The following is a 142,473-nucleotide window of genomic DNA, read 5'->3' on the forward strand; positions in this document are numbered from 1 at the left end:
ACCAGGATTTGAATGCTAGCAATTATGTTGTTGCCATGCAACCACGGTGGCTGCTGAGATCTTCCTTCTTAAAGGCACTTATTCAATTATTTTTTTTGGGGGGGGGGTTCTAATTCCCCCAACCCCTCCCCAGATTTTTCTATGTACCTGGGGCAGGGAATTGCCCCAAGAAGGCCCAGCTGGGGCCAGGGCAGAGGCAGGAGCAGGTGTGGCTGCCTAAGGCAGTCCACATGATGACTGCTGGAGGCAGAGCCGGGGGCAGAGGCTGGGATTGGTGAGGGGATCTGGGAAGTCCAGACAAGCCAGTGAGAAGTGGGTAGCATCTTGCCAGGGTGCCCAGGGGCCACCCAAGAGAGCAATGGGGAGAACTGGGTGACACTGAAACCTGCCCAGCTATCTTTCTGAGGCTTGGGATGCCTAGATTTTCCCGGCAAGAGTAACAGCAGCGATGGCCAACGGGGCCAGCAGAGGCAGAACCTCACAATGTGGTGGAGAATGCAGGCACCTGACCTGCTGTAGGCCACCTACTTCGCCTGGGTGGAGTCCTGGCCGACCTCTCCTGAAGCCCCAATGCTTCTGGCCCTCATGACCGTGGCTGTCACCCACCAGCACCGCCATCAGAAGATGACCCAGCTGGGGGCACCCCCAAGATGGATCTGACCCAGTTTGGCCAATGTTTGGTTGGACACCAGAAACGGCTGGTAAGGGACATCAACCAGTGGCAATGGGAGTTCCAAGTGGCCTTGATGAGGGACGTGTGCTGAGCCATGGAGGGCGGCAGGGGCACCCCCAGCAGCAGGGGGCAAAGGACTCCCTGTGGGCGGCGCTCCTGGGGCAGTGCAGACCCCCAGCACAACAACTCAAAGCTCTGGGCCAAAGATGGTTTGATGCCTACCTGAAAGCCTTTGAACGTACTGTGGTGGTGGCCCGATGGCCATAGGATCAGTGGGCCTTCATCAATGGCTCCTTCCTGATGGAGGAGGCCCAAGCGGTGCTGTGGGGCCTTTCCAAGGAAGACGAGGCTGATGATAAAAAGCTGAAGGATGCCATCTTGGACCAATACGAATAACATCGGAGCCGTAACGTCAGAAGTTCCAGGCCATGACGTACAAAAAAAGGGACCACTTGTGGGCCCTGGTCACAACACTACAGGATGCTGCCTACCTCTGGCTCGAGCCCATCACCAAAGGGGAGAAGCAGATAGTGGATCAGGTGGTCCTGGAGCAACTGTTGCAGGCCCTCCCACCACAGTCATGCTACTGGGTAACCTGCACTAAGTTCGCCAACCTAAAGGGGGGGCACCACACTGCTAGAGAACGTCCTGGCCACAAAACTCAGAGAACCAGCAAAAAAAAAAACCCATGGCCAGAAGAGTGGGTGCCCACTATGGTCAGCCACAGTGGCAGTGAAGACCCCAGGGCCAGGAGAACCCGCATGTGTCCCAGGGATTGGCCCAAAGGTAAGGGAGATGGAGTTAGCCTGGGTACTGGCCCTACCCTACCTGGTGTTCTTGGGCTGTGCCCCCCCCAGTTACAGGTAGCTTTGCACACTGTGACAGTCCCATGGAAGCAGCAGAGGAGGGCCCATCGACTGCCCCACCGAAATTCCTGGGAGCATGGCAAGCTGTCCCAACTTCCTAGGGGCCCAGGAGGAGGGCCCATCCCTTGGAGCTTTATGCTAGAAAGTGGCGGTAAATGAGGGGGCTCTTTGAGACAAACAATGAGCCCATCGGCTCCCCTGCCTTGTAGAGGTGGGCAAGGCCTGGTATAGACAGATCCGAGATGAGGCAACTGCTGGTCCCCTTGAAGTACCAGGAGGAGGTGCTGACCAGCACCTATTCCCATCCCAAAGTGCGGCGCCAGGGGGCCAAGAACACCCTCACCAGGGTCCTTGCCCACTTTCTCTGGCTGTCAGTGTCAGCCGATGTGAAGGAGTTCTGATGAACCTGTGGCATGTGCCAGCGCACAATAAGTCGCCCCCCACAGGCCCCATTGGCACTGCCCATCATACTGACACCCTCCAAGAGGATTACCATGGTCTTTGAGGAACCTTCCCACCAATGCCCCACAGCTTTTGCTATATACTGGTGCTAATGGACTACACCACCCAGTACCTCAAGGCCGTCCCCCTGCGGACCATGTAAGGGACGGGTGTCACCCACATGCTCTTGCACTTCACCCAGATGGGAGTTGCCCTATGAAATTCTCACCGACCATGGGACCTCATTCACAGCTTTGCTCGTGAGACACCTCTGTCAGACATTCGGCATCTGCTGTCTATTCACCACCATCCACCACCACCAGATGGATGGTCTGGTGGAGATCAACCAAACCTTAAAGACCATGCTGTGGAAGTTCACCTATGAGAAGCCTGCCCAATGGGACCTCTTCCTGGATCCACTGCTGTTTGCCATACAAGAGACTCCACAGGTTTCCACTAGAGAAGGGCATGAACCGGAAAAAAACTGAACCATGTGGTTCGTGGTTCATCAACTTTCACGAACCACAAACTTTCACGAACCTGCCCCTGGTTTGCGAACCGGTTCGTTTGGTCCGTGAAAATGTCACATCCAGGTCAGAAAATCACCACGTCCAGGCCAGCAGCAGTTCACTTCCGGGTCAGCAGAAGGTCTGCAGGAAGTCCATCCTGTTGCCTAGGAAACTGTTTGATTGGCACTAGGCTGTCTGCAGTGATGAACCAAAAAACGAACCAAACAAACCAGCCTAAAGTTTATGGCAGTTCGTCAGAAATGGGATCTGGCGAACCGGCCTGGTTCGTGCTTAATTTTGGTTCGTATTTTGGTTCGTGCCCATCTCTAGTTTCCACCAGCGACACCCCCTTCAAACTTCTGTATGGCCATAGCCAAGAGGAATCTTGGACATTATGGGAGGGCAGTGGGTTAGTCTGGGACTGACCTTTGGAGCCCCAGCCCCAGAGTATGTCTGCCAGCTCAGAGAGCTGCACAAAGACCAGCCAACAACCATCCAGTGGATACCTGCATTCCAAGCCCTCTGGTCTTTACTATCACGACACCCCATCCTGACGAACTTGGACTTCAACTGCCCCTTCGTAATCCACGTGGATGCCTCCAACTCCAGACCCACAAAACAATGGCACTTCCCGTACTGTAACAGTGAAACTAAAGAGAACCCTCACGGGAAGGAACAACAATTACAAATTAATAAACAACTCTATTATAAGTGCCGAAAGGGCCATATGTATTTCTTATATACAGATGGCCCTTTCGGCACTTATAATAGAGTTGTTTATTAATTTGTAATTGTTGTTCCTTCCCATGAGGGTTCTCTTTAGTTTCACTCCCAACTCCAGACCCAGCATGGTGCTGACCCAAGACATAGGCAGTAACAGCCCATTCTGTTCCTTAGCTGCAAGCGCCATTTGAAACCAAATATGCCACAATAGAAAAGGAAGCATTGGCCATCAAGTGGGCAGTGGGGGTGCTACAATACTACTTGTCCAATAACCCCTTCCTCCTGGTTACTGATCATGCCCTGCTACTGTGGGTGAGCTGGGTAAAAGACCGTAATGCCCAAGTACTGAGGTAGTATCTCTCCTTCCCTTTAGCTTTTCTGTTTGAGACCAGCCCAGATATCTGCACCCCAACATGGACTACCTGTCCCAGTTCTTCAAGAGCGCCCCGTTGTCCAGCAGTTGCTCACGAGAGGGTGTGTGTATGGCACTGGGGCTGCCCTCCCCAGCCCCCTCAGAGAACAGCTCCTCTGATCCTACTCACAACCATGAGAAGTCACCTGGCAAAGGTGGGGGGCACAGAGGGAGCAGCGGTGCAGCCCACCAAGCCAAACTGCAGCCCCTAGGTGCTCACAACCTTGTGCTGACAAGGCAAGGAAGGCAGGAGGTTGGGCAGCAAAGGAACAGCCCGCAGGCCAGGATCATTGAATGGCCGCTGCCGAGACAGACAGCCTTGCGGTGGAGGGGGACAAAGCCAGGCAGCTCCTAAGCCCAAGAGATGGCCAAGGAAGAATGGCCCAGGGGGATGGGCCTCAAGACTGCCACCTCCATGGCAGACAGCCCTGCAGTGGCAGGGAAGAAGAGACCTCCTTACCTCTGAGCAGCCGACAGGGAAGCAGGGGCAGGGCCAGCTGGTGGCAGCAGCAATGGGGCCCTGGCAGGCCAGAAATGGCCCTAAGGAGGCCCAGCTGGGGTTGGGGCGGAGGCAGGAGCAGATGTGGCTGCCTAAGGCAGTCCATGTAGCGGCTCAGCTGCTGGGGGCAGCAACTGGGATTAGCGAAAGGAGAAGTCTGGGAAGTCTGGACAAGTGGGGGGGGGCGCTGGTAGGTTCCAGCCAGGGAGCCCAGGGGCCAGATCTCACCCAAGAGAACAACAGGGGAGACCTGGGTGACTCTGAAACTCACCCCACTCTCTGAGGCTTGGGACACCCAGACAGCGATGGCTGACAGGACCAGGGTGAGGCTAGCCAGGGCAGCAAGAATGCATTTAAAAATGCAAGGTGGTTCGATTTTTCTATAATGTTGGATGCTGGATAAATTGGGAGACTCTCTCAGCTTGTTATTTGGCTCTACGAGTGGTGGAGCTTGCTTTTTGTCATAACTGCAGTACATGATTCAGTTCTATTGTTGCTGTTCGCATGCCAAAAATGGGGGATGGAGATGATCTCAAGTTCAACATAAAAATCTCTTAAGACATAGGTTTTACATTACAAACACCAGGTTTTACATTACAAACACCAGTTACTGCATGGCTGTGCCAACTGCTCATGTACAAACATGTTTATTACTTGCTCAGGTGTACATTAACTCAGTATCTGCTCACATTGCAGTGTCATTCACATTTGTCCTTCACATAACTACAAGCCTTAGGAAGGATGGATCTCTTCTGGGGGCAAGGGGTCCTGAAGCAGCACATGCTCTGTTGAGCTCCCTTCCTACCCAGAAATAGATGACATCTGGGGCAATCCTCTGGTTGGGAGGGGAACAGTGGAGTAGGGCAGCCATGGATTTGAACAAAGAAAGAAGGGGGCCAGCATTGCCACCAGCTCTGCTAATGATCCCAGCCAGGTGAAGGGGGCAGGTATTGCCACCTGCTTTACTCCTGATCCCAGCCAGGGGAAGGTGGGGGGTGGGCATTGCCACCTGCTCTGCTCCTGATGCCAGGTGGGTGATGGTGGGGGGCAGGCATTGCCGCCTGCTCCGCGCCTGATTTCGGCATGGGCTTCTTGCCATGGCATGCTCTCTGGAGGTTTGGCTGCCTCATCTGGGCTTCTCTCCACAGCAGCGCCCTCTGGAAGCGCACCAGGGTAGGAAGTGAGTTGTCTTGAATACGCTTAGCCTTTTATATATTAGGATGCTGTCAAGTCAGAACTGACTTACGGTGATACCGCAAAAAGTTAAAGGTTTGGCCATTGCCCGCCTTTACAGTTGTTACAGAAAGAAGGGGGGAAAGATGGGAACATCTATGCCCTGCTGAAAAGAAGCCCTTCCAACACGGTTACTAGAGCAATAAGCAATGGTGGAAACCCAGAGAAATAACTTATAGCCACTATGTAGCACCTGTGCAATCAAGCACTTAAGGAAGAACATCAGAGGAATATTTCAGAGAAATAAACTAATGGAAGCTGTTATGACCCCTTTTCTTTCATTAGATTTTGCCTTTAAGTCTTTTATTGTCCCCTCTGGGTAGATTCCTGCCACCAGGAATTATATTACAAAATAATTTAAATTTCCCCCTTTAATGACGTGCCCAAGGGTCAGGCTCCTTCGTGGTACTATGTGGCCCTGAGGATAGGAATGGGATATAGGAATAACCTATACTCTGGGATAAACCAAAAAAGAACTTATTTTTACAAGAAGCATATCAGTTTCACTATAGTACTTAAGCTTGGTGTTTTCAAAGAGTGTTATCTGTTCTTAAAGTTTCTTTTACTTAGGTTCAGTCACTCAGAGCTTCATAAACTTTCTCAGGCTGCATACACAATTTGCCTGCTTCAGATATTTATTTATAGCCCACCCTCCCCTCGAACAGGCTCAGGGCAGGTTACAATAAAATGTTCAATAGGCATTAAAACATATAAACACAGTTAAAAACAAAAAAAAACCAAAATACCAATTTCTCACTCAAATGCACACAGATTTTCTCTCAGGCGCATAGAGTTTGCCTGCTTTAGATAGAATGAATGGGTTTCTTTCACACACACAGGTTATATATTTTTTTCAGAAATGCTTACACATGTTCAGGCTGCACACAGCTTGCCTGCTTTCCCCCAGAGCATTGATAGAGACAGAGAGACGCACGAACACACACACGAGTAAAGGGGACAAAATACAAAAAACAGAAGAGCACACAATCTTATTCAGCACTCTTTCAAACAAAAGTAATGAAGTTACAAGTTAAGTACACCTTATCTAAGCTGTAGCAGGTTCCTCAGAGCATGTACAGAATTCCTTGTAGTACCAAGATGGTGGTGAAACCCTTAACCCTTTGCTCACCCCTTGGATCCAGCTGTGACATTTTCCAAAATGGGGACAAAAACAGCTTGAGAGATCAAATATTTATTGGCAAAGGAATCTGACCTAAGCCAGCCTCCTCTCTAAGATTGATTAGTGGATTTAATCAGTCCCAAGCATAGCTCTGTCTCTAATGTCAGAGACTACTGTTACTATCAGAGAATTCAAAAAATGATAATCCCACCATATTGTTTCTGAACTTCCATAACAAAAAGAACATCTGTCCCAAATTGGTTGTCCTTTGTCTAAAAAAGGAGTAAGTTTGATCAGGGTGGCACAACGTTAAGAGTTATTCTCATGTAAACCCCAATGGTGCAAGATCCCCTATGCTCTATTTGGAACTCTTGAGCCATACTGAATTCAGGGTTTCTGTCACAGCAGTCTTCCTTGGTGGTTTCCCATCCAAGTCTGTCCATGCCACCTTTTTGCCATGATTTTTACTACTTACCCTGCCAAACAATGAGATTTTGATCACTATTCTGATTAGAAATCTGGACAGGGCTGTGTGTGAATTCTCACCAACAGTTGCTATCATTAAAGGCAGGGGCAGAGTGATATTTCATGCTGCAGGCAATGTCCGCTTGGCGAATGATCATATATACCCACTCACCTCTCCCATTTTGTATTTAAAAGGATAAGCCAATCCCATAGGGTACTATATTAACCTCCTCTTTATTGGCACAATGGGTGTTCTGGGTCATAACCTGGTGTGAGGGGGAGGTGGGGGAAGTGTTATGGCACAACAGTTCTCACAACCACACTGGTGATTCCACGCAAATCACGTTTGTCCGGTGGCTTGAAACAAGGCTCTCAAAACAAGTTGAAGAGAGGGTCACTGAGCATCATGTTCTCCACAAACCTACAGCAAAGAAGATATTAATTAGCTTTCTTCTACCTGATATTCAGGGGTCTATGAGGCATGATTTTTAGGGCTGCCTACTGGCTCATCAAACGATCACCCTTGTATAACATCCTGATAAAAATCTGCTCCAGGATGCCTTAAAAACATTCTAGTATGGATTTATCTAGGGCTGCAGTGTTAATTATAATTAACTGAAAGTTGTTAATAATCAGATTCTAGAGGTGTAACTACATTCGGCTGCTGCAGCCAAAATAGAGGCTGCTTCCACACACGTTGGATAATCCACTTTCAATACTCTTTAGTGAACATTTGAAACTGATTTTTCATGTGTGGAACAAAAAATCCACTTCAAAAGGATTGCGAAAGTGCATTGAAAGTGCATTATTCAACTTGTGTGGAAATGGCCAGAGTCTTCTCGTTGCACTTTAAAGTCTAACCCATTTATTGTGGCAAAAGCTTTTGTGAGCCACAATAAATGAGTTCGTTTTTAAGGTGCCAAATAAGGCAACCTGGAGCACATTTCTATCAAGCTATAACTCAAGTGTGATTCTTTGTTGTCCTCTACTGGGCCCACTGACAAAGTGCATCTGCTACAAGGCACTTGTATTCAGTCTTTAAAGTGCTACAAGTATGGTTATCATCTCCAGGATGGGAAAGTCCTGGAGATTTTGACGTGTATACTGCCGTAAAATCCACCCTCCAAAGCATCCATTTTCTCCAGGGGAACTGATCTCTGAAGTCTCTGGGAAATCTCCAGGTCACACCTGGATATTGGCAACCAGTGCCTTTTTTCTGAGAAAAGAGATGGTGGAGCTTAATGGGTTGTCCTTGGAGAAACTGGTCACATGGCTAGGGGGCCCGCCCCCTGATCTCCAGACAGAGGGGAGTTTAGATTGCCCGCCGCGCCGCTGAAGCGGCGTGGCGGGCAATCTAAACTCCCCTCTGTCTAGAGATCGGGGGCGGGCCCCCAGCCATGTGACCAATTTCAAGAGGTTCCGGATCTCCATTCCCCCACGTTCCAGCAGAAAAAAAGCCCTGTTTGCAACCCTAACCTCACCACGGTTACTAATAACCAGAGCTATTTAAATCTAATTCATAGAGAAACATATGCAGATTGGTCAATGAAAAACCAGATCCTAAATTCACTCTTTAACTGACCGAGGTCTCCAATATCCTCAAAGCAACTGTACCCTTTGAAATACCCCGGGCATCATGTCATCCTTGAGTGAAGCTGCCATCACTGCTCAAACAGAACTCACTTCTTCTCGTGGGTGGTGGTGTTGCTGCAGGCCTCAAGAATTGTGGAGGCAGTATCGTAGCCAGTGATAGTCTATATAATGCAGAAAGTTTCCCTTTGCCTCCTAAGTGGGAGGTCTTAGGAAATGAGCAATGCAGCAAGTTGCCAAGGATAACTTATAGAAAGAACATAAAGCACTGTAAGTACCTATAGAACCATCTCTCTACTCCTTCTGAGCTTTGCCTACTCCCACCAAACCCTGAGCTTACCGGTCTCTCTCAAACAATAAAGTACAGGCCTTCCCTGATGGGAACTAAGTGTTGCGTCTGAGACTCTCTCGGTTCCTCCTCATAACTTCATTAGCTACACTCAGTAAAAGGGGACCCGTGTTACAGGTTTGACTTTCCAACTAACGCTCAATATGCAATCCAGAGTTAAGCTCATATTAGACTATAACGCTTTACATACAAAGTTATATAGGAGTTCTCTCTCAGAAAAAATAGCCTTTGATGTGACAAGAGCAGGGAATTCAAATACACACCCACCAACCCCACAGACTGCAATTCAGGCAATGCTTAACTGTTTAATAACTTATAGAAAGAACATAGGAGGTCATAGCCCCTCTCTATACTGCCTTGGTCAGGCCGCACCTGGAGTATTGTGTGCAGTTCTGGAGGCCTCACTTCAAAAAGGATGTGGACAAAATCGAGAGGGTGCAGAGGAGAGCGACAAGGATGATCAGGGGTCTGGAGACTGAGCCCTACGAGGAAAGGCTGAGGGCCTTGGGAATGTTTAGTTTGGAGAAGAGGAGGTTGAGGGGGGACATGATTGCTCTCTTTAAATATTTGAAAGGCTGTCATTTGGAGGAGGGCAGGGAGCTGTTCCAGTTGGCAGCAGAGGGTAGGACCCGAAGCAATGGGCTAAAACTACATGCACAAAGGTACCGGCTGGATATTAGGAAAAACTTTTTCACAGTCATAGTTCAAAAGTGGAATCGGCTGCCTAGGGAGGTGGTGAGCTCCCCCTCACTGGCAGTTTTCAAGAAGAGGCTGGATGAATACTTGTCAGAGATGCTTTAAGCTGATCCTGCACTGGGCAGGGGGTTGGACTAGATGGTCTGTATGGCCCCTTCCAACTCTATGATTCTATGATTCTAGGTACCCACTATCACAAGACATGCTTGTGTGTCCATTTTTTAATCTTGTTATTTTTATAGTTGCTGCACTCCAATTATCATATTTTGCTTTCTACTTGCAAAAAAGAAGCGGCTATTATTATTCCTAATCATTGCTAGAAGTTTATCCAATCCATTTTCAACTCAATGTGGGGTGTATAGTGGACAAAATTCCTAATATTGTGTCTACGGTGGTTAGAACGCTGGAGTAGGAAAGGGAGGCCTGGGTATGTTCAAACTGTGTCTGCTGCTGGTTCTTCTCTCTTAGCATAATATACCAGAGGGTGGTGGTGACCGTGAGGAAAAAATGATGCTGTAATGGACAGAGTAATTCCAGCTCTGCCTCGCCTGGGAAACCACTGATGAAAGCTGGCAGAATGCTGGCTGAGTAACAGTTGAAAGTCCATTGGAAGGAAGTTACTGACGGAGAGGTTTTGACACTAAGAGAGGCAGCAGTAACCATTCCCTGTTTAACTCATTCACTCCTATGTTGTTAAATAAGAGTTATTCTTTGCTCTGTTTTAACCCTGGTTGGCATGAAGTTGTTGGCTGAGGGGAAATGACCCACAGGCGAACCTCAAGCATTCTGGTCTAAACCAGTAGGCCAATATATTGAATCTAAATGGTGGCAGCGTATTTCATAGAATCATAGAGTTGGAAGGGGCCATACAGACCAGGAAACATTTTCCTCACTAGCCTTGGGCAGCAGGGTGAGGGGAAGTAAATATCAGGTGGGGCCTCTGGAAGAGGAGAGAGGGGCCCCGGTGTGGATTTAGGTCAGGGCTCTGCTTGAAAAATAGAGGTTAGACAGGTGGCATGTTGTGGCTGCCCTTAACTGCCTGGGAAGGCCCAAACCTGTGAAGGGAGGTTTATAGTAGGTGGCATAAGGGGGTCACAACTGTTATTGACTGCTTTGGGTACTCATTAAGGAGAAAGCAGGATATAATATGTAAATAATCACAGAGTTGGAAGGGGCCATACCTTCTAGTCCAACCCCCTGCCTGATGCGGGATGAGCCTAAGGCATCCCTGACAAATATTCATCCAGCCTCTTCTTGAAAACTGCCAGTGAAGGGGAGCTCACCACCTCCCAAGGCAGCTGATTCCGCCTTTGGACTACTCTGACAGTGAATATCCTAACATCCAGCCGGTACTTTTCTGCATGTAATTTAAGCCTGTTGCTTCAAGTCCTACCCTCTGCTGCCAACTGGAACAGCTCCTTGCCCTCCTCCAAATGACAGCCTTTCAAATATTTAAAGAGAGCAATCATGTCCCCCCTGAATCTCCTCTCCAAACTAAACATTCCCAAGACCCTCAGCTTTTCCTCGTAGGGCTTAGTCTCCAGACCCCTGATCATCCTCATCGCTCTCTTCTGCATCCTCTCAATTTTGTCCACATCCTTTTCGAAGTGAGGCCTCCAGAACTGCACACAGTACCCCAGGTTTGGCCTGACCAAGGCAGTATAGAGAGGGACTATGACCTCCTGCGATTTCGATGCAATGGCCCTTTTGATACAACCCAAGATTGAGTTTGCCTCTTTTGCCACCGCATCACACTGACTGCTCATATTTAGTTTACAGTCCACTTTTACTCCAAGATCTCTTTTGCATACACTACTACCCAGAAGTGTATCCCCCATCCTGTATTTGTGCTTCACATTTTTGTGGCCTAGATATAATACTGTGCACTTGTCTATGTTGAATTGCATCCTGTTCACAACTGCCCAGTTCTCCAGAGTATTCAGGTCTTGTTGAATTTTAACTCTGGGTGTTTGCCATTCCTCCCAATTTGGTATCATCAGCAAATTTAACGAGTAGCCCGTTTACCCCTTCATCCAGAACATTGATAAAAATATTGAAAAGTACCGGGCCCAAAACCAAGCCCTGTGGCACCCCACTGGAGACCTCCCTCCAATCTGATGAAACGCCATTGACCACCACTCTTTGGGTGTGGTCCTCTAACCAGTTCCCCATCCACCGAACTGTCCTATAGTCCAGTCCGCAGTCTTCCAGTTTACCCATTAGAATGTCACGGGGGACCTTATCAAAAGCTTTCCTGAAATCCAGGTAAATCCAGCTTTCCCACAATCCAGTAAACTGGTCACTCGATCAAAGAAGGAAACCAGGTTGGTCTGGTAAGATCTGTTGGGGACAAAACCATGTTGACTTCCCCAGATCACTAAGCAGTCCTTTAGATGCTTACAGATCGATCCCTTTAAAATCTGCTCGAATATCTTCCCAGCAACAGAAGTCAGACTGATCAGCCTGTAGTTTCCTGGGTAATCCTCTTCCCTTTCTTAAGGATTGGGAATGTTCACAGCGGGAGAAATAACAGTAGAGGCTGGGTAGTGTTGTCCAATACAGCCCCCCATATTTACATACATAGATATTGCCAAATGCTAATTTCATTTCTTTGCACATATGTACACTTTATTGTGTGGGAAGTGGATTTAATGAAAGAATGTGGCTTCTATTACTGTTATGCACTTTTACTATTCTCAGGAGCTAATGTAGTATTCGTAACGCAACTTGTAAGAAAATGAGACTTGAAACAAAAGACCAAAGCAGAATGTATGTTATACATGTAAATACTGTGAGAAGTAAGATCAAATACTGTGAAGCTTGCTGTCGGGTAGACCTGGCAGGGTGGGTCTGAGGCGCGAACACCTCAGCAGGGTGACGGTGCGCCAAACGTGGCAGAGTATGTTTGGGAGGAGCGAGGAGAGACGCTCCACATGTGTTCTGTGGAATAATTAAAAGTCATTTATGGTTGTCATGAATCTATATATGTTTGTTTGTCTAGTCCGCCAACCTTGCAGGAGTGGAGAGCGAGTGTATTTGTGTACGTGAGAGTGCATGCATTGGACAAAAGAGAAAACGGGGGAGGCGATGCTCCCGGAGCAGAGGAGCCTCTCACCACTGCTTGCATTAACTGTGTGCCTGGAGAAGAACTTCTGTGTCTTATTGTTGTGTGCCAATGTCTTAGATCCATAAACAGGGGACCAAATTTAGGAATTACGAGTGACTCCTCTATAAAATCTAGTCAAAATGACATGTAATGGGACATTGATATGCAGACTTCTTAGCTAGTGGGGGGGAGGCAGTGAGGAATCAAAATTTCACATCCTTTCCTAGACATTATAAGAGAGATTCAGAGAAGCGAGGAGGATGGCTGTTCTTGGTGGTAGCTGCATATCCGTCGTAACATCTAACGTGGCCTTGCTGAAGGGAGATTCCACCCTGGACTCGGGGCTGATTCTCTGCCCCCCACTTCATGCTCACTTGGTTATGGGGCTGTGCACCAGAGGACATCTTTGCACCTTCATCCATGGAATGGCGTCTTGTGGTCTCACTGACGGATCCTTGGGTAGCCACCAGCCAATATCTTGTCCACAGGTCATTGGTACCCTGTAGACTTGATTGGGGTCTAGAAAAGCAGAAAAGAGTCTGGTCTGTTAGATGGGAGAAAGCAAAACCAGTCTGCAGGTGAGGGAGAGAAAGGGCTGGCCTGCAACGCTCAGCCAGAATCCATTGTCTCGGGCATGAGTTCAGGCAACTGCACAGGTGACAGAGCATAAAAATCACTGGGGAATCCCAAGGCTGTGTGCAAGTTGTGCTTCCCTTGAAGACAGTTTCCTCATATCCACTGATCATAAACAAGGGGAAGTTGCTCTATCAGAGCACATGGAAGCGGGGTGGGGATGGGGAGAGAGTAGAAATGTTGATACTCCTTTAGAGCTTAGGTAATTATTATTAGAGGAGCAAAAATAAAAGTGTGCGCATCATCTCTGGGGCTAACTGGTCTCTCTCACCCAGCATGGTGCCTTTTTGATCTAATTCATTTAGTCCCGCAGTCTACAAGCCTATCACCTTTTATTCATTTTCCAACCCTGGGCACAAATATTGACCCACTGTCTAACAGGACCCAGTTGCATGAGGCCGCACCAGAGGCACAGCAGCCAAAACCAACCCAATCTCCAACCCCAGGGCAGAAGTTTGGGGGAGGAGGGAACATTAACTCTGCAACTTAAGTTCCATGGGGCTTATGCCATATAAGCGTAGCAGCATTAGATTACACATGTGCTACGGACACAGGAGTGGCCGGTTGGAATTTCAGGTAATCCAGAATATCAACAGGAGAGGCCTAAGTAAACTTAACACTGTGGATCCCTACTGATCTTGTAACTGTAGGACAAAGGGATACAGAGGAAATAGCTCACCATAGCCAAGAAGAGCTCACTGCAAGTGACTTCCTGTTTGGGATCCATGGAGGTCTAACGCAGCTCCACTTGCGGAGCTGACCGGACTGCCGTTTTAACCGGCCGGCGGGGTGAAAATAGCCCGCGGCCGACTGCTCTCAGGCGGGGAGCAGGCAAAGAACGCTCAAGACCCTAGGGTGAGTTAGATCTCGGACGAGGGGGGGCTCTACACAGCGAGTCTCCCCCCGATCCTTGAGGTCCCACCTTGCGACGGGTCGGCTATAATCTCTGCGGCAGTTTTGGGGCCAATTCGGCTGGCATAAGACCTACATACCCAAGCATCGATTGGGGGAAGAAGCTGAGAGGAGAACTTAAAATCGAAACAGCGATTACAACCCGAGAAAAGTGAAGAGAAGGTAAAGATCATTATCTTCTGAGACGGGACAGATTGATAAAAACAGAGAGGAAAAAAAGTAGATTTTTAAACTGCAACAGACTAGTGAAAAGGAGGGGAAGACTCGGCAGGAATCGAATTTAAAAAGAGACTAAGTTTAAAGAAGTTATTAAAGAAATGGGACTATTGTTTTGAATACCTGTGGCTTTGGAGCTGGGAGAAAAAGACACCATCGCGAGATCTGCTGTGGGAAGACGGGAGACAGGAAGTGCGTAATAACAATAGAGTGGCTGGAGAGAAGCGGCCCTTGCTGGAGGGCAGGAAGTAGGGAATCGCCATTTTTGAAAGGGGAAGGGTCGCGGCTTCAGCGGAAGAGGAAGTAGGCCATCTTGGATTACAAAATCATAGAGAAACCATAGAGAAAAGACGCCCGACATTTTGGACTCTTTAAAACTTAATTTCTATAAGAAGACCGGGACATTTAAAATAGAAAAACGTTAAATTTTACGCCACGGAGTTAAGGAAGAGAGCGGATTCGTGGGAGCGAGCTAAAGCAAGCCCCACGATGTCAAAAAAAGAGTGGCAATCGGCAATAGAAAACCTGGATAAAAACCTGGACAAAAAACTTTTAGATATGATTAAAGAACTTAAGGACACGAAATTGGAGCTGATAAAAGAGGTTAAAGAGGTTACACAGACAGTAAAATCGGAGCTGTCAGAAGTGAAAAAAGGTATGGAAACAATACGAAGTGAACTACAAGGAACGCAGCAGAGAGTTAAAACAGTAGAAGACGCGATGGAGAATTTAGCAGACACGCAACAAACAGAGATGAGATTGGTGAAGGGGAGAATGTCAGTTGCAGAAACTAAACATATGGAGAAGCAGCTACGTTTTCGTGGTTTGCCAGAAGTGGAAGGAAAGTCAGCGCAAGAACAGATGACTGAGGTGTTGGCTGAATACCTGGGGAAGGAGGAGGAGGAAGTTGTGGCTATCCTAGATGTGGCGTACCGTGTGAACTCGAGAATTGCAACCCAGAGGAAATTACCAAGGGATGTGATTGTGCAGTTTACAACTAGAAACATGAAAGAGAGGATTGTGACAAAACAGTTTCAAGATCCATTGGAGATTGATGGCAAGACGATTATTATAATGAAGGAACTGCCCAGATCAGTGTTATTGGACCGGAAAAAATATAAAGTGCTAATTCAGACTTTGAAGGACATGAATATTAGGTACAGATGGGAGCTACCGGAAGGAGTGTCCTTTGAGTTTGGAGGGGCAAAAAAACGCATCAGATCTGAGCGGGAGATGGAGCGATTTATTAAGGACAATGAAAAAGACTTACCAACAAAACTATGAATATGGAGTGTAAAGTATTATCTTGGAATGTAAATGGACTAAACTCACCGAATAAGAGGAAAAATATTTTTCATTGGCTACTAAAACAAAAATGTGATATTGTTTGTTTGCAGGAGACCCATATTAGAAAACAGGATGTAAAATATTTAAAATCTGGAAAATTGGGCAAAGAATTTGTAGCGGCCTCCAACAAGAAAAAAAGAGGAGTGGTGTTGTACATAAAGGAGGAGCTGCAGCCAAAATTTGTTATGAGAGATGTGGAAGCTAGATTTGTAGCAGTGGAATGTAATTGGAATTTAAAGAGAGTGTTGGTAGTCGGACTTTATGCACCTAATGGTGCAAAGGAAAGCTTCTTTGAGGATTTAAGGAAGCATTTAGACGATCTTGCATATGACCAGATAATTCTTGCTGGAGACTTCAATGGAGTGACAGATTTGGAATTAGACAAAAAGACTACAACAGCACAAAAGAAAAGAGGACTATTGCCAAAGCTTTTTTTTGAGTTGATTCAACAAGAGACTCTCGAAGATGTATGGAGGAGAGAATATCCTAAAACCAGACAGTTTACTTTTTATTCTGCAAGGCATCTTACATTATCAAGAATTGACATGATCTGGGCCTCAAAAGACTTAGCGTTATGGACTAAGGAGGTAGAAATAATGCCGATGGTAGGCTCAGATCACAACCCAATTATATGGAAATTTGGAAAAAGGAGAAAAAGGAAAGCCTGGAGAATAAATGAGGACTTGTTACAGGAAAGAGAGAATATGGAAATATTGAGAAGAGAGACAAAGTTTTTCATACAATACAACGTGAACAAAGAAGTACCAACCAACAAAGTTTGGGATGCATACAAGGCGGTTGTAAGGGGCATACTAATGGACTTAAATGGTAGAGCAAGGAAAAAGAAAGAGGAGAAAAGACAAGAGATTGAGGAGAAAATAAAAGCCAAAGAAGCACAGTTAAAAAAGAGACCAGGAAAAAAGAAAATATACCAGGAAATCAAAATTCTTCAAGAACAGCTAACAGCAATGAGTAATAAAGAATTGGAGTGGAACCTTAAAAGATTGAATCAAAAAGCGTTTGAGGGTGCCAATAAACCTGGGAAATATTTGGCATGGCAATTGAAGAAGAAAAGGGAAAAGAAAACAATAAATAAAATCTGTGAAGAAAATAAAACGTACTTGGAGCAGACTACCATCAGTAGAGCCTTTTATAAATTTTATGCTAAGCTGTATAATAAAAAAGAAGTAAACAAAGAATCAATAGCATCATATCTGGAGAAAACCAAACTTCCAGAAATCTCGGAAGCTTGGAGAAATAAGTTGAACAGTGAAGTAACTGATGAGGAAATAAGTAAGGCAATACAATCCGCAAATCTAGGAAAGGCGCCAGGGCCAGATGGACTTACGGCTAAATTTTATAAGATAATGGCCAATGAACTGGCACCATTCCTAAAAGAGGTGATGAATGGAGTTTTTAGGGATCAAAGGATTCCAGATACTTGGAGTGAAGCGAATATATCATTGATCCCAAAAGAGGGCCAAGACCTGACCAACGTGAAAAATTACAGACCTATATCACTACTTAACAATGACTATAAAATTTTTGCGAAGATATTGGCGGAGAGATTGAAGGGGTGGCTCTCGGAAGTTATAGAGGAGGAACAAGCAGGCTTTTTGCCAGACAGACAAATAAGAGACAATTTAAGGACAGTGATCAATGCTATTGAATATTATGACAAGCGTTGTGACAAAGAGGTTGGTTTCTTCTTTGTAGATGCTGAAAAAGCGTTTGACAATTTAAACTGGGACTTTATGTTTGCCACTATGGAAAAGCTACAACTGGGAGAAAGATTTGTCAAAGCAATTAAGGAAATTTATAGAGACCAGACTGCAGCAATTGTAGTGAATGATGAACTGACCAAGAAATTGACGATTAGTAAAGGAACAAGACAAGGTTGCCCGTTATCTCCATTGTTGTTCATTTTAGTATTGGAGATTCTGATGATACAAATACGACAAGACGAGGAAATACGAGGAATAAAAATAAAGGACTATTCATATAAGGTCAGAGCATTTGCAGATGACATAATGTTAATTGTAGAAGACCCACTGGAGAACATGCCAAAAGTGATAGATAAGATTAAGGAGTTTGGAGACTTGGCAGGTTTCTTCATTAACAAAAAGAAGTCAAAGATACTATGCAAAAACATGACTAAGCAGAAACAACAATTGTTAATGGAAACAACGGATTGTGAAGTAACTAGTAAGGTGAAATATTTGGGAGTTGAGCTGACTGCAAAAAATATAGATTTGTTCAAGAATAATTATGAAAAATTATGGATTCAGATAGAGAGAGACTTGATCAAATGGAATAGATTGAACTTGTCATGGCTGGGCAGGATTGCAGCAGTTAAGATGAATGTGTTACCAAGAGTAATGTTTTTGCTACAGACAATACCAATCATCAGAGACTCTAAACAATTTGAAAAATGGCAGAGGAAAATATCAGATTTTGTTTGGGCAGGCAAGAAGCCTCGAGTGAAAGTAAAAGTTTTACAAGATGCAAAGGAAAGAGGCGGAATGCAACTGCCCAACCTGAGACTTTATCATGATGCAATCTGCCTAGTTTGGCTAAAAGAGTGGATGACATTAAAGAATAAGAAACTATTAGCCCTAGAGGGATATAAAAAAATTTTTGGATGGCACGCATACCTATGGCATGACAAAGTGAAGGTCAACTCGATGTTCCTGCATCATTTTGTAAGGAGAAGTTTATATACAATCTGGAAGAAGTACAGAATTTATCTACAAGAAGGAACCCCCTTGTGGGTGGTTCCATATGAGGTGATAGACCCGAGAGCTGTTGATAATGAACAACAATGCTTAACGTACAAAGAAATAACTAAAATTGAAGTATCTAAACTTAGAATAAAGACGCAAGAGGAACTATCACCTAACTATGATTGGTTCCAGTATAGGCAGATCAGAGACTTATACAATTCGGACTCTGCAAAAGGGGGCATACGAACAGAGAACTCGGAACTAGAGCAGACCCTTCTTAAAGAAGATAAGAAAAGAATATCCAAGGTATACCAAGTACTGCTGAAATGGTATACTGAGGACGAGACAGTTAAAACACAGATGGTGAAATGGGCTATAAATTTTAATAAAGAAATAACAATGGAGGCATGGGAATACTTGTGGAAAACTACAATGAAGATAACGACATGTACTAATATTAAAGAGAACATTTACAAAATGTATTGTCGAAGGCTTTCACGGCCGGAGAACGATGGTTGTTGGGGGTTTTCCGGGCTGTATTGCCGTGGTCTTGGCATTGTAGTTCCTGACGTTTCGCCAGCAGCTGTGGCTGGCATCTTCAGAGGTGTAGCACCAAAAGACAGAGATCTCTCAGTGAGAGATCTCTGTCTTTTGGTGCTACACCTCTGAAGATGCCAGCCACAGCTGCTGGCGAAACGTCAGGAACTACAATGCCAAGACCACGGCAATACAGCCCGGAAAACCCCCAACAACCATCATTTACAAAATGATTTATCGTTGGTACATGACACCAAAGAAGATTGCGCTAGGGAACTTGAATACTTCTAATAAATGCTGGAAATGTAAGAAACATGAGGGCTCCCTCTACCACATGTGGTGGTCGTGTGAGGTAGCTAGGCAGTACTGGGGGGAAATAATAAGAGAAATGAGTGAAATTTTACAGTTTCAAATAAATAAGAACCCAGAACTCCTGCTACTAAACTTGGGAATGGAGGGAATTCCAGCCCATCATAGGACGTTGATATTTTATATGACAGCAGCAGCTAGACTTTTGTATGCGCAAAAATGGAAAGTACAAGAAGTGCCAACTATTGAAGATTGGATCTACAAATTGCTGTATATGGCTGAAATGGACAAGATGACGAGAAAATTGAGAGATCTGGACTCAGGGCAGTTTAACACGGACTGGGAGAAGCTGAAACAACATCTGGAGAAGAAATGGGAGGTGGGAGGAAAACTGTGGCAGTTTGAGAACTACTGAAGTATAATATAAGTATAAAAGAGAGGGGTGACTTTACCGGGGGAGGAAGAGAAAAGTGAACTTATAAGCAGTTAGATTAATAGATTGATATATATATATAGATATGTATAGGTTAATTGATAGAACATTGATAGAGAATAATTAATGATAAGGTTTAAACATGAGGATTGAGTAACTAACAATATTTTCTTTCTTTGATAAGATTTATATGCACCAAACTGAATGTACAGAAGAGTTAAATTGATTGACTATGTGATGAGCTATATAGAATTACCATAAAAAGATGAAATGAGTAACATATAGAGAACAAATCAAATTGTTTGATTTGTTTGATTTAAATGTGGGAAATTTTTATGGTTTATGATATATAGGTTTATGATATATAGAAATATTCAAAATGGGAAAAGGGGATAAATTGTTTATCCAAGGACGTACAGTTTGGGTGTATAGTAAGTAAAGGAGTTAAAGATGTACTGCTTAATATAATGGAGAATGTATATCTGTTTTAGATAGAGGAATTTAATAGAAGTAAGGGAAAAGGGACAGAGGGGGGGAAAGCTGTTGGAAGTCAACAAAAGGGGGGGAAAGGGAGGGGGTTAGAAATGAAAAATTTGGGGAAAATTGAATGTAATGTAAAAATAATAATATTCTAACCCAATAAAAATTTTTCTAAAAAAAAAAAAGAGCTCACTGCAAGTATTTTCTGCCAGGTTGGCAGAACTTGACCTAGAGATGATCCAGCCCAACTGGTAACCACCCCAACTCCAGTTTTGATTTCCTGCTTCTGAAAATTGAAGCATTCTAAAGATGCTAATGAAAGAAGGCTTGGGAAAATAAAACAATGGGATCAGTTTACAACCAAGTAGGCTGTAAGATTTCTATCTCCTACTTCCCTCTTTTTGCACTAAACACTTGTCCTATCCCAGAAAATGGAGCCATCTGCGTCCCAGCCTTTGACAAACACAACAGAGCTGCGTAGAGTAATAAAGACTGCTCCTTTAGAAGTTGGTGGCAGGACCAATAAGGAATTTTTATAGAAAGAATAGTACATCATTATAGTCCTTACTGACAGTTCTGCTTTAAAATTATACTGGCTTTACAGTCTTAACTTGCTATGCAAAGTATACCATGGTTTTACCAGGGATACAGCAGCACCCGGAAAGAATATCTTACTTTTGGATTCTACAGGTAGTTCAGTCTGTGTCATTCTAATATCTTTCTATCTCTACTGACTTCAAAATGTTCTCTTTGAACTGAAGTGCAACAGAGATCGAGGCCTGCTATGTAAAAAGAAGCAAGAGGTGGTCGGTTCCCTCATGATCATCTATCCCTCTGCCCCCAAATTTCTGCCTTGAACTTGCATTATATTGTGAAGAAAGGCAACAAAGAATTGTAATAAGTAAATGTAATCCAGCCTGCCAGATTGTTGATGAGGCTTGCATCCACCACCCGCTCTACCACTGAGCCATGCACCACACGATCCATTCACTGGCACGGGCTGCATGCTAAAAGATCCTAGAGAGGCTCTTGTGCGTCGGCATTTTTTTCCCCCACCTACATTTCTTGAGCAGTCTCCGTCTGACAGCCTCTCGATACCTGGCATGGCTACCTCGGTGTTCTGTGCCATCGTACCCTCCTACTCCTATAGGTGGCAGCTTTGGGTAGAAAAGCTCCAGTTTGGGTTGCGGGGTGCCTACTGAAGATAGACAGAAGGAAAAAAATTAAGTGCGTCCTGGGAGGCAAGAGATCATAGCATAAACTGCAAAGCAGGTGAACGAATCTCTTTCTCATTGTAGCAGGGGTATCTGCAGATGCCTGATGTAATTCCACTTCTGACGCCAAGCAGGGCTGAGATGGCATTGGAATGGGAGACTGACTAGTGACCCCAGGCACACCCTTCTGAGTTTCAGGGAAAAGTGCGATGCAAATGTCATTAGTTTAAAGGGTCTGCTAAGCAGGCTTCTGACACTCAACCAACTGCAGTAATCACTTTAGCCTACGTAGCAAATGAGTTAGTAACAGCAGTAACAGAATATTCTTCCAGCGAAAGTGTACAGATCTTAGTCTGGAGCAGGGTGGATTGGATTTAAATCAAACTGATTTAAATCACGATTTAAATCACTAGTCATTAAGGCTTGATTTAAATCATAGTTTTCTACATAAAGACTAATTCTTGCTGGTATAACTTTAATATGCAAGTAGATGCCTGCCTTACCGATAGGTAAAGGAACTTCATTAAAGTATTCCCAAACTGGGTCTCTTTTACGGCCTGCTGCCATTATAGGTTTTTTCCTCCAAGGAAAGAATGTGATAAACCTCAGGTCATACACACAAAAGATCCAAAGACTTGTGCAGTATTGTGCTCAGAAAGTTTCACTTTCATTTTGTACTGCTTGCCCCTCCCTCCTCACACTTGGTTTCTTCTTGTGCAGATCTATTCTCCAAACAATCAGAAAAATATTGTTTCTATTCACTGAACTTCTTGAAACTTAGCACTGGAGGGGTTGAATCTGTCTTCATAGGTTTGTAGAACAATAGGATTAAGGTCTTTTTCTCAACTCTGTTCATGTTATAACATTTTTGCTGTGAAGAAGAGGCACGTAATCTCTGCTGAGCTGACACAAATTCAGTTTTGAGAACTGCAAAACCAAGCATCTGTGATAATATCTTGTAGGCAGAGAAACTGCCCAATAATCTTACAAAAACCTCTGTAAGAGCATGACATTGTGAATGGATTAATGGAATTTACCAAAAAAATTAAACATATACAGCCTTATTCTACCTAATTAAAAACTAATCTTTATTTCATGATGGAATAACCTTTGGATGGTAATATATTTTCCTCAAAAAGCATTTTATTTTAAAAAATCCGATTTAAATCAAAAAAATCCGATTTAAATAAAAAAAATCCGCTTTAAATTTTAAAAATCCGTTAAAAAAAAAAATCATTGATTTTTATCCACCCTGGTCTGGGGTGAGCCTGTTTCGGAAACCGCTCATTACACTTTTTTCTTGTATCATTGTCAAACGTGTGACAGAAGTCTCAAGAGCCTGGACACTTAACCAGTCAGAGAAAAGGCTAGAACTAGAAACCCCATGTCTAGTATTCCAGCAACACTCCACGCTGCAGTCTAATGGTACAATCCAAGGACTGGTTTACCGACTATGGTGTGCTCTTTGTTTAACTCAAGCCTAAACCTACTTGACAGAGGAAAAGATCCTACACTGGCCAAGCTGTAGAAAAGGGAAATTTGGTTCACATCGGCCCCCTTCTCCCTCCCCCCCCCGGCCATACAACAGGCTGAGAGAAAGGGATGAGGGAAAGGGGGTGGTGTCTTAACACTGGGAAAACTTCAACTAGGGAGGAATTGTTCTAGCACTAACATTCCAAGAACAATACTAGCAACCTAAACAGGATAAAAATTAGTAGTTACTAATACAATACTATACAAATATAGTACTATACAATACTATACAAATATAATACTATACAAACATAGCCAGTGGCAGTCTTTGCTAAAGTTGAAGCTTATTAAAAAAAAAAAGCTTCAACTACTCTTTTGTCAAAAGCCACCTCAAATGCACAGAGATCTGAGATAGGGTTAAAAAAATGAAAAAGGCTTAATGGGGTGTGTCCACACTACACCTTGGCCATTTCGATGGCTTACCTTCTGCCGTTCCATGCCGCAATGTCATGGCTCGTCCTGGGGCAAACGCGAAATATTGCGCGAGTTTTGTGCGACGTTGCGCAAAGCTCGCGCAAGAAAACGCGATATTTTGTTTTTTCCCCGGCACAAGCCGCGACGTTGCGGCATGGAGCGGCAGAAGGTAAGCCATCTGGAAACGGCCCTTTACTAGTAATGATAATAGCGTCGATTCAACAATGTGGGCATGGAACAAATTTTTCCCCATATTTCAATGTCATCAGCCCCTTCCAATCTCCAGAAAGACCATTCTTGAGCTATGGCCCCACATGGAGGAATAGCTGTGTGGGTTGAGGTGCTGCAAGGCAGAGAGGGAAGGGAGTGGAAAGGTCTTACGTTTTCTGCAAGGGCAGGTCCAATAATGGGACCAAGAGAAGGGGGGGGGGGTGAGTTCATCCCCTTTCCCCATCCTCACAACAGCACTTCCATCCACACATCTTTTCCTTTGTGCAGCTCCTGCAGCTGGCAAGGAATGATCTTGGAAGGTCAGAAGGTGCTGTCAGAAGAGAGGAATGCAAGAAAGCCCCATGAACTTTTTGTGCATACATAGTTGAGTACAGGGCAATATTTATTTAGGTCTTTCAAAGGTCAAAGTGCTCCATGTTTATTTTAGTAATCCATTATTTTGTGGCAGAAGTACCATTATATTTGAGAGGGCGGAGGTAAGATTCTTAATATAAGCTAACATCATTAGTTACGCCAGTGGTTTTTCCCCTCCCTCCTCTTCCAGTTTTCTCAAATGAAAAAGTGCAGGATAGCCACTGATCCACCATTTTCAGAAGATAAATCCACGGCCCAAACTAGGATTTTTCTAGATGGGAAGAGGTAAGAGCAAATAAGTTACATCAATTTCATCCCACCTTTAAAGGTGGGGAAAAATTTCATCGTGGTTGCCTGGGGAAGGGGGCAGACTGCAATAAGTGACTGTTTTGTCCTTTTATGACAGAGGGGACACTGTTTACTGATGGGGCTGGTGACAAAGTACAACTAACTAACGCTGCAGGTTTTATTTTGTAAAGAAGAATATAGCATAAAATAATACCAGAAATCTTTTGATTTCATTAGTGAGTCCTTTTTTTTATCCCAGCTAACACAGCATAGTGGAGGGGGAAAACGCAACACAAGTGAGAACTGATCCAGAGATTCATTGTCGCAAAATGTTACAGCAGTTCAGTCAGTAGGCTGCATTTTCCCTTTGAACTTTGACAGCCTGTTTGCCTTGGTTTAGAGTTCGGGTTCTGAAAACTCACTTCTGCTTTTACAAACATGGATTTGCCTAGTGACAGCTGGAATATGGCTTGGGATGGTGAATATTCCTCCCCCTCTCTCAGCACTAATCTCTGTACTTTTTCCATAGTAAAAAAAAAAACCCACAAAAACACACATGGCTTTCTCATAATGCATCCAAGAAATTGTAGCTGTTTGAGCGTGCAGAGGGTGCACTTAAAGGATGTCAGCTCTCAAAGAGAACAACTGGGATGAAGCAGCTACTTTAGTGCAGTTATTCCTAAAGAGGTGTTACTGCTGGTACTACATTTTCCATTTTGTAATTGCAATCTTCTTACCTGGTACTTCAAGTTTTGCTAACTCTCGTTTTCTCTGTCGAAAGGGCTCTTGGTAGCCCACAAAAGTTAATCCGAAGAAAGCCATTCCTTTGCTTCCCTATGGGCTGAATCAATGCCCCAGCCTTTCAACTGCAACAATCTCTTTTAAAGTGCATGTTTGCTTTGTTACCATGGAGACACACAACTCAGTTCTGTTCACTGCATTTTCTTAACCAATCAAAATATGAGCAGCCATTGTGACACATTAAGAAAAATGGTGTGACACCCAAAATAGCTTGTCGTTTTTGTCTTTGCAATATACGTGAGCGCCTCGGCCACTAAGGACTCAAACCCGTGCACATTTACCTGTGAGGAAGCACCAATGAACAGTGAGATTTTGTTTGCTGGTAAACAAAAATAGGATCAGAGAACAAACAAGACTGATTTCTTTTTACTCTCATGCCGTACAATCAGAATATTACTTGTCTAAAACACATTTGCCTGAATCTACTGCTGAGGATCAGCAATCACAGATGATACGATGGTTGTCTGAATCTACTTTTTCACAAAATGCCTTCCAGTTCTCATGGAGTGTCAACTTAGCTGTTTAGTTAGGTTAGAGCGCTCCCTGCCTATAATACTCCTTTGGAGAATTTGCAGAAAGTGAGTCTGGCTTCAGTGTCATTTCATTATGCTTTATTGTCCTGTAAATCAATTTGTTAAAGTTCAAAGGCCGGAAACAGCTTAACACAAAGGTGGTTGTTCTATCATACTTACTTTACAAAAGAATCCACATACCTCACACTGCCTTCAGCATTACTTTAAAACAAAACATGCCTATCTTCCTTACCAGATAATGAACTGAGACACAGGATAAGACTTGCCCAGTTTACAGCAGACTTGGCAGAATAAAATATAGAAAAAGGGACCTCAGCAACAAACCATGTGAAAAGAAAACTTTCTATATTTCAAAATAAAATGTCAGCTACCTAACTGATCATAGTCAAAATTCAGCTTCTGTACTCTTGCAAATTATAGATCCAGAGGAGATAGCCGTGTGAGTCTGTAGTAGCAAAATAGAAGAGTCCAGTAGCACCTTTAAGACTAACCAACTTTACTGTAGCGTAAGCTTTCGAGAATCACAGTTCTCTTCGTCAGATGCGTGGAGGGTAAGAAGAAACTGGTCAGATATATAGGTGGAGAGGGGCGGAGTAGATGCAAACAGTGGCTTCTGATAATGGGATCAGTTTGCTTCTGATAATGAAATCAGTTACTTCTGATAATGAGATAACCATTCATAGTCTCTATTCAATCCAAGCCTGACAGGTGAACTCTGGGTCTCCAGCTGTAGGCTAGCACTCTGATCCCATTACCAGAAGCCACTGATTGCATCTACTCCCCCCTCCACCTATATATCTGACCAGTTTCTTCTTATCCTCCATGCATCTGACAAAGAGAACTGTGATTCTTGAAAGCTTATGCTACAGTAAAGTTGGTTAGTCTTGCAAATTATGCAGTTGAGTGTATCCAGTCTGCCTTATTTTTGTCAACTGGATTTCATTCATATTTTTATACATTTCTGTGATTATATATGTACAAATGCACTCTTTTACATTGCATTCAGTATATTACACAGATCACAGAACTAACCACATATTGAATGACTTTTTATTGGATACATCTCCATTTCATTTCCTCTCTTTTCTAAGTTAATGCCATTTGCACACTTCTTCCACATTACCTCATCACATCCTTTCTTCTAGGAATTCCCTGCAATTTCTCACTTCCCACCCCAATATTGCTCAAGAAGTATGCATTTAAGCAGGAACTCTCAAAACTAGGTTGCCCTGAAAGAAAAAAAAAGTTGTATTCAAATTTTGCTTATTTAAAACATTTTAATGCTGTCTTTCCACCCAGATAGGGTCCCCAAGGTGGCAAACATCAAAACATTTAAAACATTATAGAAGCATTTAAAAAAAGATATATAAAAACATTTAAAGAATTCACTGAAAACATACAGACATACAAACACATATAATGCAACCAGGGAGGAGGGCCAAGAAAAGTTACCGGGGTACGGCAAATAAAACAAAAAAGCCTTCACTCAACTGGTGGAAGACAACCCCCCCCCCCAAAAAAAACCCAGAAAAGTTTCACTGTGGAGTGAGTTCCAAAGTTTTGGTGCCTTTGGTAGGGGCACCTGAAGCAAGACATCTGAAGATAATAAGAGTGGACGGATACATTCATATGAGAGAAGGTGATCTTTCAGGCATGCTGGGCCCAAGCAATATGAGGCTTTAAAGGCCAACACCAACACCCTGAATTGAGTCTGGAAGCAAATTGGGAGCCGGTATAAATGGAACTAAGACTTGGAGTGATATGGTCCCTACAATCCAGTTCTGGCTGCAGTATTCTGTACCAACTGTAGCTTCTGGGGAGTCTTCAAGGCTCCACAGAGAGTGCATTGCAGTAATCTAATATACATTGCTCAACTCAAACTGAAATAGCTATTGTTAAAAGCTAATATTGTTAATATTGCAAACTGATTACTCACTTTTTCCTTAGCCCAAAACAACATGCTATCTGGAACTGTAATTCAAACATGCTGTTCCCTTCTTCAAGTCATTGAAGTTTTGACCCTTTAGAAGACATCCATCTTCTCTCTTTTTCAGTTGACAATACCCACCCACCCCCGCCCTTCATTGAGAAACCCATTTTGCCACTAACACATTTAACACTGACCTATCTATTTAACACATCTGAAGAAGTGTGCTGTGACTCACATAGCTCATACTCGACCACAAATGCTGTTAAGTCTTATAGGTGCTACTGAACTCTTGGTCTTATCTACTACATCTTAACCTCTCCCTGATAAAGACTTCTAAAAGGGGCTGTGGCTTATGGACTCTTTTATTAAAGGCACGGCTTTACAACAGAAGACTCCTTTTTCCTGCCAGACTAACAGTGCTACTCCTCTAGAACATGACACTATATTAGATAAATACAGTGTCAATCAATTCAATTACCTTTACTGACATACAATTAAAGGGAAAGAAGAAAATAAATAGATAATAAATAAAAACAATAGGACAGAGAACAAGGGATCCCCACTGGTCAGACCCCACAGTAATATCACACTAAGTAAAAAAAAATGTACAAAATACAGTGTCACCTATACAGGTATTCACTACAGAAAACGACACAATAAACTACAGACAGACAACAATAACACAGATATGCTTGAAGCCCTAGCCACAGTCATACTGACAACAGCACAGCAAAAGCGGTCCACAAGCAACATACCTGTAATTTTCCATCACCCTATGAAACCCTATCTAGCGCTCAAAGCAGCGCAGGCGCCCTGAGCTTTTCTTGCCGCATAAAATGGCGCTTTCCTGATCCTGACATTAGAAGATCCAGAGGAGTTAGCCGTGTTAGTTTGTAGTAGCGAAATCAAAAAGAGTCGAGTAGCACCTTTAAGACTAACCAATTTTATTGTAGCATAAGCTTTCGAGAATCACAGTTCTCTTCGTCAGATGCATGGAGGGCCAACAGAAACTGGTCAAATATACCTTACCTCTATGTCCTGATGTTTATGAGCACACACGCCTTTCATCATAGAGACCGCGGGGCAGCGCACCACTTCCGGGGCCAATGGACGCTCACAGGTTCAAACCGGAAGTCCAGGCTCGGGTTTTTTTTCAAATGTAATATCGTTGCGCGGAGTGGAAAGAGTTGGGCGGATGCGCGCATGCGCACGCGGACCCGGGCCCGTCGCGTCCACGCAGGGCCGGTGTGAGCTGCGCGCGTCCGCAGGCGCATGCGTTGTTGTCGACGGCGACGGCCATCATGGCGGTGTGTGGCGCGGCGGCTACAGCGGCGGCAGGAGGCGGGAGGCGCTGGTACTTCAGCCGGGAGCAGCTCGCGCGCAGCCCGACCCGTCGCGCGGGGCTGGACCCGGATAAGGAGCTGTCCTACCGGCAGCAGGCGGCCAACCTGCTTCAGGACATGGGCCAGCGCCTCAATGTGTATCCCTTCGGAGACTAGGCCGCGGGGCTGGGCTGGGCTGAGCGGGCGGGGGGAAGCAGGCCTCGGCGAGGCGGCCTAGGCCCAGGGGAGGCTTGGCCGGGAGACGGGTGGGCTTAGGCCGTGTGACTGGTCGCCCACGGGGCGTCGGGGTGGGATGGGGATCGAGCCCCTGCCCCAGCGCTGGGAAGGGATCGGCTTACGGGCGCGGCGCTTTGTTAGGCCGCATCCTGAAAGGGGGTGCTGGGTTCGAGACGAGGCGCTGGAGCTCGGATGCGCGTGTGGGAGGGTGGCGGGTGGAACTGGAACCCACGGTGGGAGAAGCCGGGGGAGCTGGGGCCAGGCCTTCCCCAGGCCTCTTGGGTGAGCCAGGGACCGTACTCCGGCTAACCGCGTGGAGGTCTGTTTCCGCTCGTGATTTCACGTTTCGAGTCGAGAAGGTTTTGCAGAGATCGTTGTGCAAGGTTGCTGAGGGCGGGGGGGGGGGTACTTTGTGTATATTTTTCAGTGTTGTGCATGTTTAATGCTAAGCGTTCATATAGTGATTTCTTTGTTGAAAGAGTTTAACGTTAATTACTTTTGAATTCATATTTTTTTAAAGATGGGGCAGATCAGAAATGTCTATCGGGTCTCTTACTGATGTTGTCGATTACGGTTGATAATGTTGGGGGGATCTGGGTAGTAATGTATAGTGCTGGATTTACATGTGTGGTTTAGGAGGAGATTGATATGGAATAATGGCACTGGTTTAGAGCTGCAGTTGTGGAAATATCTAATAATTCAGTGATAAAGTTAATTGTAGCTGTATCACCCAGGCAGTGGATTTATAGGGAGCCCATACTTCAGGAGAAGTAGATCAAAAGAGTTTATTGTCTATAGCCATAGGCCGTCACAATTCACCAAACATTGAATCAGGAGAAGTATACAGAATGCTCCAAACAAATCTGGAGATCAAGTAAAGGGCTAATGTATGTTTGTTTTAAAAAATTAACGTTAGTATTTGTTAAGATTAGAATGCCCTCAGAGAAGCGGTCTCTTAAATCTGTAATTTCTGCCTGAATTGGTACAAGTATATTAGTATCTTTAAATGTGTAGAAAAACTCGAGTCTGCTTTTTCCTTAACTGAAAGTTGTTAGCTCTCAACTGACTATCAATACTGCTATTGTCTATATGCATCGATTCTACATGGTTCAGTCCTTTACCCAGTTTCATCGGAACGTAAGTATCGTTTGAACTGTACTAGAAATGTTTAGAAAGTGTGGCATAGGGCAAAACCCTTAGTAATGCTAGAGAAACACAACTTAACTTTGAAGAGGATGGAAATACTGCCTGCTCGTTGTAGGCAGCTTGCACAGTCCTTATTTTGGCCTCTGTCCCTGTAGTACATTATAAGCAAGCATCAAAAAGGTAGCTTCCAACTTGACTGGAATGTTATCCTTGTGAAAAGAGGCTGCTTCTAGGCTGTGGAATTCATTATTCAAGGTTCTGTTGGGGGGGCGTTGTCCAGAAGTTTTTTTAGAGTTTTTAAAAAGAAGGCTAATGTAATAATATTATTAAATAATAGACCAATATACCATCCATATATCAATTACTGATTACGGGTTTTTTAAAAACACTCAGAAAAGCCCCACACCAGGGACAGGGCTTCTGCGGCGACTAGGAAAAGGAAAATGGCTTTTGTGTTGGCAGAAACTTTGACTATCTGAACTTGCCCACCCCCATATCAGCCAATCTGGCTTTGTTGCAAGTGTTCTTGGAACATCACAGCAAAGCAGGTTTGGGAAGGATTGCAGAAAAGATGAGGGAAACCTCAGGGGCAAATAACTTGCTTCCTAATAGCATCCAAGCTAGGAAAAATAATCCATGAGATGTTAATGTGATTGGTCTGCTGAGACTTCTAGCTAGAATTTTGAGGGGGGTGTTAAAGAAATCAGGTATCAACTACAAGGTACTGTACAGAGCACATGCAAGCCCTTTGCAGTGGACATAGTTGCATTTTTAATCATTCCCTTAATCATAAGAACAAGGTAAGTGTATCTTTAAAGTAAAAACAATCCTAAATTTCCCAGAAAATATTAAATTGTGTCTTCCACTGTCTATAATTGGTGAATAAAAAGTTTCAAAATTAATATGGGTTTTTAATATTATATTATAGCAGATTTTACATGATGTCACGAGGTAGCAGCTTAGACAATCGTTTAATACCTTGCAAGATCAACTTTTCTTCATTGTGTTGTATATGAAATGTACTTCATGTCTAACTAATGTAATGGTAACATAGCCAGGTCATACTGTTACGGTCAAGGTAACAGATTTCTCTGGTCATTTAAGAGGTTATTATCATCTGAAAACAGAGGCAATATATATATCGGTCTTTTTTCTTAAAGTCTGTGGCACCAGCTGCCCTTTTCCTGGCAGCCAAGGTGGAAGAACAACCTCGAAAACTGGAGCATGTCATCAAGGTTGCTCATGCCTGTTTGCATCCTCAAGAGGCTCTTCCGGATACACGGAGTGAGGTAAGTAGTTGTGATCTCACTGGTGAAGGAGGATTTGCCTCATCTTTTCTGCGATCCTGACAGTGCAAGCCCCTTGTGCTTCATTGGACATAGAGTGCTATGGCCTTGTCATAACAAGAGTGACTAAATTTCAGAGCAATAGCTAACTAGCCTTTGAACTTGGTGATGCATAATACCGTAAGCTCTGGGTTTTCATGAGCCAAATGGCTTGTCTGTCCTGTGTCCTCCTGCTAGTGTGTTGTGAATCAGGTGTGTATAGTGCTGTTTGCATTAGACTTTGCACTAAGGGGTGGATGTTGCCTGCCAGGATCACCCTCTTATAGAGAGATGTAGAAAATGATGTTTGAAGTTCAATCCCATCCCTGCCATTCAAACAGGAGAATTGTTAAGACTATCATTTCAAATCTCGTCACAGCCCTTCCTGACAGGACCAGTGCATCTAACCTTGCCAACAAGGGGGAAGCTTTATTCTGAATCCAAATTGGAGGAAAGGGCCAATTTTTTTAAAGCGTGTACTGGTAACTTCATGGCAGTTGAAACCAGTATGAAATGAACAGCAGCTTTTCATGAACGACAAATGTGTCTAATAGGCACCTCACTTACTTCTGGGAATGGGATGCTTGTGCCAGTTCTCTCCAGCATTGAATATGATAAAGATTCCCCCTTGATATTTTTTGCCTCCCCAAGAGAGTGTTAGAAATATGCAGGCTTGATACAGAGTGCCTCATCACAAGTAACCTGCCTGTCCTCTCAACCCCAGGCTTACCTGCAACAAGCCCAAGACCTGGTCATTCTAGAGAGCATAATACTGCAGACCCTGGGTAAGTTTTTCCAAGCGGACGGGCTGCTTCATGAATCCCAGACCCAGGAAAGTTCCGCAGAGTGGAGAGTCTAACCCAGTCTTCTTCACAGCTGGAGGGCAGAGGCACAGCTGGCCAGTGTGGAAAAGCACCAGTCCAGGCGACAAACCATTTCACAACAGTCAATTTGTGATTTGATATGTTTGTTTAGTGTGATATATTGCTACGGTTGTTTTCACAAACAAATGTGAACATGCAAAAGTTGGTTTCAGTTTTTCCCTTAACAGGTCTTACATTGCTCAGGTTCCAGGCCTTGTTCTCTGGATTGAAGCTTAGCAACTCAACAAACTAATAAGCCAGTTATATGATGAGCTCAGTAACCCGGGGTGGGTGGGGGGAAGACAGGTACCCAGGAAAATGAAGGTGCATTTTTGGTGAGCCACCTGTTGTTTGTAATTTAATTCTTTTAGAAGTTTTTAGCAGCGGAATCTGTATTCTTTCTCCATGTTTGAAAGCCTCTTGACTCACGGACACTTATCACAAAAAATAAAATAATCTCTGTTTCCAGTCTTCCCAATTACATACTGTGACCCCTTTTAGCCACTGCCACCCACCATAAACCTTCACAGGTTTGGGACTTCACAGGCAGTTAAGGGCAGTCACAACCTGTCTAACCTATCAGACCAAGAGCCCTGACCCAAATCCACACTTGGTCCTCTCTTCTTTCCATAGGCTCCACCAGACAGACAACAGCCTGTTCTCTATATTTACTTCGCCTCAACCAGTTACTGCCCAGGGTTATTGGGGAAAGAGAGTTTACTTCTCGTATATATGCTGCCACCATTTAGATTAAATACATTAGCCCGTGTTGGTTATTACCAGAGTGTTTTGAGGTTTGTGTGTATGTTTAAATTTCCCCTCAGGCAACAACTTCACGTCAGCCAGGGTTAAAAGAGAACGAAGAATAACTTTTATTTGTAACATAGGAGTGAATGATTTCAAACTTTATAAATATATTGTGGTTAAACAGGGAAAGATTACTACACAACAAACTTTAACAGCGAGCTATATCTCTGCTGCCTCCCTAAGCAGCTTCCAAAACCTTCTCCCTCAGTAACTGCCCTCCAGTTGACTTTCTGTTGTCACTAGCCCAACATTCTGCCAGCTTTCATTGGCTGTTTCCTAGGAAAGGTGGAACCGGAACCAGTTCTGTACATCACATGTGTAAATGCAGAACGTCAGGCATCTCAGGCCCCCTTTGTGTAAGGCAGTTATTCCTAGCTATATGCAATATTATCTCCAAATAAATGATCCATAAGTTTCAGTTTGAGAACTGCAAGAATTAAATTGGTCATACTAATGAGGCACAGCGATCTATTTCTGTCCCATCCAGTGATTGGACTTGGTGTCTAGGTTGTCTGTGCCTAGGAATTTCTAATTGGACACTTCATAAACTAGATGTGGTGATGGTCTTTTGAACTGGCCCAAATTATTCTCTTTTATTCATAACGAGAAATAAAAACCTTTTTAAAAAAACCATCCTAGGCTAACTGAGGACACTTGTTCTCTTCAAGGGAAAGCATTGACTTGTTGTGGGGTAACGGAGTAAACTATTCCATGCGGATGCCGGGATCTTCTCTCCTGCTGTTCTGGCACAGAGAATTGTATAAAACGCTTGTATGTTTTTTCCGTGTAATCTTTTCAGCATGGCATATCGTTGCTTCAGAAGCGACTAGTATCTATGATTTTTCCTTTACTGTGACTAGATAACTGATCCGTCTAAGCCTAGGAAGGTGCCCTGCCTCCTTCCTGTTTGCATCCAAGCACAGAGCACAAACTTTTATGAGAAGGGGACAGATGGGCCAACCCCTTTTGCCTCCCAGGATCCAGAAGCATGTGTGGTATGTAGAACCACAAGTACGTTTTGTCCATGACGTAACTAATCCCTGTCTTTCTTCCAGGATTTGAAATCACCATCGATCATCCCCATACGCATGTGGTGAAATGCACACAGCTTGTGCGAGGTAAGCAATGATGTGGTGCTGCTGTGAGACTGGCGTTGCAGTTGCTTTCAGAGAGAGGTTTCTCAGCTGACAGTTGATCTCTGAGTAGGCAGTTCTTTTGGTAAATGGAAAGGCTTGGGAGTTTCCAGCTTTAAGGGACATGTCGAGCCTGATATATTGACCCACCATCCTTTAGTCTAATGTGTTAACGAGGGAGAAGTTGTTGGAGTGGTAATATCACTTGGAGGTTTTGAGTATTTCTGACTAATGAATATATGCTGTATCACAGCAGATCCATGAACTGCTACTTTATGCCGCTTTGGGTCCTGCTTGAAGGCTTCTCCATGGTATCTGATGGGCTGTGATGCTGGACCATTGGTCTGATTCAACATGGCTGTCGTTACATTCTTACCTGGCTGCTGCCACAATAGAAACCTATGTAAGGAGAGGAACTTAGAATACTTTTACAAAAACTAACTCATTAATTTCTCTTTCTTTTGCAGCCAGCAAGGATCTGGCACAGACTTCTTACTTTATGGCTACCAACAGGTAGGTATTGACCTCAGAAATAAAATTGTGTGTGTGTGTGAGAATGAGTTTCAAAACCACTACAAGAGTTTTATTCAAACCTTGCAGAAGAAATACATGTTCATAATAATTATAATAATTATAATTATAATTCGATTTATATACTACTCTTCAGGACAACTTAATGCCCACTCAGAGCGGTTTACAAAGTATATTATTATTATCCCCACAACAAACACCCTGTGAGGTGGGTGGGGCTGAGAGAGCTCCGAGAAGCTGTGGCTGACCCAAGATCACCCAGCTGGCTTCAAGTGGAGGAGTGGGGAATCAAGCCCATTTCTCCAGATTAGAGTCCCACGCTCTTAACCATTACACCAAACTGGCTATATTATATCTCAGCTATATTATATCTTGGTTATCAGGGCAGTTGAATTTTTATTCTATAGGTGAATCTTTGTTGTTAACAGATTTTCAACTCAGTAGGAGGTAAAATAACCTTGCAATAAGTTCACAATTATTAGTCCATGCATATTTTTTGCTTGCACCCTGAAAGGGATGAAATAGAAAAACTTTGTATAAGGCTTCCCTGTCTTACAGTTTTCAGTCAGATCTTACTGACCCATAGGTGATTGACTTTTTACAGGTAGCTTAAATTACTTTGTTCAAAAGGGCTACGTTGGTGGATAATTACCAGCTTTAGTGTTTGCATGATAAAAGTGCTTGTTTGTTTATATACCTTGCATTCCTCCCTAGCAATGACCCAGAGTGGCTTGTATTGTCCTCTCATTTTATCCTCACAACAACAACCCTATGAGCTAGATTAGGCTGAAAGTGTGTGTCTGACCTACAGACACCCAGACAGCTTCCGTGGCAGAGTGGGGGTTTCAACTTGGGTCTCCCAGATCCTAGTCTGACACTCTAACCACTAAGCCACGCCGGTGGTCACACACTGCTGTTAATTTTTATTATTTGTAACATGTAGGCAGATCGAATACATACCTCATTTCTATAAAATCTGTTCTTGTACATTATTTATTTATTTTATTTATGTCATTTATAGTCCGTCTTTCTCACTGAGACTCAAGGCAGATTACACAATATGAGATTAGTACAGTCAGTATCAAGGACATTTCAATACAGTATCAAGGACATTTCCATATGGATAGGGTAAATAGATACAATTTTAAAAGACATAGCATTTGCAAGAATCCAATACAGAGTAGGGAAAAAATACTGAAACAGAATGTAATCAATTCTAGGACTGACATTAGACAACATGGAGCACAGGTGGTACATAGGAAGACATGTTTAAAGCAACAGATAATATGTAAGGCAAATGATGACATCTATGGTCCCTAACTCATTAGTGAAGCATCCGAGACCCCCTCCCTACAATACAGCCCTCCCATTTGAGTAAAAAGCCTTTTTGAATAATTTGGTTTTGCATCGTTTACGGAAAGCCAGAAGACTGGGGGCTCTTCTGACCTCCTCAGTCATTCCTCAGGGTAAGGGCCAGCACAGAGAAAGCCTGTGTATGGGCTGCTGTTGATTTCGCCCATGCGCAGCCTGGCACCTGCAGGAGACCCTGTTCAGATGACCCTGTTCAATTTCAATGTGTTTTTTTTTCAGCCACTTCACCATGGCTGTCAGACAGCGATCTAAGATTTCTACTGCATCCTCTGGGGACCTGGATAGCGAGATACAGAGTTGGGTGTTGTCTGCATATTGATGACATCCAACTCCATAGCTGCGAATGAGTTCTCCTAAAGATTTTACATAGAGGTTAAATAATATGGGAGATAAGATTGCGCCCTGCGGGACCCCACAAGATAGTTCCCATTCTGGAGATAGCTGATCTCCAAAGGCAACCCTTTGAGTCTGCTCCGTGAGAAACAATTTAAACCAGTCCAGGGCACCTCTTTTGATGCCCACTTCTGTTTCTAAATGCCTCAACAGGATGGCATGGTCTACTGTATCAAAGGCTGCAGACAGATCCAGGAGGAGCAATAAGGCGGCATGGCCTTTGCCTATATTCAGATGGAGATCATCCACTAATGCTACTAGTGCTGTCTCTGACCCATGCCCTGGTCTGAATCCTGACACGAAAGGGTCCAGAGTGCTAGAGTTATCCAAGAAGAACTGGAATTGGTCAGCTACTGCTCACTCAATCACTTAGCTCAGAAAGGGCAGATTAGAGACTGGGCAATAATTGGCCACATCATTTTTGTCTAGGGATGGTTTTTTAAGTAGCGGATGGATAACCACCTGTTTGAGCTGCAGGGGAAAGCTGCCCTGAGCTAGCGATTGATTTACAATAGATCTCAGCACTTTTCCTGTGCAGTTGTTCTGGTCTTCACATACACAAAATAATTCCAGAGGAGTTAGCCGTGTTAGTCTGTAGTAGCAAAATCAAAAAGAGTCCAGTAGCACCTTTAAGACTAACACAAAATAAAAACACTGATTTGGATCCTGCCTACAAGTTCCACAAACAGAAGTATTTCCTTCCATGGAAGCATGCCTTTCCCCCCTGCTGTAGACTCAAATGCCCCATGAAATGCTAATCCTGGGAACAGGGAACTTCCCACCCCAGAAATAGCTTTCAGGAGGATCAGAGGTCTGCTGTGGAGGGGAGGCTGTCACCCTCTTGCATGCACACACAAATTTTAGGCGGCATACAAGCCATTTTGGGGGTCCTAGTTGCTTTGACAATCTCTGCTGAATTCAGTATTCTCAGCTGGCACAAAATGTCTTTGTCTGACATGGTTAATGTATGCAGTGATGAGAACATTAATGCCCTGCACTGTATAGACGCCTGAGGAATTTTGTGATTGGTGCAGCTGGCAGAGTTCTGATGGTTAATTTGAAAAAATTTCTAGTCTGGGAAAAAGCTTGAAAAGATGTAAGTGGCGGTTGCTGAAATTTCAAGAGCCGGAGAGCATGTTTGTGAGCCTTCCAGTAGCCAGCTGTTGAATATTGAGTGTGTTTATGACTTCCTTGCTTCACCTCCAATGATGTGTAGAAAAAGAACACAATGTGCAAAATAAAGCACCCACAAATTTGTTTAAACGAGTAGGTCACCTTGGTGCGGAATTTGGTTTGGGTTGGTATTTTGTATAAAAAGTGTCCTTGGTCATCACCTCGCTCTGCTGGAAAGTATGTCCTTGTAGAAGTGGGAGAGGGGCCAGTGCGGGGAAGTCCAGTCTTCCTGAATGGCCCACCAGCAAGTCCTATTATCCCAGCTGCTGCTGCTCTCTCCACAGTTCCCTTCTCTAACAACCAGAAAGGGGGCTAGGGAAGCTGCTGGCAACCATTCAGGGGAGCCATCTGCCCAGTTGCTGCCATTTGTGGATCAGCACTATAACCACAGTACAATCTCTAGAACTTTTAAAGACGATTCATTGGAATATACATATACCACGAGTAAAGCTGTGTTTTATCCTCCTGCCAACGTCACTTGTCACGTTAAGTTACTGTGGCTTGGTCATGTAAATGTAGTTGGTGTACATACTTTTCTAACGTTTTAAGCGCAGAACCGGCAATGGAGAACAAGCTCAAGCTTAAGTAGAAGTGGAACATATCTAAGGATTTGTCTGCCTTAGCGTATCTTGTGGGTACTTGGCTTTGAACTCTGTTGCCAAGTTTACTGCTGTATGTAATCAGATTGTTAGAGGAAGTTTTGGTATCTTTTGCCAGGTGAATAAAGTTTCTGTGAAAGAGCAGGGTTGCCCAGATCTCTTTGGAATGAACACAACCCAGGTGCTACTAGATTATTCTGCCACTTGTTCAAAAAGCCTTGTAATTTTTTAAAAAACAGCATTTTTACTTTCCCTGTTCTATAGGCCATGTGGGGGTCCTAGAGCTTCAGGCTGACAGGAGCTCTTGGAAGACCTCGTGGAAAAGGCTGAAACAGTTAGTACGAGCAGGACAGACTTGGCTATGGAGGATGATAAAAGCTCTTAAAGCTGAGGGATGCCCACTTCCTGCAGTGTCTGTCCAGCGGGTGGTTGTGTGTGCTGCCGCCGTTCAGGCTTGGGAGCTTACAGCTTTCTGTTTCTCTCTCCCTGCTGGTGATGTCAGCCTTCACCTAACCACCTTCAGCCTGCAGTACACCCCTCCCGTTGTGGCCTGCGTCTGCATCCACCTGGCCTGTAAGTGGTCCAACTGGGAGATCCCAGTCTCCACGGACGGGAAGCACTGGTGGGAATACGTTGATGGCACTGTAACTCTGGAGCTTTTGGATGGTAAGTTTGGAGCAAGGTCGAATGCGTTCGCATTCACGATAAGAGGTATTTCATTAGTTTGGCATCTCCATTCCAAGGGACTTTATCTCGACGAGGCATCCAACACGGCAGTTGAGAATAGAGAGCATTAAGTGGGATGAATTTTGTAACTTTGAGCCACTAGTATTTGTCCTGCAACTGCCTCATCTTTTTCTAGCAAGGGTGATAGTTAAACAGTCTTGTTCTGGTTTTAAGAGTCATCAGTCTCATGACCTTTGTGTTCTTGTGTTTCCATTCCAGAGCTAACTCATGAATTCCTGCAGATCCTTGAGAAAACTCCTAACCGGCTGAAACGAATAAGGAACTGGCGGGTAAGAGCATGAATTGTGTGTGTGTGTGAATTGTGTGTATACAGCATTGTGATAAGTAAGATGGAAAGCTGTGCATAACACAGAATGCAGATCAGTAAATGGGGCTCCCTTGGCCTCTGGGATTGTTAGGACTTGAATTCCATGTCTGTCCTTAATTGGTTTGTAACTTCATCTCTTCGTACGTGCATCTACATTCATCTGAATCATCCAGAGTATCTAGACCTATAGCAGGGCTGCACGGATGGTTGAATAACCTAATAAAAATACTCCTGCAGCATATGCTTTTCAAGTAAGAGTTCTAAAAAACCAACATTGTAAAAAAAAAAAATCCTTGTTCTGTTTGGAATACAGAATAATGAGATGAAGTCAAAAGATTCGTGCCCCCCCTCTCCTCCCCTTTTTACTGCTGTGTTCTTGATTAGGGGGATTTTCTAGAGTGGCGTAGTTACACGTTGTGTGTTGTTGTAGTGCAATTTGTTCTCCTAGCTGTAGTCCAGCATTAGTGACTTTAAAAAAAACTCAGATGTGTAAGTGACACTTCAGAAAAACAGAATGGCCAAAAGAGCACGCTGCCTTTTTTGTGTGTTTGGGGTGAAGGTGAAACGGCAGGCGCTGGGTGGCACAGAGAGCTCAAGGTTTTCTTGCTTTCACTTTAGGCAAACCAGGCAGCCAGGAAGTCAAAGGCTGATGAGCAGGGGGACGACGATTGTCTCTCAGAACAGACAATCCTCAGCATGATCTCCAGAAGCGCCTCCGACACGACCATCGCAGGGCTGATGAGCATGTCGACCTCCTCCACTGCGGGGACTGGGGCTTCGCTCCCGATGACCACCGGGGATTCGCCAGGAAATCTGGGCAGCGCAGATGCATCAGACAGCTGGCTGGCTCCCATCAAACTAGAGTCCAGCCACAGGCCTAATGAAGCCTCTCTCGGCACAGAACATCCACTTCATGACAACAGTGGTGGCCCCTTCTCAAAGCAGAGCAGTAAGAGCGCTCCCCTAGCAAAAGTGTCATTGAAGGAATACCGCGCCAAGCATGCTGAGGAGCTGGCTGCGCAGAAACGCCAGCTGGAAAACATGGAGGCGAACGTGCGCTCTCAGTATGCCTACGCTGCTCAGAACTTGCTTGTGCAGCAGCAGCGAGAACGTGACGTGCAGCAAGAAAACAACCCATCTCCCATCATCCTGAAAATCCCTTTGAGCAGCAGCACCGATGGTTCAGAACGGGCCCCTGCCGAGAAGGCTGACAAACCCTCCCCTGCCCTCAAAGTGCGCCTCCCTGTTTCAGGGGATAAAGCTGCTGTTCCTTCCCTCAAGCCTGAGGAAATCAAAGTACGCATCAAGGTGCCCACCACCTCTGAACGGCACAGCTCATCTGATGAGAGTAGCGGCAAAAGCCGGGGCGAGCATAGGGAAAAACATAAGGGCCACTCTTCCAACCATCACCACCACCATCATAACCATCACTCTCACAAACATTTCAACGCACAGCCAGTTGCCAGCACCAAGCGGCCAGGAGACTCTAAGCACGGCAGCCAGAGTGGAATGGCACCCCACAAAGGTTACGCCCCAGCTTGTTCTTCCCGTAAGAGACCTCTGGCTGAGGAAGCGCCAGCTGTAGCTCATGAACACCAGCCCAAAATGAGTAAGGGTTCAAAAGGACCCGCCGTGCCATTCCCCTTCCCTCAGCACCCTGGACACAGCCTGGATGCAGCCGGTCTCTCTTTTGCCCAGAGCAGCAAAGGCCGAGCTGCTCATGGAAAACTGGACAAGAGCACGGCGGGGGCCAATGGGCATAACATGAACCAGACCATTGATTACCAAGACACAGTGAACATGCTGCACTCTCTGCTCAGTGCACAGGGCATGCAGCCCACCCAGCCACCCGCTTTTGACTTTGTGCACTCATACGGAGAGTACTTGAACCCCAGAGCTGCTGCCGGTGTGGAGAAACTACGGCCGCCCCCTCTGCCCTCAGAACCTCCCCCTCCACTTCCACCTCTCCCCAAATGATGACCGTTTTAACTACTGAGATTGGGCTGTCTTCTGCAGAGGACAAGTGGCTCCGCGATCTCCACTGCCGTGTGAATGCCCTTTCCCCACCCTTTTAAAAATGTTTTTATTATTGGTATGAGGAAGTGGAGCCCTTGAAGCTGTGAAAAGCCCTGTCTTCTTTCCCGGTGTGCTTCCCCCACTCTCCTCCAGTCTTGCTGGAAGGAGGTGGAGATTTTTCCTGGGAGACTGAGCCTCAGTTTGCAGAATTGTGAAGTTAACGAACCAACAGGAGAGAGGGGCACAGGGCTATTTAAATTGTCACAGTCTTTCTCCTTCTAAAAAGACATTTTAAATAATTTAAAATAAGTTATATATGTTCTTAGTGTTGATATTATTTTTCTAAGATGGGCAAGGAAGGGGTTAGAGTGGAAGATAAAATAGTGGAAGTTGCTTCCTTCTGAATGGAGGCAGTGGAGGTTTGAAAGGAGGAGAAGGTATATGTGGGGAAAGCATGAATGTTGACCAGAATAATTGTTGTCTGTTAAGTGGTGATGGGTTTTTCTTTCTTTTTTTGGCTCCAGTTTCTCTGCACCTTGGTTTTTGGCTGCTCCCTAGTGATCAAATGGAGACAGATGCAGACCCCATTTTTCCAAAAGACACGAAAAAGAGGGCACAAAACACAGCCCTACAGAAGCAGGGTAACCAAAGAGGTTGGAAAAGGAGAAAGTGAATTAAATATAACATAATACAAATGAATAAAACAGTATATAATTCAACAAATGAAAGTGCAAAAGTATGATTAAAAACAGCAACAGTGTGGTTCAACACATACATATTGTATCCTTGTATATACAAATAGTAAACTTACAAATATACAGGTATGTTAGTGCATTGTCAGTGCAATCCTAAGAAGAGTTACTCCAGTATAAGTCCATTGAAATGAATGGGCTTAGACTGGAGTAACTCTGCTTAGGATTGCACTGTGTATCTCGGTATGTATAGATGCATTTCAGTCTAAGGGCCTTCCTCAGTGGTATATATACAAAGCACTCCATCAGTATAATTAAAGAATCTTGTACAAAATGGACCTAAAGCAAGAAAAAAGAGAGCAAAATTATACTAATTCTCTCTTTCATGGTGAGCAAAACTCATTAAAAATGTGACATTCATATTATTGTGATAAATTGCATTCACACAAAGATGCATAAAACAGTCATGGGGTAAATACATTCAAATCTTCCCACAAAAAGGCTTAAAGTGCAGTGTGGGCAACGCAGCGATCCTTTGCCCATGGATCTAAATGCACATGAAAGATAGGGCCAAGTGAATCCAAAATCAAACTCTAGTTTTAAAAAAGTACCTGTTTTTAAAAATACAAAATATTTACCTCCATTGGCCGGGTCAAAAGTATTCAAATCAAAGATGGAGTGCTAAGTCACGACCAGAAATGAAACTGCACCAACCTGCTTCAAGCTTTCTCATGGGAAGATTTGAATGTGTTTACTCCAGGACTGTTTTAATACAACGTCTTTGTGTGAGTTATGTGATTTATCATAATCCCATTAATTTTACATTTCCGTTTTGTTCCTCACAAAATATATAGACAATTTTCTTTTCTCGCTTTAGAGCCATTTTGTGCAGCATCAGGTATTTTGGATTTATTAAGTATATTGATGGAGTGCTTTGTATGACTATATACCACTGAGAAAGGCCCTTAGGCCGAAATACTTTTGATTTTATACATACGGAGATAAAACGTACCTGTACATTTGTTAGTTTACTATATATATGTACAAAGTATGGTTCTGATATGGTGAACCACACTGTTGCTGTTTTCAATCATACCTTTGCAGTTTCATTTGTTGAATTAAATTACATCCTGGTGTTTTATTCATTTGTGTTATGTTTGTAGTTATATTTAATTCACTTTTTTCTGTTTCCACTGTTTTGGCTACCCGTCTTTCCAAAGTACTTTCAAAACAACAAAGAAAAGATGTGTGGAGTGCTGGCTTTGTCCAGCTCTTTCTGCTGAGCAGGAAGGATGTAGGGAACCAGCTTCCTTAACTCCCCTCCTTGACCTCGGTGCTTCCATTGGGATGTCTTGTTGCTGGTACTGCCACCTTCATGCAGTCAGAGGATGAATGGGTTTAGCTAGCTTATGCATTTAAAAAAAAATCAGATGGGGGGATCGCGTTATAAAGATGAGCAGGGCTGTCCCCTCCTTTGGGAACTCTTGAGTGCCTTCAGAAAGAAGGGTTCCTGCGGCAGGAAAAGGCGGGGCTTCTTCAGGAGGTGGAGCTGGAAGGAAGAAAGCCTGTATGAATGTTAGAACAGTAATCTTGGTTCTGGGATGCTTTAAATTGTATTTAAACTGCATTATGAGATAATGAGATTTTCACATTTTGTTAGAGGGGGAAATACTTTTTTAAAGTATATATAAAGACAGCAACAAGTGGAATCAGTCGGATTTGAATTGGAGAATGGAGAAAGTGAAAAGAGCTGGTAAAGCTTTGATAAATGTATGAGAGAGAACCTGCTTATCTTTTCGTTTCAAGATAATCTGCCAGTGCTACAAAATTGTGGTCTTGTCAAGCGTGCCCTGAATTGATTTGAGTCCTAGGAAAAAGAATGTCGGAAATGACTCTTGCTAAAGATAGTTCCAGAGATGTATCCCAGTCAACGATTGCACAGCAAAAGGTATAACTCTTTGGCCTGATTTAGCAACCCCTCATTAAGTTAATGGGAATAATTTTTAAACATGGGGTTTTTATAGATCACATCAGAGTGCTCTGCATTCTATATGATTCAGCATCTGTATGATTCAACATCTGACAAATTGCACAGAGTACTGGGAGTTGGCACTCTAAAAACCCAGCTTTGCTGCCCTTTGGATGTCCAGTTCTTGGTTCAGCAGACTGTTCCAAGGCTTTTCTACCACTGTGAGGAAAACCACCAAGTTGAAATATTCCAACTGAAGCTTTGGTGTGTCACAAAACATGCTCAGTTGGGACAGAATACTTTGACTAAAATACATTGCTAGTCTGCGGTAGTGTGTTCAGTAGAAATAAAAAAAGGGGAGAGGACAAGGGTAGAAATGACCTGTGCCTGCAGTCTCATGTCCGTTTTCTGGTTACTGAGAGGGTGTCATATTTAAACAACAGAAGGCACTTGGTCTCCGGGTATACGTTTTGGTTTGATTGAAGTGTTCTATCTGAATTCAGAACTGTAACTTTTATTTTTCCACCGTCTCTGGATTTCTGAAGCAAAGGTGTCTTAGCTTTATCACAAACTTTGGGCCTGGTTTCACATAATCTTTCAGAAACTATCTCTAATTCCCAGCTCATATTATTACTATTCTAAATTTCAATAAATGTACTGTCTCCACATTTGGTCTGTTTTCAATATTTTATCTCTATTGCATGACTTATTAAGTGCACGCCCTTAATCTCTTAATGCACCAAGAAGAGCTGCTGCACATAAGGATTTGAAGAGAGTAAACTTTCTGCATTTGGAACTCTTGTCTTTCCCCTCTGCCCTAGTCTTTGTGTTACGATTTTATCTTCGTTTAATTTGCTTTTCTGTATGCCAACTATCTTCAGTCTACCAGATCTGCATAACAGACAAAACTTTAGGCAGCTGTGTTCGTCTACTGGGGGCGGGCAGCCCCAAAGTCGTGTGGTAGTGAGCAAGCTTTAACCATTAGCAGAACTCTTCAGGGTGGATGTCAAACAGAAAAGGGAGAAGGGCGATGTTGCTGTGCATGGTTAGTCCAAGACCGTACTTTGCAGCAGACTTAAACGAGGCTGAGTTAAATCTAACCCTGTAAAAGCTTCATGAACTTTTCCTGGCCCAGAGCGGGACATCATTTTTGTCAATTCCCTCGTTCCACTGTAGATCCCTACTTTGCTCCTATAATGTTGATGAAGGTCCCTTGACCCCAGGAGAAGATTTGGGAGTAATCAATGGGCTATTGGAGGGTGGGGACAGAAAAGACCCATTCTGTGAGCTTTACTCCACTTGCGGTACTTTGGATCCTGCTAAATTATCTTAATATCTCAGGGCTTTAACAATGGAAGTTTTCAGGTGGCATCAATTCCTGGATGCCATTCACTTATGTACAGCCTATGTTGCATTGTGATGAGCTTGTTCAGAGATTTCTGTTTAAGCCTTCTTGAAATGTGTGATGGTTGCATAGCAGCAATGCCTGTTGTGTTGTGCCTGTTAGTTTTCTTTTACCTAAGTGTTCTAATAAGTGAGAGGTCTGTTGTCTCATGCAGCAGGATGACACAACTAAAATGTCCTGGTTATTTCCTGCTCTTTATTTTTTTTTTTTAAATTGCTGAAACAACCTTCATTTGCTTTTGCATGTAACCACTGGTTTGGTACATAGCTACATAAATCATTTGGAGCCTATATATGAAGTTTGGGACATTTGAAAAACCCTTACGTTATAAGCTGTGTAAATAGAAAACAAAATGCAAAGTTTCGTTTTGCCATAGAAACAAGTCAGCTATGCCAGTCTCATTATAACTATATTACGAGAAAGCAAATTCCAGCCACCTTCGTGACTTTGATTAACCAGTCCCAAGTAAAACTCCATCTCTGATGTCAAGAGGCAATGGCTGCCAATTATGACAGTCTGGTCCAGCCATATTAATGACTGTGCTCTTCTATTACAAAAGGAATCTGTCCCAAGCCAGTTGTCTTTTGTCAGACAAGGATTAAGTTGGCCAGGAAGCCCCAGTGTGGAAAGGAGGACAAAGTATTTATGCAAGCCCCAGGAGTCAGTTTGCTATTATTTAAATTGATGCTGAAAAAGTGTGTGACAAAATACATTGGAGATTTATTTTCTCTGCATTGACAGGCTTTGCAGTCCTCAGGTGCTAGCCTCTCTCTGCCGCTACTCATCCATTCCCTTTCGTGGGAGAGCGATGCCAGTGGCCACACAGCGAAGCACAGCGAAGCCACTGCTGAGAGTGCCTGAGCTGCTGTTCCCCTGACAACCCTGCTAGCATGCCCCAATGGCTGTGCCACCTTCATGACAAGCGCGCAAGTGGCAAGCAAAGACGCAGCCAATGTGCAGGCTGCGATCCCCACTGACCACCGACACCTCCATTCCCCCCTTGCCAAAGAGCAAGCAGCTGGGGACCACGTGCCCTCATGGTCACGGCACCCACATTGGGGCTCCTAGCCAGGGGGAAGCCATTTGGGGTGAGCCTCATGGGAGCAATTGGGTGGTTGGCTTCCTGCCACTGCAAAGGATCTTTATGTGTAGATGAGAGGGCTGTCCTGGTGAGAATTGCTCTCTGTCTCCAGCAGCTGCTGCTGCTGCCCCATGTTCTCCTGAAGCTGTTGGCCAGCATCCCCGCTCCAGGGCAGGGGGGCCATTCGCTGTGACCCAATAGCTCCCCAGCAAAGATGGTGGGCAGGGAGGTCACAAGTAGGTGGCTCATCCAGCTTGGGCAAACTTTGATCTACCTGGGCCAGTCCGGTTGAGACTATTAACCCTGAGTACCACTAGAGAGCTGTCATGTGCTTGCGTGACCTCACATGTGCTCCGTTCTCAGTATTCCGTGTGGAAGCACAGATCCAGGGGGGCCACGATCCGCCCAATATCTTTTCCTTAGTACTCCCTAGATTAATGGTCTCAGTTGAAATGGGGGCAGCCACCTGTCCAGACCCACACAGTCATTGGTGAAGAGAAGAATCCCCCTGAGCATGGGGAGCTCCCCTCTTTGGGCATGTACTTGCGGTGCATGGGCTGGCCCGCTCACCCTCCCACAGATCATCCTCGTCCCCCAGGCTGCCATGGCCATCTGTCTGGTGCTTCAGACCCCAATGGCACGGAGAGGGGTTGACAGCCCTCCCTTGCACACTGGCAAGACTTCACGTCCCACAGGATCAACGGATCCCTGCTCCATTTAGGGGCCGAACCACCCCATGGGGCAGAGGCGCCTGGTGGATCCTCAGGGCCACCGCTTCCCTGGTGACTCCAAACCTGGTACTATCCCCAGGGACGTAATATGGGGCTTCCCCGGGAGGAAGTGGTGGAGAGAGCTTCTGTCAGCCATAGGTGAACAAATAGGCGGGGAGGAAGTAGTTGTTCAACCCAGACTTTATTGAACTACTAAGAGTGAAGAGGATGTATGTTGCCAACTCCCAGGACAGGAGCAGCACCTGTTTGCATTGTGGTTGGAGCCATGAAAGCCATTCCTCATGTTGTCTTCTCAGGAGTGAGGTGGAGTCATGGGCTGCCCAGGGAAAGGCTCTGTGGGCTGGGCTTGGGTGGCATCCAGGGAGGATCACAGGGGGCCGGAACAGTCATCCTCTGTGGCTTCTCTGATGGGTTGCAAGCTGTCTGAAAGGGAAACACGTGTGCGGCGAGGGGCCAGGCCTCATGCAAGCCATGGCCAAGTCTGCCATATCCTAGAAGGGTGTCCATGGGCGGGGCGGCAGCAGCAGCAGCTCCATCACAGGTGTTGCCAGGAAGAAGGTAATGGATGCTCCTCCAGCTGGAAGGTGCTCATTGCATCTGACTGTTTCACTCTCATGGCTGCTCGGAGCTCTGATTCTGTGAAACAGAATCAGTCGAGGGGTCGTGCACCCGCCATCACAGGGGAATTGCCAGAGTGAGCACCCAGTCACCCCAGCCCAAAGCTGCGCCCTCTCCTCTGCTGGGGGGGGGGGGATCAAGCCAAGAGGTCTGAGCAGAACCCTGGCATGGGTGCTTGGAGCCCTCCCCCCAAACACCTGCATTAGGCAAACCTCCCTGGGCAAACGCCTCTTTGGCAGGCACCGGCCACACTGTCCCAGCAAGCCTCACCCGCAGAGACCAGTGTTTGAGGGGAGCGCAAGTAAGGGGAGACGGGAGGCTGATGTGAGTGAGCAAGCTGGGGCAGCCATCTCCCCAGTTCCCTCTTGCCTGTCGGTGTGCTCTCACCCCTCCCCAAGCCAGGACTTAGGAGAAAGGCAACCTGCAAGGAAACTTGAGTGGTAATTGATAAACATTCTAAACGTGGCTCTTCTCCCATGTGAATGGAAGGCATGCCCCAAATTTCACTACGTTCCCCCTGCGCACTCTTGCCCCGCCACTGCAAGCACCCTCCCCCACGTTGTGCTCTAAGTTCCCATGGCAGAGGGCTCTTGGGCAGAGCCTCCAGCTGCCTCCCCACTTCCCTGGGGTCATGGGTGCCCCGGCTGGAGGTTATGTAGGGTGACTGGGATGCTGATTGAGCGTGGAGGGAGGGGCTCGGCTGCCGCAGGGGCATGAGCAGATTGGTCCCCGCAATAGTTGGCATCCTATCCTCTGCTGAGCCACTCGGTTGGAACCAAGCATGGGGGGGGGGAATCAACTTTACCCATACAATGGGTGTGTATGGGCTACGCTTTTGATTTTCATGATGTAACTTTCCGTTGTTACTGGTGGTATTCCTGTGCCCAAAATGGCTTAGGGAACCAACTAAGTCACACCCCACCCCTTGCCCACCCACCCAGGCTCACCAACACAGACATGTGCCCCAGTTATGCCTGCACCTGGCCACTGTAGCCGGGTGCTGGCAGGGGACCTGGGCGGGGCTGCACCAGACTGCTATGCCAGAATAGGAGAGGTTACGCTGGTGCGGGGCTTTTTTTCTGCCAGAACGTGGAGGAATGTTGTTCTGGCACCAGGAGGTGGCGGTGGTGGGCAGGCCTCTCCGCCAGGCCCGTTGAGCAGCCTCTGTCCCAATGCCGGGAGCTGGAAGAGGTGGTGGCGGCAGGCAGGTGCCCATGCAGCCTCCCCGCCGGGCATGCTGAGCAGTCTCTCCGTCCCAGCACCAGGAGGTGGAGAAGGCAGTGGCGGCAGGCGGGCACACACACAGCCTCCCCACCGGGCCTGCCGAGCAGCCTTTCTGTCCTGGCGACAGGAGCTGGAGGAGGCGGCGACGGCGGCTGCGGGCAGGCGGCTGCGCCACCTCCCTGCCAGGCCCGCCAAGCAGCTTCTCCGGCCCGGCACCGGGAGTTGGAGGAGGCAGCGCTGATGGGCGAGCAGCCAAGCATCCTCTCTGCTGCAGCTACAGGAGCCGGAGGAGGCACCAGCAGTGGGCAGGTGGCCAAGTGCAGGCGGGCAGTCGACTACATGATGGCCTCAGCTGGCTTGCATGCTTTAGGATTGCCAGCTCCAGGTAGGGAAATTCTGAAGATTTGGGGGCTGGCACTTGGAGAGGGTGGAGGTTGAGGGTGTCTGCTTCCAGCTCCTGAAACTCAAGCTGTGTTCTGCACTCCCCGCCCATCAAGTCGGCCCCACATTATTACCCTGGAAGGGAATGTTAAGGAAGTTCGGTTCTTGTGTCTTAACACTTTCAGCACTGTATCCACCCTCTGGTTGTGTTCAAATTCCTGCAACCCATTCCCTATTGTATTGCTTATTGAATACCCCATTCTGTTGATTGTATTGACTTACACTGTGAAATGTGCCTTGAGTCTCAGTGAGAAAGGCCAACTATAAATAGTGCAAACTAAATAAATAGCAACCCTGCAAGGTTTTTAAGGCAAGAGATGTGCAGAGGTGGTTTGCCATTGCCTGCCTCTGCGAAACAACCCTGGAGGGATCACCTACTTAGCTTCCGAGATCTGAGATCAGGCTAGCCTGGGTTGCCCGGGTCTGGGCTCAGGTGGTATACTGCCCCTATATGTGGTGTATCTAGTTAACTCTTATGCTAAAATAACTGTGAATAAACCGTTCATGCACACATTTCTCTAATCATTTTTAGAGTACCTAATACCCTCTAGCAGTTGCCACATCACGTGGCAGTGAATTCTATATGTTACAGATGCACTCTTTAATATCCAGAGGAGTTAGTCGTGTTAAGTCTATAGTTGCAAAATAGTAAAAAGTCCAGTAGCACCTTTAAGACTAACCAACTTTATTGAGACATAAGCTTTTGAGAACCACATGTATAAGTGGGGGTCATCAACGTATTGATGGAACCCATACCAATGCCTCAGATAATCTAATTCAAAAGTCTTTTAATGAAACGGATTCTGGTTTTGGAAAAGACGTGCTCAAAACTTGCAAGTTGCTTGTTAAAAAGTAGATTTCTGGCTCACAGCTCTGCACCACTTAGAGGAAACATGCTGCCAGGTAAGGGGCGGGGAGGCGAGCGGGCTCATATTGCAGGAGTGCTCCTGGGGGGAGCACACCCTGCACGATGTCACTTCCCGGAAGTGATGTCATTACATGGTCCCAGGAGTGCATGCATGTGTGCAGTACCAGGGGTGCCACCTCCTGCCGGGAGTTGCCCCAGGTGCTGGCAACCCGTACTACGCCACTGACTTCCACCACCTCTTTTCACAGAAAAAAAACCCTGCACTGGCGTAACTTCTAGTTTGCTCCTATGGTGCTTTTGCCTCTGCCCCTAAGATTGCACTGTAAATTTGGCTTCCCTCATTAATTTCTGAAATGGAAATTTTGTATTCATCCCCTATATCTACAGTATAGAACAATGGAATTTTTTCCACACCATTTCCTCTTGAAAGAGGCACTAGGCAAGGTTGTCCTCTTTCTCCTCTCATTTTTGATTTATGTTTGGAACCTCTCGCTTGTGCTATTAGACAAAATAATAATATACAAGGTTTTATATGCAATAATTTAGAAAATTATTTTATATGCAGATGATTTTTATTATTTATTTCAGAACCTCAGTCTTCCATTCCTGAATTAATGAGTTTGATTAATAATTTTGATCGGTCTGGTTATTCAATTAATTGGACAAAATCAGAATTTTTGCCATTGGGAGGCAATATATCAGAGCGCAATTACTGAGTGGCATTTTTATGGTGCTCAGATACTATTACTTGGAATTTTGATCCCAAAGAATATTAAGGACACGATTTCATTGCATTTTAACAAACTGATCTCATATACATGCTTGGATTTGTGTAGAAGGGATAAATACACTCAAAATGAATATTCTACCTTGAATTATATATGTTATGTATGCAATCCCGTTTCATATACCTCGTAGATATATTCCTAAAATTAATACTTTGTTCTGTAAATTTATGTGGGGTTTAACACCACCTGAGATTTCTCTAAAGAGGATGCAATGTTTATGTTCTAATGCTATGGGTATAACTAGAGGCTGAAGCTACTTCTTGACTTCGATGTGAAAGTACGCAAGGGAGGGGCTGTCTCTACCGTTACCTGTATGTTCTCCTTAGCTTGGGAAGAGATGCTAGCATGGAAACTCACGACCTTGAGACTTCTTATACATCAACTCTGGTTTTTTCCCACCTAGATGCCTCCTCCTGAACATAGCAGACCATTATCTTAAGGGGGTGGGGATTTGGGGATTCACCTGTGCCTAGAAATCTGTATGTGTCCTGTGCTTGTAGAGAAACATAATTCCTGTCAAAAACTGAGTAAAAGCCTGAAACTGGCAGCTTATCAATAAAGTTCTTTAACTCATGCAGTGAAGTCTTTTTGAGTTACCGGGCAGATCCTCCTTACAGCCGGCCATTCAAATCCCCTCAAAAGCCCTGGCATTGACAAACAGGCAAACCTTGCTGGGCCCCCAAGATGGGGGCCCCCCTCTTCAGGAAACATTGCTGCGTTGTTCTCTGCCCTATAAAACTGAAGCATATGTTCAGTCCTTGTGGCTGTGCTCTGTTTTCATAGATCTAAAATGTGCGATTTTGTTTAAATCACAGGTATTTAGGTATCCTGAAAGATGGTTCCATGAAAGACATGAAATGTAATCACTATATGCTGCCATATGCCAATAAAGGCGAACTTGAACTTGAACTTGAATTACTATATGAACTCCAAGCTCCATAGCAAAATCAAAGAGTCCAGTAGCACCTTTAAGACTAACCAATTTTATTGTAGCATAAGCTTTCGAGAATCAAGTTCTCTTCGTCAGATGCATGCATCTTCTCTCTCCTCCCCTCCTCCCCCCTCCTCTTCTATATTTGACCAGTCTCTGTACCATGCATCTGACGAAGAGAACTTGATTCTCGAAAGCTTATGCTACAATAAAATTGGTTAGTCTTAAAGGTGCTACTGGACTCTTTTTGATTTTGCTACTACAGACTAACACGGCAAGCTCCATAGCAATTCCGGTTAACAAAACTGACCTTCCCTTTGGACTTCGCTTGGTTTGTAGATTGCATTCTGAGTAATACCAGCTTTTAAAAAAAGACAAACCACATTGCTATGTGCACTTGCCTGACACTAAGCCCACTGAACTCACCAGGATTTATTTCTGAACAAACATGCTTAGAATTGTGCTGTTCCTTAAAAATATAAAAGATTACCATTACGCTTCATGTTCTGAATGAAACTGTTTTAAAGTTGCTTACATCTGTATTGAAGAACCTTACTCCTGGACCCTTTGATTAGCGTAGCGCCTAAGGAACGACACACCAGATACATGTGTTCGCGTTCAGGATTTCGCAAATCTCTGCAGTGGGAATGGATCGCGGACCTAATTAAGCTTTCCTTTCATGGCTGTGTGCAAACATGCAAGTTAGGTAAAGGCAAGAATTTGAAGTCACTGTCCCTCTAACATGGTGTCCTCAGTCGGTGGTATTTATTTTTAAAGGGTCCAGCTTCCCGGAATCAATCGTTCGTTCGTTCCGTTCGTTCCTTTCTTTCTTTGCATGGGTACGCGCTAAGGTCCTCTGTGCCCAGCTTGAGGTTGCCATCTTCCAGCCAGGGCCTGGACTTCTCTTGACTACAACTGATCTCCAGGTTACAGAGACTAGTTCCCCTAGAAGAAAGGCAGCTAGTAAGGGCGGCCTCTATTGCAACACCTCCTTACTGAGCACGCTCCAAACTCCGCTTTTCCCAGGCACCCCCTTCCAAACAGGCAGCAATGCCGCAAACCCGAGCGGGCAATTTTGGCTCAGCCTATAGGCTGGAAAAACCCCACCCCGGGCTCCAAAGGTTGCGCAAGGCACCCCCAACCCCGCGCCTGCGCCTTCCAGCCTCAAGCGCCAACCTCCAGGACGAGGGAGAGGCGAGCCCGAGCCAGAATAGCCGCGGCCAACCAAGTCGCAGAGATCCTTCCCCGCCTCCTACGAGACGCTTTATAGGACTACCGCCTTGGAGTGATGTTTCCCACCGCCAATCGCTTCCTCCGTCTCCTGACGGCGCTCTCGAGGCGCTGGTGGAAAAACTGAGGCGCGAGGGGAAGGTAAGATGGCGGCGGCAACGGAGGTGAGGGGGGAGGGGCGCCGCTTTCCCGCGCGCGCCTGTCCGGTCGCCCCGCTTGCTTGCCGGGGCGGCAGACGAAAGAGTGGGAGGGGGCGAGTGGGAGACCCGACGAGGGCCGGGGGGGGGGACGCTTGGGGGGCTGGCAGAGAACCAGCGGTGGGGGGCTTTCCTGCTCGGGGGAGGGTAAAAGCAGGGGGCTGCCTGGGGCGGAGTGTTTTGCAGGCAGGTTTCTCCCACAGAGAGTATTTCTCTTTAAAGGGCGAGTGCAGGAGAGATTTTGTTTAAACAAAAATTTTCCCCCCTTCCCCTAAAACCTTCCTTTGTACACGACGCGCTCTTTGCCCTACGCAAGCCTCAGCCATTCATTTGCCAGCAGGTCATAAAGGAAGACGCCCTTAAAGTGGGGTTCTGTTTTTGGCCTCACGCCTCGTAAGCGGGCAGGAGTTGGCTGCGAAAGGGGCCAATCCTTCCCCGCAGGGTTGAACGCCCAGAAAGGGAGGGGTTCTTTTCCCAGCAAGGTTCTCGTTCCTTTCTTAGGCCCTTGCATCTTTTCTCTGTGTGGGGTTTTGTAATGCCCCACACAGAGAAATGTGTGAGACCCCGGAGTAGGTTGGAAATGTGGGAAGAGGGGTATTTTTTGGCAGGACAGTCTCAGCTTGTTTGAAAGAGCTGTTTCAGACGTGAAAAGGAAAAAGTTAAATATCTTGTGCACAGGAAGAAAATGGAGAATTTGCCACTTAAGATCCTTAGAGCTGCATAGTGAAGGGCCTTTGGCGAGGGGATGCGATTCACATTAAGTGATGTATACATATTCTAAACTGATTGAAGATACTTCTCCCTGTAGGTGTTGGCATGAACAGAATTCGCATCCACGTTTTGCCTTCTAGTCGGGGTCGACTCACCCCAGTCCCAAGGCCTCAAGAAGCCTTGTTGTGTGCCTTTGCTCACCGCCCATGCTCTCAGCCTCGTTTGGAGGGCCACGAATTCTGCATTAAGCACATTCTTGAAGACAGGAATGCCCCCTTCAAGCAGTGCAGCTACATTTCTACTAAGAATGGGAAGCGGTGCCCAAATGCGGCTCCCAAGCCTGAGAAGAAGGATGGGTATGTATTCCATACGTTCAGATTCGCTTATGATTGATAATATATCATAGAATCATAGAGTTGGAAGGGGCCGTACAGACCATCTAGTCCAACCCCCTGCCCAGTGAAGGATCAGCCTATCAGCACACATTTATCATGCCTCCTTCTCATTTTTAGACTTAAGACTAGATAGTTTGTGCCACGTATTAAAGACCGACAGAAGAATAATAGTATTTACCAGTGGTGGAACACATTGGGGGGGGGCGCTTAATAAAGTGCTGCCATCTCTTGATCTGGCTACAGGCAACTACTCCATGATTACTTTTAGTTAGACTTTAACCTCTTTTGGTCTACTTAAAGGTATATGTCATACAACCAGTAGTTGTAGTGCTTCAGGGGGCAGTAGTAGACCTTGACATTAAGGGGTTTCCTTCCCTTTTTCCCAGTAACAGCTTATGCTTTAGTTTTGCTCAGCACACATCCCAGCAAAAGACCGTGGGGAGAGTTAAGGTTGAGTCTGTGAAATAATATATGTACTTCTCTGTGTGAATATATCCCCTAGTGTCCTAGTGCAGTTTGAGTGTAGCCCACAGTTCAGTACAAATTTAACTGTTTAGCATAACACAAACAACTGAGGAAGCTTTAGTGTTTCTAGAAGGTACTTGAGTGCAAACTACAAAATCTTGGTAACAAACAGCTATTGAGAACATAACAAAAACAAGTTTTATACATCTAGTTTCTGTTGCATTCATCAAATTTGAAAAGAGAATGTCATCTCTGTGGCTAAAACTGTAAACGCTATGTAGTTGCTTTGGATCCAGGCTAATTTTGAAAGGCACATTTCTTCAAAGCGCAATGGTACAGATTCTTGCGTGTGCTTTGATTGTGAATAAAGTATTTGCTTGCAGAACATGGAATAGTTAATTGATCCAGAATGTTTTTCCACTACACCAGTAGTCCCAACCTAAGTCCAGTAAAAATTCTTATTGTGTTGCAAGAAATAAACACGGTTCCTGTGAGTTCAAAGAATCCACTCACAGACGAGGCTGTCTGTTTCACTTATGTACAATTTATGTGCTCTGGTTTTCTTCTTTCCAGTTGGATGCATGTCCAGATAAATCTGTGGGATGAGTGGGGAAGGAAAATAGGTGTGACCGTTTCTAGCAGAAGCAGAATCCCATAGCACAGAACTCTTTGTATGCTTACTTGTACTCAAGCACAGAGTGAGCTTCTTGGAGGGTGGGTAAATTCCATGTGAAGTATGGATAGAGAACCCCGCCCCCCCATCATGTGTTCCAAAGAGTGGCATTTTGCTTGGCTCACAGGACCAAGCAACTCATGTGAGCCTCTGGGCTGGGCAGCGAAGGAACAGGTGGCAGGCATGGCTTACTCCCATCATTGCCTACCAGAACCACCCAGCTGCCAGCTAGGTCCATGGCAAGCCCTGAGAAGCTAGCAGTGCCACTGGGCCCAGCTAGCTCCCGCTATGTCTGCTCAAGGACAAGCCGTGTCTCCTCTTCTCCAACCCATTTGGTTTGCTAGCACACTAATATCTTCACAGGTAGATGTTCCTTTTTGTTGTTGTTTTTGGGCCAAAAAGGTGGCCAACCCTACTCTAAATGTAAACATTTTTGGCTGTATGCATTGGCTTCTCAGAAGCTTGAGAAACATTTACTCAGCACAGCATTCTTGGAACATTTTTAAAAAATATTATGTATCAAAATTGTTAACAAATAGAGTAAGAAAAGAACCTTGATATATGGAAAACATAGAACAGCAATTCATCAGTAAACAAAGAACAGTAACAATTAGTGTCCCATTGGTGCACATAATTACATTGGTGAACAAGTATGCAATAGCATCATAGAATTTGAGCTAATAACCATGTATGTAAAATATTTAAAATGTGAGTATTTAATAAACCAAGATGTAGCTAGCTGTGTTTCATAAGTCTCTTATGCACAGAACGTATAACATTTCTTTGTAGCAAATAGCACACAATTTAAGATACGATGTTACCAGATATTCCATTGATACGCTGCATCAATAACTTCAGAATAGCTTGAGCATCATCAATAACTTGATGAGGATCTGTTGGTGTGCAGATCATCTCTTCCTTGTTGCCTTGCTTTCCTCTGTGCTGTTCCTCTGTTAGCTGCCCTACCTTTTTTTAAAAAAAATGTGACCTTGTGTGAGTCTCAAGTCCTCTTTTGTCTTTTTGTTAAAACAAAGCCATGTTGCCTTCACATTATAGGTTGTTATGAAGTGTTAAAACTCTGTCATTGGCTAGAACTGGGTACAGTGTTCTGTATTTGGTGGTGAAATTTAATTGATTTGCCCACCCAAAATTAGACTGCCATTGATAAACTTTGTCTTCTCTTAAATAAAATAAAAACTCAGTACTTGCTGGTTAACTTGAAAATAGGCAGTAAGGTAATTAAATACTGAAGTCTCTATTTTGCCTCTCCATATAGTGTGTCATTCTGTTCTGAGCATGCTCGGAGAAATGCTCTGGCACTGCAGGCTCAGATGAAGAAGTCCAATCCTAGCCCTGTCCGAGAGTCTCTCCTCTGTCAACTTAGCTCCTACGTCAAGACAGAGCTGGGTTCCCAGACTGCAGAGAGCAGCCGCAGTGAAGCCAGCAGGATACTGGGTAAGCTGAATAGGTGATAATGGCAGATTTGGCAAATTTCCAGTTCCTGTTGTTAAAACAGGATTTATTTATTTAGAAAATTTACACATGGTTGATGTAGCTTACAATTAAAACAGTAGAACAAAACAAGTCAGGGCATAAAAACATCATAAAACAAACAAAACTTAGTTGGATGCTCTCTCATAGCCACAACATGTTTTGCTGTTGGCTAAATTTATTTTATGTTCAAAATTGATATTTCCCAAGATCTTTTTGGAGCACTTGTTTCCCATTGCTGCTTTACTTTATTTATGTAAAATATTTGTCTCCTGCTTCTGTGCAGAAAAAAGTGTCAGAATGGGCTGTTTTGAAATTTCACGGGTTGGATCCCACAGTCTGTCAGCCAAAGGCATTGACAATTAGGGACGTGTGCTTTAGTATAGCCAGTCCAAAAATAAATTCCTTATTGGTATTTAAATTTCTTTTTGGTATTTGGAAGATATATTCGGGAATCCCGATTGATAAAGGGATGCTTGGATATACCAGTATTTCTAGTCTTGATTAATCCTGAAAATATTAGGAAATAACAGGAACTGGCATTTAAAAGATTGAAGTGTTTTTTTCCCCGTTGCTTTGCAACTTTTCCTGGGCAAAAAAAAGGGAGGGGGAAGAGAGGTGACTCTCAGAACCAAATGGAATTGGATGTTAAGGAGCGCTCAACTGTATGTCCAATCCCAACCATTCTCTCATCTGGCCTATGAGAGAATAGTGTCAGGCAGGCAAGCCAGCCTGCCTGCCATACCTGTAAATGTATTTTTACTGGGGATGCGTGGGTAGTAGGGTAGCTTTCCTCCTTCACTGTATCTTGCTTTACTTGGGCTGAGTGGTGTTATCAGTGCAGCTGGAGTGGCGTGGGAACAGACCTGCATCTCTTTCAGGACTTTTGCGCCAACATCAACTGACTCTTGTTTGGACTGGGGGGAGGGGACTGGAGATACGACCTCTCGGGGAAGACTTGGCATTGGCATTCCAGGCAATTACTCTGTACTCATGCACTACTAGGGAGCATTATCTAATAAAGACATTTAACTCATACAACCATGTTTGATGAAGTGGAGAGTCTGAGAGAATCCCCTAGCCATGCATGACAAATAGCTCGGGTTAGACAGATGGTTGAGATCTCCCTAACATTTGATTCCACTCACCTCTGAGAGTCGCCTCCCTCCCCCTTTCCTTTTTAGCTCCAGAAAGCTGCAAAGAAAAACAAGCTGTTGAGATCAGCTGCCAAATCAGAGACTCTTTTGGAGTGTGTGCTAGGGATATGCATAATGGAAAAAACAAGACAAAATTAAACACAGAACTCATTGATTTTGTTCATTAAAGCAGCTTCCAGAATGCTGAAACAAAACCAGGAAACTAAATTGAAATGAGTCCCTCCCACTAAGAAGCTGTGTGTTTCGTTTCATTTCGTATCTTTGACACTGGGCAGGTTCGCCTTGCAGGGCTGACCAACAGCTTATTATCCTGAACAGTGCCGATCACATCCCAAGGGGAGAGAGACCTTATGTTATTAATTAACTAGCAACAAAGTCTGTTGTAGGAAAACATACAACAGGCTCTAGAAAGGGGAGGGTAGGCAGGCAGGCATTCCCTCCTCCGTCACTGATCCCAGCAGGATGAAGGCAGGAGGGGGCGGGCATGGCCACCTCCTCTGCACCTGATCCCAGCCGAGTGAAGGAGGGAGTGGGCATTGCCTCCTGCTCCGCTCCTGGTTCCGGCTGGGTGGAGACAGGACAGGCATTGTCTCCTAATCTCTGCCTGATTCCGGCTGGGTGAAAAAGGGACAGGCATTGCCTCCTACTCTGCGCCTGATTCCAGCTGGATGAAGTGGGGAGGGGCATTGCCGCCTGCTCTGTGCCAGATTCCAGCAGGTTGAATGGGGAGCGGACATTGCCTCCTGCTCTGTGCTTGAACCCGGCCAGGTGAAAGGGGCGGGCATTGTCACCTTCTCCTCGCCTGATCCCAGCCAGGCAGGGGAGGCGAGCATTGACACCTGCTCCATGCCTGATCCCTGCTGGGTGAAGTTGGAGGCAGGCATTACCTCGAGCTCTGTGCCTGATCCAGGCCAGGTGAAGGGGGACAGGCATTGCCTCATGCTCTGCTCCTACTCTTGGCTGGGTGAAGGGGGGGCGGGCTTTGCCACCTACTCAGCTCCTAATACCAGCTGGGTAAAGGTGAGGCGAGTATTGCCACCTGCTCTGACCTGATCCCAGCTAGGTGAAGGCAGGGGTGGGCATTGCCAATTACTACGCTCCTGATACCACCTGGGTGACAGTGGGATGCAGGCATTGCCACCTGCTCTGCTCCTGATTTCGGCCAGGTGAAGGGGGGGAGAGGGCATTGCCACCTGCTTTGCTCCTGATCCAAGCTGGGTGAAGGCAGAGGGCGAGTGTTGCCCCCTGCTCCACGTTTGATCCCAGCTGGGTAAAGGGTAGGCAGGCATTGCCACCTACTCCACTCCTGATCCCACCTGGGTGAAGGCGGAGGGCAGGCGTTGCCCCCTGCTCCACACCTGATCCCAGCTGGGTAAAGGGTAGGCAGGCATTGCTAGCACCTCATCCCACCTGGGTGAAGGCGAGGGCGGGCTTTGCCACCTGTTTTGCACCTGATCCGAGCTGGGTGAAGAGGGGATGGTCATTTCCACCGGCTCTGCTCCTGATCCCAGCTGGGTGAAGGCAGAGGGCAGGCATTGCCACCTGATTCACTCCTGATCCCAGCTGAGTGAAGGCGAGGGTGGGCTTTGCCACCTGCTCTGCTCCTGATCTTGGCTGGGTGAAGGGGGAGCAGCAGGCATTGCCACCTGTTTTACTCCTGATCCGAGTTGGGTGAAGAGGGGACAGGCATTTCTGCCTGCTCCACTCCTGATCCCAGCTGTGCGAAGGCAGGGGGTGGCCATTGCCACCTGTTCCTCTCCGGATCCCAACTGGGTGAAGGCAGGAGATGGGCATTGCCATCTGCTCCACTCATGATCCCAGCTGCGTGAAGGTGGGGGATGGCCATTGCCACCCGCTCTGCTCCTGATGCCAGCTGAGTGAAGGCGAGGGATGGGCATTGCCACCTGCTCTGAAGGCAGGAGATGGGCATTGCCACCTGTTCCAGTCATGATCCCAGCTGCGTGAAGGTGGGGGATGGCCATTGCCACCTGCTCTGCTCCTGATGCCAGCTGCGTGAAGGCGAGAGATGGGCATTGCCACACGCTTCAAACTTGATGTCAGCTGGGTGAAGGTGGGGTCGGGCATTGTTACCTGCTCCACTCTGGGTCCCAGTTGGGTGATGGCAGGGGGGGCAGTCATTGCCACCTTCTCTGCCCCTGGTTTCAGCCTGGGCTTCTTGCTCTCTGGAGGTCTGGCTACCTCATGTGGGCTTCCCTGCACAGCAGCGCCTTTTGGAGGCGCACCAGGGTAGGAAGTGAGTTGTCTTGAATATGCTTAGCCTTTTATATAGTAGGATGCTGTTGGCAGGAAGAGGGAATGAGACCAGTGCCATGAGGTCAGTAGGTAGCCTTGGGCCAGCCAATCCTCTCAGCCCCAGCTGTATTGTGGGGATAATAATAACACTAACTTGTTGACCGCTCTGGGTGGGGTGCTAATCTGTCTAGAAGAGCAGTATATAAGCACAGTTGTTATTATTTGAGTGCATCTCCCCCCTGCCAATCAGGTCCTCACCAGGGGTGACCCCCCCCCCCCTCCCTTCCCTGCCTATCAGCTTTGAAAACATTTGGAAGAGAGACTTCAGTCATAGGCTGCAATTTGAAAGACACTTCCCTGGGGGTAAGCACTGTGGAATAACATGGGACTTACACCTGAGTAGATCTGTTTAGGATTGGTTCCCCGCCCCCCATCATATGAGCCATTCAACTACTCTGCCCTTTCAAAAACAATCCTGCCTGCCCCCCACAGCAAAAGGAAAACTTATTGGGGGAGGGGTGGATTCTGCAACAGCAGAATGCAAAGATAATAAGTTACTGGGACTATGGAAAAAGGAAAAAGTGGACATGAAGCAGAGTCGTTTTTTGCACCTGTTGCAGGGCTCTCCTACCTGGGGGTGCTGCTGTGCTGCTCCTCTGCTCACTGGCGCTTGTTCTCTAGCGTTTCCGTGGACGTTGTGCTTGAGGAAAAAACTCAGTGATCAGTTGTTTAGACAAGGAGGGGGACTAATGATTGATGCTGTTTTGGGTTAAGTGTGAAAATAGCTGTCCCAGAGCCTCTTTTATCTACTCATCCCTGAAAAGAACGTTGTGCGTTTGTGCGTGTGCAGCCAAAGTGCACATGAACTGAAACAGATCAGTTCCAAGCCGGGACCAGCCCCGCTGGAGCAAACTAGTAGTGAAATGAGATTGCTCCGAAACCGTAACAGAAACTTTCTAGATGCTCACCTCTAGTGTGTGCCTTCTGGTGCCATGTTGCTTTTGCTGAGGTTCTCTGATTTGGCATTGGTTCTGTTGGGCTTGGTTCTTTTTGTATTGGTCAGTGGTTGCTTTTGTGTGTTTGGCTAAGGGTTTTGTGCCCTGGAGGAGTCCCCCCCCCCCGAAAACAATGGAGAGTAGCTGGGGGCATTTTGTTCACGGGTCTGTAGAATTGGAGCGTCTTTAGAGGACAGGCGGCCCTCACTGTGCTGCAATTTTGGTGCTATTTTCTCCCAAAACATCCCCTCCATTCCCCTCATAGGGAATAATGGACCAGGTTAACATTGGAAGAGCCCCCGTCCAAAAAAACCCAGATACAAATACACTACAGGTATTGAAGGACCCAAATATCAGGAATACCAATATTGATAGCCTTCCCGAAACCCAAATCCAAAAACTGCTTTTGTTTTTTAGTGCACCCCCCACCCCCACTGACAATTGCAGGTCCTTCTTGCCTTCTCCTCCTGACCAGCTTTTTCAGCCACAAGAAATCTGATTCCCCGTGCCCTGGGGGGGGGGTTACATTGACGAATGGGGAGCAGGTGAATCTGCCCTTATAACTCTTCATCAGGAGAGTTGGCACTTGCAGGAACAGAAGGAAGGGGATGATTTCATCTCCTCCTTCGGCGCATTCCTCCCAAATCCAATTCCAAAAACCTTTATTGGCATAGTATACCCATTGAAAAGAAAAGAAAATGGCAGTGCAGCGCAATTTGCCAGTTTGTCAGCCTGAGAGCAGAGTGAATTTCAGGTAATTGTGACTCAGGTAATTTCAGGTAATTGTGACTCAGACAGCTAATAATCAGAAGCAATCTCCCCACCCCTGGAACCCAACAACAACAACAATAATATTTTTTTTTAAAAACCTCAGATGACACAATTAGCCTTCTCCCTTCAGTTTCTCCCCTTCCCTTCCCTTCTCTTCCTTTTTTCTTTTCCAGTTTTTTTCTTTCTTTCGTCCTCAAAACGATTGCCAAAAACTCTGCCACCTGCTCAGTAATTTCAGGAAGTCTGTCCACTAATAGAAATTCTGCACCACTGGTAGTTGCTGTCTCAAAGGTTTGGAGAAGGGGACTGATCAATCGTGAGCGCAGTTGAGTAAACAGCGGGCAGTGTAGAAGAATATGCTGGGTAGAGTCAGGTTCCTGGCAGTAGCGCCTGCACAGTCTTGCCTCGTAGGGAATGCCCTTGTATCTGCCGGAAACCATGACTGAGGGGGAATATGTTAAATCTAGCCAGCGTAAAAGCTCTATGATGAGAGGGGATAACCAGAGTTGTAAAATACTGGGCCATAGCATTTTGTGGGGGGAAAAGGCCTAAAGCCCGAGGGGAGCAAGTCCCCACTGCACCGGCGTTTATTGTCTGCAAGTCAGTACCCCAAATTCTCCTCCGGATTGTTCTAAATATATAATTTTCACTTGAGTTAGCCAGAGAATCCAGGTCAATGCCCAAAGTATTAATTTTTTCTGATATTAATTTGGACCACTTAGAAACAAACGGATCGGCCTTTAGGGAGGCAATAAGATTCCTTCCAAATCTAAGGAAAGGACTGCTGGAAGAGTGGAGAATGCGGGAAGGTCACCAGTGTTTTCCCCTATAGATGGTAGGATCCAACCCCAAAGCTGCGAGGTTTCTGATTTGTGTGTTAGCATTAGCCATCTGCATGATAAGAGCCTTGGGGAATGTTCCATCTAGTCCAGCAACTTGTTATACACAACAGTAGAGCATAGAGACCAAGGTCTTCCCGTGGTGTTGTCTTCTGGTTCACAGCCTTTGAAGGAATATTTCCTTATGTCTGTCCTGAATCTATCGCCTGTCAACTTCATTAGATGCATCTGAATTTTGGGAGAGGGAGAAAAAGTTGTCTGTCCTCTGTCCCTACCCTATAAATCTCTCTGACGTGCCTTTCCTTAGTCCTCTCTTTTCTAAACTGGAAAGTCCCAGACTCCTCGGCCTTATAGAAAAGGTGCTCCAATCCAATAATCATCTTGGTTCCCCTCTTCTGTACTTTTACTGACTCTGTCATGTCCTTTTTGAGGTATGGTAAACAGAACTGCACATAGTATTCTAAATGAGGCTGCATCATAGATCAGTACGGAGACATAATATTAACTGTCTTCTTTTGAATCCCTTTCCTAATAATCCGCAGTGTAGAGTTTGCCTTTTTCACTGCTGCAGCACACTGGGTTGACATTTTATTGCGCTATCTGCTACATCCCCAAGATCTTTCCTCAGTCCCAGCAAGTTCAAACTCTATTAACAGGTACTTGAAGCTGGGAGTTTTTGTTCTAGTATGCATCACCTTAGACTTATCGACACTGAGACTCAAAACACACGAGACAAAATACCTAGATTCAACTCGTGTTCTCTTACCTAAAGGTTTGCCGGGAAGTGTAGGCATCCTTGCAGCTTAAAGTTTAGCATTTACAGTGCAGGCGTCCTTGCAGCTTAAAGTTTAGCATTTGCAGTGCAGGCGTCCTTGCAGCTTAAAGTTGAGCACTTACAGTGCAGGCGTCCTTGCAGCTTAAAATTTAGCATTTACAGAGCAGTGAGGAGGGAAGTGCAGGCGTGAGGCGCCTTTCCTCCCACTCTCAAGGTGCATCACAGCATTTTCTCTTCCCCTCACCCGGCCTGGCCCTGCAGAGCGACGCCTGGCTGCACCGGGAGACTTTAAGCTGCAAGGACCCCCGCTCATCCCTCTCTGCTGCTCTGTAAATGCTAAACTTTAAGCTGCAAGGACTCCTACACTTCCCGACAAACCTTTAGGTAAGAGAACACGAGTTGAATCTAGGTATTTCATCTCGTGTGTTTCGACTGTGAGTTTCTTAACACATTTATGAGGATCTTCCTTGGAACTCCTCACAGCCAGCCTTGGTTTTCACTATCCTGAATCATTTTGTGTTATCTGCAAGCTTAGCCGCTGCACTGCCCACTCCCCGTTCCAGATTATTTATGAGCAAATTAAATAGAATCGACCCCAATACTGATCTTTGTGAGATCCCACTGCTTTCTTCCCTCTGTCGCGAGAACTGTCCATTTATATTATCTACTTCCTTTCATTTAACCAATTTTTAATCCATAAAAGGACTTGTCCTCTTATCCTATGACGGCTAAGCTTACTCAGAAGCTTTCGATGAGGTATCTTGTCAAAAGCCTTTTGAAAGTCCAAGTATATAATGTCTACCAGGTCACCATTTTCTACATGTTCACTTTTTCAAAGAACTCCAAAAAGTTGGTGAGGCTGGACTTCTCTTTGCAGAAGCCTTGCTGATTTTCCCCTCAGCAGGCTTTGCTGCTCTTCAGTAAGTTGCTGTAATTTGGCAACATTTATAGCCTTGTTGAGAGACAGACGGGCCACCTTCTATTCACTTTTATTTCAAGTCCTTCCTAAATACTTCCTACAACTTTAGGTGCTTCCTTAGATAAAAGTTAAAAGTCTACAGATGTCCCATTGCTACATTGCCTAGGGTATAAGAGTTACTTGCAGGTTGCTTTATTATTAAAAAAAATCTTATTTGACAGAATCCTGAAAATATAACTGTGAGACATGCTGTATATCTTCTCAGTATGTCTGTGTGCTAACTTCAGGCGGCATCGTATATCAACGGATGCATCTTCCATTCATCCCAAATCCTTGTTTACTGAAGCTGCCTGAAGTACAAGGTGGGGGAAATTGAATTTCCCACTTGTAGCTTGGTTAGTGCTTGTTTGGATCTGTGGAAAAGGACAAAGAAGCAAAGGGTAGTTGAGGTAGTTGAGGATAGAAAGGACCAGGCTTACAATGGATTCCATATATACTCAAGCCACTATTTCATTAACTATCCTGTACCTGATGAATCTAACAGGATTTTTATCCAGGTTTGTCATTTGGAGTTTTTTTTACGCTTTCAGAATTTTAGATAACTAGGGTTATTCCTGGAAACTTAGAAATCATGTGGTTGGAAAACCATGATTTTTAAAAAAATAAAATTTCTTCATCTATCTGTAAGGTTGTCGTGTTCTGACTTATGTCTGTGCTTTTTCATTAAGGAAAAACTTGAGCTTTGGTTTTTCTGCTGAATATGAGGACCAAATAGATGTTCTGGGAGAAGGGAAGGGGACGCGTGTTGCTTATAGGCCACTCAACTCTGCTATGGTGTTTAATTCATTTCCTATTCATAAAGCGTCTGAGGAAGACTAAAGATGTTTTGCTCACTTTGGGGGGTTTTGAGTGAAGCTTTTTATTGCTGATATTATAGGAGACAACTATTCCTATAATTGTTGCCTAATCGAAGAGGCGCTCAACAAATAGCTGTTCCTTACTTTAGGATGCAACTGGAGTAACTCTGCTTACGATTGCTGTGTTAGTTGGGCAGGCTCAGGCCAGCTTATGAAGCCAGTATTATTTGGGCTTTAAGGCAGGGCATCTTGTGAGGTGGGGTGTTTCAACAGCTTCGAACTGATGAATTTCTGCTGTGTGGTATAGAGCTTCGCTCCCCCCCCCCCCCCCTTCCTGGCTGAATTAGAAGACTGCGCTCTGCTCTGTTTGCGTTCCTGAGGCCATGCTCATTTTTTCTGGTTCAGGGTTTAAGTTGCCAGCCAACATTTCTGTAATGACAAATATCATGGGATTCTCTCCTTCAGATGAGGACAGCTGGAGTGACGGAGAGCAGGAACCTCTTACTGTGGATCAGACATGGAGAGGTGACCCTGACAGTGAAGCAGACAGTATTGACAGTGACCAGGAGGATCCACTGAAGTGAGTAGTTTCATAGAGTGATGCCTGTCTGGAGTGATGTGGCATGAGAAGCTTGCTCCTGTTAGTAGAATTTTTGCAGGAAAAACTGCTCCTCTTGAAGCCTACAATTTAGCACTACTTTATTTTTTCAGGAAATAGTAGTGTGTGGTACATAGGGTTGCCGACCTCCAAGTGACTCCTAGAGATCCAGATTTACAGCTGATCTGCAGACCAAGAGATCAGTTTCCCTGGAGGAAACAACTGCTTTGGAAAGTGGGCTCTATAGCATTATCCCTTTAGTGAGATCCTTCCCCTCCTCAAATCCTGCCTTCCCCAGGGACCCCCCCCCCCAATCTCTAGGAACTTCCCATGCCATAATTGGCATCCCTAGTGGTACAGCATACCAGGTTGTGGTTATGAATAAATGGGTGGAGGGTTTTGGGGTTTTTTTGAAGCAGATTTAGGCATTCTCTGAAATCACAATTTGAGTTGGTTTTGTATTTCGAGATCTCAGTATAGAGCTGTTTGGATGGCATGCATATTTATGGTATGATAAACAAAAAATGGACTCTGTGTTCCAGCATCATTATGTCAGAAAGAATCTCTTTATGGTTTGGCAAAAATGTAAGATATTTATGGATTATGGAAGACCCTTGTGGATAGTACCAGCTGAAGTTGTGAATCCAAGTTTGGAATATAAAGGAAAAGAATGGATAACCTATAAGGAACTGTTGAAGTGGGGAAGAAACGAGTTCAGGATGAAAGACAATACAGAGTTGCCATTTCAATATGGATGGTTCCAATTTAGACAAATTAAAGATTTATTTGAATCTGACAAAAGGAAAAGAGGTTTTAGACAGAAAAACGGAGAATTAGAGGAACTTTTGTTGGGAGATGGACTAAAAATTATTTCTAAGATATATAAACTTTTATTGAAATGGCATACAGAAGATGAAACAGTCAAAGTCCAAATGGTAAAATGGGCAGTGAACTTTAATAAAGAAATTACAATGGACACTTGGGAATATTTTTGGAGAAACACTGAAAATATCAGCATCTACCAGCTTAAAAGAAAATGGATACAAGATGATGTACAGATGGTATTTAACACCAAAAAAGTTAGCAAATCCCAACAGTCAAATGTCAAATAAATGCTGGAAATGTAAAAAACATGAAGGTTCGATGTATCGCATGTGGTGGACTTGTGAAAAAGCTAAGATGTTTTGGTCTAAGATTTTTGCTGAAATGTCATCAATTTTGAAAAGCAATGTAGCAAAGAGTCCAGAGTTGTTGTTGTTGTTGGGATTAAATATGGAAAATGTTGATGTTAGAGAGAGGGTATTCGTTTATTATATGACAGTAGCTGCAATATTATTGTATGCACAGTATTGGAAGCAAGAAGAGCTACTGGAAACTCAAGATTGGATCCAAAAATTGTTGCACATGGCGGAAGTGGACAAATTAACAAGAAAGCTAAGAGAACAGAATCCAGGGGAATTTGTGGCGGATTGGGAGAAGTTTAAAAATTACCTAGAGAAGAAATGGGATGTGAAAGGTCAATTGTGGTCTCTCGATAGTTATTAAGAGGTAGATTTGATATAGAAGCTATTACTTTGCTTTGAATAGTAGGGACAAATATAACTTAGATATAGGGATAAGAAGAAAAAGGATCAGAGTGCTGTTGGGAGTCAACTCAGAAAAGGGGAAGGGGGGGTGGGATAGCATATGTCAAGAAAGGGGGGATACTTGTTCTTAAATGTTTTTTGGAATGTATGTGAACCCATCCAATAAAAAACTCTTCAAAAAAAAAAGAGAGAGAGATCTCAGTATAGGTCGTGGGAGTTCTGTTCACTGAACAACACAGCACGTGCTGTCATCTCTGTATACTAAATCATCTATTTTTCCTCATGTGCTGACCTTCTCCCCCCCCCCCCCCCCCGGTTATGAAAGATATAAAATTAAATGTATAGTTTAATTCTATTTCAAAGGTGTTAGCAATGTAGCAAGTGTTTAAAACAAACATTCGAAAATGATATGCTAAAATCCACAGCTACTAAATTTGGCTAATCGTGGCCAGTAAACAGGAGCCTAAATAAATCCATTGGTGCTTCCAAAAGAATCTCTGGATTTTAAATGTCTATAAAGGTAGAAGCTCCACTTCTACAGCAACCAACTGCACACTGTTGTTGCCTTAACCTGACACACACGTGGAACGTTGAAGATGCACTGTTGTTTGTTATGCTTAAGGGACTGTTGCTGTTAATGCAGTTACTGGATTAGCAAGGAGAATGTGTGTTCAGTCCCTGCCAGGAGGCTGACAGTTACATTCTGAACTTGCTGGTGATGGTTAATAGTTACTAAAGGCAAACCCATAGAGCGAGCATTAATGACCATCTTGCATATTGTCAAGCCCTTGGTAATATGTGGAGAGTGCTTCTGGCTGCTATTGCAACCCCACCCATACTAAGATTGAGTTATAGTTCTGGCCTCCTAGGCTTTTTGGGTTCTCACAGGGTAGCTGTGGAAGGCATTTGCTATCTTCCTCTGTGCTGATGCTTTGTCAAGTCAGCGGTCTTTCCTTTAAACCTTTGAGGAAAATGCTGAACGGTATCAATTGGTGGTGTCATGGCTTTTAACAGGGTTCCGGTTGAAGGCCACTGGGGTCTAGCTGATCGATTGCTTTGCTGTTAAATAGCTTCCCTTTGTTAGCTGCCTCTTCCGTGTTGATGACTAGGAGGTATAAGTTGTGAGTCAGTTTGCTTACTTACTAAATTGGATTCCCTTGCAGACATGCTGGGGTGTACACTGCTGAGGAAGTGGCGCTAATCATGAGAGAGAAGCTGATCCGGCTGCAGTCTCTATATATCGACCAGTTCAAACGGCTCCAACACCTCCTGAAAGAGAAGAAGCGCCGGTACTTGCACAGCCGTAAGGCAGAACATGAAGACATAGGTCAGTGTTCCCCACTATTTTCCACTTGGTAGTGGAGAGGCAGGTTACAGAGGCCTTGCTAATGCTGACCTGAAATTCAGGGCCGTGATGGTAGGGTCAAAATGTGATTTTTATGACCTTTAATAAAATATCAAAGGTACTTTGCTGGGATTTGTAGCCGGCTGGGGTAGTATCCTGTGTCTGTCTTGAGGATGCTTCCTTGGTGTCTTCCAGGTAGCAGTCTTCTCACAGGCCCAGAGGGACTTCTAGCTAAGGAACGTGAGAACCTAAAACGTCTGAAATACTTGAGACGATATCGGCAGCGGTATGGTGTGGAGGCTCTTCTGCACCGACAGCTGAAGGAGCGTAGAATGCTGGCCACGGAGGGTGCTGCTCAGCAGGTACTTGAGTCAGACCACACTTGTGTGTGTGTGGGAGGGGTAGAAATGGTAAGCTTTAGGTATTTTCCCAGCCTAGTGAAGACAATGTGGGAGCACAAAAACTGGCCCTGAAGCTAATAATAACTGCTTGTGTAAAGATTATCCGCTAGGAAGTGTATAGTTCCCTATTCATAATTCAAAATTCAGTGATTTAAGAATGAGGGCAAATCTAACTCTTGACATTACTGAACCAGTAAATGTTCTTATGGCTAAGCTCTATTTTTTCGTTCTCAGCAAGACAGCATGATTTCACCCTGCCACTTTCAACTGTTTTATCAATTCCATCTCTTAGTTGTGTATATACATGGGGAAGGATGTTGCATTGCCCCATAGTTCCATGTTTCATCATTGAATGTAAGAATCCATTCCTGTATAAAGTGGTAGTTTTTTCTCCCAACAGACTTGGGACATTGTCTTGTGCTCTGGTCTTTGTTTCAGGCACACACCACCCGTTCCAGCCAGAGATGTTTGGCCTTTGTAGATGATGTTCGGTGCTCCAACCAGTCCCTACCAATGACAAGACACTGCCTTACTCGTATCCTTTTAGCTTCTCATTTGCCTGGTTCAGTACTTCCAGTTATCTGACCATTTTAGAGCTGTAGTCAAGAATTCCTATTTTCTTGGCCCTGAATCAAGGCTGGCGGTTTGTTGTAGCCACTGGTTTCAAACAGGAGCCCAAAGAAATGCCTTCCTGTGGTCTGTTGGCTGTTCCGTAGTTTCAGGATGGAACAGTCAATTCAGTTGGAAGAAACAACCAAACCTCAAAAAGTTTAAATTATAGCCTCGTGCTGAAATAAGGGCACGTTCTTTAGTTGTGTCAGGCTCCTATTTATGAAAGCTTACAAGTAGAGAATTCTTCTAGAGTTCCTAAGGAAACCAATACAGAGTTTACTGCAATTTATACTGTTCTGTGTATTTAGACGATCAGAACTTAACTTGCATAGCGGGCAATCCAAGAGTGGCAGTCAAAGCTTTGACTCCTGTGGTATTCCAGTGTCTTAGATTTATAAAGGGGAGACCAAAGCTGGGTGTATCCTTTGGGAAGGAGGAAACATAATTGCCCCCAACCCAAAAGGGGTGTCTCGTGCTTCTCCCGGTAGGACCCTAAATCCATACCCATTACCCTCTCCCTTGCCAAAGCAACCGGTGTGGAGCTCCTCTGAAAGGGGGAAGTGACATGCTATAGCCTGCCAGTGGTCTGGGGATCCGACTGCCGCAAGACCCACGTCCCTTGGGGACTCCATGGCAGCCCGTTTTCGAAGGGAGCAGGAGACTCCTAGAAAACAAATTCAGATAGGGCGTTTGGTTAAGAACCAACTGGACCAGCCTAGTGCGTTGCGAAGGCACGTTCCAACCCTCCCTTTTTTGTTTTTGCCACGATACTTTCGTTAATAGTGTGTATGTGAAGGGGAGAATTGTTTGGGACCGGGAGACGGAAACGAGGAAGGAGGAGAAAGAAGAGGAAGAATAAAAATCTGCAAGTCGGTCTCTCCTGTGCAAGGAGTCATGTCCCTATTCTGGAAAAGAGGGATTCAAGTTGTCCACTTTCCATTCTAGGGGCAAAAACTGTAAGGGTGGTCAGAGTAGTTCCTCTCCTCTTTTATACTCAGAATGCTACCTCAAAACAAAGCTCCGAGGCTCTGGATCAGTCTTTCTTCTCCAAACAAGTCCGATCCTTTCCTGTCTCCTACGGATTTCTTAAGTAACATTCTAAAAAGAATGGATCTTGCTGTATCCAGAATGCTCAGTGACTATAAAAAGGCAGCTCCCAAGCTGGTAGGATCCCCTTTGCAGATCTAATAGTTCCTCCGGATCCAGAGTGGCTCATACAATGTGTCTTGATTTGAGTGGCAGCATCTTCTACATACTAGCCTATGAGAATGGGTTTCCCAAACTATCTTAGCCTCTCACAAACCAGAGCCATCTTAGTTCTGGACTGTTGTCTGGTGGCTGTGGTCAAAAGCTAAAGCTGGATCTGTGCACGGTGGTGGTGATGCTGGTTAGAAAGGCTGAAGTTCTGAGAGGGGGGATACATGCAGGGCTTTTTTTCAGGGGGAAAGCGGGGGAACGGAGTTCCGGCTCCTCTTGAAAATGGTCACATGGCTGGTGGCCCCGCCCCCTGATCTCCAGACAGAGGGGGGTTTAGACGAATGGCGCGGAGGCCAATCTCAACTCCCCTCTGTCTGGAGATCAGGGGGCGGGGCCACCGGCCATGTGACCATTTTCTCTGAGGGCAACCCACTGAGTTCCGCCACCTCTCTCCCCAGAAAAAAAGCCCTGGATACATGCCATCACCATTGTATATTGTAGTTGTGGCTTTGGTGGATTCAGTTAAGAATATGTGGACCAAACCTTGTGGATGGAGAAGGTGGTAAGTGGAGATGCTAGGAATGGTTTCCTTCAGGTATATTTGCCTCAAATAGCGTCTCCCCTCCTAGATATGGCCAGTCTAACTACACTGATCCATGGTGCTATAATCTTGAGATTAGGTTATTGTGATGCAGGCTACATGGGGACTGCCTTTGAAGACAATCCAGAAACTTCAGTTAGTGCAGAATGCAGCTACTCTGTTGCTGATGGGAGATAGTAAATTTGGCCATCTTACTGTGGTTTTGGAATCTGCAGTGGCTGCTGGTATGTTTCTGAGTTCAATTCAGTGTGCTAGTTGTAACTTTTAAAGCTTTTAACGATCTGTGCTCTGCCTGCACGCTGGAGACCTCATCTAGTACGAACACTCGAAGTGCAGTGCTCGTCACAACAGGTGCTGCTCACGGGTCCAATGCCAGAAGCGGTTAGGGCAGTTTTAGCTCGTGCTTGGGCTTTCTCCGTGGCTGCCCTATTCCTTTAGAATAAATGGCCTAGAAATCAGGATGTAGGAAGCGTAATCTCTAGCAATCTCTTGGGGAAAAAATGTAAAGCCGAAGCAGGATAGCCACTAAAGTCGGAGGGGAGGCTGCTTAGGTTTGAGGAAGGCTTCGGACTGTGCTGAGCTGACTGATAAGATACGGGCCATTATCTTTATATTTGGAAATCACTTTGAAAGTACAACAGGAAAGTGGAATATAAATGTTTTTAAAATGTTTTGAAATAAATACAAACCATCCAGCAATAAAATTTACCTGGAGGGTGTTTTTATGATGGTGCAAATGCAAGTCTGTTCACTGTGCTTTGGCTGGCACTCCTAAACTCCTACGTTTCTTACAGTCAGGCCTGTATTGAGGGCCAAACTGAAAAGAATTACCAGCTTTGGGAAAGTGGGGGTAAGAGAGTCCTGTGATTCTTCAAGCCCATTTCAAAAGATTCCTTGGTGGAACTAGTAGCCATGGTGAATAAAGGGAACCTGCATATACAGAGATGGCAAAAGCCTCTGAATACCAGTGTTAGGAGGCAGTGTCAACCTTGGCCTCTGTGCTTTCTTTCTTGGCCCTCCAGGGCAGCTGGTTGGCCACTGTGTGAGGGGGGGAAATGACAAGAAAAAAGACCCAAAGCAAATTGAGTCAGGTAACCAAAAAGGCTGAGAAACAAAAAATGAAAAACTAATATTAAAATATATAATAAAATGTAGAACAATAAAAGCATCTTTTAAAACAATATCTGTACGGTTCCACAGTTTAGCACCTTCCCCTTTTGTAAGGTAAGGTAAAGCACCGAGTCATTACTGACCCATGGGGGGACGTCGCATCACGACGGTTTTTTGGCAGACTTTTTATGGGGTGGTTTGCCATTGCCTTCCCCAGTCATCTACACTTTGCCTCCAGGAAACTGGGTGCTCATTTCACCGACCTCAGAAAAATGGAAGACTGAGTCAGCCTCAAGCCGGCTACTTGAACCCGGCTTCTGCCAGGATTGAACTCAAGTCGTGAGCAGAGCTTGGGCTGCAGTACTGCCGCTTACCACTCTGCGCCGCGGGGCTCTTTCCCCTTGTGTAATACAGCACAAAATATACCAATACACATAGGGATACAGATAGTTTTCAAGTAATCCGGTACAATGATATAAATATCACCAGACCAAACACATTTCAGCCAAGAGGCATTCCGCAGTAATCCTAAATGATTTGCTACAACACCATAACGTACAATAGGCCTAACCAGGCAGAGCACAAAACCTGAAAGGAAATGTTTGTATGTAATTGAAAATGAAAGGAAGTTCAGAAGTTATTTTACAGACATATTCTATCAATGTTCATGGAAGGGATAGATGTGATTCCCAACTTTCCATTGAAAACGAATATGCATGCCTCAGGCACAGTGGTAGGCATGGTGGTACTTGCAATGACCTGTGCACCTAAAACATGCATAAAGCATAATCTCCAATTAAACCAGATTCAATAAGCATCCAAATTTAAGGAAATCTGAAATATTTACCTCTCTAGGCTGGGTTAGGGAAAATCCTATCCAAATAGTGTGTTCAGCAACAACAAAGTGTTTAAAGGCACTCACTATTCCGACCTCATTTATATACTAAAAGGGGAGGGAGGAGATGATGCAGGTTTTTTAAAAAGTTGAATGATTATAGCACCACGTGACTAGAGCTTGCCTCAGCAAGTGGAGGTTTCCCACAATTCATACGTAGCAATGCATCAAGGAGACAAGCTCATAATACCCTCAGGAAGTAACAGTACCCCCAGTAGTTTCTCATAGCACTCATTTTTACCACACACACATCCAGTTGATCTCATTCAAACTGGTGCTAAAGTCTTCAGAGTGAAAATACAGACTGTCTCCCTTCAGAAGACTTTTCCTCTTATGTAGGACCTTCCTTGTTCTATAATTCACAAGTTTTCCACCGGAACTATAACCTTAGATTTTGGTGCAGACACTTTCAAACCACTGTGATCCGTCTTTGTGGGGAGGTGCCGTGACTCAGAGATAGAGCATCTGTTTGGCATGTAGGAAGTCCCAAGTTCAGTCCATAGCACCTTCCGTTAAAAAGATCAGGTGGTCGGTGATGTGAAAAACAGCCTGAGATTCTGGAGAACCACTACCAGTCTGAGTGAGTAATACTGATCTTGATGGTCCAGTGGTCTTATTCATTACAAGGCAGCTTAATGGGCGTTCAGCCAGGTGGTTTTCTAGTAGTCCTGTTGCAGTGAAGAGAGGGGCTGTGTTAGTGCAAGAAGGGCTCTGCATGTTTTGCAAAGGTAATGCTCTATATGATTTCATCTTTTGTCCTAAAGTCTGCATTTTTCCATCTTCGTCAGATCAGGCAACTTGCCCCCTACCTGACGCCCCAGGACCTGGCTACAGTGATCCATGCAACGGTCACCTCCAGGCTAGATTACTGTAACTCACTCTACGCTGGGCTACCCCTGGGCCTGATCCGGAAACTACAACTGGTCCAGAATGCGGCGGCACGGGTCCTGACTGGTATACCTTACCAGTCACACATCACACCTGTCCTGCGCCAGCTGCACTGGCTTCCAGTTGAATTCCGAATCAGGTTCAAAGTGTTGGTTCTTACCTTTAAAGCCCTGAGTGGGTTGGGACCGGCATATCTTCGGGACCGCCTCTCCCTGTACGTTCCCCGGAGATCGCTCCGATCAGCGAATAAATATTTACTTGTGGTCCCCGGCCCTAAGGAAGCCCGCCTCGCTTCAACCAGGGCCAGGGCTTTTTCAGTCCTGGCCCCAGCCTGGTGGAACGCTCTGTCAATGGAAACCCGGGCCCAGCGAGACATATTATCGTTCCGCCGGGCCTGTAAGACAGAGCTGTTCCGCCAGGCGTTTGGTGATTGAAGGGGGCGGTGCCATGTCGGCCTCCCACCTTTGGGGTGGGGAAGGTTCTCCCCACCACTGCACCTTGTTAATTTGTTTTATTATTTGTATATTGATTTTAGTTTTGTTTTTATCAATTTTAACTGTTCACCGCCCAGAGCCCCTGGGATGGGCGGTATATAAATTGAATAAATAAATAAATAAATAAATAAATAAAGGTGAATTCCGTCATCCCCATAAATCAAGGGAGTCCTTTAACTCCTTCCTCCGCCCCCCCAAAAAAGGAGTGGCACAAGCTAGACTTGTGTTCAGTGCTAAAAAATAACATGAAGGTCAAAGGAATGCACACATTTGAATAGACATTTTATCTCCTACAGCCCAGGGCCCAAGTCGTGTCTAAAATTGACGGATGGCTAATGCAGAATATTACCTTCATCTATAGAAGTCTATCCTAGAGATCATGGCTCATTTCTGCCCGGAGGCCACCTCAGCTGCACTTAATAACAATGCTCACTAGAGGTTGTTTGTAGGGCGGCCACTTGGGCCACACCTTCAGGATTCTTTTGGCATTGTAAGATAAGCTTGCCACTACAGTAGCCTGTTTTGGCAGGTGGGTCCTGCATCAGGCACTCTGTATGCATTGCTGTATGCTATTTGAGAACATTTAAGTTGAACTTGACCTGCTGTCCCTTTCCAGCCAGCAATTGTAAGAGCTGGCCCTGTCTGTTTTTTTTGTTCACATATTGTGCTCTTTTATATATTTGTGCAGTTCCTTATATTAGGTTCAGTCAAGGACACGTTTCGATGCTAGTGTTCAGTTATCTTTGTTGAAATTTTCTGAACCTGAAGGCCTTACCCTCCCAAAGGGATTTCTGGTTCTTGGTCTTTACTTCCACTTCTGCAGAGGGCGTTGACACTTTGCTGATCAGAAAAAAGTCATAAATCATCATTCTGTATTCCTAAATTAAATCTAAATTGTTCTGCATCTTTGTACAGACTTAACTGCTACCCATGGACTTCATATTAGTGCCTTAATTGCCCTGCTGTTCTGTCCTTCAGTATACAAGTATTTCCAAGCAGTAATAAGAATAAACAGTTTTTCTGCTGCTTCACATATATTGGGTTTTCCCTTGCAGAACGTTCATTATTTGAAGTTGCAAAACCCCATTTCGTCAGGTTTGCTAAATCTGTGCTGAACAGTTCTGCTTACTCCTTGGTACGACTGGCAAGGGCTGGCCTTGTCTTTTTATAAATCTTAGCCACTTCCTTTGACTGCATCTTCAGATATTTGCCAGGACACCAATCAGCTTCTCTTTAAGCTGTGTCAAGGGTCAGAAGAAGCACCCTGCAGCAAGCCAGTGCCTGTAAGCTTATCGGAAGATCCCTGCTGCCCTCTCCATCTCCAGCTGCCACCTCAGATGTATGTCCCTGAGCAGGTACTGTCTGTTCCCGAGGAGTTGGAAGCGGCTTCCACAGATCTGTACTTGAGCGCAGCTGAACTCAGGCCCACAGAGAGCTTGCCACTGGAGTTCAGTGATGTAAGTGTATTGTAATGCAGCATCTGCCTACTGCAGTTCGGAAGACACAGTTCCATATAAACTGGGTAAGACTGCTTCAGTAGTGACATGGTTTGAAGATTCATGTAAAAGCAAGGGGGGGGAGAACGTTGAAAGAACAGCATGAAAGAGACAGGAATGGTTGAGAAGCCCATCGGCTAACATTGTCAAGGAACTAAATGCTCATTAAATATGTAGAATGGCTCTCCTTGGACAGCCCCGCTTGAAAATGGAGGTAACTGATACCATGATTGAAGGAGGATATATACAGCACCTACAAAAACTAGCTACATAAGACAAAAGACAGTCACAACCCTCAGGCTTGCAATTTAAATAATAGACTAGACACGCAAGTGAGGTAGAGTGTGAGATCAGTCAGAGAACAACAGAACAAAGAGGTGAATTCTTGTTAGGTATTTGGGATGAGCTAGTCTGGCAGTTGCTTGAAGGCAAGGAGTTGCAGATCTGAAAGTCATTGAAAATAATAGACTTTAGTTGAATTATAAGGACATCCCAGGGGAACGTAGATGAAATTATTTCCAGTCTATACTCACCTCCAATCCTGTAGCATATAAATCCTACCGTGATGTAGTTAAAAGTCTGGCATTGTTCAACTGGAAGCAGCAAGGGAGAAAAGGTGCAGTCAAGGAATGAAGGATGGGCTTATGGAAGAAGTATACCAGAGAAAACAAAGAGCAAACAGGTGTTGATGTGGGGATAAGTAGATAAATGGGAGCAGAGTTGATAAGACATTCTTTAAATAAAGAATTAGTAGGGAGGAGATGTCAAGAACAGAAGAGAAATGTGATTGAATGCTTCTGCCTGTTAAAAAAAACTCTTGCAGTCTGCAGATAGCATATCAGAAACAAGTTCTAACCTAGCCTTCTTCATGACACGCTGGCTTTCTGCATACAATGAAGCTTTTACTCAGGGAGTGTTCAGAATGCAGATAGGGGAACCTGTGTTTGAAGTGGTACTTCCTTCTTCGTCTGAATGGGGTAGTTCAACTGTAAGTAATTTCCCTTAGGAACAGAACTTTAGAATCTTCCATATCTATTTAGAACAAGTGATGCTTAGTGCATCAGAAAAGAATTTTGCTTTTAGACTAAATGGTTGACCCATGATCTTGTTCTGTCTGCTGTGATTAAGTCATTTAGGCCATAACATAGAGGCATCTTGTTGGGACAGCGAGAACTCAAAGAGATTAGTTTGGATCTTTTGTAACCATGTCTTGTGGAAAGATCAGACCATTCTAATTTGCATTCAGGAGTTCATTTTAAAAACAGCTTTTTCTTTCTAGCCCTTAAAGGATGTGTAGAGGATATAATCCCTAGATTACTAGAATAGCCTGCATGTATGCTAAATTTGTGTACTTTCAAATCCTTTCAAATCCTTTGTTAAAAATCACTGCAAGTCCAGCAGTCTGACTTTGATTGAGAGATCTGACTCCCAAAGAGAATTAAATGACGTAGACCCAGCAGTTTCATTCCAAGGTCAGATCTGATAGCAATTCTGAAAATCATGCCTTTGCTGAATTATACAGACATCCCAGGGGAATGTATTAGAGGTGAAATTGAATATTTCCAGTCTATACCTCTCCCCCACCCTCCACCCCCCAGATCTTGTAGCATAAATCCTATGTACAGAGATGGAGTTAAAAGTCTGGCATTGTTCAGCTTGGCTTGGTGGGTGTCATGAGCACGGAACAGATTAGTTTCTCAAGCATAATTTGTTCTGGGGTGGTGGGCTCAGCAGGTGGCTGCAGATAGGGATATGCTCTCTGGATGGCAGAAGAACTTCTGTGAGAGTCTGTAATATTTCCAGAGAGAAATCTGGACACAATCCCTGTTGCTTTCTGGGGTTTGCAGGATTTCAGTTACAAAGGTTCAGCAACCTGGACAGTGTGTGTGCTATTAGCTGGCTGTTTCTATCAGAGAACTTCCAGTATAAAGGAGTGTGCACACTCTTAACACAGGGATCTTTCTTTGGAATTCATATTTTTGCTGCCCCGGGTCTTCTGTTGGTGAAGCAGAATCAAGCCAGAGATGCAGCTGGTTAGTTTCCAGGATCTCATGTTTCCAAACCCAGCTGTACTGGAATTGCAGGTATCTTCCTCTTCTTACTTCCCCTGTTCCAAAACTTGTTTCCTCCCATAAGATATATTGTAGTAGGCCACTTACCCATAAAATAACATTGGTACCTTCCCTTCTAAAATAACAAAAGCATCAACAGGTAACATGGTTGTTCTGTACAGAATGATTTAGAAAGCTACTTCAGTAAATATTTGAGGACTGTAGTCTGTACTACTGTGTACTGCTCGTGCTGCCTGTTGCTGTCAGTAGAATCCTACTATGTAATTTTTTTCATTGTTTAACATGCCATATTAATACGTGTGCTTTGCTTCAGTTCTGTTTTCAGATTTCTAGTTGGTTCCAGATTTTTACAGTACACATTCTGTTGCATTGTTTATTGGATGTCCTATATGGTTGCTTGTATTGACTGTGATTCTCCTGTAATCTACCTTGAGCCCCAGTGAAAATGGCAGAATATAAATGACATAAATAAATCACAGTATACAGGGTTTGTTCAAGAAAAGGGAAGTGTCCGGATACCTACGGAAGGTTTTGCAGAGCTTTGATAGCGTAATCGTGAAGAATCCTTTCGCCATGTATTGCAGATATTCCCTGGTTTTGCTACCCAGCTGAATCCATATGACGTTTATTCCTCCCCATTCCCAAAGAAAGCCAGTTTTAGCATTCCAATGATGTGAAACCTAATGGAAAAGAACATTAATCTGATTTTTTTTCTGCATGTTGCGTCAGTTCTTTCCTCTTTCCCTTTGAATAACCAGAACTATTTAATGCTAAAATAATGCTATTTAATGCTGAGCATCCTCCCTGGTCCTCAATCAGGTTTCTCTGGTTTGGTCTTTGATAGGACTTGGATGTTGTTGGCGATGGCATGCAGTGCCCCCCTTCCCCGCTGCTGTCTGATCCTTCTGCTACCAATGAGAACCAGATGAACAGAAATGTTGCTGAGACCCACAAACACATGCACCCAAGAGAAGAGTCTGTTCAGCAAGGGCTGTTGAACCAGGTGGCACAACCAGTCAGGGGGATATTTTCCAGGCAGGCCACATCTGCCCTGGAGTCTCCACCAGAATCACTCTCACAGGTACTGATCTAGGCTTAGAGAACTCATCTAGCATTCTGGTGGGGGAGGAATCCTCCTAATGAATGTATGGCTTACATCTGTGTTTGCTGGAGCCCAATGAGTTCGCCTGCTCTATATTGTCTTTGGACAAGGCAGCCTTAAGTATGCAGGCAAGCCACTGAAAAAGGGGTTACTAGTGCTTATTTGTTGAAGGGATTAGCCATCTGCTCCTTGTGTGTGTTGGGGGAGGGTTTAGGAAAAGGATCTCCCCCCCCCCTCTCCTGCACAGCTGGCCTGGCACGTTCGTGTGAAAGTGGGAGGAGGGCTAGTGGTCGGCAGGTGGCTTGGGTCTGTTTAAATCTCCAGTGCTGGGGTTAAGAAACATTCTCTGTTTTTTGTTTCTTTGTGTAGCGCTCTCTTTGTCACTGTTCCGTTCATTGGTTTATTTCAGTCAGGTCAGGCATATATTCACATAAGAGTTTACACCTTTTCTTGCTCCTTGCGTCTCCTGCTACCCCCACCCTTTTTTAAAAAGAGAACTTTATGTTGCTTCTGTGCCTATTCAGCGAAAAATCTCCTGTGCTGTTTCCAGTTCTTTCCATTCTTGCAACCAACAGCCCAAATGCAACCAATTTTGCAGGCCTTGAATGAAGGCTGATGCTGTTCTTTATAGCCATTGGCTTCAAGCAGCACCCGAGAATAGCATCTTTTCTGTGATCTGTTGGCTGTTTTGAATTTCAGAATGAAACAGCCACTTCACTGAGGAGAAACAAGCAACAAAGGGAGAGGGAAAAGGTTTCCTTGTCTGCAGCAAAAACATAAGACAAAGCAAATGTCCTGCCCCTTGCTTGTGATCGCACATTGTCCTTGTTTCTTACGAAGAAAACCGTACAGTTGTAACCTTACTTTCTTTGCTTTTATCAAACTAGCATCTTGTGACGAGCGGGTCTGGACAGGTGGAAGGTAAAAAGGAAGAACCTGCAACCAATGGGAATTCAGAACCCGCCTCCATCAGCTGATAGAACTGTCAGACAAATGGAGAGATGGAGACCCACCAGGATGATGAAGCATCTGCTGTTTTTGGACTATTCCTGGCTGTGCATGTTCTTCAGTCACTCTATTCAATCCCTTCCAGGTTACTGAAATGAGTCTTGGAAGGCAAATTGGTTGCTTTTACGTTGTCCTCCTTCAGGTCCTGTTCAGTTGGGTTTCCCTTTTATGTTCGTGGTTTTTTTTTTTAAGTTGAATTCTCTATACAAAATCAGAGTGGTAATTTTTTTTTAATTTAATGAATGCAAACACTGGGGGAGGAACCTGTGTTTTTTAAAAACTTTTGGTCAAAGTGATAACCTTTGAATTTTTTTTTTAAGTTCCTAAATTATTAGGAGTACATGTTGAAGTCATGGGCTTTTCCCTGCTAAAAGAAAGGGCCTGTTATTCGCTAGATTGTGTATTAGCCCATTCACGTCTCATCACGCTACAGCTGCATGGCTGTTCGTTCTTTTTCTTTCTTTTGGCACTGAAGTCTGTAAACCGACTCCCACCTGTAGCTTCAGCTTGTGTACAGATTGCATCTAGTATAAAAATACACTGGATAACATTTATAGTTTGCTTTTCTTTGTACTTGTGGCAGTGTCAATGCTCTTTCTTAAAGATAACTGAAAGCTGAGACTCCGTTTCCCTGGTGCCTTTGTACATCCAGCGAAGCGTTTTCCTGCAGATGAAGAGCAATTTCTGTTCTTGGAACTATCTCTGTTTACATACACTGCACAAGAGAGAGAGAGAGAGAGCTGTGCAGTGGTGCAACTATTAAAAGATTTCAGCAGATGCTAACATGTTTCCCTACATGACATGAAAGGTGACTGCTTGGAGCATTCATAGCGGGAGGCACGTTTAACCATTACGGTCAATAATACATTGTGTGGGTTATGTGCTCTTGATGTGTGTAAACCCTGCAGTATTCAGTGGGAACATGCAAATCCACATTTTGCTTTTTTGAAACATAAAAAGCAGGGAATAAGGATGAAAGTTCAACAAAGCCTCTACTTAGGAGAAGGGAATAGTTTAGTTTTCTGATGTGTAATAATCTTCTGCTTAAAATACTTGCTGAGATGTTCTGCCTTCAGACAGAGTTGGGGCTGTGGCGAGTGAGAGAAGGTCCTTTGACCTCCTCTCTATTCTATCGATCTGTTATCCATTCTCTTCTCCCATGCATCTCTCCAGAAAAAAAAAACACCAACCTTGTGCAATGTTGAATTACTATGTACTAGCTGCCTTGCATATGTACTGGTATTTATTAGCATGTGTGTTTGACTCTAGCTAGTTGATTTTTACACCTGTTTGCATTGCAGGGAGAGACACTCTGTGCTCTCAAGAACTGTGCGACTGGCATGAAAAAAAATAGGAAGAATTGATTTCTGTGAGTTGACTTGTTTGTATAAACAAGTCTAGAGCTGTGATGGCACACTTTTTTTGCCAAGTGTTCCACCAATCAAATCCAAAATGTACCACCCATTACTCTGGTAAGGGTTTGCCTGTAACTTGCTGAATTGAGGATCAGGCAGCAACACAGCCCTGAAAAAGCAAGGAGGAGCGTAGGCCTGGTATCGCAAGCTCCCCGTGCTTGAGATTTGCCTCACCCCCGTGCTTTAGAACACTTAACCGTAACACTTTACAGACCCAGATGGCAGCAGGGACCATCTAAGCTGCAAGCAACATCAGTTATGTGATAGGAGAGGAGGAGCCAAAGTGTGTGAGCTCTCTCTCTTGTGCTAAAGAGGAATAATCTCCACTGCTGAATCAAAAAGAGTCCAGTAGCACCTTTAAGACTAACCAATTTTATTGCAGCATAAGCTTTCGAGAATCAAGTTCTCTTCGTCAGATGCATGATACAAACTGGTCAAATACAGAAGAGGAGAGGGGAGAGAAGGAGAGGAGGGACAAGATGCAATTAGGGGGGAGGCAACCAAAACATTCCTTTGCTAGTAAATGTAAACATCTCCTTTTGGTGTGTAGTCAGTTTGCCGTGTTAGTTTGCAGCAGTAAAAGCATCCAATTTCTATGTAGTATAAACCCTCGATAACCACAGCTCTCCCTGCCAGATGCATCTGACAAAGAGAACTGTGGTCCCCGAAAGCCCACACCAAGCGTCACTGGGCTCCCCCAGACCACGCCGCTGTAAAGGAAATCTGTTACCTGTGATAATGTGATAACCATTCATAGTCTCTATTCAGTCCCAGCCTGACAGCGTCAAATTTGCATATGAATTCCAATTCAGCAGCCTCCTGTTGGATTTTGTTTTTGAAAGGTTTCTGTTGAACCACAGCGACCTTTAAGTCTTTGGTGGAATGTCCTGGTAGATTGAAGTGTTCTCCCACTGGTTTCTGGACGTTGCCATTTCTAATGTCAGATTTGTGTCCATTTATTCTTTTGCGTAGAGGTTGGCTGGTTTGTCCAATGTACAGAGCAGAAGGACATTGTTGGCACATGAGGGCATATATCAGATTGGAGGATGAGCAGCTGTAAGAGCCAGAGACAGTGTAGTTGATGCCATTGGGTCCTGTAATTGTATTCCCTGGGTAGATATAAGGGCAGAGCTGGCATCTCGGTCTGTTGCAGGGCCTGGTACCTGTGCTGGTGACTCTGCTGGCCGATTCATGGTTGTGAGTGAGAAGTCGTTGAAGGTTGGGGGGCTGTCTGTAAGCAAGGAAAGGTCTTCCACCCAGGGCTTCTGAGAGACAGGTATCATTTTCCAGGATGGGTTGTAGCTCACTGATGATACGTTGGATGGTTTTGAGCTGGGAGCTATAGGTGACAACCAGTGGTGTTCTGTTGTTAGTTCCTTTAGGTTTGTCCTGGAGCAGACTGTTTCTGGGTACTAGTCTGGCCCTGTTGATTTGTTTCTTCACTTCATTTGGTGGGTACTGTAGTCTCAAAAATGCTTGTTGTAAATCTCTTAAGTGTGAGTCTTGGTCGAGAGCATTGGAGCAGATACGGTTGTAATGTAAGGCTTGGCTGTAGACAATAGACTGAGTGGTATGTTTAGGGTGGTAGCTGGAGGCATGTAGATATGAGTATCGGTCTGTTGGTTTCCGGTATAAGGTGGTATTTATTCATCCATTATGTAGTTGTACAGTGGTGTCCAGGAAGTGTACCTGTTGTGTAGAGTGGTCCAGGCTCAGGTTGATAGTAGGGTGAAAGTTATTGAAGTCCTGATGAAATCTCTCAAGGGCTTCCTTCCCATGGGTCCAAATGATGAAGATGTCATCCAGGAATCTTAAGTATAGTAGTGGTTCCAGTGGATGGGAGCTGAGGAAGCGTTGCTCCAAGTCCGCCATGAATATGTTAGCATATTGTGGTGCCATGCGTGTGCCCATGGCTGTGCCATTAACCTGTAGATATAAGTTGTCACCAAATTCGAAGTAATTGTGAGTGAGTACGAAGTGACAAAGTTCAGTGGTGAGGTGTGCTGTGGTTTTGTCCGGGATAATATTCCGTATGGCTTGCAGTCCATCTGCATGTGGGATATTGGTGTATAAAGCCTCCACATCCACGGTTGCTAGGATGGTGTCATCTGGTAGGTTGTCAATGGACTGTATTTTCCTGAGGAAGTCAGTGGTGTCCCGTACACGGCAAACTTACACACCAAAAGGAGATGTTTACATTTACTAGCAAAGGAATGTTTTGGTTGCCTCCCCCCTAATTGCATCTTGTCCCTCCTCTCCTTCTCTCCCCTCTCCTCTTCTGTATTTGACCAGTTTGTATCATGCATCTGACGAAGAGAACTTGATTCTCGAAAGCTTATGCTGCAATAAAATTGGTTAGTCTTAAAGGTGCTACTGGACTCTTTTTGATTTTGCTACTACAGACTAACACGGCTAACTCCTCTGGATCTCCACTGCTGAATGGCTTCATCTTGCTGTCGTTTCAGTGTGTAACAAAAGTCCAGGGATATGGCACCCTTGTTTATGCATGTACCTTTGCAACAAGTCCTTCCAAAAGGAGGCTATATGATGGTTCTGCAGCCCAGTCAATTGGGCTCTACAATCCAACTGAAGATCCTCGTTTTCATCATTTCCGTGAAAGCTACAAATAAGGTTTAATAAAGAGTTACCTAAAACTACATGACTTCTAACAGAATTATACTTCTAGTATGTGCCTCTGCATTCTGTGTCTACATCTGTATTTTTTCCTTTCTACGTCATTTCTACTCACTTAAAAAAATATGCCGTCATACGTCTTAACCTGTTTCAAACTTTTGCTCTAAGGCAGTATATAATGGAAATAAAATAATCCACCATTAGGTAAATGCTGTACTGGAGTTGTTGCTACATCCCACACTGCGATAGTAATGGTGCAAGCCCTATTCTCTTAAGAAACATACTGATTTTTCAGTAGAGGAAGGCAAAGCTGCAGTAATAGGTTCAAGCACGCTAAAACGTGAACACACGACTATTTGGCCTTTCAGGTTACAGCAAAACACACATCTCCAGGAGTGCTGTAATAGGGGAGTGTTCATTAAGAAGCTATTGCACTGGGATAAGAACTGGCACTTGTACAAGGTTCTTGTTGCTCTTGAAATCACTGCTTTTTTTTCTAAAAAGAAAATGACCCAACAGCCAAAATATTTACAAGCTTTATGTGCTTCCATTGTATCTCTGTTGCAGCTGTTATATTTTAGATTTCCTTCCAGGGACCAATTCAGAGAGGAATTATGCATTTGATGACCATTATATTTTGGGATGGCTTACCCTCATTGTTATGCAAACTAAAGACACGTGAGGATTGGGGGGGGGGGGATCAGTTTATTTTTTTCCTTCTGTTCTAAATCATTAGATCTCACTCTCTTCCAAAGAGTTTGTCGAACAGAATCAAAGAACAGAATTGTGCCTGTTTGTGGACTTGTTAGCAAAGAAGTACACCATGCACACACAAAGCCGCCTTAACAGCGAATCACTCTTGATCCATCAAGGCCATTAATTGTCTACTCTGACAGCAGCTGTCCAGAGTCTTCGGTAGAAGTCTTCAGCATCACATATTCCTTGAACCTTTTTAAAAAGGGGATTGAAGCTGCAGCCTTCTGCATGCCAAGTAGACGCTTTACCAGTGAGTTACTGCCCCTCAAGCTTGCTAGGCTGATAAGATTGCAGTATTTGGGTGATTCAGCATGTTTGTCTCACTCAGAATTGCTCTGAATTGCGACAACATTTGCAAGAAGGCAGAAAAATTAGGCTAACTAGGTTTCATTATGATGCATATGAATTTTACCAGAGTTATCTGCATACTTTAACCCTGACTGCTGCCTTTCCAATTCAGTGTTGTACTGATTAGAATAAGCATAGCATGATTCATAATACAATTCTATGCAAAATTATTCCAGTCTTAAGTCCATTGATATCAATTAGTTTATTGCAATTAGTTAAGACTGAAATAACTGCATAGGATTGTACAAAAAGCAAACTCAGTCTTCCGTTGTATCAAAAGGGCCATTGCATCAAAATCGCAGGTCACAGTCCTCTATAGTGCCTTGGTCAGGCTGCACCTGGAGTACTGTGTGCAGTTCTGGAGGCCTCACTTCAAAAACGATGTGGACAAAATCGAGAGGTTGCAGAAGAGAGTGATAAGGATGATTGGGGGGGGGGGGTCTGGAGACTGAGCCCTACAAGGAAATGCTGAGGGCCTTGGGAATGTTTAGTTTGGAGAAAAGATTGAGGGGGGACGTGATCGCTCTCTCTAAATATTTGAAAGGCTGTCATTTGGAGGAGGGCAAGGAGCTGTTCCAGTTGGAAGCAGAGGATAGGACTCAAAGCAAGGGGCTTAAATTACATGCAGAAAGGTACCGGCTGGATATTAGGATATTCACTGTCAGAGTAGTTCAAAGGCGGAATCAGCTTCCTAGGGAGGTGGTGAGCTCCCCTTCACTGGCAGTTTTCAAGAAGAGGCTGGATGAATATTTGTCAGGGATGCTTTAGGCTCATCCTGCATTGGGCAGGGGGCTGGACTAGGTCTGTATGGCCCCTTCCAACTCTCTGATTCTGTGAAGATTGTGTTCAGTTGGGATTTGGAATAGCAAAAGAATAAAAATTTCAAGCTTCTCAAAAGAAAAATAATGTTGCAGGTATGGAAGAATTAGAATTCTCAACTTAGGGTTACAGACATCACATTGGTCAGTGTTTTATAAAGCAAAAGCATGTATGTCTATTTGTCACAAGCAAAGTCTTTCATTGAAGCTGGAAAGCTCTTATTTTTAGAATTCTCTTGCAAGTGACATGTCTGTATGGTGGGGTGTGTGGGCGGGGTGGATCTATAATCTCTTTATTTCTTTGCTAACTGTTCTCACTTAGATAAATATTCCCAAGAATGGGGAAAATAAGTAAGAATCTTGTGAACCCAGTTCAAGTAGTGTGTCTGGCAGAAAAATTCAGATTGAGTTTGGAGAAAAAATGAAAAGTGCTTGCTCATCCAGAAGGAAGAATAGGAGGGTTTTTTCTCCATACACAGAACATAGGCAAATACTGTGTTGGGTTTATTTAAGGCTTAGTATTACTTGTAGCTTTACCCTGCTGCTGTAAAGGGATGAGTTTTATTGGTAGCGTAGATAACTTGTAAGTGAGGAACTGGTACCGACTTCCTCCCTACTGTTCATAGGAGGTTGCTGTTGTGGCATTATTTACGGTGGGATCTTGAGTGGCAAACACAGCTGAGCAAAGAGTCCTTCACTATTCTCGGGGTACCAGTGTGTACTCCCAACCCAACAGATGCTGAACCCACTTGCTGGCAAATCTAAAAAAAAAAAAAAGGAAGGTGATAATTGTAAAGACTTGGGTTAATGCAGAGCTTTAACATTTAAGTTTAAAGTTGAGCTGTTCCTGACAATGAGGTGCATGAGAGGTGGTAGCAAGTTCCAGGATGCCCCAAAGGAGGCGAAGGAGCAGGCGGTCATTCCCGTCTCCTACTTACGACGGCTGTTGTTCTCCCAGTTGCTCTATTGAAGGTTACTGGGCAGTGTGGTGTCCCTGAACGGTGTTTTACCAATGACTCTTTATCTGTAAGAATTAGGTGATAACTCTTTCTCTCCGTGCCAAAAAGAGCTTCGCTTGCAATTTTTAAGACTTTCAGGTCTTAAGACAGTCAGGTCAACCCAGCCATCCACCCCCCCCACACAGACAAATTGACAACCCTATTAATGAGGGAGGTTTGCTAACACAATGGTATTACTTGGCTCGAGGGTACTGGTTGAGCAATTTAAGGCGAGAGGCCACTGTTACACGGTTTCCCTGGAGGTTTCGGTTTGCCTGCAACCAGGGCTTTTTTACTGAGAAAAGAGGTGGTGGAACTCAGGACCACACAATGGCGTCACTTTGGGTCAACTGGAACAAAGGGGGAGTTTTTTAAAGTTTAAATCGCCCGCGGTGAAAATGGTCACATGGCCGGTGGCCCTGCTCCCTGATCTCCAGACAGAGGGGAGTTTAGATTGCCCTCCGCGCCAGAGTGGCGCGGAGGGCAATCTCAACTCCCCTCTGTCTGGAGATCAGGGGGCAGGGCCACCGGCCATGTGACCATTTTCAAGAGGTGCCGGAACTCCGTTCCACTGCGTTCCAGCTGAAAAAAAGCCCTGCCTGCCTCCCTGGTGATGACACAAAGGTTACAATGAGCACATTCCATTTCCTTAACTTCACAGTGCCTTTACCGTATGTGATGTGCTGCTCAAGGTTTACCCTGCATAAATCTGACACAGATGTTGAAGTTCCACAGAGGGGCCTCTGCTAAGCTGCCTGTCTTGTCTGCATCCTCCAGCTACTTGGACTCTCACTGCAGCTCCCCGCCACTTACTGATTTTTTAAAAATGGGTCTCCTGTCCTAGTGTTCATAAGAATCCTTAAAACAGCTAGGGCTATCCTACAGCAGACTCTTCTGTTGAAGTAAATATATTTTAAAAGTGTGTAACTCTTATGCTGTTATATTAGTGCTAGGTTCTTCAGTACGTGGTACCCAATTTAAACGCAATAAAAAGACTAGAACAAACATGACCCATATACTTAAAAAGTATTGTAAAGAGCAGTAACAAAACATAGCAAGTAAGACAACCCTGAAATTCTCAGTACATCTAAGATTTTTGATATTTACTTAAACCTTTCAAATGCTTAGGAAACCACATAGTATTCACAAAGCTGTAAGACAGAACAAACTAGCCACACTTTGCCAAGAGGGGAGTTCTCTTATGAGGGGCTACCACTGAAAAAGCCTTGCTGTTTGTGCTTACCTACATCACTCAGTAATGGTTTGGTGGGAGAAGGCTCCAGGGAACAGAGTCCAGGAAAGTCTTCTAATATATAGGGGAGGGAGGGGCTGGTAACAAAGGGTTAGTCTTGAGAAGCAACCTGTACTGTTTGGATTCTCTCTATCAAGACCAAGGCTTTTTTTCAGCTGGAACGTGGTGGAACGGCGTTCTGGCACCTCTTGAAAGCCCCGCCCCCTGATCTCCAGACAGAGGGGAGTTTAGATTGCCCGAGGGAGATCCATGTGACTATTTTTGCCGAGGGCGACTTAAATTTTTTTAAAAAAAAACCTTGTTCCAGCTGACCCAAAGTGATGTCATTGTGTGGTCCTGGGAGTGTGCGTGCACTTTGCCACATACATGTGGTACCAGGGGCACTACCTTCCGCCAGGAGTTGCCCCCTGTGCTGGCAACCCACTGAGTTCCACCACCTCTTTTTCCAGCAAAAAAGCCCTGATCAAGACATATGTACTCCTTATACTGCAGTGTGAGAGAACTGCAGGCTTAAGATGTTCCACCACAGAGTAAATAGTTTTAAAATTAACTGCGATTGGAGTAGTGTGTGTGTAAATTGTTGCCATCTCTCTAGCAAGCTCACTTTACAATCAGCCAAGAAGAGACATAGTTCAAAGGAGCTGAGAGACTTCCACAAGACAGGGAATTAAACCTGTTCAGGTAACAGTAGGATTTGAGTCCAGTGGCACCTTAGAGACCGACCAGGCTTTTAGTTGTTGTGGGTTTTCCCGGCTGTATTGCCGTGGTCTTGGCATTGTAGTTCCTGACGTTTCGCCAGCAGCTGTGGCTGGCATCTTCAGAGGTGTAGCACCAAAAGATAGAGATCTCTCAGTGTCACAGGCTTTTAGTGTCTACGCTTTCGACAGCCGGAGCTCTTTTCTTCTAAAACGTCAAGCAGGTCCTGCTTCAAAGAACGCCTTTGGAGTACACCATACTTATGGAATGATTTGGAAAGAATTGGGATTTCTCACAGCAGCTGGAGGGAAACTAGCTCACAAGTAACTCGTCTTACAGATGTTGGGAAGTCTACAAGAACCTGCAGAGGTTGCCATTGTCCATGTGAGGGCGCACCGGTGAGACGAGAGGAAACAACCGTGCAGACGAAGTTGCCAAGGCAGCAGCCCCATAGCTACTCCCAAGTTTCCAGCTAGCCCGGATCCCCACGTACCCCCCACTGCTATCTTTACAACATGCTGCTAAAGAAGAAGATTTGACACACGACCGAGGGGCCATTCAAGATTCTCAAAAATGGTGGAAGTCGCCGAACGGTCGAATCTTTGCTCCTGCAAAGTCAGACGGCTGCTAAGCTTACATATGGCCAGCAGGCTCTTTCCTCCTTTCCTTGACACATCTTAGGGTAACACCCAAATGGGGAAGGGTTCGTCTAGCTAAGTTGTTATACAGCATGCCTTTTTCAGTGTTCCCAAAAGGGGGAGAGAAAAGAAAGGTTTGCAAAAAAAGAAAGCTTTGCAAAAAGGCACTTTGCGCTATTAATTCCTTTCTAAGACTATATGTGTATAAAAGTACGACATTCTAGGAAACCCTTATAAGAAAAAGACTCTGAAATCTTAACTCTCCGCTTCCGAGGCGGATCAGCCCCGCTTGTCGCCTGCCTCGAAATGCGCGCTAAGCCTTTTGCTTCCCCGGGGCCGCGCTTAGGCACCAGGCGGGGAGCCCGCGGAGCGCAGCCGGGGGCTGCTCGGCGATGAGGAACATCTGGCGCCGGGCAAGCTGGACCAGGCGCCCATTGGCTGCCGCGGGTCAGGCTGCAGGGAGGCGTCCTCCCCCCCCCCCTTTCCAGCCATGACATCATTTTCCTCCTGAGCGGCCTTGGAAGCGAGATCCGGGAGCCGCGCGGCAGCCCCGGGAGAGGCAGGCGAGGCGCGCGCGAGGGGGCCTCGGGGGCGATCCCGGGGCTGGGATGACCGCAGGCGCCGCCACCGACAGCCGGGTGAGTCCAGGGCTCCCCCCGCGCCAGCCGCAGGCCCCCCCCCTTTTGGGCAGGTTTTGGGAGGCGAGTGGTGCAGCTCTGCCTGCCTGCCTGCAGCCCCCTTGGGTCGCACGGAAGTGGGACCGTGTCCCCTGACCTGCGTTGCGGTGCGGACAGCCGCCTTTCCGGGCCCGGTTAGGAGAACGAGTGCCTGTGCCTTTAAACCCCCGGGGAAACTGGGTCGCGGCAATTTAACGCTTTGCGGGCTAGACTGGCTTCCTCGGAAAGTGGGGCACAGCTGATCGGGAGGCCCGCACGTTCCTTTCGGGTGCCTCTTTTTAAAATCGAAAAGAGTCCAGTAGCACCTTTAAGACTAACCGACTTGACTGTAGCATAAGCTTTCGAGAATCACAGTCCTTTTTGTCAGATGCATGCATAAGCTTTCGAGAATCACAGTTCTCTTCTTCGTCAGATGCATGCACTGTGGTTCTCGAAAGCTTATGCTACAATCAAGTTGGTTAGTCTTAAAGGTGCTACTGGACTCTTTTCGATTCCGCTACTACAGGCTAACACGGCTAACTCCTCTGGATCTTTTTAAAATGACAGTCTGTTTTTTATGGAGGCGGCTACCGATTTCAGTGCCGGCTGCATCGCCTAGGCACTAAAAAGCCTTCACCGCCGGCATGTTCCTTATTTTACTGTTTCCTCCGCACTCCTCTTGAAGTGTATTTGGGCAGGCTTCTTTTTGGAAATCCCCGTTTCGTCCAGTAACTGCAGGGCAGAAGTATATTTTTGTCCTTTAAGAACTACTAGCACCATTTTTTTTAAAAAAAGTCCTGCCGTTTCCGCTTGTGTCGAGAGGTTTATTTTGCTTATAGGAGAGCTACCTCCTATCTGTTGCTTTGCTGCACACCTGTGGGTCCCACTGAGTTCAGTGCAACTTACTTTTGAGTAAACAGTGCACTGGGCTCCACAGCAGCAACCCTACTCACACTGGTATGGAAATAAGCCCCACTGGACTTGGAAGCAGGGCATTCGTAATAGATTTGGGGCATTACCTGCCACAATTGCACAATACAGCGTCGTCCTCGCTCCTTTCGGAGACCGCAGGTCCATTATCTGCCCTGCTCGCTTCCCTCCAGAGCTCAGAACAAGCAAAGACCTACACCCTCCCTGCCACTCCCCGTTCTGGTGATTTGGAATATAAGGGAAATATAAGGTCAAACCCAGAAACAGGGTACTTGTAGTAGAGCAAGATTCGGGTCCAGTAGCACCTTAAGGGCTAACTAGATTTCCAGGGTATGAGCTTGTGACAGAACTACTAGCACCATTTTGACGGATACTTGTAGTGTGGCCGCAGTATCAGAGGAGGCTGCAGCTGAGGCAGCAGCAACCAGATCTGCCTGTGATAATGGAGCACCCCTTTCTACTCAGTCCTGCCCCATCTTCTTATTTTCTAAATGGCGAGCAATGATGCAAGAGCATCTGCTCGGTACAACTGCTCTACAAGCCAGCTTGAAATCCTCTGGCGGCTGTGAGTGCGTGGAGGAAAGGCATTGCTTCTCTGCATCTGTTGCCTTGTAGAGTTTTTCTCCTGTATGTCTTGGTCCTTATCTGTGAGATGGTTTCAGTGTGATAGGCAGACGGCATATGCTAGTCGTTTCCTTTCCCAGTGGAGATGTAGGTCGAGCTGCTTGCTTTTCTGTTTAACAGCTAAAGGTTCCCCCACCAAAACAGAGATGTAGTGAGAAGAGTTGTTTTATTTGGTAATGCCAGGTGGCGTCCCTAGTCTCTCAGCAGACCATTTGCATTTGGGACAAGTAATTTCTAGGAAGGCAATACATGCCCTTAGGAGCCCCGTGGCACAGAGCGGTAAGCTGCAGTACTGTTCGATCCCGGTGGAAGTCGGGTTCAGGTAGCCGGCTCAAGGTTGACTCAGCCTTCCATCCTTACAAGGTCGGTAAAATGAGTACCCAGTTTCCTGGGGATAAAGTGTAGATGACTGGGGAAGGCAATGGCAAACCACCCCGTAACAGAAGTCTGCCAAGAAAACATTGTAATGCGATGTCCCCCCATGGGTCAGTAATAATGACTCGGTGCTTGCACAGGGGACTCCCTTTACCTTTACCTAATACATGCTCTTAGACTGTGCATGGGATGACACAGTCTTGAGCAGAGAGGTGCAAAATCAACCTGTACAACCAATTGCATCCTTCCTTTATCATCCTCCTTTGCCTACAGATGAATACATTTCCCTTTCCCCCTGTCTACCAGCACCAAAGCAACTGGGCCTCCAGAGTTCTCAATCAGCACACAAGGACATCTCCAAACTCTCTTCCCCCTTCCACCCCGACAGCTTTCCATCGAGGTTTACTAGTTCAATAGGCATTTGAAGAGGGCTCCATCACTGCTTTGTTACCTGGGAGTTGTAAAACCGGATATGATACAGGTCACAGAGAGCTGAAATCTGGTCTAGTGGTCCAGCTGCAAGACGCTATAGCCCACGGTTGCTGCACGCAGCATCTTTAGTCCCTGGCTTAGGAGTGTTTGAGGAGGGGCTGCTGGTCAGTGGTAGAGTATCTGTTTTGCACTTAGCCCAGTTTTGATTCCCAGCATCCAGTGAAAAGGATCACACAGTAGGCGACGCGGAAGACGACTGTCTGAGCAGACAGGATTGACCTTGATAGACCAATGGTCCGATTCCGTATAAGGCAGTGTCATGTGTAATTTTTCCTCAAGGAAGAAATTGCTCTAATTTCTTTGCCGCTTCTTCTTGCATTGCACGCTAGCATATGGACAGTGTAATCCTAAACAGAGTTGCAGGCTTCCAAACCTTGAATTGATTTAGAAATGTGTGGCTCTGGGTTAGATTGTAGTGCTAGAATTCCAAGAATGGCCTTGTAGGTTAAGAAGATGTGATGAAGACAGCTAGGTGCACACTCTTGCAAACAAAGCATCTGGTGTCATCTGGGAAAGGGCTGGCGTCAACCAGATATAATGGCTGAGTTGACATGGTGCTGAGAGTGCCGCATCTTCCCTACAAAGCTTCAGTTGGAGATTATCCACTGATAGAGAGAAATCATCCCAATGCAGAACATTCCAGCTTTTCTAGTCTCTCTTCGGCAGGGCTTTTTTTCTGGGGAAAGAGGTGGTGGAACTCAGTGGGTTGCCCTCAGAGAAAATGGTCACATGGCTGGTGGCCCCGCCCCCTGATCTCCAGACAGAGGGGAGTTGAGATCGCCCTCTGCACTGGTGGCGCGGAGGGCCATCTCAACTCCCCTCTGTCTGGAGATCAGGGGGCGGGGCCACCAGCCATGTGACCATTTTCAAGAGGTTCCGGAACTCCGTTCCCCCGCGTTCCCCCAGAAAAAAGGCCCTGCTCTTCGGTATTTCCCATCCCTGCTAAAGCCAAGCCCGAGGGCATCGAAGGAAAGAAAGAAGGAAGCATACAGAAAAAAAGACAAAGTTCTTTTAATAGGAGAAAATGAGGGCCTGATGAGAGGAGAAAGCAGAAGTGATGGAGGGGGGCGGTTAGCCACCTCATGACTCAAAATGAGTTCCTCTGTCTCCTTCCACAGTAAGGAGAAGTTCAGCAAATCTTTGAAAGAAGCCACGCTTTTGAGAACTCCTTCCTGTCCTGGCTTTGGGTATGTAACTGCAGAGAACTAAACAAAGAGTTTTGCCCCTCTCATGCATGGCCTGCCCCGTATCACAGGTCTTTGAGTTATGTTTGAAGGCGTGTTCCCTTGTGTAAGAGTAAAGCTATTACAGGGTTATGTGACTGGAACTCCAGGTGGGCTCTTTGGACCAAAAAAAGCAATTGTGGGGGAAGCCTGATACAGATGAGGGCTTTGACGGTGGGGAAAGAGGATTTAACTCCTCCACCACATGCAATATCTGTGATAGAAAATGTCCTCTCCTACATGAGTACACAGGTACTCATATAAATCATTCCAGATTTGCCATCTGGTCTGCAGCAGCAAAACAAAATAGGTATCTAGTGGCCCCGTAGAGACCAAGAGCATTTCTTCCAGCAGAAACTTTTGTGAGTTGGCACTCACTTCATCAGATGCACTGTACATCCATTAGGACAGAAGATGCATTTATATTAACACACACTTTTTCTATTGTGAATATAACATTAATGCATTTTCCTGATGAATATATAGTTTGTGTACCTGGTGAAGTGAGCTTTGACTCATGAAAGTGTATGCTGGATTAACTTCCATTTTTCTCTAAGGTGCTATGGCTCGCCTACTTTGTTTAGGTACCGATATTGTGACAGTTTTTAAAAGCAGGTTGTGGGGGCATTTTGACTGGGAAAACAGTTAAGGGAAAAGACCCTCCCTTTTGTGTTGCAGCCCCAATCCCTATGAGGTTCTCCTATTGCTGCTTTTTAGAAACAGATAATTTGACTGGAGTTCCATGGCAAGTAGTAATTTGTCTTTAACTTGGCCTGCAAATTGGCCAAGGAATGTAGGGGCTACTGGGTGTGCGGCGTGGCAGTAGGCCTCCACACTCCCTATGTGTGTGTGTGTGTGTGTGTATGCAGGGGGGAGGGGTGTGGCAGTTACCTTTTCCCGGCCTTGCACTGAGTCCAATAAAGCCGTCCCTGGCTGCTGAATCCGGTGCCTTAAGCCATGACCTCCTTTCTGTCTCTGACATCTGTCAGAGGCTCAAGTGGCTTCCCTCAGTACCTCATCCTGGGTGGGGGGAGGCGAGGGGCTGCGATTGTGTAGCAGACACCAAAGCCCACTTTATTAGGAGAAATGTGTCAACCTGCTTTTAATTCTCGAAAGTCATTTATTCTCTGGTTGCAAGGGGAATAGGGTGAGCTACAGTAACCCTACCTGTCAAGTCCCTCCTCCACCCCCCTGAAAAAAAACTCCGAGTGTACACTGGAAGAGGACAAGTTAGTGCCTCTTGCCTATCTCTGGAAAGGCTGGAGAACAAGCTGTTTCAGACAAACAGTACCTGGGGGATCTAATTGTGTAATTTCCTTTTAAAAGGGACAGAGAGAAGAGGTCCAAGGAAAGCAGATGCGTGAAATCCTATTGTCCCAACAGAGCTAGGGTAGGGCAGCAGCATCATACTAGAGCTGGTGCGATAGACATTCAACTCCTCCTCCTCTGCCACGGAGTTCACTTGATGACCTTGGACCACTCGCTTTCTCATAGCCTACCCTACTTGACAGGATTGTTGGGAAGATAAAATGGGGTGGTGCAAACTGTGTATGCCCCCATGAGCTTCTTAGAAGAACAGTAAGAGAGAAGCATGACGTATAGAATTCTGGAAGGAGAACCCAGGAATCCTGGCTCCCAAACATGCAACTTTCCTCCCTGATTCTACATACCTACTGATTTCCTCCTCTAGTTGTGAAGGTGGCTGAACACATGAACACAGAGAGGGGTCTTCTCATTAATATTTACAGCAACTATGTGAGACAGACCTCTGATTTTAGTTTTGCAGTCAGGAAAGCTGAGGCTGATAGTCATTTGCTCCAGACCTATATTATTATTATTCTTTATTAAATTTATAATCCACCCTCCCTGCGAACAGGCTCAGGGCGGATTACAACATACAGATAACAATACATTGATAAAAGAGTAACATCGGATAGTCATAAAAATTAGATTCAGTGTCATAAAAACAAGCTCTACACCAAGTTCCTATATTATTATCTATAATTTTTAGACCAGCACATACATGCAACAATAAGGGAGTAGAGTCTTGACATGACAGTGTCAATTGCATGTTCCATTTTCGAGATTAAAATTTTCTTTATTTAAACTATAAACTACACACCACAACACAATAAACAACAAACACAGAGAACAAGAAAAAACACACAGTTCTAAACACAACACACTAACAATACATATATCTATAAAATTAAGAGGAAAAGAAAAAAGAAAAGGAAAAAAACCCCTAAATTACACTACCAAGTTGAGTTCCCATTTTCTCTGGCACAAGTATATATCATTTCTAGAGTCCCACTTATTCTAAGTTAGTCACAAAACTCCTCTTTTTTCTATTGTTTCTGTTGCTTAATCCATAAATGCAGATGTCATCAAATCCTTGTTATCCATTTCATGCAAAAAGTCTATTAACGGTTTCCATTCAGTCAAGAAGTTAGCTAATGTCTTTTCTCTAATCAATGAAGTAAGTTTTGCCATTGACGCAAACTCCAAAACTTTTAACTATTCCTCCACTGTAGGCAATGTTGTAGTTTTCCACTTTTGTGCATAAAGTACTCTTGCTGCTGTAATTAACAGTGCAATCCTATGGAGAGTTACTCCAGTCTAAGCCCATTGACTTCAATGGGCTTAGACTGGTGTAACTCTCCATAGGATTGCACTGAAAGTATAAGAACAGCTGTCCATTATTCCCAACAGAAAGGTCTCTGGTTTCAGCTGAAGTTTAATCTTCAAAATCTTCTGAATCGATGATTGTATTTGCAACCAAAACCTCTTTGCTTTCTTACGTGTCCACCACATATGAAAAAATGTCCCTTCTTGTTTAGCACATTTCCAACATACATTTGACGCCCCCTTATACATTCTAGCCAATTTTTCAGGAGTCATATACCAACGATACATCATTTTGCAAAAATTTTCTTTAATACTGGAGCTTAATGTAAATTTCAGCCCTCTTGTCCACATATTTTCCCATTGCTCCATTAATATATCATGTCCACAATTTTTCACCCATTTAATCATACATTCTTTTACTTGCTCTTCCTTCGTCTCAAACCTCAACAAAAGTTTATACATTTTAGAAATAACATGTTCATCATTTGTACAAAGGGCTATTTCAAATTCAGTTTTAGATTTCTCAAAGTCTTAATGACTCTTGTCTAGTTTGAATCTCTCCAAAATTTGCATATATGGAAACCACTGACAGGCGTGCCCTTCCATTTTCTAGAATACTTTTTAAAAATTCCCACATTAGGAATTTTTCTGTAGGTAGGAAACTGAAGCATTGGTGGGAAAAGGTCCAAGTGCAGCCCATTTCCTTCCGCCCGAGGGTACATAAGCCTGGAAGATCATACTTCTTATAAAATGGCATTAAAAACGTGATCCGTAACTCACAAACTGAAGTGGTACCCATGGGCTGTTTCCACACATCTTACCTGCTTGCGGAACATCGTGCGAAAGGCCTGGAAGACAGCGTCTTCTCACACGAATGCACCAGGAAGATGCTGTTATCCGGGAGTTTTGCACAAAATCACGCAAAACTCCCGGATAACAGCGTCTTCCTGGCGTGATTTCGCGTGAGAGGACACTGTCTTCCAGGTCTTTCACGCAATGTTCCGCAGGCAGGTAAGACGTGTGGAAACTGCCTTTGTTCTCCATCTTGGGATCTGTCAGCTCATCCAGTCCAATGTCATGTTGGACAAGAATATGGAAGAACTGCTTTTGAATTCCTACTCTGCCATGGGAGCTTGCTTTGGGTTCCCCTTGGGAGAAAGGTGGGGTATAAAGATATAAATAAGTAAAAATAAGTCTTCCTGCATGTGTAGCTTAGTTTGAGAGGAGAAATTTTGAGCTCAGGTCTTCAGAACCAAGTTGAGTGAAATTCAGGCAACTGAATACTCTAATCCTGTCATACACACTCAACAGAAGGTGATCATGGGCTCCGTGGTGCTCCGTAATGTTGTTCCTAGTTGTACCTACTTACTAAGTCCCCAAAGCAAACAGCTATTTCCTGGCTTTCCTCCACTTAATCGGAGTAAGAGGTACAGTACTGCACAACAGCCCAGGAAGTGTTCCCTTTAAGTCTTCAGGGAGCATCTACTTGGAAGTGGGCTTCCTCCATGATATGCTGGGGTTGGAACCACCCAGTGATTGGCTCCAGCCTACATGGCAGCCATTTTGTTGTGGTGCTCACTCTCTGTTCTTAGAATTCCCAAAATGTGAGCATGCCCACTGGCCTAGCAAGGTTGGGGACTTCTGCGCTCGTCACTTAATGCCTACCGAATACAATTATACTTTATTGGACACGAGTGAAACGTCTGAGTCGATAGTAGTGATGGTAGAGGATGATTATTTTAAGAATGTAAGAAAAGCCCTGCTGCATCAGGCCTGAGGTTCACCTAGTCAATCAGCTTGTTTCCCTCATGTGCAACCCCCCCTGCTGCTGCCTCGGAAACAGGCTTCTAGAAGTACACTGCCACTTAAAATGGAGGTTCCATTTGGCCATTATGGCTGATAGCTATTGATGGACCCAGGGTTTTTTTTTCTGTGAAAAGAGGTTGTGGAACTCAGCGCTGGCACCACGTGTTTGCGTGAAGTGCACTCCTGGGACTGTGTGATAATGTCACGTCTGGGAAGTGATGTCATCACACAGGGCGCAGCCACCCCTGGAAAGGGTCTCTTTAACTTTCAAATCCCTGTGGCTTCAGCTGGCCAGTGGGGACTTCCTTTCAGCTGAAGCAAGCTGCGTGTGGTAAACTTCAGCTAGTCTGCTGAAGTTTAAACGGCCCCTTTCTGTGTCACTCATTCGAGCAGCATGGAAGGGGGCTGTCTTCATGGGGCGTTGCTTCAGCTGATTGGCAGGGAAGCCCCACCAATCAGCTGAAGTTTAAAGGGCCACCTTCTGTGTCACTCACTCAAGCAGCACGGAAGGGGGCGCTCCACACCGGGCACTGCTTCAGCTACCTGGCAGGGAAGCCCCACTAATCAGCTGAAGTTTAAAGGGCCCCCTTCCACGTCGCTCACTGGAGCAGCATGGAAGGGGGCTCTCCCCGGGCACTGCTGCAGCTGACTCACGGGGAAGCCCCACCAATCACCTGAAGTTTAAAGGTGATCTCTTTGGAGAACACGTGATCTCTTTGGAGAGGTGCCAGAACGCCCTTCCACTGCGTTCTGGCTGAAAAAAGCCCTGGATGGACCTATGCTCCATTATTTAATAATCGTGTTTTAAAGCCACATTTTATTTAATTTTTATTTATTAATGTTATTTATAATCCACTTTTCTCATTGAGACTCAAGGCAGATTACACAGTGTCAGTCAATAAACAACTGAGACATTAAAATACAATAGGGTATACATTGCAGAAATCTGAAAAGAAGCATACATTCAAACACAGGAATACAGAGAGAGACCTTACTGAAACAAAACATGTACTTTGACATGACGTATTAAATGCGGCAAAAATTATCCAGTAGGAGCATATCTGCATCAACAGACAATACCCAGTAGTATAGTCTACAGTCCCTGACCCTTTACCAAAACTTCATTTTTGGAAATGAGTCACTTCCTTACAGCACAGCCCTCGTAAAAAAGGTTTCCTGCATAATTCAGTTTTGCATAGTTTGCGGAAAGCCAAGAATTGACGCTTTCCTGACCTTTTCAGGCAGGCCAGTCCATACTGTGGGGGCCACCACCAAGAAAACTTGCGTGCAGGCTGCTGTTGACCTTGCCCATTTGCAAGGCGATATCTGTAGAAAACCCTGTTCAGATGAGCAAAGCTGTGGCAGAACAGAGGGGGAAAGGTAGTCTTGCAGATATGAGGGGCCAGGGCCATGAAGGGCTTTCTTTGTATGTGATGGTCGGAACCTTGAACTGAGCCTGGTAACTGATGGGTAGCCAGTGGAGTGACTGCAGACTGGGAGAAATATGCATGCTCTGTCTAGCCCCTGACAGCAATTGAACTGTGGCGTTCTGTACCATCTGGAGTCTGTGAGCTGATTTTGAAGGGAGGCTTTCATTACAGAGTGCATTACAGTAGTCTAGTCTCTATGTTAGCATGGCATGAATTCAAGTGGTCACATTGGCTGTCTCAGGGTAGGGGCCATCTGACCTTCATAACCTGTGTGTTGTGTGAAGTATTTTATTTTCAGTCCTGAATCTACTGCTGATTAATTTTATTAGGTAACCCTAAATTCTCAATCTGTGGGAGATGGAGAATAAATTCTGGGCCCACAAATACATGTATGTACTTGTCTTTCCCCCCTCCAACCTAACACTATGTCATGCATGCCAGCATCCATGCCATTGTTGTGTTATATGCCATTATTGTGTTCTGCAGGCATCCGTGCCATTGTTGTATTCTGCATTTTATACTGAGAGTGATATAAGCATCTATGCCATCATTGTGTTGTGCATCTTACACTATATCTTAAACTCATACTGATATAATGCCAGAGCTCAATACTATATCTTATGCATTTTATATAAGTCATCTGAAGGTGTCTAGATTGCTAATACTAATTTCTAGAGGGGCAAGTGGCCTCTTTGTTATCTCTAAGAAATATGTGCTTTCACTTCTGAGCTGCCTTGGGCCGAAGCTGCAGCTCTGTACTGAAATGTATCTTTTCACAGGAGGGAATAATTCCACTCTGTACTTTATCTAGACTAAACTGCTTTGTTCCCATGTAACTATTTCGGTTTTCGCACCTGAATGCAAAGGGGCGGGAGAATGTCACCCTATATCAGTAGTCCTGTTGTTTGAATAATTACTTCTGCCAACTTCTACTTATAACTGCATACCTGAACTGAATAGATCTCTAAATGAAGTTTCTTCAACCAATGCACCTGCTTGCTTGCTGTGAGGGGCTTGGGGATCTTAACTGCCAGGGACTGACACCCTAGGGCTGACACACGCTTCAAGTATTTTAGTTTTGTCTAAGTTTGATCTGTGGTAGACCAAAGGCCAGTCTGACTGGTCTCTTTAATTTTCAGATGTACATTTCTCCCTATCGTTGCTGGAAAAGTAGCACAGAGCATGGAGATGTAGAATATCTATGGCGGAAAATGGTGGATCGTCAGGGAGAAAGAGACTAAGAGCCAAGCTACAAGTGACACCTTACACAGGTTGGACACTTGTCAGCTTCCCTCAAGTTTTGATGGAAAATGTAGGCGTCCTGGTCTTGCAGCTTGGCTCTCCATTCAATTGAAGTTTACAGAGTGGCAGTCTATGGGAGGGAGAACATGCGGTCGGGCGGGGAGTGCAAGCATTGGGCTCTTGCCGGGTGCCCCCCTTCCCCTCCACTGGGTATGTGTGGGGGGTTTCTGTAAACTTCAATTAAATGGAGAGCCAGGCTGCAAGACCAAGATGCTTACATTTCCCATCAAAACTTGAGGTAAGCTGACAAGTGTCCAACCTGTGTCAGGTGTCACTTGTAGCTTGGCTCTCAGTATTAGCAATGTCTGTCTGAGCAATACAGACAGGGTGAGCTAAACCATGTTCCCTCATCAAGAGAAGGGCTCTTTGCCACAGCTGGGGAGGGGTACCGATTAAAGTCATGCTAAAACTGTTTCCCCAGGCAGGAGTGAGAAAGCATGAATGCTGCACTTGTTGTCCGTGTGAGCGCCCTATTGTTTTCCAAATTCCTGTGTTTAAAAAAAAATCTTGAATTGAAATTAGAGGGGTACTTTCCTCTTGCATGCTTACAAGTACACCTTTTTATCTCTAAGTATAAAAATTACCTACCCGAAGAAGGCTGCTCCTTCTGTTTCTACATAAATCGCAATCTGGACATGCCTCTTCATAGGAGACGGCCAACCTGGAGGCAGCTGTCTCTAGTGGAGGTGAGTAGTTGAATGATCCAAATATACCCAGTGCAGCTCAATTATGCACTATCAGTGGAGGCTGACTGAGAGCTAAGCTACAAGCAACGCCTGACACAGGTTGGACACTTGTCAGTTTCTTTCAAGTTTTGATGGGAAATGTAGGCATCCTGGTCTTGCAGCTGTAATGGAGAGCCAAGCTGTAAAAACAGGATGCCTACATTTCCCATCAAAACTTGAGGGAAGCTGACGAGTGTCCAACCTGTGTAAGGCATCACTTGTAGCTTGGCTCTGAGAATGGCCCTCGAGGTTCTCCGGCTGAAGTCTTCTGTTCCATATCACCGCCCGTCTGAGCCTTTAAACTGGAAATCCTGGAGACTGAGAGCCAAACTACACGTGACGCCTGACACAGGTTGGACACCTGTTAGCTTCCCTCAAGTTTTGATGGGAAATGTAGGCAGCTTGGCGGAATGTTGGACAAGTGGCAGTTCAAAAGTCCATTGGACAGCAGTCAGAGAGTGAAGCTTCAAGACTAGGATGCCTACATTTCCCATCAAAACTTGAGGGAAGCTGACAAGTGTCCAACCTGTGTCAGGCGTCACTTGTAGCTTGGCTCTGAAAAGGACTGAGATTCCTACAATTCAGCAGGCAGTTTTGGGCACCCAGGGAACTTTAACTGTTTATCCCGTTGATCCTGCCAGCTGCTGGTCTACTGAGGCTGGGTAGCTGTGCCTTTTCCGTGCAGCTATAATTCAAGCTGCGTGCTTGTCATTTTTGATTTAGCCTTATTTCTTTCAGGATGCTTCAGGCTGGGTTTGCATATTGACTCTCCAAAAAACGAGAGAAACCAAGATAGAAGAGGGAAGGAACCATTCTCCACCCTCGCCCCACTTTGGTTAGGTCACTCACTGAGAGGTAGACACCCCGCTTCCTCCCCAGCTTCCTGATTCCTTTCTGAAGCTATTGGTTGGGGGAAGGAGCTACGCGCCTTTCATGCCATTGTTCTGCGCACAATTGCTGGCTTTCCTTTTCCTCGCAGACAGCATCTCACTTCCCCAGATCTGTGCTTGATGTGGTGCCATTTCCTGCCATTGCTGTGGGGTGAAGTGGAGGGAGAAAAAGGGGGGAAATGTTAGAACAACAAAGGAAGGGGAGATCCAAACTCCGGGGCCCAGCCAGTGGAAGGGCGGACTCTGGTGACGTCCAGGAATGCAGCACCACGGCCCGCTAGCTACCCTGCAGCTTCGCAATGTTTGGTGCTCATGTGTGAGTTGCCTCTCTTCTCAATAGAGGGCTGCAAAACAGGATGCCAACACACAGCACCGTTCTAGTTGTACCCTTCGAAACCCACAGAGTTAAGAGTTTAACTCTGCTTAGGACTGTATTGTCAGTGTCCTATCCAGGGGTTTTTTTCCGGGAAAAGAGGTGGTGGAACTCTGTAGGTTGCCCTCGGAGAAAATGGTCACATGGCTGGTGGCCCCGCCCCCTGATCTCCAGACAGAGGGGAGTTGAGATTGCCCTCCGCGCTGCTGCGCGGAGGGCAATCTCAACTCCCCTCTGTCTGGAGATCAGGGGGCGGGGCCACCAGCCATGTGACCATTTTCAAGAGGTGCCGGAACTCCGTTCCCCCACGTTCCAGCTGAAAAAAAGCCCTGGTCATATCACTCTAGCACGGTGCTTCTCAAACCTCTTGAATCAGGACCTACTTCTTAACCCACTGTACTTTTTGGGACCCGCTTCCCCGTTCTCCAGTATAAAGCTCAGAAAACTCACGTCAGTTAATAACGAACAAGCTTTTAGCATTGTTGAGCAGTAAGCTGTATTTCATGGTTATTTTGCATATTATATAGAGACAACCCCAAATTTGCCATGTTCCACCCCAATTCATTCTGTTCCTTTTTTCCTCCTTCCAGGGCTGGTCACTTACCTGCAAAAGTCATGATCCACTTTTGGGTCGCAAGCCACAGTTTGACAACCGCTGCTCTAGCAAGCTAACCTAAAGAATACTTAGGCTACACTGCTCTGTATAAAGGCTAAGATGTGCTTTTTTCCCTAAGTAGAGTTGGACTGGCCCTTGAACTACTGAAAAAGTTCCTGGTCAGCTGCTGCCCTGGAGGACCCCTGGTGGTCAGCAAGCTGAGCCAAGCGGCCCCTGCGCTGCTAGTAGCACTGCATGGTGAGCTTGACTTGGACATGGGCCGTGGTGATGCAGATGGTAACAGGTGCACCTGTGGCCGGGTTCAAGCTGAGTACATGCAGGGCAGAATCAGGACGCCAGGGGCCACTTGGCTTAGTTTGCTTAATGGCTTTTTTAAGAGCCGCAGTCCACTCCTGTTGCTAAGATGAAATTTGAAAGACGCCTCACTTGATACCTGGAAAAGTTTGCTTTCTAAAATATGGAACAGTAGGAATGTCCTGTTCTTGGCCGTTTCCAGATGGCTTACCTGAAGCCGCTCCATGCCGTAATGTTGTGGATTGTGCCGGGGAAAAACGCAAAATATCGCGTTTTCTCGCGTGAGTTTTGTGCGACGTCGCGCAAAACTTGCGCGAGAAAACGCAATATTTTGCGTTTTCCCGGCACGATCCACAACATTGCGGCATGGAGCGGCTTCAGGTAAGCCATCTGGAAACGGCCCTTGGTGGCAGCAATCCCATGTGTTTAATACAGAACAGGTTTAATGATTCAGGAAGAAGAGGAAGGGGATTTGCATTTATGAACAAGTAAAGATAGGTTGTCAGCTCCAGGTTGGGAAATTCCTGGAGATTTGGGGTGGAGGCTGCAGAGGGAGGGGTTTGGGCAGGGGAGGGACCTCAGCCAGGGTATAATGCTACAGGGTCTACCCTCCAAAGCAGCCATTTTCTCAAGGGAAACCAGTCTCTATGGCCTGGAGATCAGTTGTATTTCTGGGAGATCTCCCGCCACCACCTGCAGGCTGGCAACCCTAACTGGGGGTGAGAAATGTACAGCCCACCTCCCAGGAATGGCTTCGTGCCTTACAGTCACTCCCCCCAGGCACTTTTCTTACAGGAGGCGGGGGATTGGGATCCCACTCCCATAGATCCTCTTTTCTTTTAAAACTGGCTCAACCACGAGGGGAGGGGAGGGACCTCAGTGGGGTATAATGCCACAGAGCCAACCCTCCAAAGCAGCCATTTTCTTCCAGGGAACTCATCTCTCTCATCTGGAGATCAGCTGTAATTCTGGGAGATCACCCGGCCCCACCTGGAGGCTGGCAACCTTACACCCAACCCACTTCGCACCATCCTTTTTCTATATGCTTTGAGTAGCTCTGTGTTTAAGCATACAGAACCGCTGGCAATATTTGGCCCTCTGTTAATTGCTTTTCTGGGTGGGCTCTCAACTGGAAGGAAACAAGCTGTAGCTAATGTAGAAACGCAATGTGCAGCCTTCTCAGAGGACCAGGCTAGATGTGATGTCAAGAGACTTATGAACTGTGTGTCTATGGATCAGGGATGAGGACGTTTAACCCTTTCCATGCTATTTTCCTGACCACATCTGGCCCCCCAAAGGTGCTGTTGGCTCCGCGGGAGTGAGGAGAGCGTATACCATACAGGAATTCATACCCAGGGACTGAGTGAAACTGCAGAAATCATATAAAGGGAAAGAGCACTGATATAAATCCCATTTCTAGTTGCTATTTCCTTTAAAAAATAACAAAACACTCAGAAGATCCATTCACAGATTTGTTGAGATCGCCTTGAGTTTGGCTCTCAGGTCAGATGGAGATGAGTTTCTGCCAAATGGGTACCAATTGAATGTTTTTTGAGACAAGATTTTCTTCCAGACTCTAAATCGTGGTCTGGAGCAGTGTGATCTCTAAGAATACAGATGTTCCTGACACTAGGGAATTTGGAACTCCTGCAATTAGATAAAGAATGTTGAGATGGGGTAGATTTGCACCCCAGTCATCATTGTTCCCCAGAACTTGCTCCATGTATTTTTTTCCAGCTCAACCCAGCCAGTTTGGTGTAGTAGTTAAGAGCGGTGGGACTCTAATCTGGAGAGCCGGGTTTGATTCCCCACTCCTCCACTTGAAGCCAGCTGGGTGACCTTGGGCTAGTCTCAGCCCCACCCAAGGGCGGCGCAAGGGTTTTTGGCGCTCGCGGCTGGCCGGGTGCCCCCACTTGCGCACGTGCGCTTTGGCCTGTGTGATGATGTCACGCGTGACATCATGGGAGCGCGCACGCCACCACTGGCCTGATCGCTGCAGCAATCTCCCGCTCAGTTGCCTGCGCCGCCACAGATGCCTGCCTGCGGCGTCTGCGCCTGGCCAGGGGCGTGTGCTGGCGGCGGCAGCGGGGCAGGGAGGGAGGGATAGCAGGCTGCAGCTCTGTGGCACGCGCTCCCCCCCCCCCCCGCACCTCCTCCGGTGCTCCCTCCGGCACCCTGCACCTGAGGCCACCACCTACCTGGCCTCAATGGGCGCGCCGGCCCTGGCCCCACCCACCTCACAGAGCGTTTGTTGTGGGGATAATAATGGCATACTTTGTAAACCGCTCTGAGTGGGCCTTAAGTTGTCCTGAAGGGCGGTATATAAATCGAATGTTGTTGTTGCTGCTGTTGTTGTTGTTGTTATTTTCTGCAGGTTGGGACAAAATTTACCATGGGGGAATGTGTGTGAGGAGCAGGGGGGGGCAAGAGGCTAGACTTTCTGGAAGAGCCTTGTGGAAGCTCACGGGCATGTCTTTCTGTTACATAAGGGCCAGTTTGGAGAAGTGTCCTTGAGTTGCATGTTTTGAACAAAAGGGGAATCAAGGTTGGCTGTTAGTCTTTGCAGTGTCTGAGCTGCAGGGTGGGGTCAGAGGAACAGAGGAAGGACAAGCCTGGAGAAAATATACAGGGCAGCTGGTCTGGGCTTGTTGACACTAGAGAAGAGATGTTGCAAACCTCCTAGCTAGAATTCCTGCTGGGTGGGTGGATAGGAGTTAAGCTCCATCTCATAGTCCTCAACTGCATCTGTGCTGTAATTTCGGAAGGCCCAATAGCCGAAACGTTCCTTTGCTGGCTTTTTTAATCGCCAGTTTTCAACTATCAAGTCTCCCTCCAGTGTGACCAAGAAATAGAACCCCGGATCGGGCTACTTAAACAAGAGCAGGCTTTGAATGGCAAGCTGTCTTTGACGGACAATGGAGCACATTTGATGTTTCCTCACAATTACACATCCCTTTATTTTCTCCCATGTCATCTATCCGTAGGCAGAGCAGTAAATTGTTGTATTTGGGAATGATGTTGTGGTAAGGATATAAACTTACTTTACACTTGACAGTGGATCACTTGGCCTCTCCAATAAGGACCATGCTGAGCTGCAGGATTTGAGACTTCTTGGAATATGCATGCCCCACCCCCCTAGCATATTGTGTCTCATAATTGGGCAATTTGCTAGTTATTAATTACTTTTATGGCATGATTCCTTGTACAAGTTGGAAGTTTTAATTAGTTTAAGGACTTTCATTTCGACCCATGTGTTGGAGCCGAGTGAACCCAGCTGCTGGGTTATGAGCTCCTATACAGTCATCATTTTTATCTTCCTTTTGGAAGGACCTGCTATTAATGTCCATGTGCAGAGAGCACGTCATGCCTCCTGCCACTCTTGCAGCCTGCACATATGAAGAGGAGCAGCAAGATAGCAAGGTGAGGCCACTCGCGGGTGAAAGAGGATTCCTCCACAGCTCCGACCCTTGATTTGTTCTGCAGTACGATACACTGTCTGATGGGCATCTTGTATTTCCTGTCTCAGAAGCTCTTAGTCCACTGCCCATCATCCTGGCCTTCAAATAGCGGAAGTCATAACTCTATCATGTGGTTCTGATGTTGCATGACTTCCTGTCTGATACTTGCAGCTTGGCAGGTCCCGTGCTCAGTGAGTCCTGGGACTGGAAAGGTTGCTTTGTTCATCCTGGTACATGCATCACTGCTATGCCTATTTTAAATACATGGATGTGAAGGTAAGGGGGTGAACGTTGGTGTTTGAACTTGGGTTTCCCTGCCTAACATTGTACCCACATGGGACTCTCTTGGGTTTGCCACATTAATTTCTCCAGGGTTACATATGGGGGAGTTCCAATTCCTAGTATAACAGGATTGTAAGGAACTTGATGCAAACTGGTAGGAAGATCATCGTAATCGGGGCTTTTTTTCAGCTGGAACGTGGTGGAACGGAGTTCCAGAACCTCTTGAAAATGGTCACATGGCTGGTGTCCCCGCCCCCTGATCTCCCAACAGAGGGGAGTTTAGATTGCCCTCTGTGCCACCAGTGCAGAGGGCGATCTAAACTCCCCTCTGTCGGGAGATCAGGGGGCGGGGACACCAGCCATGTGACCATTTTCTCCGAGGGCAACCCACTGAGTTCCACCACCTCTTCTCCCAGAAAAAAAGCCCTGATCATCATAATAACATTTTATTTATATCAGAGCCTTATTTGTCAGCCAGCAAATAGCAAAAGGGGGTCTGAGAGCAAGCATAATATAACAGCTCAGATATTGAGCCGTGAGCCACAAAGTCCCTGGTTCAAATCTTGCCGCTGCTAAGAATTCACCTTAGACCAGCCAGGCTTGTACTGTGCCGGATTGTTAGAAGGATTGCTGCATAAGAGATGCTTTGAAAGCGTTATATAAATGCTAAGTATTATATAATAACCGCTTGCTCTTTCCATGCATATTTATAAAAGCAGCACTTTTTGGCTGTGAATATAAAAGTGGAGAGTGATAGTGAACGTGAGAATTAATCTGAGCTAAAGAGAGTGTAGTTTTGTGTGTGCTTGTGCACATGTACGGTCTGTGGCTTTCCCCTTTTTACTTTATCTGTAGACATGTGGTGGTGTGGTGACCAGTTGCAGCTATAAATAAATGGCGGCATCAACGCTTGTGGCTCTGCTGCTATTTTTGCTGCCGTTGTTGTGTCTGGGCGTTCAGATGTTGGCAGCAGATGCTTTTGTGTTTTATTTTGCATCCTGATGCAGTCTCTGCAGTCGGCAATTGGTGTTGTTCATGTCCACCCAGGTCCAAGTGCCTTTGGTGGGGTTGGTACACAAGCTTCCCTCCTTGGTTTATATATCTTGGACCCATGACTGGGGATATACAAAGCTGGACTTTTTCAAATTATTTTCCTGCTGCAGAACTTTTGAAAGAATAGCTTAGTTTGGACTTCTTGCAACTGCTTTTTTTTAGAGGAAAAAAAGTTAAATGTTTCCATTGAATTTTGGCCAAATTCTCTTTGAGAACCATGAAGCTGCCTCCTTGACACCACTCTTATGCATCTATAAAGTGAACTCTGATTCACAAAAGCTGATGCATTTCTGCCAGAAATACTGTTAGCCTTTAAGGTGCCACTGGTTTCCTGTCATGTTTCCCTGGACTTCCAGTTCAGGCCTGTTGTTCCTCCTTCTGTTTGAAGATTACTTATTCTTGAAGTGGTAGAACGGAGGACTTTATCACAACTTCAGACTGCAGGGGGTTGGTTCCATCCTTGAATGTTTCCTTGCAAGCAAACAAACAAACCCAAACAAACCCTCAATAAAAACAGACAACTAGCACAGTAGAGGGAAATATTCTCCCAATTTTCTTTGTTTGCTTTGTGGGCAGTTAACATAAGGGACCATTTCAGAAAGTGATTCCCTCATCTGCAGTTTGAAAGGCTGCCATCCACTCTAGCACTATGAGAATTAGGCATTAAATAATCTGCTAAATAGGTACCTTTTTTTCTGTGCTTCCTGTGGGATGACGTGATGTACCAAATCCCAGTCCTTGAAATCCAGTAAACTGCAAAAGAAGTACAGGTTCAAACAAGTGCTTCACAAACTGACTGAATTCATGGCTGCAGGATGTTTTGATGATGGCAAAAATGATGAGGGCCGTTTCCAGACGGCTTGCCTTCTTTTTTTTTTTTTTTTTAATTTTTTTAAACCAAACAAACAAACAAACAAAAACAATGTACAGAAGTAAAATAGAACAACAACAAAGTCTTAGTGAACTATATACAATAAACGTCATGCCAATATAGTTAAAACAAAGACAACTAGCATTTTTTTTTTCAATTATTTGATAGTCGTTGCTTCAAATCTGAGTAACAAAAAGTAAATGCTTAGGTGGAGAGTGATTTGTATTGGAAATGAATCCAATGAATGGTAACCATTTTGCAATAAAATCAGTTTCTTTCAAATAGTGTTCACTCTGGTATAATTCGTCATACGGCTTGCCTTCTGCCGCTCGTTGCGGGTCATGCCGGAGAAAACGCGAAATAGCGCGTTTTCTCGTGCGAGTTTTGCACAACATCGCGCAAAACTCGCGCGAGAAAACGCGATATTTCGCATTCGCCACAGCACGAGCCATGGCATTGCGGCATGGAGCGGCAGAAGGTAAGCTGTCTGGAAACAGCCGAGGTTAGAAGGATGAGACAAAAAATATGAAGGGGAGGTCCAAGCAGAGAGTAGTTCTCTCCAACAGTTGCTAGGGAATCACATGCTTATCTGCTCCCCTGCGCCATGTGACTGATTGGCTCCCCTTTGTAGACAAAATGCTGAGTGGACAGACTGCAGGCCTGACTCAGCATGGTGATTCTTGCATTGGAACTACCTTGAGTAATGGCTTTTCTCTTCAAAGGACAAGCAAGCACTAAGCAGAAGGCTTTTGCATGCGTGGTGCAAGCAGAGCTGCCTGTGTACAAAAAATGCTTTTCATGACATGTTGGGGTGTGAAATGACCTGAGAATGGGTCCTCTCCCCCGACAGCTGCCTCCTTTGTGCTTTTTGCATTCTCCAGAGGAGAATGATGTGTTTGGGAGGTGGGTACTTTCTGGCGTGCATGCATCTGTGGACGAGACTCTCAACTTCAGCAAAACCAGAAGTCTGCTCTTCTTCACCTCAGACTGTGTGTTTGGAAAGGAGGAACCTTAGCACTGCATTCTCGTGATCATAGTACAGAATGAATCATCCCTGAATTTGTTGTCCTGCACCCAATGTCGAGAACACCAACGCCACAGATTTTTCCTGAAAGCCCTTTTCTTATAATTCAGTTCTTGTCCCTTTCCTTCTATCACTTTGTTCTCCTTTCAACCTATTCTTGAATGTATTCTAATGGAAATAACATGTCCAGATTATATCATTTTGTATACCTTTGTTATTCCTATTCCCCACATTTGTGTTGGCTTAGCAGATTTTGTGGAATAGAAATGTGTGACTACTGCCCTTTAGAAAACAGAACTTTTTGAATGTTTCCCAGATCAGTCACCGATTCTCTGAAGATGTTTTTAAAAACCGTGTTCCTTCTCTCTCTGTGCTTCTGTCCCCTGTTTCCTCCCCATGTAGGATAACAGATGTCCTCCTTTCTCACCATTGCTTTGGGCCAAAGAAGTGTTGAGGGTTACTCTGAATCATGCTCAAAGCAGCAAAATCATCTGGTTCCAATTATTTTGCTGCTTCTCTCATTCCCCTTCCCCACTACTACCATTCTGCATGTTTTTCCTAACCCCTCTGGTTGGTGGGACACGCCCTTCTGTATGAGTGCCAGAGGCACCTTGTGAATCAAGCCTTTGTGGGGAGGGAAAAAAATCAGATGCAGGCAAATGGGATGGGCAGCCTGTCACTGCTGAGCTCCAGGGGGTAGACAGTGGAGAGTTTAGGCTACATTTTGGCAGGGGGGGGATGGCGCAAGGAGCACGGTTCGGCATATTTTTCACATGCTTGGCTGTCTCTGTGGGTAAGTACCCTCATGCCATAGTCTCAGTGTCAGACTATGGAATCCCAGTTATCTAGAGTTTGTCTCCCCCCCTCTTGCAAGAAGCACAAGGTTTCTTGATTCCGAAAGGTTTATTGAAAGACTATGCTCAGGATACAAGTGTCCATACTCCAAAGGCTGACTAGGCCCTTGGCTGAACGAAAGCTTTGTTGAGAATGGCACGTAAAACTAAAGTTACAACACTTCAAACACCCATTCCCAGCCTCCCCCCTAGTCCTGTCTGCGAAGGCATGAGAAGACGGGGACATCAAGGTCGTTGGCTGGACTGGATAGATAAGGCTCTTCGCTCCCATGGATATGAGCGGCCTGGACGACACCTCGGCCTGGAGGGAGGAAAACTAGACAACTACTGATTATAACACAACATGGCGTTACTCTGGCTGGAGAATTGACATCCTGACACTCAGGGCAAAACTTATAAATGAACTCTTGGGTTTGCTCTGCTACTCCTGTATGTCCTCTGTCATTGTCTTGGACCCTCTGATTTAAATTCCAACAAAGAGGTTTGAAGAGGACTCCCAGACCACAGTATAAATGGATTGCCAAAGAGGTCTCTTTTTTTTGCCTTTTTTATTTTATTCATATAATTAAAAATCCAATAAAAAGGGCAGAAAGCAAAAATAAAAAAGGATAGTAAAAAACTTACAAGATGAAGAAACAACAGAACTTAGAAACAAAACAAGAATACATATTTCATTTCCATTTTTCTCTATAACACTTATCTTTTTTTAACAAACATCGTACTTAACATTTAATCTCTCCAAAATTTTCTTTTCCACTTCTGTCTCCCTTCTATTTGTTTTTTCCCAGATTTATCTTCTCAAAAATCAAAGCCACAGATCATCAAATCATTTTTCCTTGTTTCATGCAGAAAGTCAATAAGGGGATTCAATAAGCAGACAATGTTTTATCTCTGATCAAAGCTGCAAGTTTAGCCATCTCCACTAGCTCCGTCATTTTCATAATCCAATCTTCAATTGAAGGCCATTCATTCTATGCTTTTCCATTTTTGCACATATAAAAGCCTGGCTGCTGTAGTCATATACAAAAATAAAACCCCGTGCTGATTTTCCAACTGTTTGTCCATTAATCCTAACAGAAAGGCTTCTGGCTTAACTGTACAGTGGTCTTTAATTTTTTTTTTGTGTTATATGGATTTGAATCAAAAATTTTCTAGCCTTACGGCAAGTCCACCAGAAATGATAGAATGTTCCTTCTTGTTTCTGACATTTCCATTTATTCGACATACCTTTACTCATTTTAGCTAATTTGTTAGGGGACATATACCAGCGATACATCATTTTATAAAAATTTTCTTTAAGTCTAACGCTCAAAGTAAATTTAAGTCCCTTTATCCATATATTTTCCCACTGATCCATCATTATATTATATCCAAAAATTTTAGCCCATTTTACCATACAGTCTTTCACAGATTCTTCTTCTGTTTCAGATTTCAGTAACAACTGACACATTTTAGAAATAACATGTTCATCATTTGAACACAGCTCTTTTTCAAATTCAGTCTTGTCATGTTCAAAGCCCCATAATTTTTTATTTAATTTGAATCTTTCTAAAAGTTGAGCATAGGAAAACCATCGACATTTATAACCTTTAGCTTTTAAATCCTCCCTTGTCTTCAATTTACCATTTCCCAGTGAGAATTCTAGTAAATCTCCATAAGTCAACCATCCCTGTTTGAATATCATCTCTCTTCTATAAAACGCTTCCTGTGTTGAAATCCAAAGTGGTGTTAGTCGTAGTTTATATTTGTTCCAAATACTCAAAATGGCTCTCCTGATATAATGATTTTAAAAGTCTGCATTGACCTTTACTTTGTCATATCACAAATAGGCACGCCATCCAGATCTCAGGTCATCATGACTTTCCAGTGTCAGGACTCTCTCATTTCTCAAAAGCATCCATTCCTTCATCCACACTAGACATGAGGATGCGTAATACACTTTCAAATCTGGTAAACCAAGTTCACCTCACCTAAGAGGTCTTGCATACAACTTGAAGAATAAAGAAATCTGTTTTTTGAGAAGCCTCACAAACCTTTTTCTTCAGTAGCAAGGTAACGTTAAGTAACACCATTTGCCTTCTGTGGTCTTTTCTGTGCCCATGGAACGCTGGTCCAGTTACAGAACTCTAACATCCTGTTTTCTTGAGCTCTAAACATTAATTGGGGGGGGGGGCGTGATACCAATATAGGCTTTGCTTGGAAAAGGAGGGATGTGTTACTTCCTCCTCTGAAGCCACTTCCTGGGTTACTAATCTTCAGGTAGGGCCTGGAGACTCCCAGAATTACAACTGTATTTTCCTGGGGAAAATGGCTGCTTTGGAGGGTGGACGCTGTGGCGTTATACCACACTGAGGCCACTGCTCTTTCCAAGCTCCACCCCCAAATCTCCAGAAATTTCTCAATCTGGACTTGGCAGCCCTATCCTGGGCTGTTTCCAGATGGCTTACCTTCTGCCGCTCCATGCTGCAACGTCGCGGCTCGTGCCGGGGAAAATGCGAAATATCGTGTTTTCTCGCACAAGTTTTGCGCAATGCCACGCAAAACTCACGCGATATTTCACGTTCGCCCCAGGACGAGCCGCAACGTTGCGGCATGGAGCGGCAGAAGGTAAGCCATCTGGAAACGGCCCTGATAAACGAGCTTTGTGCAGTTTTGACAAAGATGGGGGAAGCAGCTGGAGGAATTAACGGTACCTTACTCAGGCCTTTCTCATTGCAGCCTTTTAGGGCCAAAGAAGGCTAGGCCTGCAGTAATCATGGTGGCCATGATAGAGGTTTATAAAATTATGTATGGCTAGAGAGAACTTTTTCTCCCCCTCCCCAAATACTAGAACGTGAGGGAATTCAACGAAGCTGAGGGGCAGTAGATTCAGGACAGACAAAAGGAAAGACTTTTTTACTCAACAAGTGATTAAGATTTGGAATTCACTGCCAGAGCCATAGGCAGCTCTAAAGGGGGATTAGAGAGATTCATGGGTGATAGGTCTATCAGTGGCTGCTAGCCATGGTGAATAAAGAGGACCCCCACATTCAGAAGCCAGGAGACGACTTTGGGAGGAGGCCTCAGTCTCTATGACCTGTCTGTTGGTCCTCCAGAGTAATGGGTTTATTTATTTAATTACATTTTTAGACCGCCCTCCCCGTCAGACGGGCTCAGGGCGGTTTGACAACAAATTAAAAACAGTAAAAACATTATAAAAACATTAAAACATCGTATAAAAACCATTAAAATTGGTGGGTGTATAATATTAAATATTAAAATGCAGCATTGTCCTGCATGGGTGGTGGAGGGTCTTCAGTGGTATGGCCAGCGAGAGGACAGCCTAGCCCCCACCAAATGCCCGGTGGAACATCTCCGTCTTGCAGGCCCGGCAGAAAGATAACAAATCCTGCCGGGCCTTAGTTTCCTCAGACAGAGAGTTCCACCAGGTCGGAGCCAGAACTGAGAAGGCCCTGGCTCTGGTAGAGGCCAGGCGGACCTCCCTGGGGCCAGGGACCATCAGCAAGTGCTTATTGGCTGATCGAAGCGACCTCCGGGGAACATATGGGGAGAGGCGGTCCCGAAGGTATGCTGGGCCCAGTCCGCATAGGGCTTTATAGGTCAACACCACAACCTTGAACCAGACCCGGTACTCAACCGGTAACCAGTGTAGCTGATGGAGGATAGGTGTTACATGAGCCATAACTGGTGCTCCGGCAACCACCCGTGCAGCTGCATTCTGAACCAGCTGCAGTTTCCGGATCAAGCCCAAGGGAAGCCCTGCGTAGAATGAGTTGCAGTAGTCTAATCTGGAGGTGACCGTTGCCTGGATCACTGTTGTGAGGTCATGGGTCGATAGGTAGGGGACAAGTTGTCGAGCCTGTCTTAGACAGAAGAAAGAGGATCTAACAACCGCTGCAACCTGTGCCTCCATAGACAAGGAAGCATCCAGGACCACCCCCAGGCTCCTCACTCTCGACACCGGCGTAAGTAGCGCTCCGTCGAGAGCAGGGAGCCGGAGTCCCACACCCATGGACCCTAGACCCACGTGCAGGACCTCCGTCTTCAAGGGATTCAATCTCAGCCAACTCTGCTTCAGCCATCCAGTTGGCCATTGTATGAGACTAGATGCTGGACTAGATGGACCACTGGTCTGATCCAGCAGGGCTCTTCTTATGTTCTTAATCCTAAAACGGTAGACTGTACCAATGCATCAACTTGCAGGTGGTGGTATGGCCTTCTCATGCCCCCTCAAGTAAAAATGCATGGTATATTTAAAAAAATTGTACATGAGGGGTAGGGCTGGCAATCCTCCATCTGCAATGGGCCCATTTCGGGCCAAATTGGGCCCATGGGGTGGGGGGGATTCAGCCCTTCAGCGAGCACAGGAGCACACACTGGGCCACCCTTTGACCCACGTGATGACGTCACTTCCAGGAGAAGGGACGCCAGGTACCACGGAGGGTGAGTGATGGGTTCTCAGTCCCCCGCCGGGGGACTAAAGGGACCTGGCAACCCTAATGGGGGGAGTGAGTCCAGCTCAGCCTTTCCCCCACTAATATTCTACTTGCAGGGACTTGTTTACATAGGAAATGTTTCTTAAAAATGTGATATACCAGCCTGCAGTCTGAAGTGGAGCATTCCATTCCATCACCTCATACCTCTCATCATGTTGCATGCTTAGACAAGGCCAAACATGTCTGAAGTTCCAGTTGTGGGACTCTATAATCAAGGGGATTTCGGCCCTGTCACTCCTGTAGCATCCCCCATTAACCCTGCATTGCTACAGAGGTTTAAAACTATTGTAATATTTTTGCCAAGGTTTTACTGCTGGAAAGGTCAGCTGCTCTTATCTACCCAGTTCTCAACAAGTTTGGGACTTTATGAGGCAGGACTGGCTTTCGTGTCTCTGCTATTGTTAGAGAACTGGTCTTTATCTATGGGCTTTTAAAAATGCTATCCAAGGTGATAATAGTAAGGGAACAACCAGCTAGGTAAGCATCATTTAATTGGTCCCTTGTTTTGAGAGCAGTTGTTGCCCTTCCCACTCTGCATTGTGGATGACATCTGATCTACTTCTGTTATGATGAATGCAAAAACAAGCTCTTCTTTAAGAGACTCCCAAACCTTTGAGAAAGTTGCACTAAGCAAAGTTTATAGTGCTTGTCTCATTGAAACCAATGGGTCAAGGCACATCTTAATTTCTTGGGGTTACTCCCTAAATTGCTTGTCTAAATATGAGGGTGAGATCATCAGTAATAGTGTAACTGTATTGATCCCACTGATTATAAGTGATAATGGAGGATGTATAAATCTGCCTCATGACTGCCTCAAGACAAGATAGTTTGTAATGATTTTCCTTAGACTGGTGTGAAACTGTTCTTTGCCAAAACGGCGCATGCTATTTGGGAATAGGTCATGACTCAGTGGTAGAGTATCTGCTTTGCCTGCAGAATGTCCCATGTTCAATCCTCGGCACTTTAAGGTAGTAAATGATGTGTTAAGATCTCTGCCAGACTACCTGTGACTAGACATGGGCATGAATGGGGAAAAAACCCCTGAACACCCTGTTCGTCGTTTGTTGCCATCCACGAACAACAAACAACGAACATGAACTATTCCCGGACATGTTTGTTGTTTGTGGGGGCCAGAACCACCCCCACCCCCAACCACCCCCACTTAGCCCCCCTCCCCTCAAACCCACTTACCTGGCCCTTTAAAGATCCCTTTAAACTATCAGCTGGCAGGCTGTTTCTGAGCATTTAAAGACACATACACACATTTACTTAAAATCATTACAACATTGCTTACACTTAATGGCGTATATAACATTGGAAGATGAGGAAGTGAATGAGCCTGAGATATAATATAATGCCAACTCTGCCCCCTTATTCACTCCAAGAACACCAGCTATGAGTGAATACGGGGGCAGAGTTGGCATCTAGGTTTATTGTAGGCCCTGGTCCCAGAGTCTGTGTCCATGTTGGGAAGTGCACTGTTGTGAGTGAGAAGTTGTTTAAGGTTGGGGGGCTGTCTGTGGGCAAGAAAAGGTTTGCCTCCCCATGCCTGTGACAGAGAAGTATCATTGTCCAGCATAGGTTGCAGGTAATTAATGCTGCATTGAACTGGTTTGAGCTGGGAACTGTATGTGACTATCAGTGTTTTTTTTGTTGTTAATATATTTTCTCACTGAGATCCAAGGCAGATTACACTGTGCAAGTTGGAAAAAATATAACCGATAGCTAGGACATTCACTGAGCAAAGTACAATAATAAACAACAGTAAGGGTATGTTAGCGATGTGTTCAAGGTCCCCTTTGAACGTGGAAAAAGATCTTCGCCTACCAATTCCAGCTTTGCATAGCATCAGCTAGCGTTGTTGGCAAAAGTAGGCAAACTTTGAGAAAGCTAAAGGACTCTCAGAGGCTGCCCTGACACAAAGGGTCAGTGGGTAGCAATAAGAAAAGAGGGTATTTTACGTGGCAATAAGAAAACTGTGAAACACCTTGTCCCTTGGGGGAAGCCCTTGTGGCTTTATTGATTTCATTTAGAACTATTTTGTTGCAGTTGGTGGTTTGGATTTGGTTAACTTTATTTTCTTGGTGGGGTAAATACTGTAAATGTCTGCACGTTTGGTGGATTTTTGTATAATTATTTTTGTACTTTATATTGTTTGAGTTTTATATTATTATGACTTTATACTGCTGTAAACTGCCTAGAAGATGTGTATCTTCTCAAAGGAGATATGCTGTAAAGGTTGTAAACCATTACAGAGACGTTTGGCTGTTTCCTGTAGGTGAATGGTTCTCTCAGATAGGACTGCCTTATTTCTAACTACCTTAATTATTGCCTCGAATACAATGGGTATAATGCTTTTAGAGTTAAAAGAAGTAGAAATGCATAGCTTCAACACCCGCCCCTCCGGATGAAAAACCTGGGCTTCTTGGCGCATTGTATGGGTTTGTATCATAGTTGGTACTAGTTTAAATCCACAGAATATAGAGGATACTGTATATTGTCTCCCTCAATATAATGAGATATTTGCTGATTTAACTTAGATAATTTTAAAGTTTGGCTGTTTTAAATTAATCCTGCTTTTGGTTTCTGTGGGGAAACAGTTATGTGTAGAGATGGGCATGAACCAACATACGAACCAAAATTCATGATGAACCAGGCTGGTTTGTGGTTCGCGAACCAGTGGTTCATCAGATCCCATTTCTGATGAACCGCCACAAACTTCAGGCTGGTTCGTTTGGTTTGTCACTGCAGACAGCCTGGTGCCAGTCAATCAGTTTCCTAGGCAACAGGGGATGGACTTCCTGCAGACCTTCTGCTGACCCAGAAGTGACCTTCTGCTGGCCCGGAAGTGACGATTTTCTGACCTGAATGTGATGTTTTCACGAACCAAACAAACTGGTTTGCGAACCAGGGGCAGGTTTGGGAAAGTTCGTGGTTCATAGATTGTGAAATTTGACGAACCATGAACCACATGGTTCTTTTTTTTCTGGTTTGTGCCCCTCTCTAGTTTTGTGTACTTGAAAACTAGCATGTTATTTCACTAACAGATTGGCTTGTTAATAAAATTTTCCCATAATGATTATCCTGTATTTTTATTTTCTTGGCGATAAACTCTACTTCTTTGAACATTTTTACATCAATATTTGTTGTCAAGCTATGTTTATGCCGAAGATCATTGGTTGGAATGGGATAACTTTTTAAATTCCTGCGGGGACAAGACTTCCAGAAGTTCTAGTTGTTACAAAAATAATCTGTAACCTCTGCAACCCACCGAAGCAAACTATTTTGTTGAATTAGTTAACATGTCAGTAGAAACAGAGGATGTGTATTCACAATTCAAATATTTGATGGAGCAAAACTTGGAAAGAGTTCTGAGTAGCCTTTAAATAAGTTTTACTTTTTAAAAGATTAATGCTTCTGTGATATCAGCATCTGATACTGTGAGAGGCGATTTTGCACTTTGACATTTGGTTCTTTCAGCTGCTTTGGGAATAATTCCTGGTTCCTTTTTCTCATTTTATTCTTTAGATAAGTTTGTGTGCACTTGGAAGTTTTCAGTAAGAAACCACAGTGTCTTATTAAGACTGAGTGAGTTCTAATTAACGTTCATCTCCTGACTGTATTCCTAATTGCTCACATCATTTATTCATTCTTTCATATATGCTTGTGGGTAGAAAAGTACTTGCTCTTCTTCGACTGCTAGTATCAAAATATAGTATTTAAGAATAATGATCCTTTTCAGACATTAGGTGGGTCATGGAACTCTACTTGCAGGGCCTCAAGCCACAGTATGGCCTCCACATTCTTTTGCTGATTTTTGAAAGGACATGCTACTAATGCATACGTGTAGAACAAGGGTGCATGTCTAAAGTGAGGACACCATGTCTCCTGCTTATATTTGCATGCATTCTGAAAAAAACAGCAGAACAGCAAAGAAAAGTCACACAGTGGCGAAGAGGGTTCCTTCATGGCTTTGAGCCCTTGCTGGCCCTCCATATTACATGTGCTTGTCTTACCTGACCATGGATCTCTGGCACCATTGCCTAGGGTCCCCCTCCCCCAAACCAGTTGAGGTCATAATTCAGCTCTATCTTCCAGTCGCATGGTTTTGATGCCACATGACTTTGGGGATCCCGTGTGGGGTGGGTCCTGGGTCTAGAAAGGTTGAGGGCCACGGTTTGAGAGAGTATCTGATCTACGTTGAATTTTCTTCAGTTTGAGTTGAGACATATACTGGGATGCAGAAGACTGTCTTATACGCTTTTGTGATATTTTTAATTTGGATACAAATTGGTTGTCCTGAAAGTGCAAACTCAAGATGCTTGAATGCACTTTACTTGATCCCAAGAAAGTTATCATCCAGTTACCTTTCGTTCTTGCTTCTGGGTTGTGGGGAATTGAGTCTATCTTTGTGACTGTAAGCCTGTCCAGTGACTGCAGTGGATTAATAAGCATAGGTAGAATTCAGGGATACTACCATTTATTGATAGGACAAGGCCCGCCACTCATCCGCAAAGTGAGTTGTCAGAAGATCAACGGCTATAGTTGTTCCCTTTACTTTCCCCATATCCAGGGCTTTTTTTCAGCTGGAACGCGGTGGAATGGAGTTCCGGAACCTCTTGCAAATGGTCACATGGCTGGTGGCCCCGCCCCCTGATCTCCAGACAGAGGGGAGTTTAGATTGCTCCCCTCTGTCTGGAGAACAGGGGGCGGGGCCACCAGCCATGTAACAATTTTCTCCGAGGGTGATTTAAACTTTAAAAAACTCCTCCCTTGTTCCAGCTGACCCAAAGTGATGTCATTGTGCGGTCCTGGGAGTGTGTGCGCACTTTGCGCACATGCATGTGGTACCGGGGCACCACCTCCTGCCAAGAGCTGCCCCCTCTGCTGGCAACCCACTGAGTTCCACATCCTCTTTTCCCAGAAAAATGCCCTGCCTATATCAATTTTTCAGCTCTGTGTTTTCAGTAGGGAGGCCAGGCAAAACAATTTGAGCGAGTGGGTTTGGCCCAGGAGCCTCTTCCTCATTTTTAAAATTGGGATCAGAAAATGACTTTGTGTTTATAGGGTTAATGGTGAGGCAGGGTAGAAGAATGCCACATTTAGAATGAGAAATGTTATCATTTTCTTCTGTATTTATACATCCCTTGAAAGTGAAAAATTATCAAACCAACCAACCCTAGAATGTTTTTCATCTTCATAATGGGGAACTTCTAAAGATGCCATCAGGCTGCCTGAAGTGTGTGTTTAACAGCTTTTAATTGGTTTTTGAGGGGATGAAAGGAAAATGGCTCTTCTCCTCAAACAACGTTAGATGGGGAAGGAAGATGGGATTGTCTACCATTTTTGTGCAAGGGGCATGTTGAGGGATCGCTTAATGTTGAGGCTGAAGCTGGTTCGATTCAGAAGTGCTGGTGCAGACCAAATAAAACTGGTCTGAAGCAAAAACAACCTCCGGTAAACCTGAAATCATGCCATTTCTCACTCACTGCAGTGTTATGTTCCTTTAGCAAAACTTGGGAAGACTGTTACTTCCATTTACTACTGCTGTTTAATGGTTTGCTCTCCTTTTCTTGCACATTTTGAGCTTTGTACAGAAATGACATGAGCGTATTCTTGCGTTTAATCCCCTCTTGATGCCACTGTTTTCTGTGTCCATGTGTGTGTGTATAATATATATGTATATGTATATACACACACATATATGTATATACACATACACACATATATATAATCTGCTAGATGATGATGATGATGATGATAATAACATTCAATTTATATACCGCCCTTCAGGGCAACTTAATGCCCACTCAGAGCGGTTTACAAAGTATGTCATTATCCCCACAACAAATCACCCTGTGAGGTGGGTGGGCCTGAGAGAGCTCTGAGAGAGCTGTGCCTGACCCATGGTCACCCAGCTGGCTTCAAGCGGAGGAGTGGGGAATCAAACCCGGCTCTCCAGATTAGAGTCCTGCGCTTTTAACCACTGCACCAAACTGGCTCTCGATGGCAACGTGCTCCGTGCCATGCCTCCTCCTCCACATCTGATCTCGGCAGGGTGCAGGTTGGGGTGGGCATTGCAATGTACTTCATACCTAACTGGCGCTCTTAACCGCTACACCAAACTGGCTCAACGATGACATTGGTTGTATCCATGAAAGCTTTTGCTGAAATAAATCTGTCCAGTCTTTAAAGTGATTTTTTTTTTAAATTGTGTCGTAGTCTAACATGGCTGTCCTCCTGGATGTACACTTGAGAGACTGATCTATGCCTTTTTAGCAGCATGTTTGGACACAAAGCTCCATTTTGATGTAAAGCATCCTCAAGTGTGTTTGTATGTGATTCACCTATAAGTAAGGAACTGGAAGATCTCTGTATCCTAAAATAAAAACTACATTGACTACATGCGGGTGTTTGTGGATGAATAATCTCTGCCCCCTAAATGTTCCAACCTGGCTAGACTTTGTCCAGACTGTTTATGGTACTTAAATTTGGGGAGGAGGACCCCCCAAACTGAAACCCCAAGATTAAGTTTTGAGGCTCCCCCAGTAATTTTCTATGACTGGCAAAGGGGGCATTTGGAAGCCCCTCATCATAGGAGGGGGGCAGATTTTTCTTTTGAATAAATATGATGAGAATACCCCCCCCCTTCCATAGCAGTCGTTTGAAACGTGTAAAGCCTTCAGACGAGGCAGGCGGCAGGAAGGCCCTGAGGGGAGGAGAGGGGCCGCGATGAGTCGGGCTGAGTTGGGGGACGGATGAGGCGGAGCTCGGCGGGGCGAGTTTCCTCCTCCTGCCGCGGCCGCCTCGTCCTCCGCCTCCCAACAATAGCAGGGCCCGAGTCGGGCCGTGTCGGGCGGGAGGATGCGCCGAGGGGGCCGAGGCCTCCATCGCAGAGACCGGGGCGCGCTCGATCCCCGCCGGGCACGGCTGTGGGGCGGAGAGGGTAAGGAGAGGGCGATCCGGGGGTGCGAGAGGACATGCTGGTCGGAGGACAAGGGGTGACTTAGAGGAGAATGGATGGGGGGCGTCGGGGGGGGGGGTTCTGAGGCTTGCAATTTCGTGAGGGATGGGCTTTTGGAGTCATGGGGGATGTATGTATTGGGGGGGGTCTCTATATGTACCCCCCCCTCCCATTTCTGGTCTGGGTAGCCCTTGATCTCTGGAAGCTTGCTGCACCTCTGAGCTAGCCTAGGGGTGTGGAGGTTTGCAGAAGAGGCGGTGTGCATGAAAGACACTTTCCAGGCAGTTTGGGTATGGCAGGAGGTGTGTGCTGGGGGTGGGGGGGGGGAAGGCTCTGAAGCCCCAGGAAGAGCTTGGAAGGGGCAGCCAGAGGAGGACGATGCGTTTGAATAGGATTGCCCACATAGGCATGGTGCAGCAGGAGACGGTTTTGCTCGTACGTTAGGTTTTGACCCCCACTGTGACTTTGGGGTATGCAGAGAAATGTGATCCGGAGCCGGGTTGCTGCAGAATGGGGGGCTGGGGGAGGAGCGAAGCACCCTTTGCTTCCCAGGCGCCGTGTCCTCTGCAGAAGCCGCTTTTCGCACTTAAGCGGAGCGCCGACCCAACAGCCATCCCAGATGCCTCTGCATTCCCTGCGGCTCACCGAGCTGTGGTTAGTCTCTTTGTGCTGAGCGTGTAGATGCTGGCACTGCCCAGTGGGTCCCCCTCCAACCAGGAATGCAGCCAAGGAAACTCAGTCTTCCCGGCATGCTGGGCTGCTAACTAGCCTGAAGGGTCGTGCTAGACCTTGGCACGGCTGGTACGTACACAGGAATGTTGGCGGGCACACAACAGCGTTACGGACTGATGAAGAAGGAATCTGCTTGACATACATGGGTATCGACTGCAAGGCATGCTGGGAACCTCATCTGGGGGGGGGTTGGGGGGGGCAGCTGGGCAGGGGGGAAATTGGGAGCACCCCTAGGAGGAACAGAGCCTGCCCTTCCAGAGGAGAATCCTTCATGCTGTTTATTGGAGCATCTCAAAGCAACCGTTGACCCAAACATCCCGACTGCCAGATCTAATTAAGACCCTCCATGTGTGTCACTGAGGAATGGCGAGCAAAAGGAGTGGATTTTGAAGGACAGCCAGGGGAAGGCTTTGGGAATAAGGCAGCTTCGTTCTCTCGACCCCGACCCATTCATTCTAATCCCCTTTGCATAACTGGGACGGTCAGGCTTCTCAGAGATAATTCTGAGATGAGGTTCAGTCTGGGGAACGGATATTAGTGCCTGGGCTTATCTTTGTAATAGATGAAGTCGTAATCTAGAGAGTACTCTGGGCGTGTGCAGAGTGTGTTTCCTTCACCAATGAGTAATCAGTGGTAGCGCTCGTGCCCCTGGAATTGAGGTGGTAGGAAAGGCTTTTAGGTGAGACGGTACGGGTTCGTTCCTAGTTTCCTTGTCTGCTCTACCCATCCCACGTGCCCCACCCCAATAGGAGAGAGGTCATGACCCGGTAGTAGATCATCTGCTTGGCATGCGAAGGTCCTAGGTTCAATCCCCAGCGTCTCCCGTTAAAAGGATCAGGTGGTAGGTGACGTGAATGACCTCTGCCTCTGGGACCCTTGAGAACTGCTACCATTCTGAGTAAATACTGACCTGGATGGACCAGTAGTCCGACACAGTATAAGGCAGCTTTATGCATGTTGCGGAGACTTTTGCTCCCTAACCATCTATTCAAACCTTTTGTGCCTTTCTTCACCACCAAGCTAGGAATATAACCCACAAGTTTAGACTTTTCTTTAAGATAACAGGATGCAAAACGTATATTCATACTGTTTTTAATCGGGACGTATTTAGTAGAGAACCTTGCACTGTCCTAAACTAGAGATGTTTGTAAAGTGATTGCTTCTGGGTACTGCCTTCCCCCTTTCTGACTGCACTAAGTTCCGGGAAGCTGTACCGTAGGGGAGAAACACATGGGATGATGCATGTCATAAACGATTTTTTTTGTCCTAGTTGTTAGGTTTAGGACTATTGGCTTTTTTGTTCTTAGTACGGAAACATACTCAAAGGGCAAACTATTGCTGGATCACAGAATACTCAAAAAAGGAAAACGCGTGACATCAAGAATGTCATTGATTCCCCCCCCCCCCCCCGGTTTTGCTCTGGTAAAGGCAGACAGTGTGGTTGAGGTCATTTGAAAGTGCCTCGGCTGTTCTGAAATCACACTTAGGTTTTGATGGCCCGGAGCAAGCTGGTCTGGGGCTGGGGTGTAAACAGTCTACAAACTTCCAGCAGGTTAGGAAGGGAGGAAACAGGCTGTTGCGGGTGCCTATTGGCTAGTGTTAATGACCAACGCACTCCTTTCTTCAGAGTCATAGTCACAATTAGTTTTAAAATGTTTGTGAATGCTGCAAGAGGGAGGAGGGGTAAGGTAAAGGATGAAGATAATAAATATGTCGCTTTAAAATGTTTTTAAAAGGCAGTATAAGAAATGCTGATTGCATTTCTACCTACATGAATTCGGTAAAATCACAAAGCTGGGTTCAAACTGTAGGTCAAGGACCTGTTGTGATCCTTTTTTTCCCATTGATACTTTATATGTTTTTCTTCAACTAAGATATGAAAACAATGTTGTGATCTCATGTGGTCACCTCCAGTTTACTCCAGAGAATATAAATTTGTTCAGCTGTTCTGTGGCTGTAGAGAGAGGATGGTTGATTGTAAAGAAACCGCTCTTTACAAGCTGGGCAGACATTGGATCGTGATAGTGTTATCATGGTTTAATTGTGCGAGAGAACGTAAATGTTCAGAGTGCGCTGGGGAATCTAGAAATCAGCTTCCTTTTTCACCCTTCTGCTCTGCTGTATGGAGCAGCCCTGCTTTGGGTTACTAGAACGCAGGGCTTTTTTTCAGCTGGAATGCGGGGGAACGGAGTTCCAGTACCTCTTGAAAATGGTCACATGGCTGGTAGCCCCGCCCCCTGATCTCCAGACAGAGGGGAGTTGAGATTGCCCTACGCGCCGCTCAGCAGCACGGAGGGCAATCTAAATTCCCCTCTGTCTGGAGATCAAGGGGTGGGGCCACCAGCCATGTGACCATTTTCTCCGAGGGCAACCCACTGCGTTTTACCACCTCTTTTCCTAGAAAAAAAGCCCTGCTAGAAGGTAGAAGTGTGAGCCCTTCAAGAGCTGCAGCAAAGCTAGGAATGTTTCCAGTTACAAAATTATAGCACTTCAGGCAGGCTGGGTTCTTCAAGGTAGGTTCCAATTTTGTGGGCGGAAGGGAATCAGAATTTGACAGGCTCTTAAGAAACAGCAGATTCATACGGTTAGCGGAAACCTTTTGTTTAGGGTGAATCTTGGGTGATTGTTTTCAAATTGACGCAATGCTCTCTTTCTCTCACATGGTCTTGGTTCTAGAGAAGACGCATGCTCTGTGGTCCAGTTTCTAATTTTGTTTGCACCCTCCAATGCATGAAGTGGACCCCCCCCCCCTTAAGTGCCTGGCATCTTTACCTAATCAAGCATTGGTTTGTCACTGTTCACAGTGTCTTTAAGCATTCTTAGATCTTTGCAGAGATAGGAAGAAGTTGGCTTTGTGATTGACACAAGGACTGACCAGTGATCGCTGTGCACAACCTTACTCTATTGAGGAGGGAGCTAGCTGATTGATGCAAGGGCTGGCCAGTCAGTGCTGTATAAATCCATCTTGCAAAGTCCAGAAGAACGGAGTTCCCCCTGAGCTTGACTGAGCATGAAGGCTAAAGGTTGGGCCACTTGGTTGTCTTTCAACCAAGCCTATTTCATGGAGTTTTGTGAGGATAAAAATGTGAGGGGTCACGTATGTCTTGAACTCCTTGGAGCAAGGGTAGCATAAAAGTGAGATGAAGACACGAGTATTTTCCCGGTTTGGATGGTGCCTTCTTGTCATGTTCCTTTGATAGCAAACCCTTCGATCAGAATGTTACTGCTTCAGATGTCCGTATTTCATTTGGGTGACTCTCCACCGCAAAAGCTCCTGATTCTGTTCTGGTCTTGCCAATCCATAGGTAGCTGTCTCCAAGTTGAGTGGGTTTTGACTTCCTTTCTAGCATGGTGGCGATCTTCATAGACTTCCTATAGAATGAGCTTTCAGCACGTAAAGAACAGAATAAGAAAGATCCCGAGTACCCGATTGCCTGGTCTCTTTTATGTCATGTGAGCTAATGCCTAAGAACTTAAATATGTTACAGAGACCTGCTTAAAATCCAATGCCATCCCCTAACAAGATGAATTCTCTGCCCTCCTTCAGAGCAAGAGATCAGTCGCTTACATTCAGAAGTGCCTGCGGAGACGTGTGTTGAGGGCCTGGAGGGTCACGATGAGGAGAAATAGGTCGGTCCGATGGCCTCAGTTACTCCTTAGATAGTCACTGAATATTGAAAAGGCTTTTGGATCCCCCTCTCCCATGTCAGTAGAGACGTCGTTAGGGACTGGGAGTGTGATGTAAGCATGCAAAGACATAGCCATCGCCATGCTAGATGAGATGAAAGGTCACAAGCAGAGCATGATGGGAGACAAAGTCACTTCTTTGTCTTCTGTGTCTTGCAAATCAGAGGCATGCTGCTCCTGAACATGGACAAAAAGAGTCCAGTAGCACCTTTAAGACTAACCAACTTTATTGTAGCATAAGCTTTCGAGAATCATGGTTCTCTTCGTCAGATGCACGGAGGGCATGGATCCTCCATGCCCTCCATGCATCTGATGAAGAGAACTGTGATTCTCGAAAGCTTATGCTACAATAAAGTTGGTTAGTCTTAAAGGTGCTACTGGACTCTTTTTGATTTTGCTACTACAGACTAACACGGCTAACTCCTCTGGATCTATGAACATGGAGTCTCCGTTCTTAACTGTTTTCTTAAGTGCTGCTAGACCCTTCCATGGACTTGACTAATCCTTTTTTAAAAGTCATCTATGGTAGACCTGAGGCGTTATGGCAATGGCTGGTGGACTCAGCTGATGGCTTCCAGAAGATGGGATTTCACCAGCAGGGGATTTGTACACCCATACTCCTCAGAGAAGAGGCATGGGGGTCCCACAGTGCCACAGACTCAAAAACCCTGGCTGCCGCTTGTAACCAGCACTAGAGGGGAGATAGCTCAGTGGAAGAAGAAGGGGATCATCATATCAGAGAGGAATCTGAGTTATAAATATCTACACCATCCCTAGTGCCTGATGAACCTCTTTAAGGCTGCAATTTGTGGTTGGGCATCTTGGCACTAAGTCAAACCTTGTATCTAGGCAGAAAGTGAAGGTAGTATTTTTTTAAAAATCTGTTTGGTTTTTCTTCTGTTTCAGGTAGTAGCAACTGAGGAAGGCTTGGAGATCTGGCCATTTGTCGTGTCTGCACCAGGAGCCTTGAGAAGAGGTAAGGGAAAGGCTGAAACCAAGATAGAGTTCAGATGTTGCCACCCTCTCTTTAGGTATCTCTCTTACACAGGGCTTTTTTTCTGGGAAAAGAGGTGGTGGAACTCAGTGGGTTGCCCTCGGAGAAAATGGTCACATGGCTGGTGGCCCCGCCCCCTGATCTCCAGACAGAGGGGAGTTTAGATGGGCAATCTCAACTCCCCTCTGTCTGGAGATCAGGGGGTGGGGCCACCAGCCATGTGACCATTTTCAAGAGGTGCCAGAACTCCATTCCACCGCGTTCCAGCTGAAAAAAAGCCCTGGATCAATCCATTGGGATTGGACCCCTGTCCCTTTTCCCACTCTTAAAGTCACAAGTAGGCTGCACAGATCTCTCCTCCTCATAGATGGAAGGCTCTGGGTTTGGAAGGGAGATTCTGGCTGGCCTGGACACGTTTGGCCCCCTGCTGTAGCCACCCCATAAGTTCTTCCTTTGGACCAGATCGAAGAGGGTTTATTTTGGGTTCGGTTTAAAGGGGGAGGCCCGTGATTCATGCTTAGGATGGGGATGACCTCTCATGGACGTTCCCTGTAAGTACGAGGGCTTCCTGCCCTCTAGGCAGCGGGGGAAGCCCCACGTGGAAGCAGTTTTAACAGCTGCTTGACTGGCAGAAGCTCAACAGAAGATGTTCTTCTCAGCATGGAGAAGGAGTGATTGGGGTGTGGAGGGGGTGGGACGGAATACTGTCGTCCCTCTGCTTGACATCCAATTCCACAAAAGGTTTGTCACTTTTCAGAAAACAGAGAGGATCCTGTTGTTATAACTGAATGCTGCTTTGATGTAGTCAGGATCCCTCCCACTGGAATTCCCTCTCCCCCCCACCCCTCCTCGCCTGGACTTTGCTGGGGTTCATGTTGTAGGAGCGAGCAGGATGGCTGGTGCCGTCTCAGCCGACTGTCCCTGGAGAAATCTCTCTCTCGTTTTTCCCCGGAAGGAAATGATGTCTGAAACCAAGCTGCAGGGAGAGATGAAGCCGGACGGAAGCAGCAGTGAGCTGTTGACCACCCAGGAGCTGCTGCAGAGACTCCGGGAGCTGGAGGTACGGGGTCCGTCTTGCCCGTCTTGCTCTGCCAGTTCCGTTCTCTCCATGGCAGCTGAGAAACTTGACCCACAGGGTGCCTAGAGGTCCCATCTGAACAGTCTCACAGAAGTGCAATAGAAGCTCTTCTGCACGTAGAGAAGCAGTGAATGGACCGCAGGGAGAGACTGCACTTGTTGACTTGCTGCCCAGCATCCCTCAGAGTTTGCTCAAGGGTTTTTTTTTTTAATGCGGTGGGGATTTATGGGGAAGAAAATGGCACCTATGATATGGCTGGCTCCAGTGCTCAGCAAGAGGGACAGACGCATCATGCTCCCAATGTGTCAGAGGCTCCTTCTAGCTACTGGAGCTTGGAAAGATTTAGCTGAAGTGATGTACGTGGCGCACTCTTCTGAAGGAGGGTCAGGTCTCTTGGCTGGCCTGCTGTGAGACAGGATTGCCTGCTCCGCAGCCCCAAATGGAATTCAGACCGCAGTGTGCCACATGCAGGGAATCTGGTCTACAGAGTGGGCAGCTTCAGATGACTAGCCAGTGAGTCAAGCCGTGTGGCCCGTCTCCCTGGCTGGCTGGCTGGTATCTTGGGCTTTTGGGAGCCAGGTCTGACCACAGGGGAGTAGCAAACCAAGAGGACAGATCTGGCCTTGTTTTTAAGGCTGCTAACCCACTGGTGCTGTTGCCCTTGATCTGTCTAGGAAGAGTCTTGGTGATGTCTTATGCTTTGCTAAGTGGCAAGGGATCTGAAATGGGCAAGGCAAGGAACTCTTCCTTACAGTATTCCCCGTGCACTTCCAAAGGAAGGCATTAGAGTCCATTTCCTCTCATCCTCTCTCACTCTTTCTTGTGTCTGCAGGCGGAGAATTCAGCTTTGGCCCAAGCCAATGAGAACCAGCGAGAAACCTATGAACGCTGCTTGGATGAGGTACTGCCTCTCCCTCCTTACCTCTCCTCTGGGGGTACAATCCTGTCTACGAATCCTGAAGTAGTTGGACTCACACTGATTTGTATTGTTCTACAGGTAGCCAATCACGTGGTGCAGGCATTGTTAAACCAAAAGGTGAGTCCTCGGTAGGCCGCATGGATACGTGCGTGTCTACCTCCCAGAGGTCCTTTGACCGTGCAGGGGAAAGGGAGAGGCTGTCGGCCAGAAGTTCCTCTGTGTCCATCTCTGCACCGGAAGCGTTGATTGATTGATTTAATGACTTAGTTATTTAGGTTATTTATAGTCCACCTTTCTCATTGAGACTCAAGGCAGATTGCACAATGCAAATCAATGCAATCAATGACTAGGACCATTCAGTATACAGTACAATAGGGTATGGATTGCAGAAATTTGAAAACACGCAGCAATCCAAATACAGAGCTGAAACAAAGCAATTCAAAATCACATATTAAATGACACAGAAACCACCCTGTAGGTGTGTACTTGCAGCAACGGATGGTACACATTGACTCCTCTAGAAAATGGTGTGCCTGCTTTACTTTTGAGGCAGCTTGTTTCCCCCTTACTGCTGCTTCCAGTTGGAGGTGCAAAACTGTACCCCTGCTACACCAGCAAGCAGTGCAGGAAGAGGTGGGAATAGTGCCCATATGCAGGGCTTTTTTTCTGGGGAAAGAGGTGGTGGAACTCAGTGAGTTGCCCTCGGGAGAAAATGGTCACATGGCTGGTGGCCCCGCCCCCTGATCTCCAGACAGAGGGGAGTTGAGATTGCCCTCCACGCCGCCAAGCAGCACGGAGAGCAATCTAAACTCCCTCTGTCTGGAGATCAGGGGGCGGGGCCACCAACCATGTGACCATTTTCAAGAGGTTCCGGACCTCCGTTCCACCATGTTCCCGCTGAAAAAAAGCCCTGCCCATATGTAAGGTCTGCTGCCACCACTCTCTGTCCCCTCCTGCCACAACTGCACGTTGCTCAGAGGCCGCTCCCCCACAGCCTACAACTCTCCCTTTAAAGGACTTTCTTTCTCTTTCTCTTTCTCTCTCTTTCCCACCTGCACTGTATTGTTACAGTGTGGCTTGGTGAAAACAAGGCCTTTACAAGTCTGAAGGGGGGGCGTAATGTGGAGCTTAGCTCTGCCCCCTCCCCCTTGAGGGTAGCTATGTGGGATTGTCCAAATGGATGTTCCACCTGCAATGAGGAAAAAAGGATGCCAGACGAGTTGTGCCCAAACTGGGCATGGTGTTGTCTAAACGTCCCCTTTCCTGTGGGAGATTTCTGCTGTCCATTCAGGCAAAAATCCCTGTATGGAAGCCGCTCAGATTATATGCCAGCTCTCTTGACACTGCGGTAGAAAAGACCTTCCAGTTACTTTTTGATGGGGTCTCCTTTTCCATATGCACTACCTGGCGGTAGGCTTCCCACACAGCAATTAATTTCTTGGTATAGCAGTGAAAGGGAGTTGGGTAGTATTTATTTATACGTTCCACGCATATTCTCCCTTTCTTCCTTCATGGAGCTTGTGGCTTTGCCCAACAGGCTGTCAAGAGGCCTCCAGCCACCGGCCAGACCCAGAAGAGGGCTCTGGATTGTAGGCTTTCAGTCCCACGCTGGGACCTCTGTGCACAACCCCTAGCTAGCCTATTCATCTTTTTTATTCTTACCATGCCTGTCCTCCAAGGATTTGGGGTGGGGGAGAGTTTATCCTTGCAACAGCCCTGTGAAGTAGGTCAGGCTGAGTCACTCTGAGCTTCGTGGCCGAAGAGGGATTTGAACGTGGGTCTCCCCATTCCTACTCTGGCCCCATATTGGCGGCCAAAAATAAACTTGTCACTACAAACAGGAATCGAACCTGGGCAGGGAAAACCTGTTGAACTTCGAGTGTAATATCGTAACTGCTCGTCTGTCACTATGAAAATGTGAGAAGAAGTTGTGATTTCCCCAGGCGATTTTTCTTATGAAGGAATATTTTTGTCTTCAGATAGCACTACACTGTGCAAAGGGTGTCATGTGCTAGTGTGGCGTGGTGGTTAGAGTGTCAGCTAGGATGTGGGATGCCCAGGTGCGAATCCTCACTCTGTCATGGAGCGACCTTGGGCCAGTCACACACCCTCAACCTAACTTACCTCACGTTGTTGTTGTGAGGATAAAATGCGGGAGAGGAGAGTGATGTGAACTGCTTTGGGTCCTCGTGGAGAAAGGCGAGGCATAAATGAAGTAAATAAAATAATGTACATTATGCTAGGTTAGTTTCACTTCCATGTTGCATGTTGAGGGCTTGCGCCAAGAGACGATTGCTTGTTAAAGGCACCTTGTAAGCTTATGGCTGGTGACATTTGAACTCATGCTCAGTAACTCAGCCTACACAGTTTTGGATATCGGTGGGCATTTTTACAGCTTGCTTCGGTCCCATGTTGTGCTGTTGCACTTTTGGATTGCTGGTGGTTAGCAGATACGAGGCCCCCTGTTATGTCTAGTAGAAGCCTAACAAACAATGCAAGTAAAGCCAAATTGCAACCTCCTTTCTGTCTTTCAGATTTTGCCTTTAACCCTTTTCTTCTTGCCCCCTCTGGGTAGATTGCTGCACCAGGAATTATATTCCAAAATAATTTAAATTTCCCCTTTTAATAACGGGCCCAAGCATCAGACTCCTTCGTGGTACTATGTGGCCCTGAGGAAAGAAATGGAATATAGGAATAACTCTGGGATTTAAAAAAAAACACCTTTATTTTTACAAGAAACGTATCCATTTCATACTATTTCTTAAGCTTGATGTTTTCAAAAGGTGTTATCTGTTCTTAAAGTTTCTTTTCATAGGCACAGTCGCTCAGATCTTAATAAACTTTCTCTCTCAGGCTGCACACACAGTTTGCCGGCTTCAGTTATCAATTTCTCAGTCAAATACACACAGATTTTCTCTCAGGCACACACATAGTTTGCCTGCTTTAGATAGAATGAGTAGGTTTTCTCTCAGATGCACAGAATTCAGATTTCCAGACAGGTTATATTTCTTTTAGAAATTCACAGACGCTCTCAGGCTGCGCACAGCTTGCCTGTTAAAACCAGACTCAATATTTCTCTCAGAAATGCTTAAACATGCTCAGGCTGCACACAGCTTGCCTGCTAAAACCAGACTCAATATTTCTCTCAGAAATGCTTAAACATGCTCAGGCTGCACACAGCTTGCCTGCTAAAACCAGACTCAATATTTCTCTCAGAAATGCTTAAACATGCTCAGGCTGCACACAGCTTGCCTGCTAAAACCAGACTCAATATTTCTCTCAGAAATGCTTAAACATGCTCAGGCTGCACACAGCTTGCCTGTTAAAACCAGACTCAATATTTCTCTCAGAAATGCTGAAACATGCTCAGGCTGCACACAGCTTGCCTGCTAAAACCAGACTCAATATTTCTCTCAGAAATGCTTAAACATGCTCAGGCTGCACACAGCTTGCCTGCTAAAACCAGACTCAATATTTCTCTCAGAAATGCTTAAACATGCTCAGGCTGCACACAGCTTGCCTCTCTTGCCCTGACTAAATATTTTCTCTCCACTCTAAGTCTAAAACTGCCTTCACTCCGTCCACACTCTCGGTCATCAACCAATCATATCGCTCCCTCATCCCTCTCTTTCACCCCCACTCTTCATCTGTACCACACCAAGCATTTAAAGACGCACAAACACTTAAAATCATTCCAAGCCAATTACATGAACAGTGGCTTAACTTGTATTATGTATGTAAAGTTGAAGAATTGAGGTTTTCTTACAGTAAATGTGTGTGTGATTTCCAGGCAGGATGTCAATAGTAGATACTAGACCCGCACTAAGTCCTGGCTGTGGTCTCAGTGAGGGGTGAATGTAAAGAGAGGCAGTCGCCTGGTGAAGCTGCCTGTCACTGGCTTGCACTGCTCAACCTACTGCCCCCTACTGTTTCCTCAGGACCTTCGTGAGGAATGCATCAAGCTGAAAAAGCGGGTCTTTGACCTGGAGCGGCAAAATCAGGCATTGAGTGATCTCTTCCACCAGAAACTGACCTCTGGCTCACTGTCCCAGGTAGGTCTCCAGCCACTCATCTCCTTACCCTGGTACAGTCCACAGGGCTGGAGATTGTGCATTAAGAGGGGCAATTCCCTCACATACAGATGGTTCCAGATTCAATCCCCAGCATTTCCAGTTAAAAGAACCCTACTATATAAAAGGCTAAGCGTATTCAAGACGACTCACTTTCTACCCTGGTGCGCCTCCAGGGGGCGCTGCTGTGGAGGGAAGCCCAGATGAGGCAGCCAAACCTCCAGAGAGCACGCCGTGGCAAGAAGCCCAGGCCAAGATCAGGCACGGAGAAGGTGGCAATGCCTGCCCCCCACTATCACACAGCTGGGACCCAGAGCGGAGCAGGTGGCAATGCCCATCCCCCGCCTTCACCCAGCTGGCATCAGGAGCAGAGAAGGTGGCAATGACCATCCCCTGCCTTCACCCAGCTGGGTAGGTTGTCCAACTGGTGCAATAATCATATCACTTCTTTTTCAGGGTGTGGACCATTCTCCAAATGGCAGTAGAGCTGCAAGTCATCTTCCCAACAGCCTACGGGTCTTACGCCAGCCAATTATCAATTCCCGTTTCACCGGACAAGCTTCCTCACGGGCATAATATCACAAATGGTCTCACCACACTCAATTAGTTAAAGAAATCCAGTTGAAGAAATTCAACGGAACATTTGACAGCAATGTTCCATTGAATTTCTTTGACTGGATTTCTTCGAATTTCTTTGACTGGATTTCTTTAACTAATTGAGTGTGGTGAGACCCTTTGTGATATTATGCCCGTGGGGAAGCTTGTCCGGTGAAATGGGAATTGAAAATTGGCTGGCATAAGACCCGTAGGCTGTTGGGAAGATGACTTGCAGCTCTACTCCCATTTGGAGAATGGTCCGCACCCTGAAAAAGAAGTGATGTGATTACTGCACCAGTTGGACTACCTACCTATTATGGTTATGAATTACCTGTTATGGTCATGACTCTGTGATACTTAATGATGTAATAGTACGTGGATGCTATTGATACTGGATTATAATAATTTTCATATAACTTTTGTATGTGTTTGATACACTTCAGCGCTGTCTGCACTTTATATAATCAAAAATTCTTTGATAAAAATTACTAAATATCTTAGAGGAATTGTATTTCCTTTTTGTCTCCTATAGCAGTTGGTTAGTTCGTGTTTGAGTGGAGGCACCCTGGTTGTATCAATCATTCACCCAGCTGGGATCAGGAGCAGAGAAGGTGGCAATGCCTGCCCATCCTTTACCCAGCTGGGATCAGGCACGGAGCAGGGGGCAATGCCCACCCTCTTGCCTTCACCCAGCTGGGATCAGGAGCAAAGCAGGTGGTAATGCCCGCTCTCCCCTTCATCCGGCCAAAATCAGGAGTAGGTGGCTATGCCCACATCCCGCTGTCACCCAGGTGGGATCAGGAGCGTAGTAATTGGCAATGCCCACTCCTGCCTTCACCTAGCTGGGATCAGTGCAGAGCAGGTGGCAATACTCTCCCCCCACCTTCACCCAGCTGGTATTAGGAGCGGAGAAGGTGGCAATGCCCGCCCCCCCTTCACCTGGCCTGGATCAGGTGCAGAGCAGGAGGAAATGCTTGTCGCCCTTCACCCAGCCAGGATCAGGAGCAGAGCATGAGATAATGCCCGTTTTCCTTCACCTGGCCTGGATCAGGCACAGAGCCTGAGGTAATGCCTGCCTCTAACTTCACCCGGCCAGGATCAGGTGTGGAACAGGTGTCAGTGCCCACCCCCCTTTGCCCGGCTGGGATCAGGCGAGGAGAAGGTGACAATGCCCACCCCCTTCACCCGGCCGGGTTCAGGAGCAAAGCGTGAGGCATTGCCCGCCCTCCTTCACCCAGCCTGGATCTGGCGCGGAGCAGGAGGCAATGCCCACCCCCCCATTCAACCTGCTGGAATCTGGTGCGGAGCAGGCAGCAATGCCCCTCCCCACTTCACCCAGCTGAAATCAGGCGCAGAGTAGGAGGCCATGCCTGTCCCTTTTTCACCCAGCCAGAATCAGGTGCAGAGGAGGGTAGGCAGGCGGGCATTCCCTCCTCCATCACTGATCCCAGCAGGATGAAGGCAGGACGGGGTGGGCATGGCCTGATCAGTGATAGAGGAGGAGGGAATGCCCGCCTGCCTACCCTCCCCTTTCTAGAGCTCGTATTTTTTTCCCAGCACGGGCTTTGCTGCTAGTCAGGTAATAATTGATGTGAAAGACCTCAAGACCCTGGAGAGTCGCTTTCCATCAGAGAAGGCAATAGTGTCCTCACTGGACAAATAGTCAGACGCAGTTTATGTGCTTTGTGTGTGTTCGAGATGCTAATCCACGTGGATCAGGTGATCAGCACCCTCCCCAGAGTGCTGATTGGGTAGGAAGATCCCGTGTTGTTGATCCTGCCAGTGTGGCTGATCAATACTTTCCTGAATGGTATAGGACCACCGCATGAAGAAGCAGCTCCCACACTACACTGTGGGTACAGGTGAGCTTATGTGCATCTGTGTGCTTTGATTTCGAGTAACCGTTCCGTGCTCATGGCGGTTCTCTTTGTCCTTCAGCTTCCTCCCCATCCTGCTGCTTTGCTATCGGATCCCAAGTCCAGTTCCCAGCCAGGCATGGTCGATAAACTCCAGGGCTCCCTTCCCTTGGGTCGCTGCATTTTGCAGAGCGAGGTGAGTTTCGTGAACCTTCCTTTCCTCTCCCCTGCTGTGGACTGCCTGCCAGGGTAGAGCTCCTTCCACAGCTCCCAGCAGCTTCCCCGTTGCACAGGGTCGAAGCCATCAGTTGCTGTGGTGCTTGACAAGATGGATGCCTTGAATACCCCACAGTCCCACTGAATCGTGGGAAATTTGGACATGGCCCAGGTTTCCAAGAGAACCGGAGCCAAAAGAGCACGTGGGGAGCCTGCTTTTGGGCAGGACTGGACATCCAGGAGAGAGAGAGACTCAGCTGCATGCAGAAACATCCCAGAAGTACTCGTGTAATGGGCAAAGTGTTGCTCCCGCTAGCGAGCAGAAGGGGGAAGAACGTGGGAATCTGGTCTTGGTTAGCACTAAACACGGGAGGCAGGCATGTGGCTAAGATTTGATCTTGTGTGATGTCGGAACTGGGACTGGAGTGGTGGTGGGTAATGCAATCAAAACAAGGTTGTGAAGGGTAACTCCGTACTACTTCAACAGCTTGCATGTCCTTAGGACGTTGCAGGGATTGTGACAAAAGAACGAAGTACCCCAGTACTGAGGGAATACCTGCTTAACTGCTGTGGATTCTGGGACAGAGAGAGAGAGCATTCATGTAGGAAATTTAGAGACGGGAATTGGAATCTAGATCGTACACTTTTGCAATCTCTTTCTCTCAGGCAATCTCTGTGGAGCAGTGTGTCGGCACCCCAGGGCCCAATTCCCAAGCCTTGGAGGCTCTGTCCCCATTCCTGCGAAAGAAGGCCCAAATCCTGGAGGTACTCCGTTCCCTGGAAGAAATGGACCCCCTGCTTTCTCTTCCTGCACCGTGGAGAGACCCTGGGCAGCCTGGTTCCCCAGAAGACGTGGCTGCTGAAGCCTGGCCGTGTCTGCTGCTGGCCCAAGGAGCGAGTGTGCCTGGGCCACCTCCGTCCAAGGGAGAGGGCAGCTCTTCCTCCTCCTCAGATGAGGCTGGCGAATCGGATCCCCCAGAGAAAGGGCACTCTGGCCAGGTGCTGCTGAGCACTCTAGCTGAACACAAGTTGGACTTGGGGGACGTGGAAACTTACCTGCAGCATGTCCTTCGAGAGGCAGGAGAGAATGCCCTCCTTAACGGGGAGCCCAATGGACCCTGCAGGATGGAAGGCTCTGGGGTCCAGGTTGGTAACTACAAGCACATCCAGGCGGTCAGCTGCCTGGAAGCCTTCGGGTCCCCTTCCGCCTGCAGGGAGCCCAGCTGCCTTGGTGTCTTAGCCCCAGGAGAGGGCAAGGACAAGGCGTGGCCTGGCCCTCCCATCCCCTCCCCCTCCAAGGTGCTCAAGTTGCTGAAAATGCCGCCGCCGCCCAGCCCTGCTGCCCTGCGCCTCAGTCCCCAGCTTACTCGCAGTTCCAAAATCCCCTGTCGTAGCAATACATACGAGGTGTACCACTCTCCCTCACCCAGCCGCAAGGTTTCCCCCGAGAATCCCTTCCCCACTGACCCCGGTGTCACTGCGGGGCATCCCTCCCCCAAGGCTGGTCGGCACCTTGTCCCTGTGCCGCCCAAAGTCACGCCAACCTCCCCAGATCCGTTCGGCTACCACAAGCCCCACGAGTATGAGAACATCTTAGAGCTGTCCCTCAGCAGTGCTGCGGGCCCTCATTCTCACTCGCCACGAGGTGGCAAGCTGGATACGTCTGAGGCACATCCGCCCACCTGCCGCTCAGCCCCTCTCCGGACAGTGCCCCCCAGCGAGGGTTTGCTGGAGCCCAGCCCGTTTGCGAGTGGACGGGAGAAGCCAGGGGCGGAGGGGCGGAGTTCTCCACCTCTCGCTCGCCGAAACACGGACGGCTCCAAGAAGGTTGTGAACGGCCCCAGCAAGCGGGTGCCTGAGGTGGCCAACATGCCCTTCAAGGAACGACTCACTGTGCTCGGGAGGCTGAAGGTGGCTGAGGGAAAGGAGCAGGCAAACGTCGAGAAGGGGAGGGCCCCAACCCGCCCCTGTGAGCGTTTGGAGGGCTTTGCTGAAGCCCACCCCAGGCTGAGCACAGGGAGCAGCAGCCTCAAGCACCAAGAGCCTTGCCACGGTGGGGAACCAGCGCCTCGGTGCTACTCTTCTCACTCTGTGGGCTCCCGTGGGAGTGACCCTGAGCACCATGGCTCCAAAAACCGTCAGTTGGGGATGCCCGCCACGAGGAACTCGGCCAAGGCCCCCCCACCAGCAAAGACTGTGAAGAGCCCTCATGGGAGCCCTACTAAGTTACCTTCCAAATCTCCTACCAAGGCTTCTGTGCAGGAGCCCAAGGCCTGCCTGCCGCCGGCCAAACCACCTGCCACCAGTGTGGGGCGCAAGAACCCCCCTTGCCTGGACTCTGCCAAGGCCAAGCCTGGACTTCCAGCCAGCATCGAAGAAAAGGTGATGAAGGGTATCGAAGAAAACGTTCTGCGGCGGCACAAAGGGGGGGCGGCAGCTGCTGAGGCAAAGCAGAAGAACTCGAGCGGCCTAGCCAGCTGGTTTGGCCTGCGGAAGAGCAAGCTGCCTGCCCTCAGTCGGAGGCCGGAGCCCCCCAAAGTCAAGGAGGGCAAGCTGGTCTCTCGTAGGCTGGAAGCGGAGAGCCTTAACATTTCCAAGCTTATGGAGAAGGCGGAGGACCTACGCAAGGCCCTGGAAGAGGAGAAGGCTTACATCAATGGGCTGGCCTTGGACAAGCCCCGCCCGCACACGTGCGACGCTGGCCACAGCCAGCTCACCCTCATGTACCAGGAGGTGACTGCTGAGAACTTCATGCAGCAGCTGCTCAACAGGTAGGTGATAGAACTGAAAGAGACAAGCTGCAGGTTAGGAGACGGGTGGGGTAATTGTGCACGGTGTGAAACTCACGGCCAGAGGATGTAGTGGTAGCCACAAGGATGGCTTTGAAAGAAGTTAGATCCATGGAGAGGTCCATCAGTGACTACCAGTTGCGGTGACTAAAGGGCACCTTCACCTTCAGAGGCCGCAGACTTGGATACCACCGCCAGGAGGCAACATCGGGGAAGGCCTCGGCCTCTGTGCCCTGTTGTGGGCCAGTAAGTTACTCTCTCTGAGACAGGATGCTGGGCTAGATGGACCTTGAGATGGTCTTGATCTCAAATGTGTGGTGCCTTAAGAGTTCCTGCAAACATCTCTAGCACACATCTATTGATAGATAGGTTTGCCCACCTGCTCAAGAGGTCAAGCTCTAGAGACTGTAAAGAGGGAAATAGACCAGGAAGAACAGAAACTGTAGCAGATCAGATGAACGAGATTTTAACAAGGCTAAACCAGGGCAAAGGTTGAACAGAAAATGGGATCTGCCCACAGTAATCAGAGAAGGTCGGAGCGTACGGGCATCTTGGCATGCGTGGCAGATCCATAGGAGGGTCAGTGGCCTTCATGCAGCAGAGGAGAGCAGTGGGGTATTTGGGGGAGAGGATTCCTGGCAGGGAGCCGGGCCTTTTCAGCCCTTTTGTCCACGTGAAGTCTAGATGGGGTCTGCCTCTTAGCAGCAGAGGATAGGATTTCTCACCTGCTGGAGCTGAGGGCAAGATTCAGGGAGAGGAGGAACGCGATTCACGGTGTTCATCTTGGCTGTGCTGTAGGGTGGATGGGAAAGACACACCATTTGAAGGTCACCTGGAGCCGAAGAATGAGCTGCCCGGCCTGCAGAGGGGCTTGCATGACACCAAAGACCCCCGGCTGGTCCGACCTCCACGCAACGGCATCATTGGGCACCTCCATGCCTGCCCGGAGCCCCCTCCGAAGGTGAGCCAGTCCACCATTCCTGGTGTTCTTCACAGATGGGGCGCTCTGGATCCCACATGTGCCAGTTTTTCATCCATTTCCTGTCTTTTCCTTTGCACGTTCAGGATGCAACTTTGCAAGAAGAGATGCCCTCTGATGACAGCTTAGCTGAATCGGTGACCTCCCAGCACTTTGCAGGTATGTTTATTCGGGTGGGGGAAAGAAGGCCTCTGAAGCAACACGTGGTAAGAAG

The 142,473-nt window shown here is 45.9% G+C and overlaps 4 protein-coding genes and 2 non-coding genes across 8 annotated transcripts in view; 5 read left to right on the plus strand and 1 right to left on the minus strand.

Annotated features, from left to right (window-relative positions):
- Positions 1 to 4,760: 4,760 nt before the first annotated feature.
- Positions 4,761 to 26,132, minus strand: TEX49 (testis expressed 49). The gene is made up of 4 exons (XM_054977225.1): positions 25,044 to 26,132; positions 21,333 to 21,470; positions 13,057 to 13,201; positions 4,761 to 7,362 (listed from the first exon to the last, which is right to left on the minus strand). The coding sequence occupies exons 1-4, from the start codon at positions 25,126 to 25,128 to the stop codon at positions 7,314 to 7,316; spliced, it is 417 nt and encodes a 138-aa protein (XP_054833200.1). The 5' UTR covers positions 25,129 to 26,132; the 3' UTR covers positions 4,761 to 7,313.
- A 2,738-nt stretch (positions 26,133 to 28,870) lies between these two features.
- On the plus strand, positions 28,871 to 42,263 carry CCNT1 (cyclin T1). Its single transcript, XM_054977830.1, has 9 exons — positions 28,871 to 29,050; positions 30,185 to 30,266; positions 31,436 to 31,564; positions 32,325 to 32,385; positions 34,326 to 34,388; positions 34,871 to 34,916; positions 38,973 to 39,136; positions 39,416 to 39,486; positions 40,143 to 42,263. The coding sequence occupies exons 1-9, from the start codon at positions 28,872 to 28,874 to the stop codon at positions 41,499 to 41,501; spliced, it is 2,154 nt and encodes a 717-aa protein (XP_054833805.1). The 5' UTR covers position 28,871; the 3' UTR covers positions 41,502 to 42,263.
- Positions 42,264 to 53,528: 11,265 nt separating this feature from the next.
- KANSL2 (KAT8 regulatory NSL complex subunit 2) lies at positions 53,529 to 82,040 on the plus strand. 3 transcript variants are annotated; one of them, XM_054977451.1, is made up of 10 exons: positions 53,529 to 53,659; positions 54,524 to 54,782; positions 57,236 to 57,414; positions 66,482 to 66,596; positions 69,364 to 69,527; positions 69,741 to 69,907; positions 70,385 to 70,481; positions 76,947 to 77,200; positions 80,156 to 80,392; positions 81,301 to 82,040. In XM_054977451.1, exons 2-10 carry the CDS (start codon positions 54,532 to 54,534, stop codon positions 81,388 to 81,390), a joined length of 1,554 nt encoding a protein of 517 aa, XP_054833426.1. In that variant the 5' UTR covers positions 53,529 to 53,659; positions 54,524 to 54,531; the 3' UTR covers positions 81,391 to 82,040. The 3 variants fall into 3 exon arrangements, with proteins under 3 accessions (XP_054833426.1, XP_054833428.1, XP_054833427.1); XM_054977453.1 differs by having other exon boundaries at positions 53,532 to 53,659; positions 76,947 to 77,098; XM_054977452.1 differs by having other exon boundaries at positions 53,653 to 53,682.
- On the plus strand, positions 70,567 to 70,702 carry LOC129329499 (small nucleolar RNA SNORA2/SNORA34 family). Its single transcript, XR_008596987.1, has one exon. It is a non-coding gene; the product is annotated as a small nucleolar RNA SNORA2/SNORA34 family (small nucleolar RNA).
- LOC129329500 (small nucleolar RNA SNORA2/SNORA34 family) lies at positions 81,009 to 81,146 on the plus strand. The gene has a single exon (XR_008596988.1). It is a non-coding gene; the product is annotated as a small nucleolar RNA SNORA2/SNORA34 family (small nucleolar RNA).
- Positions 82,041 to 91,573: 9,533 nt separating the features above from the next.
- Positions 91,574 to 142,473, plus strand: part of NCKAP5L (NCK associated protein 5 like) — a 58,026-nt gene continuing 7,126 nt past the window's right edge. The window contains exons 1-10 of the mRNA XM_054977690.1: positions 91,574 to 91,614; positions 129,668 to 129,737; positions 130,711 to 130,815; positions 131,666 to 131,734; positions 131,831 to 131,869; positions 135,691 to 135,804; positions 138,358 to 138,471; positions 139,158 to 141,262; positions 142,079 to 142,241; positions 142,346 to 142,418. Of these exons, the coding sequence (XP_054833665.1) occupies positions 130,714 to 130,815; positions 131,666 to 131,734; positions 131,831 to 131,869; positions 135,691 to 135,804; positions 138,358 to 138,471; positions 139,158 to 141,262; positions 142,079 to 142,241; positions 142,346 to 142,418 (2,779 nt within the window). The 5' untranslated portion in view covers positions 91,574 to 91,614; positions 129,668 to 129,737; positions 130,711 to 130,713. The remainder of the gene's footprint in view (positions 91,615 to 129,667; positions 129,738 to 130,710; positions 130,816 to 131,665; positions 131,735 to 131,830; positions 131,870 to 135,690; positions 135,805 to 138,357; positions 138,472 to 139,157; positions 141,263 to 142,078; positions 142,242 to 142,345; positions 142,419 to 142,473) is intronic.

This window comes from Eublepharis macularius, chromosome 4 (genome assembly GCF_028583425.1).
Source record: "Eublepharis macularius isolate TG4126 chromosome 4, MPM_Emac_v1.0, whole genome shotgun sequence".
Taxonomy (NCBI): domain Eukaryota; kingdom Metazoa; phylum Chordata; class Lepidosauria; order Squamata; family Eublepharidae; genus Eublepharis; species Eublepharis macularius.

Coding starts and splice junctions, on each gene's coding strand:
- TEX49 (XM_054977225.1), bottom strand. CDS start 25,128: ATGGCTTTCTTCGGATTAACTTTTGTGGGCTACCAAGAGCCCTTTCGA. Junction 13,202..21,332: donor ACGGAGACTGCTCAAGAAAT/GTAGGTGGGGGA, acceptor CTGCTTTTCTAG/ACCCCAATCAAGTCTACAGG. Junction 7,363..13,056: donor GTGCACAGCCCCATAACCAA/GTGAGCATGAAG, acceptor TCTTTGCTGTAG/GTTTGTGGAGAACATGATGC.
- CCNT1 (XM_054977830.1), top strand. CDS start 28,872: ATGGCGGTGTGTGGCGCGGCGGCTACAGCGGCGGCAGGAGGCGGGAGG. Junction 30,267..31,435: donor TTACCCAGTTTCATCGGAAC/GTAAGTATCGTT, acceptor TTTTTCTTAAAG/TCTGTGGCACCAGCTGCCCT. Junction 32,386..34,325: donor CATAATACTGCAGACCCTGG/GTAAGTTTTTCC, acceptor TCTTTCTTCCAG/GATTTGAAATCACCATCGAT.
- KANSL2 (XM_054977451.1), top strand. CDS start 54,532: ATGAACAGAATTCGCATCCACGTTTTGCCTTCTAGTCGGGGTCGACTC. Junction 54,783..57,235: donor AAGCCTGAGAAGAAGGATGG/GTATGTATTCCA, acceptor CTCTCCATATAG/TGTGTCATTCTGTTCTGAGC. Junction 66,597..69,363: donor GACCAGGAGGATCCACTGAA/GTGAGTAGTTTC, acceptor ATTCCCTTGCAG/ACATGCTGGGGTGTACACTG.